General features: G+C 38.3%; 7 protein-coding genes and 1 long non-coding RNA gene across 14 annotated transcripts in view; 5 read left to right on the plus strand and 3 right to left on the minus strand.

The window, feature by feature from the left end:
* Nucleotides 1–5946: 5946 nt before the first annotated feature.
* On the plus strand, nucleotides 5947–9581 carry LOC141646752 (transcription factor DIVARICATA-like). Its single transcript, XM_074454689.1, has 2 exons — nucleotides 5947–6555; nucleotides 8925–9581. The coding sequence occupies exons 1-2, from the start codon at nucleotides 6164–6166 to the stop codon at nucleotides 9271–9273; spliced, it is 741 nt and encodes a 246-aa protein (XP_074310790.1). The 5' UTR covers nucleotides 5947–6163; the 3' UTR covers nucleotides 9274–9581.
* Nucleotides 9582–10731: 1150 nt separating this feature from the next.
* LOC141646754 (uncharacterized protein At2g38710-like) lies at nucleotides 10732–15734 on the plus strand. Its single transcript, XM_074454692.1, has 5 exons — nucleotides 10732–11140; nucleotides 12186–12305; nucleotides 13002–13116; nucleotides 14342–14435; nucleotides 15371–15734. Exons 1-5 carry the CDS (start codon nucleotides 11034–11036, stop codon nucleotides 15571–15573), a joined length of 639 nt encoding a protein of 212 aa, XP_074310793.1. The 5' UTR covers nucleotides 10732–11033; the 3' UTR covers nucleotides 15574–15734.
* LOC141646753 (beta-amyrin 6-beta-monooxygenase-like) lies at nucleotides 15688–17995 on the minus strand. The gene is made up of 3 exons (XM_074454690.1): nucleotides 16998–17995; nucleotides 16435–16625; nucleotides 15688–16207 (listed from the first exon to the last, which is right to left on the minus strand). The coding sequence occupies exons 1-3, from the start codon at nucleotides 17941–17943 to the stop codon at nucleotides 15926–15928; spliced, it is 1419 nt and encodes a 472-aa protein (XP_074310791.1). The 5' UTR covers nucleotides 17944–17995; the 3' UTR covers nucleotides 15688–15925.
* Nucleotides 17996–31524: 13529 nt separating this feature from the next.
* On the plus strand, nucleotides 31525–35580 carry LOC141646755 (vesicle-associated membrane protein 727). The gene is made up of 6 exons (XM_074454693.1): nucleotides 31525–31636; nucleotides 32503–32735; nucleotides 32825–33026; nucleotides 33123–33243; nucleotides 34973–35035; nucleotides 35160–35580. The coding sequence occupies exons 2-6, from the start codon at nucleotides 32546–32548 to the stop codon at nucleotides 35301–35303; spliced, it is 720 nt and encodes a 239-aa protein (XP_074310794.1). The 5' UTR covers nucleotides 31525–31636; nucleotides 32503–32545; the 3' UTR covers nucleotides 35304–35580.
* A 2401-nt stretch (nucleotides 35581–37981) lies between these two features.
* Nucleotides 37982–39744, plus strand: LOC141646757 (uncharacterized). Its single transcript, XR_012545600.1, has 2 exons — nucleotides 37982–38332; nucleotides 39285–39744. It is a non-coding gene; the product is annotated as an uncharacterized LOC141646757 (long non-coding RNA).
* On the minus strand, nucleotides 39149–101966 carry LOC141646756 (ribonuclease H2 subunit A). 7 transcript variants are annotated; one of them, XM_074454697.1, is made up of 10 exons: nucleotides 101824–101966; nucleotides 48489–48617; nucleotides 48321–48392; nucleotides 47013–47136; nucleotides 46822–46909; nucleotides 45919–46056; nucleotides 45747–45834; nucleotides 45534–45654; nucleotides 44943–45132; nucleotides 39149–39534 (listed from the first exon to the last, which is right to left on the minus strand). In XM_074454697.1, exons 2-9 carry the CDS (start codon nucleotides 48580–48582, stop codon nucleotides 44952–44954), a joined length of 906 nt encoding a protein of 301 aa, XP_074310798.1. In that variant the 5' UTR covers nucleotides 48583–48617; nucleotides 101824–101966; the 3' UTR covers nucleotides 39149–39534; nucleotides 44943–44951. The 7 variants fall into 7 exon arrangements, with proteins under 7 accessions (XP_074310798.1, XP_074310801.1, XP_074310795.1 ...); XM_074454700.1 differs by having other exon boundaries at nucleotides 44947–45132; nucleotides 101824–101915; XM_074454694.1 differs by lacking the exon at nucleotides 101824–101966 and adding an exon at nucleotides 49680–49828.
* Nucleotides 72170–72967, plus strand: LOC141646512 (uncharacterized). Its single transcript, XM_074454383.1, has one exon. The coding sequence runs from the start codon at nucleotides 72170–72172 to the stop codon at nucleotides 72965–72967; it is 798 nt and encodes a 265-aa protein (XP_074310484.1).
* Nucleotides 101967–127307: 25341 nt separating the features above from the next.
* Nucleotides 127308–138420, minus strand: part of LOC141646514 (uncharacterized) — an 87424-nt gene continuing 76311 nt past the window's right edge. The window contains exons 15-16 of the mRNA XM_074454384.1: nucleotides 127539–127549; nucleotides 127308–127403 (exon numbers count right to left, since the gene is read on the minus strand). Coding sequence (XP_074310485.1) covers nucleotides 127308–127403; nucleotides 127539–127549 — 107 coding nt within the window. The remainder of the gene's footprint in view (nucleotides 127404–127538; nucleotides 127550–138420) is intronic.

Raw genomic sequence — 138420 nt, forward strand, 5'->3', positions numbered from 1 at the left:
TCATCTTTGATTTCTGACTCCTCCATCGGAACTTATACAATTGAAAAAGTACAAATTTTTTCATGAGTACAAAAATTCACACCAACTCGCACATGTATGATGTATTGTACGTGTGTACATGCATGAACCTCGTGACATACAATACAACTTATACAAGTGATGTAAATTGTAAATCGTCATACAAATATACTTCTTGCCTACTAATTTCATAACAATCACGTGTTCATTCACACCTAATAAATTGCGTTAAGAATTGCTATTATCCCATAAATTGCACTAAATCAATACAACTCATGCCGATAATAATTGATCTATTGTACAGATGTACTAGTGCTTCATCTGTTTCAGTTAATAGTTTACATTTGTTTTATTTCTCTCATAAAATAAAATATGTGTAAACTATTCAATAGGATAGCGAAAGTAGATATTTAGATATAATGTTATTTAATTGTCACTAAAAAGAATTAAAATAAAATATACTCCCTCCCATTCACAATAAACCTCCCACTTCATTTTGGCACAAATATTAAGGAAACACACTACCCCACCATATAATTAAATTTGAACCACACAAATACACTACCCCACCATACAATTAAATTTGGACTACACAAACACTTACCAAAAAAGGAAATAGGGAGGTTATTGTGAATAGACGGAAAAGGAAATAGGGAGGTTTATTTTGAATGGGAGGGAGTATAATTTTAAAAAAATTGGAGATTAATTGAGCATCCAAAATCACATGATTAATAACATTGCCCTCATTAGGTAATTGAAATCTGTCACATTTATCAATTACAGGATGCCATTAAATAAGTTTTAGAAAATTTACATAAATTGTCATATTTAGGTTTTTTAATATCACGAGAATTTGTTTTCACGATGGCAAGCAAACAACCCTTACCGTTATATTCCATTCAAAATATATAACTACAATACGTCGTAATAATAGTTTTACACTTCATCTAGTAACAACAAGTCAACAATAATAAGTTTGTGATATTTCACAATATTTTTTCTATTTCACATTATTTCAATAAGTGATGACCCATATTTTGTCATATGTAAGAATTTGAGTTAAATTTTAGTAATCCCAACTTGACTTATGTCGCAAGATTCAAGACTTGGGTGAAATTCTCAAAAGACCCGGATTTAAGTCTCGTCTGAAGTAATTTTATACTCTCTTTGTCTCGGTCAATTGTTATTCTTTGGTTTTGGCACAAAGACCAAGGAGAGAGGAGATGACCAATAACTAAATGACAAGTGGAACAAATTGAATGAGAATAATCAAATTACTCATCAAATTCATTCTTAGAATAGAAAGGATAACAAATGACTGAGACACCCAAAATAAAAAAGGACAACAAATGACCGAGACAAAGGGAGTAAAAGATTTATAACCTGAATTCATATCTTTTTAGATTTCGAGTCTGTTGTCTAAAAATTGACTTCATCCTAAGCATGCACACAACTTTTACACCTTATTTTTTTTTATGACGAGGGGTTCAATCCCCCCGGGCACATGTAATACCCTGCAAACCACGTGTACCAGGTAAGACATCCCTTAGAATAACAGGTAACCGCAACACTCTCGTGTAGGGAGTCGAACCCGAAACCTCTCAATTCGTTGCCAATTGCTTACTCAAAATCTTAGAATCAATAGGTCTTGGTATAGACGGGTGGGGCGAACAGACGGGTAAAAACCTCTAATAAAATGGGTAGGAGGGACAAGGTGGGGCACCCCCATGTGTTTCCCACTTTATGGCAAATGGGTATTTTGTGAGGAAAAATGGTATCCGTCTATACGTATAGACGGATAGTGTCCGTCTATAATGAGAATTTGTGTCTTAGAATATATACTTACTCAAAATTACTGTATATATGACGCCTTAGTAAAATTCGTTGGATCTATAATGACATAGTCAATCTTATCCAAAACGAGAAGACTACATTTAAGTGGATGGCACGTGGCAAGATGACACTGTGACACGTAAGAGAATCCAAATCTAGTACGACACTTGAGTTAGAAAAGCAGTGGGGCTAACTCAAACGGAGTTTTTAAAGGCGGCGTGCGGTGACGTTGAGAGTTGTTTCATTTGGTTTCTTAAAAAAGTCTTAAGCTTATGCGTCAATTTCGCACAGGCTGTTATTGCCGACATCGTAAGCCTAACCTTTCTTATTTACCTGGTCAACCTCGCCGTGCGTTTTGCATTACCTAGTTCAGGCTCAGGTTGGGATTTACAACTACTGATTTAAGTAGCACCAAAACAGACACGGATATGGATGTGGACACGACACGGATATGTGACACAGCATCTCATGAAATTTAGCACACGAGATACGTCATTTAAATTTAATAAAATATACCAAAGGTATTTAATATTAAATTTGAATAACTGAAGGTCAAATTTGACGTTAACTACCACTTATTCTCACTTTCCACTCAAACTCGTCTTCTAATTGATCTCTTTCGATCTTTCGACATCTCATTTCTCGTTTATAGGTATCCGACACATTTAGGCGTGTTTTCGTATGTTCAACAAGTGTTGTGTCGGACACGGTACAGCTGGTTAGGAGGAGTATCCGTGCCACCTAACTAGTGACTGAGACAGAGCGAGTATTAGGCTATGGCTCTGTTTGGTTGAATTAGCTAAAAAAATGTAGCTCAACCCTGAAAAGGTAGTTGAAAACTGAAAAGTTAACTGGAACTTGAAAAGGTGGCTGAAAATTAGGAGTTGATAAGATAACTGATTAGACAAAAACATGTTTGACAAATTAACTGAAAATGTAGCTTATTATGGTAAAATAACGTAAAAGGATATATAATAATTATTCAATATTAAAGATTAAAGGGGTAAAAAAGAAAAAGAAAAAAAATAGGATAAAGTATCCGAAATCTCAAATGTTATCCTAGACAACATTTCATTTCATTTCAGGTAGCTTATTTGGTCAAATAAACTATTTGCCAAACACTTCGAAAAATATAAGCTTATATCAATGGGGTAGAAAAACTGTATTCAAATCACTGGGGTAGCAAGTCCTTGAAAGTTAAAACATGAAATTCTTTTTCGGTCCATTTAAGCTACCAAAATTGCTTAGAGTGAGTAGTAAGAGTTTTTTTTATCTCTTAGAGTTATCACGAGATTCAATTCCTAACTAGCTATATCCATTATAAGCTTATATCAGCACAAATAGGATTATACATCCAGTTGTACCATAAGCATGGTACAACCAAGTATAAGAATCCGAGCTTACGTGTATTCTTTCTGAGCTAATTTAAATTTCATATTTTTAATGTGTAAATGAATGAACTCAATACTTTCTAATAAAGCTCATATTCTTTAATATAAAGCTCGGATACTTTGACACAAAGCTCAGGTTCTACACCGTACAACATATACAACTGGTTGTATAGTCCATGAATTGTTATATCAGTGGAGGTCGAGGACCTTAGTTATGCTGGAAGGGGCCCAATCCCTGCTAGTTGTTTATATTTCAGTGTAAAACTTTGATTCGGTTTCCCTTAACTCAATGGTTAAACCTTAAATATATATAAAGTTATTAGTTTAAATTTTAACCCCTTTTATCATTTACTTCAAGATCCGCCACTAAATTAATTGAAGGCATGTAAGTCAACCAAGCTAAATTTTCCACAAAGTTGACATTTTTGTAGGGAGTACAATTGTACAAACCTTTAAGTTATTCCTCGAAATATAAATTTAATTAACACTCTAATTAAACACTTAAATAAACGAAATGCACGTATGACAAGACTTTTATGAATAGCCAGGTTAATAGTCAACCGAATATATTTTTTCAAAGCATATTTAGTTCTCACTATCGTGTCCATTTTGAATTTTGGTCATCATGGACACCAGTCACACCACCTAGTTTCAATGTTTCATAGATTTTTAAAGCAATTAGTCTTATTTTAGACGGATATATCCATCTAAAGTATAAACGGGTTAAATATGTCACCACTTATATAATAAGACAAAGTGGTGACATCCCACTTATTATTTGTCTTATTATGAAAATGGTGTAATATTTGACACGTCTATAATTTTAGACGAAGAGTATCCGTGTAAAGTGAGAATTTGTGTTCTTAAAGGCCTTTATAGATACTCTTGAAAGTTTGAAACAACCATTACTCTACCTTCGTTTTTTGACAAGTGGGTGTTGTAGGGTAAAGGCAGTCCGAATCTCTCTCTGAGTAAGTCTTCTGAAAGATGGTCTCTTAATAAGTTTATTGAGAGATTATTTTACACTTTTAAGAAAAAACGGTAATAAGGGTAATAAAATAGGCACAAATCACAATTAAAGATAAAATGGGTACATTTATTATGTAAATATGTACGAAATTACTATATCACGATCAACAATAAAAGGGTCGCGAAAAACAAATAAATGGGTACGAAGATTGGTCTCTCAATAACTTAAGGAGAGACTGCCTCTCCTAAATTTTAGTGTTTCTTCATTACTTGAAAAGAAATGGATCTCCATTATTTTCGAACGGTCCGGATTAAATCTCACGACATTCTAATGGTTGTAATTATTTCATAAAAGTAATGTTTTAATTAATGGAGAGAGAAAATATATTAGAATAAAAGTTTATTAGAGAGAAAATGGAAACATAGTAATGAAGATGATCCAGAATTGTATTTTTTCTTTTTCTTTTAGGAAAGTATCCTTTTTTTTAATTGTCTTAGATAATCTTTAAAAAAATGCAAAGTGCAGTATGAGAGGTTGATTTTACACCTAAAATTACCTTGTAACCCGTCACGGCTATAATCGCACCATACGACGGTCTTATAATATAATTTACGATTAATAAGCTGGTAAGAAAGCGAAATACTCTGCTATTGACCAAACCTGACCCGTAACTCGTCATGCAGACCTGGAAAAAGCAACCCGACCCGATTGACCCGACCCGACCCGAACTTGACCCGAGCTTTTGATTCATTTGAGACATTAATTGCTTCATTTTTTTTACCTTAAACCTCAAATTAAATTGTGTGTTCCTCATGCAACACATAAGATGAATTTCGTTTAACAATAAAATTTACTATCAGTAAGCTAGTAATAACACGATATACTTTGTCGTTAACCAAACCTGACTCGTAACCGGATAAACCAAAACCACAATCCAACGTCCACATATCAGTAAGGGGATTATACATTCGATGTATTACCACCAAATTGCTTAGTTTTTGAGCATTACAGACTTACAGTAAAGGTTTTGAGTTTTGTTTTAAAATTTCTAAGTTTTACTAAAGTTTATGAGTTCATTCAATTAGACATTAAGTTTAAAAAAATTACAGTATAACTAAAAAACATTACATATAACCTCAGTTAAATTTGAGTTTTGATGACAAAAAATTAAAATATAACCTATAAACTTTAAAAGGTTCAGAAAAAAATACACATAAGCTCAAAAAATAATAAAATCTGAGCTAGTACTTCCAATGTATGTTCCTATTTCTCTCCACATATCTCTATTCTCACATTCTATAAATTTCTTACAATATCTTACCTCATCCTAACTAGCATCAAATTAAAAAAAACAACACACCCCTTCACCCCCAAAAAAAGCACAAATATTACTATATAACCAGTTGTATAATAAGCATGTACAACTCTATATATTAATCCGAGTTTATGTGTAATTTTTCTGAGTTTGTAAGAGTTATTTTTTTTTTTTTTTTTTTTAATGTTTAAATGTGTAAGTTCAAAAACTTTACAGCATAACTCAGATTCTTTTAAACAAAACTCGAAAACTTTAATATACAACTCGAATTTTAAATCATACAACTGTATACAACTGGTTGTATAATCTACTAATTGAAAAAAAAGCAAAAAAAAAAAAAACAAAAACGTGTTGAAAATCACTTAAAAGTCCAAAACCATGACAAAATATCAATAAAAAAATCCAACCCCAATTCCCCCAAAAATTACCCAAACACCTCATTTCCGCACCATTGTACCAAGACACACAACCCACACCCCCTCCATCCCCCCCCCTATAAATACCCCAATTAAACCCTCCCTTTCCTACTTTAATCCAAAAAAAACCCCCAAAATCCCCAATTCCTAAAAACCCTGTCAAAAATAAATAAGCGTTAAATAAACGGGTCATTCGGTTCGGTTTCGAGTAACGGGGGTAATGATAGGTGGCGAAATAAGCAAGTGGACAAGAGCGGAGGACAAATTATTCGAAGAAGCTCTAGTAATATTCTCTTCTGAAGAAAACGATGATGATTTAAAATGGAATAAAATTGCTGGTCACGTGCCTGGGAGGTCGTCTGATGATGTTAAGGCACATTATCTTGATTTATTACATGATGTTGATCAGATCGATTCCGGTCGGGTTGAACCGCCTAGTTATTCTGATGATTTTCCTTTTTGGGTTGATGAGTCTGTAACCCGGTCTAGTCAAATTAATTTCGGTGGTAATAGTAATAAGGCTGTTAGCAGCGGCGGCGGCGGCGGTGGTAATAAACATAGTAGTGATGCTGAGCGTAAAAAGGGTACGCCTTGGACTGAAGAAGAACACAGGTATTAATTCGATGTAATTCTCGACGCAATTTTCATTTTGAGTCGTCGGTAGAGACTTTATTTGCGGGGTATGTTTGAGGCACTCGGTTAATGTTGTTGTTATAAGATAGTGTGACGGGGTTTTTTTTAAAATGGTCTTTTCATCCCAATTTTATTGTCCCCTTTCTATATTGGGAGGATTTAAGGAAAATAATCCCCGTTCCCGTCCTGGGCAATTGTTGTCCTTAAATTATGACACAAAAATCAAGAAAAAAGGAATGGACCAATTATAAGATGATATGTGGACCAGATTGAGTGCGAAAGATTAAATTGTTCATTATATGCAATTCTAAAATAGAAAGGACACTAATTGACTGAAACACCCAAAATGGAATAATGGAATTAGACAATAAATGACCGGGACGGAGGAAGTAGGTGAAATACCTACTCGACCCCTTGAATTAAAGAAATTTAGGACTATATTATTGTAAGATGGGAGATAGTGGTAGTCAATTATGCACAAATTCTTGTTTATGACGGGAATTTTCGTCTTAAACTTAATACGGGTGAATTAAAGAAATTTAGGACTATATTAATGTAAGATGGAGATAGTGGTAGTCAATTATGCACAAATTCTTTATTGTTTAAGACGGGAATATTCGTCTTAAACTTAAAACAGGTCAAATAGTAGAATGCCTAGAGAGACTAATTGATTATTCTGTAGGGTTAATATTGGCTGATCATATTTTTTTATTACTAAATTTAGAAAGGGGACGATTATTTTGGGATAAATTTTGAGGGGAATCGGACAATAAAAATGGGATGGAGGTAGTATATAAAAGAACCGTCTCATACAGTAAGATTATTCATTACTGTGTTGTATTAGGAGGTGTTTGTATGACTCTTTTGTTGCATGTGATTTTGTGTCTATGTTGAAATAATGGGTTGATTTTGCGAATTAAAAATGAGTAAATTTTGGATAATAGTTCCAATGTTTGATTATGTTGGTAATTGATCAAAGGTGTTAAATTGTGCTACAAGTGATTCATAAGAATGTATATCATTAAGTTCCGAAATTTTCTTTGCGTTTTATTGGATTCTTGGTGAATTAAACAAATTGATGGATTAAGCTGAGATCAAGCGTTTTGGGACTATAATGTTGTTGTGAATTCGGATTTTGGGGTGTTGGTGAGAACAAGATAGGGTGAGGTTTTGAGGTTTTCGGGTAAATTTTAACCCCAAACGCTACAAATACATCATGTCCCATGTTGCCTCATTAGTCATTAGTCATTATGGAAGTTGAAATTTATGGGATACCGAGTTCGTTTATTGTTTTTCGTGCTTGCATATATCTTCATTTGCTTCTTCCCTTACTAAATTTGAAGGGGTTGCTTACTTGCTTGTGCTTTTTTGATGGCTGCATTGAGCTCTACTTGGTAGTTGGTACAATAATAATAATTGTCTTTCCAAGCGAATGAATTATTGTTTTTGTGTGCTTCTCTATAAACTTGGTTATACCGAGGACCACTTTGTATGTAGAAGTGTTGTGTGTTGGACATAGTTAGGTTGAAGCGTATTTCTGTGGAATGTTGACCAATGATATTGAATTTGTAAGTTGACGGGTTGAACCCTCTGGTTTGCCCCTTTGAAACCCGCCTAACATGCTTACCTTGTTAGGCTAGGAGTATGCGTCGATTCTTCAGTTTAGTGTACAATGTATTTGAGCTGGTGAAACTGCTGGATTTTTTGTTGGATACTGGTAGTTGTTGTGTAGACAATTTGGCGGAAGTTTGGTTGGAAATGATTGGCGCTGAACTAAGGGGTACAGTCTAGGCCAGAAATGATCTTACTTTATGTGGCTGGGAATATTGTATATATAATTAGCATGTATGGTTGTCTGGCCAGACGGTTTTTTAACTGGTTTATTTCAGTATCTGACCAACCTAATGCAGCATTAGCTGGCTTAATCTGGGATGTGTATACCTAATTTCTCTTGTATTTTGTTGGTTGGTAAGAAAAATATGCTCCGTATACATATATTCTTTGTATGTGGAGACGGTGAGATACTTGTGCCTTGTTTGGTTCGATGGAAGTAATCTTAAAAGAATATTATGTTCTTTGGACTATTTTTTACTCATGAGGTATCTGATGATAACATTTTTATTTTTTAATATTATGAGAGACCAACACGAGTCATAATACGGGTCAATCTCATGGTACCGCCTTGGATGAGAATCTTCTATTTTTGGATAGAAAATGGTGTTCCAAATACATAATTTCAGAAACTGTGTTTGTTAACCTCTGTTTGTTTCATCGACATTGATAGCTTTGCCTTGCTGTTCCAGCCACGTCATTTGATTTCTGTCCTAATTCGATGTTTTGTATAACAGGCTTTTCCTGATCGGGCTGGAGAAATATGGCAAGGGTGATTGGAGGAGCATCTCGAGGAACGTGGTGGTAACGAGAACACCAACCCAGGTAGCTAGCCATGCACAGAAGTACTACCTTCGGCAAAACTCAGGGAAGAAAGAGAGGAAGAGATCAAGCATCCATGACATCACCACCGTGGACGACAAATCTGGTGTACGACCAGCAGTCGAACAGAGCTGGATTCCACCACCTGGCGGAAACTCAATCCCTCAACATCCAACATTGCATCAAATGAGCGGGTCACCTCAGTACGGAGCTACCCAAGGAAGTCCATTTGGGTATCAGAATTTTGGGTTCCCTCCAATGTAAAGCTAGTGTTTTGGGTTTATTTTGTAAATATACAAAAATCTTATGTATTCAGGTGACGGTTGGTGAAGCGGAGTAAATATGGGAAAAACGGGTTTAGAATTTTTAGTATAAGCTGTGATGTTGATATAGTGGTCGCTCGTCACTAGTGACTGTTATTATACTGAGATGGAGACGGAGGATTAGAAACTGAACGCCGATATATTATGTTTAAGATGCTAGATTTAGTAGTACACTGCTGCTGACTATCGGAATGTAATGCTGGATTGCTGGTAATGCCATATTTGCCTTCTAGATTAGGCTTTAGCTCTTATGGTTGTCGTTTTTGTGCTTCATTGTTTATATTTTGCTGCGACTGCCAAATCGTAAGGCAGTTTTAATATTTGACGGGTTTGAAACCAAGGTCGTGAGACTCGTGACCCCGTGACTGTAAGAGTGGAACTGGCTGTTTTGACAGTTACTATATTTAGCATGCTACTTATAAAAAGACTAGATAAAACAATCTACAGTTTGGGTCGTGGTAGCAGGCCTTGCTGACAATGACAAGCCTTATTAGTGGGTTAACCCACATTCTGATTGGGCGAACCCTCATCTTACGTCCTATTAGGGTTGTAAATGAAAAAAGCTGACTCGTCCGATCGACTTGGTCAAAGCTTGGCTTGAGCTCGTTCAAACCAAGCTCATCCAAATCCGAGCCGATCCCCGAACTCAGCAAAGCTCGGATCGGAGGTTCGTTTTTAGTTTTTTTTTTAGTATAATTTTAATAATTAAAATTATACTGCTTTTAAATAATATTATTATATTGTATTCTTACATTTTTTTTAACTATTTTTTTGAAAAACTATTATTTTTAGTAGTTAAAGATGAGTAAATGAAAAGAATAATGACAAACCGAGCTCGAGCTTTTTCCAAGACGAGCTTGGACTTCAGCTTGAATCCGGCACGGTGAAGAAAACAAGTTGGCCTGGGTAAGAGGTGGGCCGTGACGCCAAAATTCCAAAAAACCCGTGCCTAGGCACGGCCCGACTCGAGGCACGATGGTTTCAGTGGTAAATAATTAAAAAACCATTAAAAATACCCCGAAGCACGATGGGCGACACGAGTCTAGCCCGACTTTTCTCGGGCCAAGGGGCGGGCCACGGTTGGGGTGGGGAAAGCGGGCCGGCACAACACGGCCCGAAAGCACGATTGACCATGCCTGGGCCGAACCAAAATTGTGGCTAGGCACGACGGGCCGAGACCCGGGCCGACACAACACGACCCGAAAGCACGATTGATCGTGCCTGGGCCGGGCCAAAATTGTGGCTAGGCAGGACAGGCCCGGACCCGGGCCCGGCACAGCACATTGCCTTCTCTAGTTTACACCCGTAGACTCGTGTTGTACCGTGCTAACTCAGTGGATCGTGCTCCAAATCCGACCCGTGCCGAGTTTTCCCGTGGCTCCATGCCTCCATTCAAATTACAAGCATAAAGAAACATAAAAAACAGAAGAAAACGTACAGATTCCATTCAAGAGAGAAGAAGAGCAGGAACAAAAGGGAGAGATTAACTACACGGCATTTGTTCTTCCTTATCAATCTCTATCTTCTTTCAATTATTCCCCTTTTAAAATTCAAAATTCCCAATTTTTTCAAATTTCCAATTTCATTATTTTAATTAATCTAGCTCTTCAATCATTCATACAACAAAAATAATCAAAATTATTTCACCTAAACTTTCCAGAAAAAGTAAATTCTGAATTTAATTACTAAAAATAGAAAAAAATGGTGTCGGCGAAGCAAGAAATGGCGGTCTACTGTTTTGATACACTTGTCGGTCACTACAATAACACCGATCAAATTCCTCCTCCTGCTTTTGATGATGCTCAACAGTAATATTTTCTAATCATACACTTTTTTTTTTTTTTTTTTCTATTTGTTAATTTTGATGTATTATTGTTGTTCAATTGTATTGTTCACCCATGGACGGTTCACCCATGGACGGTTCGAAAGGATGATTCATGTCAGCCGACCCCAAATTATTTTGGGATTAAGGCTCTGATGTTGTTGTTGTTGTTGTATTGTTGTTCAATTGTATATTGTAGCTCAAATTATTGATTATTTTGTTATTACTCGTGTATGTTAGATATACTGTGATTTCATTGTTTTTGTAATTTAGTATAGTTTGGAAATTTGTAGTTGTAATTAACAATCTCAGTTTCGTGTCGATACGGAGTGATTTTGTTAGCTCATCTGTTTTATTTGGATGTTGTAGTTTGGAAATTTGTAGTTCTAATTAACAATCTCAGTTTCGTGTCGATACGGAGTGATTTTGTTAGCCCATCTTGTTAGCTCATCTGTTTTATTTGGTGGTGGTTGTTGGAAATTTGTAGTTGTAATTAACAATCTTAGTTTCGTGTCGATACGGAGTGATTTGGGAAGCTCATCTGTTTTATTTGGATGTTGGCGTTGGTGTAGGAAATTTGTAGTTCTAATTAACAATCTCAGTTTCGTGTCAATGCAGAGTGATTTTGTAAACATCTGTTTTATTTGGCGGTGGTTGTTCTTGGAAATTTGTAGTTCTAATTAACAATCTCAGTTGTTGTAATCGAAAATGAGACGAAACCCAGGAAATGCACGAGTATAGTTGCAGAATTTTGTAGATAAGGATTTATGTTACGATCATATGAGAGTACTTTTATTATATCTGGAGATTTTGGGAATATTTGGTCGACTTTTTGACAAGATTGTACATGTGGTATCAGTAGAATGCAGACATGCAGTGAGTATATGTTGTTCTGCTCGGTTTTATTGGTTTTCTTGTGCTAAGTTCGTTCTTGTTGGTGTGATTCAGTAATTTGGCTATTAGCGAGATTTTTAGAATAGTTTGACCAGGGATTTAAGTGTTGGGTTAACTGATTGTTTTACTGGATGCAGCCCGTTGTTTGTAACCTGGAAGAAGGTGGTTAATGGAGGAGAGCCTCGTCTTCGTGGCTGTATTGGAACTCTTGAACCCCGTGCCTTGATCAATGGTTTCAAGGACTATGCTCTCACTAGGTATTGTGCTTAAATGTGGAATTACTTTCTTTTTTGTAAATTTGATTGGTTGTTTGTGTTGCCCGCTGACTCTGTAAATACATGCGAGACCAATCCGAATGATGTATTCCTCATTAAACGTATGGTTACCGGGTTGGTCACACATTAACACATAAGACCATCTTGTATAAGTTTTTGTGTTCCGAGTGTTGGTTTCAATGGTCTACTATCGTTTGGACATTATCAGTCGCTAGCACTTTCAAAATGTTCAGTGGAATATAGTCTGCTTATATGTTGATTTATCGTCTCGGTAATTAGGGTAGCTGGATGGAAGTCATGTGTCCTGCACTCCTGCTTCTTCATGCCTTCTTTTCGCCCTAAAATATTTTCCGAATGTTTGTTAGTGGTTTATACGTCTCTTTTCCCTTCAAAAACTGATGGCCCTTTTCTTTTGAGAATGTTTGATTGATTTGAATTTTTGTTTTGACTAATCTTCCAATTAAGGACTAAAAGTCTTTGGTGGTATACTGGTATTGAAGGGATGTTTTTATTTTTATTTTTTTCCTTATGTAAACGCTATTGTCACTTCGCCGTGGAGGCGTGGAGTCAATCTTATAGTGAGTGGTTAAAATTTTGCTACCTTCACTACTAAAGCTATCAGCTTACTGCTTTGTGTTTATTTTTTATTTTTATTTTTGGGCTTATATTCTGTCACAGTGCGCTGAGAGATCGCCGTTTTTCCCCAATTCAAGCTAAAGAATTACCACAGTTGCAATGTACAGTTTCTGTTCTGACTGACTATGAGACCGCCACTGACTACCTGGACTGGGAGGTTTGTTCTCTTCTTCCCGCCAGCTTTGACACACGTAATTTTTGAACCTTTTTAAATATAGAACAAAGTGGCAGCCATCTGTTGATGTCGCCTGGTTTGCTCACCCCTTGGAACATTCGGTATTAACAAGACTCCGTCAGGAGTCACCTGGAGTGTCTGTATACTGGGGTTTTCTAGGTTGATGGGTGACCTAAAAATATCCAAGACTTGTTGATGAGATTCCTATGTGTTTGTTATTTGCACTTCCATTTCATTTGACATCATATTGCTTGGTAAAGTGGTGAAATTGAAGGATATATTCCGTGGTTCGATTTTTTAGCTGTGTAGGTGTTGGTTTATTTTTAAGTTTTAGGCACCGTCTGAAATCCTAATTATGGATTTTGAGATGTTCTGCTCTGTTGATATTTGCTACATTAGCTCCTAGAATACTCTTAACTGAGTAATGATATGTGCCACAGTAGTTTTGTTGTGGCTTCACTAATTATGAAGTTTTTGACTGCAGAGTATGTTTTCAGTCATTCAGTGCATGTTCTAGTTTTATGGACTTATCTAATCTAGATGGTTTGCACTGCAAATGATGTTTCAGATTTTGAACTGCTTATTTTACACACTCGATAGTTTACTCTACAGTCAGTGTTATTATTGAATTTTATGTATCAAGGAACCCATAACCTACGTCACTTGGACTTGTTTAGAGGTATCCGACATGTGTGCGTGTCCAAGTGTATGACTCCTATTATTATAAAAAATATGCATATTTTGGCTTAAAATGAGGCGTTCAAGTGTCCCACCCCTGTCGAGTGTAAGTTTCAGACACGAGTATCAAGGATATATGAAGAGGCAGGATAACACAGCCCAAACTAGTTGAGCCTTGATTTTGGCACAGCTTCTGTGGAGATAGATCTTGAAGCAGCTACCTTAACAGTTAACACAACAATAAGTTAATCATGGTTGGGATCAATGCCCTTTTTTTCCTAGTTAAGGATTTTAGTTGCTCTTGCCTTGTCACTGGAGCATATGGATGGTACTGAAGAGGGATAATAATTGTTTTTATAGCATACTTTCCTAATGACCAGGGTTATTAATAGGTAATAAGAAAATATGATGTGATTTGTGAGACGCGGCTTCTGTAATGTTTCAATACCTATTTTCTCTTAATTTTTAGCCTCTGAGAGCTGTATGAAGTTATTTATAGCTGGTGCTGTATGAATATTTCCTGTGACAGGTAGGAAAGCATGGCATCATAATTGAATTTACTGATCCTGACTACAATACCAGGCGAAATGCCACATATTTACCTGAAGTTGCTGAGCATGAAGGTGCGTTACTGCGTTACTTCGCTTGGGTTTAAAAAAAATATTTGTAGTGCTTTTTCGGGAATACTCGATTTCCATGTTAATTTTGTTATTTTGTTGATTTTAGTAATACATTCAACCAAATATGGAGCATATGACTATTAGGCGTGTGCTTCAAATACCATCTTTTTTTGACATTTGCATGACTGGTAGCTGGTGCTTCTGTGTTTTACCGTTGGATGTATTCCCTTAATTCAATAGGGTAATACAGTTCTTTTGTGGGACAAGGCAGGAAGTGTATGAGCTTCTTTTCTGGAAGTTTTTAAGTAATCAGTACCCTAGAGGCTGAGAGTTGGGATGATGGTAATATGATGTAGGTTAAGAAGAAAGATACTTTCTTTTTCGTTTTTTTTCCATACGTGTGGCTGTTGAGTCTATTGATGATGGTGAATTGCTGATCACAGAACAGTAGTGATGGACTGATGGGGAAGTAGTTTAATGCATGGTTACCGAATTCGCTATGGATACGTGCTTACCAATTCGCGATTCACTCTTATAGAATGTGTGTTATATGTATTTTCAGTAAGCAACACGATAGAATTCGCTTTTAACAATTCACGATTCGTAGGCACCGAGCGAATTCGGTAACCATGGTTTAATGTTAGGGTTATGATCTAGAATTGGTTAATTTTGATAAATAATGGTATTTGAGATAAGTAGAATCTTTGCTCACTTGCAACATGTCTTGCTTTGTCCTCGAACTTTTGGGATGTGTTTTTATCACTACTTGTCGGCAGAGCCGAATTGTATTCTTCCGGATCATATCACACATTCACACATAGTAATAAATCTGTACATTGATTAGGAAATAGGAACTGAACCTCGTGCGTTATTCTGTAGGAAAGGTGAGCTATTCTGCTATTATTAGTCTGATTTCACAGCCTTTTTTTTTATTTCAGGTTGGACGCAACTTGAGGCCATTGACTCGCTTATGCGTAAAGCCGGTTATAATGGCGTGATTACAGAATCTCTTAGGAAGCGCATTAGGTTGACTCGTTACCAGAGTTCAGCAATTACAATGCACTATGGTGAGTATGTTGCTTATGTGATCAACACCAGAGGCACTGCTCCAACTATTAATGGGGTCAAGGTAACTATTTAAAACAGCCTCTTGTATCATTTCGAGTTGTTTCCTCTGTGAAAGTTGAATTTCTTGTAATCTTGTTAAACATAAGAGACCGAAGTACTTTCTTTATATCAAATAAATTAAACCTAATGCTCAACGGGAATTTAAGATTTTATTTGAAACCGTTTTACATAAAAGTACCTATGCATAGTAAAGCCGTGTCCATTCAGAGTAGCAACTAGCAAGACCTTACATGACCAAAAGATACAGCTTGTGTTTATTGAGCGGTTATAAAATACACACATAGAAAATATAGGAGATCGTCATTGTATAGTATACAATGATCTTATGTAAGTTTTTATCGAGATTCATAAGTTTAGAAGGCGAATTAAACCCGGACCACCTTGAGCTGGAAACTGGTATGGTTAGAAGATGTCTTCTTTTGAGAATCGATCTCTTCTAACCTGAATTTAGTGACGACATTATGTAAAAATACGAGTAGTAATATTCGTGCAAATTCGTTTCCCTTGCACATTCGAGGACCTCCACCAAAGGGTACGTAAGTATATGGTACCGATGCTCCTTCCTCTTCAAATCTTGAAGGATCGAATTTTTCTGGATCCTTAAAGTATGTCGGGTCTGTATTTGTGTAATGTGCATCCCAACCGATCTGTAATTAATACGAAAATTGAAATAAAATGACGATATATTGGATTTACGCAAATTAAATGTGTAAACATGGCTGATTACTTAAGGGTAACATTGCTGGGAATTTTTTCGCAAGACTTATGTGAGTCTTATCTCAAAACTTGTACGAAGTAAAAGATTTAAAGTTTTGAAATATCGTGTTTCTATGCATTGTTGTATGGATACGACTGTAGCCGAAGAAATTTATACCTTCCAACCTTTAGGGATAGTGTAACCTTCATAAGTGAAGTCAGTGAGAGCCACCCTAAAAGTTGCAGTTGGAGGTGGAAGTAGTCTCATCGATTCTCGAACCACGTTCCATGAGTACTTCATTTTCTGTACATCCTTCCAATGTAACAGCTTCCCTGGTTCTCTCTGATCCTTAACTATCTCTAATTGCTCTGTAGCTCAGCAGCATAAAGAAATTGGTATGTGAGAAGTACTTTAATCAAAAGTTCTTAAAAGCATAGTGAAATCAGGATTAAATGGGTGAAAAAAAGTTCTAGGGGCTCTACTAGCACCTTGTTGACGGTATTAACCTAAGACGGGAAAAAGTGATGACCATTTATTAATAAAATGTTATAATTAGAATTGTCACTTTTTAACAATAAACTGATGGTAACATTTTATCAAGAAATATTTACTTTTTATCGTAAAATGGCCAATTTTGTCTGTCTCAGTATCAGACGGAAAGGGACCGTCTGAAATGAGAATTTGCCTCTTGCTGGTTCCGCCAGTGATAACATGTTATCCGAAATGAAGAGTTATCGTACCTTGTAAGACCTTTTCGAAGACAAGAGGGTGTTGGGCAAGATGGCATAAAAGAATAGCAATGGTGGAGCTAGTACTGTAAAACCCGGCAAACAAATAACCAATAATCTTCCTCGCAATTTGTTGGTCACTGTAAACATGGCCGTTAGAGTCGGTGGCCATGAGTATATGACCCAACACGTCTTCTTTTGGCGACATTGTTGTCGCTTCCTTCCTCCTTTGTTTCACAATTTCCGTCACCATTTCCAGGACTTTATCTCCACCTTTCTTCGCCCTATAATAAGGTGTCCCGGGGAAATTAACTGGTACATTGAAGACGTCTTCAGCCAGGATAAAGAATTGCTTCGCGAGCTGCCTTATTTGTTCCGAGTTGGTGTTAGAGTAATCCAACATTACCCTACAAGCCAAGTAAAAGCTGAACTCTTTTGCAAGAGGGTAAACTTTCAGCTCTTTGTTAGTATTAGGAACCCAGTAACGATCCACGTGTTCACGTGAAACAGAATCGATTACATGAACATGATCTCGAATTGAGTCGGGTCTGAAAAATTTGTGGATTGGGGCATCAAGTAGTAGCCATGACGACTGTAACTCAGAGTTTTTGGGATAATTCGGTTGGCATAGAATTTTGCTCAGTGTCTCGGGTATCCATACCTTAAACAATTTACCTTCATTCGAGAAAATGAATTTGTTAGCGGCTGGGCCGCATAAGAAAACTACATTATGCCCGAAGAAATATGTACTAAAGATGGTTGTCGAGTATTTGGTCATTTTGTGGCGGATGAAGGCCGTGGGGCTGGCGAAGTATGAGAAGGTTTCGCCGATGATCGGCCACCCGATAGTACCGGGAGGAAGATTGTAATTACGCTTGAAAATGGGTGTTTGAGGAAGTATGGAAACAATGAAGAGGATTGTTGCTAAGCAACAACCTAAGATGAACAAAGGACCCATGATGTATGTTTTGGCCTTGGGGAGTTGGGGTTGTTTCTTAATAATTCAGGGCTCTTTTCTACTTCTATTTAAAGACTTGTACCATTGTATGGGTATACCTAGAGGTAGAGGTGAACTTAAGTGCGGGCTAGTCCGGCCCGTCCAAGGCTCACTCAGTCACTCCTCAACCCGGCCCATTGTCCACCTCTATTTAGGGCATCAACAATAGAAGTTTGTCAACAAAAAATTGTGTACTTTTTAAAGGTTTGTTGACAAACCTCTCTATTGTTGGGAATGAGGGTTGAGGTTCATAGATGAGATTGGTTACAATTTTGTATACATGTTTGTGTTTTTGGTTGTGAGTGATAGTAGACCCCATGTAGTATACTTTTATGAGGTTTGTCTATATTTAAGAGGTTTGTTTATTGTTGTATTGAGGTTTGTTGTTAGAGAGGTTTGTGTGTTGAGTGATGTGACATTAGACAAACCTCATTTGGGGTTTGTCTATTGCTAATACCCTTAGAGGCGGTAAATGAGTCCATCTGGTAGGATGTGAGTTGGATTAATTTGAACGCATATTCAATCTAGAGGTGGTAAATGAGTCCATCTTGTCGGATTTGAGTTGGATTGATTTGAACCAGGTCATTTCGGGTTTGCATATTCATTTAGAATTGCGCCTGGTTGGGTCATTTTAGGTTTTAGGTCAATTTCGGATGTCAGATTGACGGTCGTTTTTGGTTTGGGTCATGTCATTAAAGGTATAGGTTATTTACGAGAAAAAGGAACATACATCGGATGTACTACCTTAGACCTCATTTGTTTTTGAGTTTACGTGTATTTATTATGTGTATTTGTTCTGAGCTTATTAAAGTTGATTTTATTTTTTTCTTCAAAACTCAAATTTAGTTGTGCTTATATGTAATGTTTTCGAGTTATAATGTAATTTTTTGAGCTTAATGTTTAAGTGGATGAACTCAAAAACTTTATAATAAAACTCAAAATTTCGAAAATAATACTCTCTTATTTCATTTGTTGTTCTCCTTTCTCTTTAGCACATCAAAATAATTTTGGACCATAAAAGGTTGTCCAATAAAGGAAAGAGAGAACAAAACTTGGATTTGATGGAAAAGGAAAGGGGAACAACAAATGAAATAAGAGAAAGTACTCAAAAATTTTATTATAATGCTAAAAAATTATAACAAATGGTGGTACAAATGTATAATCTACTTACTGGTTATTTAGACTAGTTCATTTTCGAGTTAATGGTTAATAATAATTTAATTAGTACAATTGTGATTAACATAGTATCTTTAAAAATTATTTATTTATCATGGAGTGTTGCAACAAATGGATACTTTTATTTTGATATAATAATAATATGACTTAAAACTTGTAATTGCATGTCATTTTGGGTCACCTTAGATCGAGTCAATATGAGTTTGGTGGTTTTGGGTTGGGTCAATAAGTTTAGGTCGGGTAACTTAGGCTTTCGAGTCATAATCGGGTTAGGCAATTTTGGGTCGAGTAAGCTTTGTCAGGTTTAGGTATACCCAAGCCTTGTACTCGAGAAAAAGGATTGCAAATCAGATGTACTATCTCACATTTAATGAGTTGTTGAGTTTTTGTGTATTTTTTTTGAGTTTTATAGAGTTTATAAATTACATTTTAGTTTTATGAGGTGCAAAATCAAATTTTTCTGAGTTTATATGTAATTTTTTTAAGTTATAATGTAACTTTTTAAGATTAATGTTTAAGTAAATTAACTCAAAAACTTTATAATAAAACTCAAAAATTTTAAATTAAAACTCAAAAACTTGATCTTAATACCCAAAAACTTACTGCTTGTATGAAAACTAAATAAATAAATAACAGTATTGTACGGAGTATTGACTATTTTTGTTGTGCTAAAAGAAGGTCAACAATTCACAACTTCCATTCATTGAAACTGAAATATTTTCAAAAGAAAATAAATACTAGAAAGGCTTCATTTTCTTGGATTGACGGTTGGCTTGAATTCCCTTGGGCTGTTTTTAGAAGCAAAGTTCAACGCCATTTGTTATTCCATAAGTATTAAGTAGTACTATAATAATCATTAATCAAACAAATTTCAAGCATCTATATATACTCCGTATAACTGTATAAGTTAATGTACATAATTACTAGGGATGGCAATGGGTCGGGTTGGATCGGGTTTTGCAAGATCCAAACCCGATCCACTTACTTATTGGATCACAGATCCATATCCATGCCCGATCCATATCCAAAATTTTAAAATCCATACCCGATCCATTATACGTTTTTCAAACCCATACCCGCTCCAAATCCATACCTGATCCACTATATAATCCAAAACCCAATATGAATGGATCGGGTTCGGGTATGAATGGATCGGGTTTGGATTTGGATCGGGTTTTCCAATAGTGGATATGGATATGGTTTTTTAAATAGTGGATCGGGAATGGGTTTTTAAATAGTGGGTTTGGATCGAATTTTTTCCTTCGGTTCTGTTCCGGGTGTAATTCCAGAGCAGATATTTGTTACCACTCGTGGCTCGTAGAACGATGTCTTTGCTTGAATCCTCCTAGGGGTCTCCTGAAAGGATGAACAAACTGAGGGCTCGGCTTTGGCCGAGCGTACTCACTCCGACGCTCAAGTCAGTTAACTTAGAGAGGTAAGTTGTCGTTACTTGGCTAAGAGTATAATGTAGAGAGATAAGGAAGATATTACCAGATGAATAGTGGTTATTAGGTCAATTTTGTGGATCCTTTCCTCAATGAAGGTTGAGGAGTATTTATAGACTTTCACCTTTTGTCACGTAGTGGCCAAGTGGCCAAGTGGCTAGCAGGCGGAAAGACCGTTCTACCCTCGGCCGATGGACCTATGGCAGGCCGGCCGAGGGGTCTTGGATATGAGTACGCGGATATGTGTCCCGGCTGGCTAGTTGTCTGGCCGAGACCCAGATAACAGGCCGATGGATTGCATCGGCTAGACTGTCTAAGTCGTTGACTTTGCTGTGGATACCCTTGACCTTGCTCAATATGTTGACTTGGTCAGCGGTGCAGAATATGCCCCATCAATTTGCCCCCAGCGTAGTCTATGCCGTGGTATGGGCTCCGATGTATGTTGAGCGTATATTCTGCGTAAGTATTTTTGCAAAATTTCTGGTATCGGCGTGGTTCTTGTTAGGCCGTACCATATCCCCCCTCCACATGGATGCGTAAAGGGTATCCGATGTGGAAAAAGAATGTGACGCTGGCCGAGACCAGGGCTGAGAGTGCCGGTTGTTTTTGATTGCCCCCGGCCGGTGCTTCCTAGTTTGGTTGATCATGTGGCCGGCGGATAGTAGGTACCTAGGAATTTGTTGAGGAAGATGAACAGGCGAAGAGATGTGAATGGGCGTATTGAATACGCTTGGTCACTGTTGCATTGATTGACATTTAACTGTTGCAACGATTGACATTCCGTGGTTGCATGTCTGACACGTGTCTGTTCGCTGATTGGTTGACGCTTCATGGGATGTGCTCTGATTGGTCCCTCTTCATGGGCTTTTCCTATAAATAGGGCAGTTATTCCGTGATTTTGGCCACCAAATTTATTTTCTCAAATTTTCTTCAAAATCTTCATCTTTCTAAACTTTCAAGGGCTTCCTTTTCTTCCAATCTTCAGAGTCTTTGATCCGGCGAGCGTTTTTCTTCGAGGTAAACAAATAAATTCTTTTTTATCTTGCTAGTAATTTGTTGTGAACATGTCTTCTCACGATCTTGGACCTAGTAAACCCGCGTCGGGGCCCCGTGTCTCCTTCTCTCAAGTTGATCCTCAAATTCTTGAGGAATGGGAGGACTCTGATTCCTTTGGTGATTTGGGTGATGACTTTGGTGACGATGCGGAAAGGTCTCGTCCTAATGAGGGGAGACAGTACGTCCTGGATCACGGCGACGCCTGTAAGGTCCGTCTTGACCGTGCTTGGACTCATAAGCTTGCCATTGTTCAAAGCGAAAAATTTTTCGAGGGCCATTTTTTCTTCGGTAGGGGATACAAAATTGTTATCCCCGAGGAGGGTCGGCCGTCTGCTGCCCTCCTCCGGGCCACACCGGCGTATACATGCGGCATTAGGAGTATGGGCTCCGGTTTCCGCTGAATGGGTACGTTATGGCCATCATTAGAGCCATGAACGTTGCCGTTGCCCAACTGCACCCGTTGGCTATGAGGACCATAATTGGCTTCGTCTGGCTCTGTCTCTTCAAGGGAGAGGCCCCAACGGTGAATTTATTCCGCCGGCTTCACCATCTCAAACCATTCTCCGGCCGCGTCGGATGGCACAATGTGCAAATGGAGCCGGGTTATGTCTCTGTTGACAAACTTTCTTCTTGCAAGGACCGGCAAGGTCGGTGGGTGTACGTTAAGGTGCTTGGATGACTATCCGCCTCGCTCCTTCCAAAGACCGAGTTAATTTGCGGTGTGAGACTAAGGCGGAGCACGACGGATGGGTCTCCGGAAGAAGCTCAAAATGGATGCCGGCAGTGTCATCTCAAGGAGGATGAGAGGTCGGCAATGAGGCTCTTTGAGGTGGACAAGAGTGGGTGCCGAAAAGATGGATTCCCAAGCGCAGATCATTCTTCGGATGAGCCGCTCTGCCATGTCGGCCTCATACCGCCCTAGCACAGGGGTGAGTGGGGTCGGTGTGAGGCCCATCGCCGCTCTCAATGTTCTTGTTTCTCGAATTTCGATTTATTTCCTCTACTTAACTCTTGCTTTGTTTCTTTCGCAGACCACTTTGGAACAGACCTGTCTGAGGATATTCTCCGGAGAATGGGGCTGCACAAAGATAAAACCGTTGCTAACTTGCATCCCAAGGCTCTAGCCCACGACCGCAGGACGTCGCGGAATGATCTTATGGAACAGCGGCTGAAGGGCTTGAGCAGGGAGGAGGCCCAGGCGAAGGTTGTTAGCGGCGTAGTGCGTCGGACGCGGAAAACAAAGTCTTCGGCGGCGACGGCGTCGACACCGGTTCCACCTCCCATCCCCCCCCCCTAAAAAGGAAACGGTGGAGGTTGTTGATATTCCTTCTGAGGGGGACTCTGATGCGGAGGAATCTCCCCTTATCCGTAAGAGGAAGGAGACAGCCTCAACCGCTGGCAAGGAAGTGCCTCCTCCGGCCAAGAAGGCCAAGCATGGTACGTATCTATCCTGTGGCTCAAATTCAGCCGGGTCATTAGGTGCTCCTGATGACAGGCTTCCTGATATGTCGATACATGTTGACACTGATGCTTTTATTAAATTTTTGTAGACCAAATTTGTCGGCTTTTTTGCTCTCATTTGGGCGACGAGGGAGGGGACCTCTGCGCAGGTTGGTGATCGAGGCGTCACCATCAATTCTTCATCCCAGAAGGCTTCCCTCTCCCAGTTGCAGGCTGGTGGTCAAAGTGTCACCACCGTCCCTTCATCCCAGAAGGCTTCCGTCTCCCAGCTTATAGAGGAAGGCACGAAGGCGATTAAGGAGTCGGCGAGGTGGAACGTGGTTACCGGTGCTCGTCTCATGGAGCGGGAGAGAAGGCCGTGGCTCGGGCTTTGTTTCGAGCGTAATGCCACTAAGCGGTGGGTGGGTCGCGTCGACGAAGCTGGATCTCCTCAATGAGCAGAGGCTTAGGGGAGAAGCCGAGAAGGCGCTCTTGGCCGAGAGAAAACTCGGGAGGACGCCGAAAAGGAGGTCCTTCTTTGAGAGAGCCAAGGCCGAGGCCGCGGGCAGCCGAGGCCGCGAAGTCGCTGGAGAAGTGTAACCTTGTTCGGGCGGCCGACCTCTATCTCCAGCAGAGGAACGAATCCATGGACTGTTTAAGGCCCAAAGGGCGAGGTGATTCGGAGCAAAGAGGCCATCATCAAGCAAAAGGAGGAGGACATTGAGATGCTCCAAACCGTCATGCTCCCCAACCTGTGCGCTGAATTCCGGGACTTGGCCGAAGAAGCTTCTAGGGAAGTGATCGGGGAGCTTTTCCCTCTCGATGGTTCCTTCCCGTGGGGCAAATTTGACGAGCTGCTTGATGACAAGCTCGAGGCTAAGGAGAAAACCGTGGCGGAGAAGGCCAAGGAGGCGGTGAGGGCGAAGATGGAGAAGGAGGCGGCGCGAGAAAGCGACTCTTCTTTGAGAAGGCTAAGGCGGCCAAGGAGGAAGCCGAGAGAATGAGGGCAGCTGATGCTGCCGAGGCCAAGGCTGAGGCTGCTGAAGCTGAGGCTGCTAGGAAAGCTGCTGGGTTGCCTACTGAAGAAGATGCGGCTACATGCTGCGATGGCAAAGAACAGCATAGGAGAACAAGTTCACAGCGGACTGCCTTGACTCCTCACATACTACCATGTGCTGCTTGATGAGAACAAGTTTACAGCAGATCTGCTTCAGCTCCTCACACACTACCATGTGCTGCTTGATGAGAACAAGTTTACAACAGATCTGCTTCAGTTGTTCGGGGGCCAATTATCAAGCCCTTCCTCCCCGCCATCTTTGGTGCTTTAAATGACATAATTGTAACTTTTGCTTTTCTTTCCTTGTATTTTGTACAACTTTGGTAGGCTGAGTTTTGGCTTATCCCTAATGGGGACGGCCGTCATCTGCATTCTTTTCACCTGTAACCTGTTATTATTAATAAGAGTTCGTTTCTTTTGCCTTCGGCATGGCTGAGGCCTTTACCCTCTTTTCTTTACTTGCGCCTTTTAGAAGTTGAGCGTCTCAACTGTATTTAGCGTTTCCACTTTGCCTCTGGCTTGGCCGAGGTCTTTACCCTCTTTCGTTATTAATTGAGCGTCTCTTTTGTTTCCGCCTCGGCTTGGCCGATGCTGTTCAGAGTGTGTATCTCAACTGTGTTTAACACTTCTAAGGTACTTTGAATATTTTTGCGAGTATCAATCGTCTTTGGCCGCCGCGATCGTTGCGGTGTCGCTTTATGATGGAGACCGCCACTCTTGTCGCATTTGACGCATGAGTCGCGTCATTCCTGGATAGCGTGTTACGCGGTCTACCACTTGAGTGATCTGCGACGGTGCCACACCTGGGGTGACCGCCGCCACGTCTACTACTTGGGGTGATCGCCACAGCGCTACATTTCTTCATGGAGACCACCGCTCTTGTCTATGACATGTGAGTGGCGTCGCTTCGGATAGCGTGTTACGCGGCGTCTACCACTTGAGGATCGCGACGGCGCCACACCTCTGGGGGTGACTGCCGTAACGTCTACTACTTGGGGTGACTGCCACAGCGCTACATTTCTTCATGGAGACCACCGCTCTTGTCGGGAGGACAGTATGAGTCGGCGTCTGTTCCTTCATAACGACCGCCGCTCTTGTCAATGACAGTATGAGCCGGCGTCGGCTTCTTGGTAGAGACTGCCGCTCTTGTCGATATGACAGTGTGAGCCGGCGTCTGTTTCTTCATAACGACCGCCGCTCTTGTCAATGACGATGTGATCGTCGGCTTCTTGGTAGAGACTGCCGCTCTTGTCGACATGACAGTGTGAGCCGGCGTCTGTTTCTTCATAACGACCGTCGCTCTTGTCAATGACAGTGTGAGCCGGCGTCGGCTTCTTGGTAGAGACTGCCGCTCTTGTCGACATGACAGTGTGAGCCGGCGTCTGTTTCTTCATAACGACCGTCGCTCTTGTCAATGACAGTGTGAGCCGGCGTCGGCTTCTTGGTAGAGACTGCCGCTCTTGTCGACATGACACGTGTGTGGCGTCTTTTCTTCATAACGACCGCCGCTCTTGTCAATGAGCGATGTGGCGGCGTCGGCTTCTTGGTAGAGACTGCCGCTCTTGTCGACATGACAGTGTGAGCCGGCATCTGTTTCTTCATAACGACCGCCGCTCTTGTCAATGAAAGTGTGAGCCGGCGTCGGCTTCTTGGTAGAGACTGCCGCTCTTGTCGACATGACAGTGTGAGCCGGCGTCTGTTTCTTCATAACTAGTGACTATGTGTAAAAAGAACGTTTTGTTGGGAGACTTGGTCGACTTTACATTAGATATAAAAACTGCGTCGGGGTGCCCACAGCCATTTTGGACACCTCCGCCGCTATACAAGGTCTACTAGTTCCCTAATGCCTTTTCAGTGGCGCTCCTTCCCCGTCGGTACCGTCGATCGCGTCCGTCCATGAGGTCGCCCTCCTGTTGTAAGGACGAGCTTTTCCCCCTCTCTGATTGCTTTGCCACTTTGAGGGATTGCATGTTGCATCCTCTGGCAGATACCTGGACGTTGACCACCTCGTCCTTCTCGTCCTTGGAGACGAGTTTATGCGCTTCCCCCCGGTCCGAGACATACATCAGTGTCAGGGCCCGGATGGACATCACTGCGTCGGCCTCGCTCAGAGTGACTCGGCCTATGAGGACGTTGTAGGCGGACGAGCCGTCAATAACGACGAACTCAGCTAGGCCATTCTTAGCCGCATTCCCCTCGCCGAGCATCACCGGGCGATCCCCGATTGAACCCGGGGTACCGTGCCCGGCCGGAGAAGTCGTACGGTGGATTGGTGCGGGGCTTAAGTCCTTGACCTTCGTAGGCTAAGGAAGCACTCCCCGAACATGATGTTTGTGTAGGCGCCTGTGTCAATCAGGCACCTCTTCACCAGGTGGTTGGATATGTCCAAGTTGACTACAAGCGGGTCGCTGTGAGGGGCGATGACTCCCTCGTAGTCCTTCCTCCTAATAGTCATATCGGGAATGTCAGGGGCAGTCGCTGTGTTGGGCACAAAGTTGATGGCCTGATACAGCTCGTTTAGGTGCCGTTTGTGCCCATGAGCTGACCCGCCGTTCTCGTTTCCCCCGATGACCACATGGATCACTCCTATCCGTTGAAAACGGATTTCTTATCTGAACCGCTGGCGTCAGTCTTCTGGCCTTTGGCCACATACTTGTCGAGGCTTCCCTTCCGGATTAGCTCTTCAATGGCATTCTTCGATGCCGATTGTCGATGAGGTGGCCGGTGCAACCGTGGTACTCGCAGATCGCTCGTGTCACCGTCTCCTTTTTGGCTTGGGAGGCCGTTCCCACTTCGGCCCTCGTTTTGCTCGGGCGAAGACCTCGGCGGCCGATGCGACCAGAGGGGTTTTATCATGGTAATGCCTTTGGTAAAACGTTCCCGAACTCCCCCCGGCGCCCGTCGAGTCCTGTTTCCTGGCAGATCTATCAGATCGTGACCTGTTACTGTCACGGCGTTTCTCATCAGATCGTGACCCGTTATTGTCACGGCGTCTTTCGTCCGGATTGTCATCCCGGCGGTTCTTCTTCTCTGAGGGCTCAGCCTCGCTGGGGCCTACCCAGGTCTTGTGGTAGTCTTCTACCTTGATGGCCTGATCGGCCATCCTCCTAGCGGCATCTAGGCCCAAACCCCCGTGCTTGATGAGCTCGTCCTTTAAGTTTCCCTTTGGGAGGCCTTTCATCAGCGCGAAAGCCGCTAGTTCGGGATTGATCTCCCGAATCTGCTGAACCTTGCCGTCGAACCTCTTCACATAGCTTCGTAGAGACTCGCCTTCCTCCTGTTTGATAGTTAGGAGGTCCGAGGTTTCCACGGCCCTTCTTTTGTTGCAAGAGTATTGGGCTACGAAGGCGTCCCTTAGGTCGGCGAAACAGTATACCGAGCCGTCGGGAAGCCCCTTGTACCAATTCTGAGCCATCCCATGCAGAGTCGTTGGGAAGACTCGGCACCAGACCTCATCGGGCTGCTCCCATACCGACATGTAAGACTCGAAGGCCTCGGCGTGGTCGGTTGGGTCGCTGTCTCCTTTGTACGTGAACGTCGGCAACTTCAGCTTAGTTGGCACGGCGGTGTCAAGGACATAATCACTGAGTGGCTGTTTGACCACGTGTCGAATGACACGCGGCGATCGGCTCCTCGTATTCCTAGTCCGGCTCCTCTCTTCGTAGCGGGAAGGACTCCTTCTTCGGCTCGGGCTTCTTCTCCGACTCTGCTGAGTCGGGCTTCTCTGGTTCCTCCGGGGTGTGCCTCGTCGGTGCTGCGGCGACGCTGTCCTCTCGCGAGTACGAGAAGGACTTAGGTTTACCACGACCACATTGGGCTCCTCCGGCGTCTTGGTAGGGTCGGCTTCTCCCAGCGCTCCGTTCAAATTTCTGGGAGTCACGTTTTGGGCCCTGGTCTCCTGGACGGTTTCCGCGGCTCCCGTCGGCGTGACAGTGTTAGCTGGCGTACTCCCGATTAGGTCCAGGAGCATCTTCAGCTTTGCTACGTCAACCACCTGTCCCATGATGGTGACCTGGTTGGCGGGCGACGGCGTGTCTGGTATTATCGGCATACCGAATTCCGGTTGGATTACTCCACCGGTGGAGGGCTGCACAACTCCGGAATGGTGGAAAGTATCATCTTGGCAGAGTGCGGTTTCGTCGGTCACTACTACCTGTTGTTGTTTCGACATCTTCTTAGCTTTTTGGGTGGGTTTTTTGTGTTATTTTTTTTTTGTTGTTTGGGAATGAATGTGACTAGCTTCTAGTGTCTTTCCCCACAGACGGCGCCAATTGTTCCGGGTGTAATTCCAGAGCAGATATTTGTTACCACTCGTGGCTCGTAGAACGATGTCTTTGCTTGAATCCTCCTAGCGGTCTCCAGATGAATAGTGGTTATTAGGTCAATTTTGTGGATCCTTTCCTCAATGAAGGTTGAGGAGTATTTATAGACTTTCACCTTTTGTCACGTAGTGGCCAAGTGGCCAAGTGGCTAGCAGGCGGAAAGACCGTTCTACCCTCGGCCGATGGACCTATGGCAGGCCGGCCGAGGGGTCTTGGATATGAGTACGCGGATATGTGTCCCGGCTGGCTAGTTGTCTGGCCGAGACCCAGATAACAGGCCGATGGATTGCATCGGCTAGACTGTCTAAGTCGTTGACTTTGCTGTGGATACCCTTGACCTTGCTCAATATGTTGACTTGGTCAGCGGTGCAGAATATGCCCCATCAGGTTCGATTCGGGTTCGGTTCGGTTTGGGTCATAATTGCCATCCCTACATATCAACTTTGTTAGACTCATTCATTTCAAAAACTCTGTTTTTTAGGCCACCTGTTAAAGAAACCGAAACTTGTTAAAGAAACCGAAACTTGTTAAACATATTAGCATTTTTAGTTTACGTAACTGTTTAGGGATGTTATTGGAGCGGGATGAGGCGGTGGTGGATATAAAGCCCCCTTTACCTGGCCTACTCACCCACCAAGCAATTCTCATACCCATACCCGTCCCACCACCCATGGCTGGTACAAGTTTCCATACCCGTACCCGCCCCGCCTGAAAATCTTGACTTGTACCCGATCCACTTACCACCAACCTCCTATAATCCTATCCTATGTCATAATTTAAGTCGATACTTTTTTTTAAAAAAAAAATGTAGGTTAATCACGTAAATTTTCATTTACATGTTTCTAGTTTAAGACGTTCAATAAAAGTTATAAAAGAACATTTCCTAATACTATCCTCTCGAATCCGGGTCCGGGTCTGGGTGGACCCGACCCAGACCCTGTCCATTGCCATCCCTAGTAATCACTCTTTCATAGACGTTTTACTCTTTCATGGACTTGTGTCATAACTTTTCCTAATACTATCCTCTCTTCTCTATCTAAACTCTAATCAACTCCTAAATTCTCGAATTAGAATCATAACTCTCAAATTTAAAAGTATTTACTTCTTTTATAATCAATTACATCGTTTATCGAAAAATTTATTTAATTTGCATTATTTTGTCATTAATTAAAGATTTTTAAGAGTGAGCAAGCAAAGCTTCACATCATCAGCGATTGTATGTTGATTTAGGCGAGAATTAGAATTGAAGTGTTTTGAGTAGGAGTATGCAAATGAAAAGTTATAGGCAAAATGTACTAGATTGTGTAAAAAATGTATTGCGAGAATAAATTCTAAATTTTTTTCCGCTAGTACTCCGTGCTAAACGCGAAAATAAACTCTGAATTTTTTTTTTTTTCGTGTAGTACTCCGTGCTAAACAAGAATTAGGTGGACCAAGACATTTTGTGGGCCAAATGAATGGCGCAAACCTCGCCTAAACAATACAACAGGCCTTTTGGATCAGGGCATGGCTGTTTTGGGCCAAACTGTCATACTTCTGTGTGTAGCTCATTGCGTATTCTCTTAGAAAGTTCACAAATCATTCTATAAAACCATTTTATGAATAAGACTAAGCCCATTTACAAAAGGTTCAACTAAAATAATTAATATATTTATATAAAAATATTTTATTTTAATAATCTAATATTTTATTTTGATAACTTGCACATTTAAATATGTCCCGAGTTCATCCTAAGATATTGAGTTATCAAAATAAAATTAAAATGTAAATATAATTAACTATTAAGTGTGGGCTATTCTCTTATTGGACCAGTCTTATACTATAAGACGGTCCTATATGAGAGTTATTGTAGAAAGTTTGACCAAACATATTTTACTTAATTTTTAACCTATGTTCTATAATACATTTCAACTACTTTATTTGACTGAAATAGAAAATTTTAGGTAGCTTATTTTTTTACAAGTGTTTGACAAGTAGTTTATTGTCCTAAATAAGCTACCTGAAATGAAATGCTACCTAGGGTAGCATTTGAAATTTCAGGTACCTGATTTTAGTTTATATTCTTTTTTCGGAAAATTCACGTGGTACCCTCGAACTTTGCCATTTTGCACATGGTACCCAACTTTTTAAGTTTGTGTACATTATACCCTCCATGTTTGATTTTCATGCACAACGTATCCTTTTTGTCGTTCTAAAAAAACTCAATTGCACATAATTCCTAAATCGGAATTCAGAATCGGCCAATTTTTTTTCGTTAAATGATTATCTCATCATAATCTACTATTTGAGAAAAAAAAATTGCCGACTGACATTTTATAGGTTTTTTTAAACGAAAATCTCACATCAAACATATCTTCAACCATAAATTTTTGAATGACCAATTTCGTTTTATCAATTTATAGATTTCGAAGAGTTAATCAATTTGACAAAAAAAAACTAGTCAATTCCGATTTCTGATCTATAATTTATGATCAATTGAAAATTTTAAAAACGATAAAAAGGACATGTTGTGCTTGAAAATCAAATTTCAAGAATATCATGTGCACAAACTTAAAAAGTTGGGTACCACGTGAAAAATGACAAAGTTCGAGGGTACCACGTGAATTTTCCGTTCTTTTTTTACCTCTTTAAAATGAGCTACATTTTCAGTTAGTTTGTCAAATATTTTTTTTATATAATTAGTCACCTTATTAGCTCCAAATTTGCAGCTACCTCTTCAGATTTCGATCCGCTTTTTAGTTTTCAGGTTTTTTTTCAGCTTATTTTATCAAACAGAGCCTTAGCATAATACGTTTTATAGATTGTGAATTTTCTTTGTTAAATGTAAATTATCCATTTTTATAATATGGTCTAGGTTCAGACCGAGAAAATGGACCCTCAGGGTCTGGGTTGGGTCCCCGATCCACTGCCATTCCTAGTGATTACGATGGTCTATCTAAAAGACTGAAACAAGAATTTGTGCTCGGCTAAATAACCGAATAAAGCGAAAACTATTAATTGAGACGGAGAAGGTATCGTTAAACATAAGCTTCGTGGTCCTAGAGGAAGTTAATTGACAAAGCAAACATCTCACACGTCATTCATCGACATTTTCGTCTCTTCTTTCTTTCTCTCACTTCCTTGTCGAACAAATCTCGTTATTTCCTCGCAATTTCTAGGTATTATCTAACTCCTTGATCTTCTCAATTACTCCTTAATTTGCGATTAATTTACAATTAGTTTCATCAATTCAATCTACTACTTCATGCGCATTACTTGAATTTCGATTATTATTATGTAATTGATTGATTAATCGTTTTTTGTTGATTTCAGTAATTTTGATTTTCGTATTTGTGTTGTTATTACTGTTGAATTGTTAATTTGGGGATTGTCAACGCGATTTTCGATTGACCTTAATTTGATTTGGAATTGTTGATTTTGTGATTAATTTAGTTGATAATTGTTGAATTAGTAGCTTGTTGTAGTTTGAGATCATTATTATCCGATTAGCGAATGTTTTAGAGTAGGATTCGGCAATTCGATTAGGTAATTATTGATTTTATGTTCAATTTAGTTGAATTAGTAGCTTGTTATAGTTGAGATTGTTTGATATCCGATTAGCGAATGTTTTTGAGTTGAATTTGGCGACTTGATTAGTTGATTGTTGATTTTATGTCTAATTTAACTGATATTTGTTGAATTAGTAGTAGCTTCTTGTTTGCAAATGTTTTTTGAGTTGGATTTGGCGACTTGATTACCTAACTATTGATTTTATGTTTAATTTAGTTGATAATAGCCGAATTAGTAGGTTGTTGTAGTTGAGATTAATTTGATATCGGATTAGTGGATGTTTTTGAGTTGGATTTGGCAATGTGATTAGGTGATTATTGATTTTGATTTAATTTGGTTTATGACTGTTGAATTAGTAGCTTGTTGTAGTTAAGGTTGTTTGATATCGATTAGCGAATGTTTTTGAGTTGGATTTGGGGGTTTTCCTTTTGAGTAGTTGACTAATTTGTTGTTTATGTTATATGGCGCTCCTTAGGTTGTTTTCAAGGTTGAGCGATTTGAGGGTTGAGTGGTGAAAGATGAATCAGAGAGGATTGATTTACAGTTTTGTCGCGAAGGGGACCGTGGTTTTAGCTGAGCACACTTCGTATTCTGGGAACTTTAGCACAATTGCTGTCCAATGTCTTCAGAAATTGCCATCGTCTGGCAGCAAGTATACGTACACTTGTGACGGGCACACGTTTAACTTTCTGAAGGACAATGATTTTGGTAAATTGCTCGTCTTTGTAGTCTGAGTTTAATGTCATTTCAACGTCTTATTCTGGAAGACGGAAAGTAATGTGTTGTGTGTTCTGTAGTATTTCTTGCCGTTGCTGATGAAGCTGCTGGGAGGAGTCTTCCTTACGTGTTCCTCGAGCGGGTGAAGGATGATTTCAATAAGAGGTATGCCGGAAGCATTAAAAACGGGGATGATCACCCACTTAATGATGAGAATGATTCTGATGACGATTTGTTTGAAGACCGTTTCAGCATTGCGTACAATCTTGACAGAGAATTTGGGTGTGTATGCTCTTAATAAATCCCACTTCCTTATTTCTAGGCTGCTCTTATTTTCCTTGACTGTATTAAAGTTGCTTAGTTTTTCCTTGTTCGTAGGCCTAAGCTTAAGGAGCACATGCATTATTGCATGAACCACCCTGAAGAAATGAGCAGGCTTTCTAAGGTGAAAGCTCAAATTTCCGAGGTCAAAGGAATAATGATGGACAACATTGAGAAGGTTATTGTTTGATTCTTTTCTGTGTTATTTTAGCTTTCTAGGATTGAGTAAGATGCCTTTATATACATTATCAATACAAAACTTAGCAAGGTTTTGTGCAATCGAGTATAAAGTATCCCTTGTGTTTGTTAACATTGAAGGTAGAAATTTCAATTTGGAAATATTCCTGGTTTTAAGCTACTTGCTTTTCATTCGCGTATGTGTTAAAAATGTTTTTGTTACATGTGTTGAAGACTTGAAGCTTCATCTCATTGTTTTTCTTGATCAATTTGCTTGTGGGCCCTATCCACAACTGTGCTGTTATCCTACATGCTACCTCTATAGCTATCAAATAAATTGGCTGCAAGAAGTTTTGCCCTTTTTGTGAATGGTCAGTGGTGGCTGACTTGCCTAAGCACTAAGCAGTAAAGTAGGTTTGTTAACATGAAATGTTTACCGTAATTCGGTAATTGCAACACTAAGTGAATACCATCTTTTACTATGCATGTAGCAGTTTAGGAAGCCATAGTAATTGAGTGCTTCAAAATGACGTGCGAGGCTGTGGAAGGGTGGTATATTATATGCACAGCCAAACCTAGTAGTCTTTTCTATAGACCTATTTAAAAATTATGAATGTGACCAATGTGTACCTTCCTCTGTTAGTTGACGACATATAAAAGCAGTTTTGGCTAGTGCATCACTGAACATTGAGCTTAACGAGACATGATATTTTAATATTCAGCTCATCCTTTTAAACAGTACCACTGAGTTTGTCTAAGTGTGTTCCTAAGTGAAGTCTCTTGAAGTGAGAACCATAGTTATGATTACCTAAATGGCGTCTGAGTTCATGGGGACTGACAGAATGGACACTTTTGTATGACTTCACTAAAGGGCAGCCCGGTGCACGATGATGTCGCCGCTAGGTGACGGTCCGGGGAAGGGTCCCACCACAAGGGTGTAATTGAGGCAAGCCTTCCCTTGCCATTTTGGCAAGAGACCGCTTCAAGGACTTGAACCCGTGACCTCACGGTCACAAAGCAACACCTTAACCGGTGCGCCAAGGCTCCCCTTCTTATATGGTAGAGGATCTATCTGGAAGAATTTCTATGACTTGTACACACTGGTTATATGGTAGAGGATCCTAATTTGTTTCGGCATTACTCAAATGAGCCATTAGAGACCTACCTTATTACATGACCCGAATTAGATATGGACAAAACAACTCAAATATGATTAGAAAGTCAGACTGACGTGAGTTGACTTTCACTCCGGCTGAACTTTGCGGGATTTGTGGGACCGGCATGAACTCCTCAAGCGTGTTAAGTTGTGATTGGTGATTCTAATTGAATACTCTTGTTGATCCTCTGTTGTTTTGTTAGCTGTCTTCTTGAACCATGCCCTAGCACCTCAATTTCAACTTCACTGATAGAGAGTTAGAGACCAAGATCTCAATGTTAAATCGAACAAGAAATTGGAAAGGAAATTTTGGGTTACCTTTTTAGCTCTTAGAGTAGAATATTGGCATTCAAACTTAGTGCAACAAGACACAAAAGAATTGAGAAGATACATGATCTACTTTTGACTAGTTTTGACCATATGAAACGTGAAGTTGTATTTCGTAAAGTGACCTCAGCCTATTTAGTTAGAATAATTATTTTGCTCTTTCCATACAACTACCCTAGTAACTCTCATTCTCCTTAATCGGTATCTGCAATAATGTTCGTCTTTCATCTTGATTCTGCTCCTGCAGGTTTTGGACCGAGGCGAGAAGATTGAACTTCTGGTAGACAAAACTGAAAATCTTCAGTTTCAGGTAATGTGTTATTACTTACTCCGTATTAGTTGTTGTTACCTTCCAATATTTGTCATCTTGTTTTTTGTTGACGTTTTCTTTAAATTAATCTCATGCCATTTTGTTTGCCAAAAAAAAAAAACAGGCTGATAGTTTCCAGAGGCAAGGCAGACAATTGCGACGAAAAATGTGGTTTCAGAACTTTCAGTTGAAGTTGATTGTTGGAGGCTCTATTCTTGCATTCATCATCATAGTGTGGTTAATAGCCTGCCGAGGTTTTAAATGTTAAAAACACGCGAAATAAATAGAGTGCAAAGTTGCAGTTCCCTGATTCTCTCACCTTTGCTGTACAGAACTATAAGGTACTGGGAAACGAGATCTTGAACCTTTTTTATTTTGTGAATGAAGAATGATACCAGATTGTAACGGTTAGTTTTTCCTTTACGTTGACATGCTGGTATTCGATTCCGAATGGTTGGTTGTGCCCTACTTTTGTTTATGTGTACCGTACAATGTTATTCCAGAAAGTATCGTATGAGAGTATGAGACACTTTCCCTGCAAGACCAAATCAAATTCTCATGTTTGATATTGTTCATCTGCTTTGGGACCGTCTCGTACTCGAATAACTGATTCAAAATATGTGATTATCCTTCGTATTTGCGAATTAGGAGACTGCTGTATCTGATGGAGTCGGTACTGATGATGTTATTGTGGAATTATCCGTCAGGTTTTAATTTTTATTGTTCATTAGAGAATGTATGGTACATAATTTTTGTCAGGATAGATGAATTTGTCTAGACTCTAGTGAGCCGAGGCATATAGCTATCTGATGGAGTTGGTCATGTGAGATTTTTGCAATTTCATATATGAATCATAGATATGTTATGGGTCGGGTTTTATAGACAAGGTTCTCTGTACAAGTTTTTTATCGATGGTAATTGGTCAATTGTTTACGTCGGTTTTGTTTGGGAATCTCGTTTTTGAATGAAGCGACCTTGAAGGAACGAGATAATTTCCTTCAAGTCGTGTTGGAGAGATAGAAGAAAGTTAATTGGGAGACAATTTGTTTCCCTACAAGGTGAAGTAAAAAACAGAAAATCCTTATTACTTTTTTCTTCGTCTTTTCTCTCCCTCAAATCATATCAAAGCGATTCTTAACTGTTTGAATAACGGAATGTGAAGGATAACGAGGAAATATCTGTCTTAAATCTTAAAACGGGTTAAGTACTACCACATGATGCTAATAAAGATAAATTTTTCGGTATTTTCTAGGCAACTTGCCATGTGATACCTCTGTCTTACACAAAAATTTGTTTAAAACCTCAAGTCCGAGGATGTAGTTATCTAATAAAAAAACCGACTTGTTACCTACTATGGAGACAGAGAAGAATGTATATAAAGTTTATCTAAAACTAATTAACACAATGTCTTGCTCAATCCAGCATTTGTCGAAAACCTCGAATACCTGGTACAACCCACTTAGTTTCCAACTTGGTACAACCCAAAGTCATTATTACTTTTGGTTTGCACAACCAAAAAACTATTCTGAAAGTCTATAAGATAAAAAAATACGGGATTATATAAAAAAAATTGTACAAAAAAAAAATACAAGAGCATTAATAATCTATATGGAATTCCCAAAGTTATTAATAGAAAATAGACCACGAGGAATCAATGACCTATAAATAAACAATTTTTTTTTTGACACAAACTCAATACTTCATATAAGACCATTTTTGTCTTAGTTGTCCCGTTGAGTCGTCATATTCATCAATACGCTAGCTAAAGTTGTTTCGTACACGACCCTTTAAAACAATCAACGAGAACTAACATGTTTTCGTAGGTCACTAGGTCCCATACTTAATAGCAAAATGAGTAATAGCCTTAATTAATGTTATACGCAAAATCTTATTTCAAACAGGCACTTTTCCCGTCTGAAATAAAACCGACAAAATGTTGCCATTTTTTAATAAAATGTAAGCAGTGAATCTACAAAATGTTATCACCGGAGGTGTCATTTTTTACCCTGAAAATAGTGGGAAAAATAATGGTAACATATTATCAGAAAAACACAAACATTTTACTGTCAAATGATAACATATTGTCCGTCTTATTTCAGACCAAAAACAATGGTCTGAAGCAAGACGCACTGTTATATTATAAGATTGACAACATATTCTCATTATTAGATATTCAAATATAAACTCATTGTTATCATAATTAGTGAGAATATGTTGTCAATTTTATCCTACTTAGGTTATTAATGTGTACGTTTAGGACACACGTTAGAAACACCATAAGATAAAACATTTGTCTACTCAAGTCATTACATTTGTCTAATTTATACTTTGACTACCAGGTCATTGAGAAGGTCATTAAAAATATTTGTCTAATCAAGTCATTACCAAACTACTTATATGGAAACCGAGACCAATATACTCTCTTCCACAAATTGCATAAAGCAACATTTGTTTTTACCTATAGTAAAAAACGACCCGAAAACAGTTTCTCATGGTAACGAAATTATCACTTTCACGACTTTACCAATTAGTTGACAGCCAAAATAAAGTTCTTATAGACAACTAAAACAAGTATAACACACAAAATATCTGACAAACGACAATACATAGCAGTTTTTTTTTTTTTTTTTTTTTTGTGTAAAGGGAGTTACAGGGGCTATATTAATCCTAACGAGATTCGGACACTGGTCATATGAGTACCACCGCTCATGATTTTACCAACTAAGCTAGATGACATCTACACATGACACTTATTTCTCGACACAATATAACATAAAAACAGTGTTAGACAGAAGGTTGTCTTCATTAGAGGATTATCTTTATCACAAATTCTCATTTGTGACTGATAAAATCCGTCACAAGCTTGTGACGTGAGACGGAGGGGCAAGTGGGAGAGGGTAGCAAGAGGGGCTGTATGTTTATAGTGCTTTAACTGCTTTCCAACTAAGAAGAAAGCAAAAAGACAGACAAGAACCAACCCAAGTAGAGTATACTTTACACTTTCTATTAGTGCTGCAACTTCGTACCTTGTATTCTTTTGCTGTTCTTATCCACCTATTGTAAAGGCATACCCACATAAATCAACAACATCAGCACAACAGAAGCTAATATTCTCTAGTAAAAGGCGAAAGAATAGTTCGCACGCAGACACGCAGTGAGCACATAGTGAACAGAAGCTAATATTCTATTGGAGTTGTGTTATGGGGATCTATAAGGCTGCTTTCTTCTTAGTCGTCTTCTCTCTCGTGCTTTTGGCACAGTATTCTTCTTCTACTTCTGATAGAAGCGCGATTTCAGGTATTTATATATCCATATTCTCATCATATTATGAGTCGTTCCTTTTGGCTGTCATAAAAGGTACAATCGACAATGCTACTACAACAGGGCAGAGCTAGACTTGGCAAATAGGTCATTAGGGTCGAGTGTGCGCCACGTCATTTTACTTCAAGTGCGTGTCAAACTGTTAAGAGTCGGTCTCCCTTAAGACGGCCATATCCATCTTAACTCTTAAGTGTATAATGGGTTAATACTACCCCATATAGATAGCCATTCCCTAGGCATTCTTCTTTTTGTGGCATCTATCCATATAGATAGCCATTCCCTATTTGAAATGTTAAAGGTCATGTCGAACGATGTATAAAATATTTGTCAGTAGATAGATAAACACAGAGTACAGTTTCAAATTAGTTATTTCTAGTCAATTCAAGTCAGTTTATATCAGCTCATCCTTGGATCTTGTGGTATAGAATCGGTTTATCCGGGTAAGAACAAAACTAGGTCCACGGTCCACCAATGTTTAATCAAATTCAGTAGGCTTCGGGTGATATTCGGTTTCAATCTATTTAGGTGTCAACTCGAGTTTTGGAATTGGGTCAACTTCATATATATCCACTATTTGGTTTTGGCTATTTACCCAGAAACACAAGTTGAAAATTCTGCATAAACAGTAGATAGCTGATCAGGTGCATACTGCTAGTCTATATGCAAAAAGCTTGGATTTGAAAATAATTAAACTTGAATAAACACCAGCCCTGGTTTATCCTAATCTTTGTGCATCTTCGTAATGTTACTCATACTCAAATGGCAGCGCTAAACTTGGAATGACAAACAAACTTTAAAAAGAACCGATTCTCTAATAAATCGAGTTGAAGCTCTAGAAAGAGAGAATGCGGACATGTATGAGAAAGAATATAATAGCAAGTTTTCAGTTAAACAGTTAATAAAAAAAATCCTCGATTCAAACAAACAGGAGATGGGCTAGTGCAGAGTACCAGAACTGGCCACAGTGGTGGTGAAGGTGGTGGCAGCAGCGGTGGCACCGGGGATGGATATGGTGAATCATCATCCAGCACACAACCAGGAAGACCTTTTGGTGGAGCTGGTACAGCAAATACTCATCATAGTCACCACCATAAGGGAGCGGCCATGAACAGTCCCTCCTACAACTTCAGCTTGCTAACAGTAGCCATCTATTTATCTCTATGTCTCTCGTTGCACATCTGGACTTGAAACAGGAAAGACAGCGTCACAGCAAGAAAAGAAAAGAGAACACCATTGGATTCATATATGTCAAAAGAATTGCAGTTTGGCTGTGATTGTAAATTTGTAATTGGTATTTGGTAAGTCAATAGGGTTCTTATGTGAAAAATTCAATACAGCGAAACCCATTATTTATTGTTGTTTTAAAAGTAAATTCTATATCTATTTTTACTAATCTATTCACCTTATGACAGGAAAAATAATGCTGAAATTGCATTATTGGAATGTACATGTATCCACAAATCCATAATTCAGCATATGCTGCGTATCAAGGCTGTATAAAGAGTAATTTTAGAGGGAAAAAAAAAAGAACAGGGTCGGAATGTAAATGTATAAAAGAACAGGTCAAAATTCAATTTTAAGTGACACCATACTATCTAAAAACAGCATATGTTTACCCGAAAACCTTGCAACTCTGGGTTTCAGATAATGTGGGCCAATAATCTCGGTGAAATACTCCAATAGTCCAACTAGAGAAACTAGCGGCCAGTATCGTGCTACGTCATATGCACATATCAAAGCCATACAATAACAATAATGCTAAAACAATAGCTACCATTTACAGGAAGGGCTGGATTAAAAATCTCCATTAGAAAACTACTCTCATTCACCAATTGGCAGGAATATGCCGATCACATACACTGACAGTAAACAAAAGCACTGTCATAGTCAGTGAATCAGCAATCATTTTGACACTGCCTAAATAAACAGCAAACAACCTTTATGATAGTTAATCAGTCATTATTGTTGAAGTATGAGACTTTTAGTGTATTCTAGAAGTTTCCGGAATATTCTAGATTTATCCGGAATGTGCTAGAATAATGTAGAAATATCTAGAATAGTCTAGAAGAGTCTAGAAGAATCTAAAAGAGTCATGTATGTTCTAGATTTATGTACAACAACCTAGAACCTTCTAGACATGTATATAAATGGTAAGGAACTCTGAGAGTTCAGTGTGTGTAAACCACTCTCTAATGTCATATTCTGAGTGTTTTAGATGTAGGAGAAGGAGGAGGAGCTCTATAAATAGAGGACCTCCTCTCCCATTTCAATGAACCCAAGTGGAACCAAGTGTATCCAACAAATTCACAACAAATTAATACAAAAACTAATTCCTTCAAACTAAACACCAACTAATCAACCTTCAACTAATCAACTAAATAAACTAACTAATCTCCACTCTACTTCCTATACTCCCCTATACACCAACAAGTGGTATCAAGAGCTCTAAAGATCTTAGGGCAACAAAATAAAACTATGGCTTCCGCATCAAACACTCTATTACCCGCTCCTCTAGATTTTCTAGATTTATTTAGAGGAGAAAATTATGACCATTGGTGCATTAAAATGAAGCTCTTCTTAAGAGCAAATGCACTATGGGAGATAGTGGAAAATGGTCCCCAAAAACAACAAGAAGGTGTTCGAACCACCGAAGCCACCTTAAAGAAAATAAAAGAAGATGAAATAAATGACGTCAAAGCCCTGTGTTTCATCTTTGATACCGTTTCGGAGATCATTTTTCCAAAAATAATGTGGGCTTCTACCGCAAAAGAAGCATGGGATATACTCCAAAAAGAATTCTATGGTGATGAAAGGATAAGGGCATTACGTCTTATTGCCTTAAGAAAACATTTCGAAAATTTGGAAATGGGGGAGAATGAAGACATAACAACCTACACTTGGAGAGTAATGGAGATAATTAACCAAATGAAAATATATGGTGAAGAAGTCGCTGAAACGAGGATTGTGCAGAAAATTCTCACAACTTTGACAAAAAAATTCGACATGATTGTCACTATTATTAAAGAATCAAGGGATCTATCGAAGCTCACCGTGACAGAGCTAATTGAATCTTTACACGCCCATGATCAGAAGTTCAAGACTCAAGAATCTTCTTTCGAAGATACATCTTCCCATGAAGCAGCCAGGCATTGGGAGGAAAAGAAGGTAGAAACAAATGTGACCTGGGAGGAAAAGAAGGTAGAAACAAATGTAGAAACAAATGTGACCTGGGAGGAAAAGAAGGTAGAAACAAATGTGACCTTACTCCCTGATCATCACCAGGATCCACAAGTTAATGAGGACACAACCAACAACAATGATTCTACTATTCCTCCATCAACTCCTAAAGGTCATTCTCCATCCCCGAATGACAATGTGGAGAATGTTACAAGAGCACAAGGTAAGAGAAATCTCTCTGAAATTTATGTAGAATGTCTCTCCATTCAAGATATAGAAGAGTGCGAAAGATGCTACTTCACTTTTGAGGAGCCAAAAAACTTTGACGAGGCTTCCAAATGTAGGAGTGGCAAAAACCTATGGAGAAGGAGATAAATATGATAAAGGAGTTGGTTGACAAGCCAAGAGATCGAAAGGTAATTGGTGTAAAATGGGTTTATAAAACTAAGTTGAATCCTAATGGCTCTATCAATAAGCACAAAGCAAGAATGATCGGCAAAGGATATTCACAACAAGATGGAATTCACTCCGAAGATACATTTGCTCCAGTTGTTCGTCATGCTACCAGCTCGAGGAGGAGACGTACATTGAGCAACCTCCGAGTTTGGCGATACAAAAGAAAAAAGGAAAAGAAGAGGAATGTTCAAGCTAAGTGTTACACCAAAAGTCTCAAGGAGGAGTGTTGAAGTATGAGACTTTTAGTGTATTCTAGAAGTTTCCTAATATTCTAGATTTATCCTAATGTGCTAGAATAATGTAGAAATATCTAGAATAGTCTAGAAGAGTCTAGAAGAATCTAAAAGAGTCATGTATGTTCTAGATTTATGTAGAACAACCTAGAACCTTCTAGACATGTATATAAGTGGTAAGGAACTCTAGAGAGTTCCGTGTGTAGGCCACTCTAGAATGTCATATTCTAGAGTGTTCTTAGGATGTAGGAGAAGGAGGAGGAGCTCTATAAATAGAGGACCTCCTCTCCCATTTCAATGAACCCAAGTGGAACCAAGTGTATCCAACAAATTCACAACAAATTAATACAAAAACTAATTCCTTCAAACTAAACACCAACTAATCAACCTTCAACTAATCAACTAAATAAACTAACTAATCTCCACTCTACTTCCTATACTCCCCTATACACCAACAAGTGGTATCAAGAGCTCTAAAGATCTTAGGGCAACAAAATAAAACTATGGCTTCCGCATCAAACACTCTATTACCCGCTCCTCTAGATTTTCTAGATTTATTTAGAGGAGAAAATTATGACCATTGGTGCATTAAAATGAAGCTCTTCTTAAGAGCAAATGCACTATGGGAGATAGTGGAAAATGGTCCCCAAAAACAACAAGAAGGTGTTCGAACCACCGAAGCCACCTTAAAGAAAATAAAAGAAGATGAAATAAATGACGTCAAAGCCCTGTGTTTCATCTTTGATACCGTTTTGGAGATCATTTTTCCAAAAATAATGTGGGCTTCTACCGCAAAAGAAGCATGGGATATACTCCAAAAAGAATTCTATGGTGATGAAAGGATAAGGGCATTACGTCTTATTGCCTTAAGAAAACATTTCGAAAATTTGGAAATGGGGGAGAATGAAGACATAACAACCTACACTTGGAGAGTAATGGAGATAATTAACCAAATGAAAATATATGGTGAAGAAGTCGCTGAAACGAGGATTGTGCAGAAAATTCTCACAACTTTGACAAAAAAATTCGACATGATTGTCACTATTATTAAAGAATCAAGGGATCTATCGAAGCTCACCGTGACAGAGCTAATTGAATCTTTACACGCCCATGATCAGAAGTTCAAGACTCAAGAATCTTCTTTCGAAGATACATCTTCCCATGAAGCAGCCAGGCATTGGGAGGAAAAGAAGGTAGAAACAAATGTGACCTGGGAGGAAAAGAAGGTAGAAACAAATGTAGAAACAAATGTGACCTGGGAGGAAAAGAAGGTAGAAACAAATGTGACCTTACTCCCTGATCATCACCAGGATCCACAAGTTAATGAGGACACAACCAACAACAATGATTCTACTATTCCTCCATCAACTCCTAAAGGTCATTCTCCATCCCCGAATGACAATGTGGAGAATGTTACAAGAGCACAAGGTAAGAGAAATCTCTCTGAAATTTATGTAGAATGTCTCTCCATTCAAGATATAGAAGAGTGCGAAAGATGCTACTTCACTTTTGAGGAGCCAAAAAACTTTGACGAGGCTTCCAAACAGAAGGAGTGGCAAAAACCTATGGAGAAGGAGATAAATATGATAAAGGAGTTGGTTGACAAGCCAAGAGATCGAAAGGTAATTGGTGTAAAATGGGTTTATAAAACTAAGTTGAATCCTAATGGCTCTATCAATAAGCACAAAGCAAGAATGATCGGCAAAGGATATTCACAACAAGATGGAATTCACTCCGAAGATACATTTGCTCCAGTTGTTCGTCATGCTACCAGCTCGAGGAGGAGACGTACATTGAGCAACCTCCGAGTTTGGCGATACAAAAGAAAAAAGGAAAAGAAGAGGAATGTTCAAGCTAAGTGTTACACCAAAAGTCTCAAGGAGGAGTGTTGAAGTATGAGACTTTTAGTGTATTCTAGAAGTTTCCGGAATATTCTAGATTTATCCGGAATGTGCTAGAATAATGTAGAAATATCTAGAATAGTCTAGAAGAGTCTAGAAGAATCTAAAAGAGTCATGTATGTTCTAGATTTATGTAGAACAACCTAGAACCTTCTAGACATGTATATAAGTGGTAAGGAACTCTAGAGAGTTCCGTGTGTAGGCCACTCTAGAATGTCATATTCTAGAGTGTTCTTAGGATGTAGGAGAAGGAGGAGGAGCTCTATAAATAGAGGACCTCCTCTCCCATTTCAATGAACCCAAGTAGAACCAAGTGTATCCAACAAATTCACAACAAATTAATACAAAAACTAATTCCTTCAAACTAAACACCAACTAATCAACCTTCAACTAATCAACTAAATAAACTAACTAATCTCCACTCTACTTCCTATACTCCCCTATACACCAACAATTATGGACTACCAGCTAAATTATCATCAACCGTAGCTCTGAAAAGTGAGTTGATGGACCGAATACCATTTAAATAATAAACTGACAAGTTGCATATCTGCTCAACTATTCATAATATTACTAGACTATCATTCGTCCTGATTTCTGTGTCTTGGCTCCTGAGTTGCAGTTCAGGTTAACAGGACTTCATATAGCAATATAGCATTGAAATTAACAAAATTACATATCCCGTATTCTCAATCAACGAGTAATATTAGACGGTCAAAAGTATAGTCATCTTATACAGCAGTAAGCCAGTAACACAGAACAGCTTTTCAGATAAGAGAATTTTGTAAAAGCTGGTAGTAAGAATGTAAGATGTCATACCTACATATATTAGAATTGCGTTAGCTGTTCAAGCTTGCGAGCCTGAAAAAACTTGCAGCGACCTTTACCACTGGACTCGATTTCCTCACTATTCTTCTTGCTTCCTGTGAAACCAAGACTGCTTAGTTTGAGCTGCCGCTTACCGTTCTTGTTAGCTACACCATTCTCTTCCAAGGCATCATCAGAGTCCCTGCCCAAAATGCAGCGATCTTTACTTAGTGAATACTGCATAACTATTACACAGCATCACAACCAAGTTGATTTTACTGTATATATAACAGCTAAATTAGTTTAGCTTCTGCTATGTAGCTTATAGTCTTATACAGGCATAAACTTAGTTTCCAGTCAAACTAATTTTAGATCGAGACCCCAATGCCTCAAGGGCTCCTGCAAATAGCAGGGTAAGTGGAGTTCACATATACGCAGCCTTACTCTGTGTTAGAGCCTAGAGGCTGTTTAATAATGACCACTACTTAACTCAAAGAAGACTAGCTAGCTTAACTATTCATTTTGCAAGGATGCTTTTGGCTTCTTTTGAACATAAAAACAAAGCAAGCAATAGACCACTTAACAAATTTCAGTTAGACTAACCATATTACTTCGACTCCGTCCTTGAAGTATGACGTGCAAGTGCCCCAGCTGAATCGCACCAGTGTTGGGAATCCAAAAACAGACTGTTTATGATGCTCCAGCCATGCCTTTGTTTCAGGATCTGCACATTAGCACAACCAATTACTCAAAACATATTAAAAAAAAAAAAAGCTCAACTAAGAGTACTTATGGTGAAAAGCTTTAGCACTATACCTCCAGGATACCCAGAACCAAAATTCCTGTGCATATTTTCGGCTGATTCATCAAAGGCCCAGCTACGCAAAGCTCGATCCCTGGTAACCTTGTGATTCAGAAATAAAATAAAAGCTGTGACGATCATCTCCAGTCTAAATACCAGAAAAGTTATGAAGAGACATGCAATTACCTTCGCTACAATGCTGGCTCCACTAACGACAGGATAGAGACTGTCTGCTTTCTTGGCGACCACAAATTTGATGGAAGGAAACCTTTCAGATAATTTGGTTTGATACTTTTCAGGATCACCAACTGTATCTACATAAACCTACAAAAGGAAATCATTTCACCCATATAACTCTGGGGGAAGGTACAGATATGCATCCTGCTGCATAACATTCATGATTTAAAACATATATTTAGTGCTATGGATCACGGTCAAATCAGGGGCCAAGAACCTGTGATTGTAATCCTAAATTTTATGGGCCATGAAGCAGTTGATTCATGAAACAATGGAAATGGTAAATAGTGAGTAGTGACTACTATATGGCTAATATTGCACCCAAGAGCTGACTGAATGGAATTCTTAGAGCAACAAAGTAGGTGCTCCTGTTTGCAGCAGCGCGAACTACGTTAAATGTTATAATTGGAGGTTTTAACCAGCCCTCACAAATAATTTGGAAAGTTAATTAATAGTTGCATCATGATAAGATCATGGGAACACAACCAATTTTAAATCTAAATTGAACATTGCTTCCCTAAGGTGACAAACCTATATAAATATGTGTACAATTATACACCCAGTAACTTTTAGTAAAAGGAGGAGGATCTCGAATATGAAGTTACATCAACACCATGTCTTAAGATTACTAAACCTATGACATCTATTTCGGTTTTGGATTAAACTCTTGTTCGTAAATCGTGGTAATGCATGTTAATTGTCAATGGGCCATGGCATGGTATTAAAGCTGGCTCCAGACGCTCTTATTACTGCAATGTTATATAAACATTTTTCAAAGTTAAATATCACAGTCGAAATTTCCACGTCTACATGCCCTTTTAAGAAACAATCTCAAAAATAGGATTGACATACCTGGGTGAGGAGTACTCCCATACTGAGCACAGTAGTAACAAGGCCAATTGCTGAGTCGTGTGATATTTCATTAAGGTTTATCTTATTCCTGGCCGAGATACAAGGTTAAGACAGAATGAATGTTCGTGTCACAGACCACATATTTGAAAATATTGGATATAAGAAAAAGATGAATCAAACTCATGGCTTACTTCTTCAGCATTTTTGCTGATAGTTCTCGGGGATCTATTACATCAACAGCCCATCCAATAGAGTCATTAACTTTCAATGCTTCAAATAATTCCTCCCTTTTCTCTTCCTTGAGAGTTTTTGAATCTGCACAACATTGAAGGCCGCAAAAGAGGGTCAACCAATGGATCTGAGATAGGAAATTATCAAGGACTAAGAGGAGAGTAGGAGACTTCTACACGGAAGAGGGCCCATACCACAGCAAACCAGGAAAAAGAACTGTATGATACCAACTACTATCAGGTAAGAAAATGAATAAGCCTTCACATAAAACCATTCTTTCTCCATTCCAGCCAAAAGTTGGACATTTTGAACAAGAGGTAGATTTAATAAAGTAGAAACAAAGATATCAAGCATTCAAACATCATACAGACTATCTATAATTGAAATGCCGCCTGTATTTCACTCGAATTATTTTTTAACACAACTTTCAAAGGCCTAATTACTTTTGAACAACCCTAATATGGCGCAATCTATTATCAAAGGGACAATTTTAAAACACATCTTCAAAGATCTCAGAGCAAGTAAATCACTAAGGATAGTTGTCCATGTATAGCCAATGCGTATAAAGTTCAACTTCAGGGATAGGTTACATGCTTATACACTTCCACATCTGCTAAACACCATCAAGATATTGTGACCAGTGAGCTAACTAGAAAATTTAGCAAGTGAGGTCTCAAACTCTCAATTATCAAATTCAAGGATAAAATCAGTAAAAATATTTGCGTACACTTGCACTTCATATGATAAAATTACAAAAATGACGAAAATTTGGGGTCTTGAGACAAATGAGACCCCAATGTGACAATAGTCCTTCTCCGTCACTGAATGTGACTCCTTACATTTTCCCTAGTTTCTCTAAAAAAAACCTTTAACGTCCAGAGTTAGAAGTAATGAGAATGTTCGAACAATGAGCGATTGGATCCAAAGAAATAAGCCGAAATTGTCAACCTTCATTACAAGTTTATCACACTAAGGAGTAAGGGGTAAAAGCTGTTTTAAAAAATTCCAGTTTGAACAGTCAGCACGACTGATAGCAAGCACTAAAAGACTTCTCCAAATCCATGAAATGTATTCAAGGAAGAATTTCACAAATCACGGACTAGATAAAGAAAACATCACCATAAAATAAAGAAGCAAATATTGAAGAGCATTTCAATTTTCACCTTGACAATCAATATACACCGCCTATAAGTAATTAAGCTACATCATTAGTCAATAATTTAACTGAATATCCTACACAAAAAAGCATCATTGAAAAAGGAGTAGACCTGCAAACTCCAAGGAGGCAAGCGTTTTCTGGAAAGAGACAGCACAGTACAGGCAGCCATACACCATTGGCCCTGAACAAAGATTAGTGAATTAACACTAAATTTAGTTGAAATCAAAAAAATAGCAACAACCAGATAATGAGAGAAAATGAAGAAACGAGGTAAAACCTAGAACAGGTCCTCTTCCAGCTTCATCGATGCCCATCATACACGCCTCTGACGCCCATTTCGGTAATACAGCCTCTGAATCTGTTCCTCCCATTACACTCTATCTCCCCCCTTTCTCTACGTAGAATTCTGATGTAGAACAAGCCCAATTTGTTCATGTTAGTTCTTGAAAAAATGAGTTTAGGAATACTTCTGGTCTGCACTACTCACTAGATCACAGTTACCATTTAAAAATTATTTTCTGTGATAATTATATGTATCAGGATTGAAGTGGGTAAATCTCTACTTAGATTCTTCTAGTGATTGTGTGTTAATACTGCGTGCCTTATCATTGAGGTCATATCACTTAAGTTAACAAGTCGTTCTAGCTTAGTTTAGACCAATCATAATGCCAATAGCAAAACTTACTTCCCTGGAATGGTAACTGTTACTGTAAAAAAGAAACACTAACAGTAGCTCTCCCCTAAATTTCCATGGCATAATGCAGATAGCCCGTCATCCCTGGCATTATAGCTACCCTAGTCTAAACGAGGAATATGTTTGCAGTTCTACCTTCTACGAAACCAACTCATAATTCCTTGAAGATTGATCACTTACTGCTCCCTCTCACTCTTAAAGCTAAGCTTCTGACCTACTTCCTAATTCCTATCCCACAGCCTTCACCCCCACCAATAAAGTCTCCGACAACAGCACCCCCTAAAACGATAAAAAATACGAATTTTTTAGTCAATTATTTTCTTAATCTTACTTACTTTAGATTGCATTACTAGTTCGCCACTCTAAAATTCCGACCCATATTTATCCCCTAACTTCAAATTTCCATTTCCTCAACTCATTCATCAACCACCACTACCGCTGCCATCAAATAAGACGCTAATGCAACCTTCAAATCTAAATATTATCCTTTTTAAAAAATTACGCCCCAATTATCACAAATGACTTCAAGCATCCATAACAATTAAAGGCTCGTGAAACGCCATAAATCAAGCAAATTGAGAGCAAAATCATACAAAATCAACATAATTAGATAGATAACTGCATTTCAATTAAAAAACAGCAACTAAAAGTTGAATTATATACAATTTAACATAGAAAAATTGCAGAATTAGGGTTTCAAAATTAGAGGAATAAACGATTAACGTAAATTACATACAAATTAGAGAAATATCGGAGCGAAGATGATGAACTTACAGTGACTTCTGCGGATATAATCCGGAGATTAAATCAGTGAACGAAGAAAATTATCGCAAATTTTGGCGGGAAATTCTGGGTTTGGAGGAAAATGGCGGCAGTGATGAACCTTTCACATTTGGATGAAATAAGTAAATAATAACCCGTTTATAGAAAATGGATCCGAAATTTTTATGGTTTGATTAAAATAAGATGGTTAATGGTTCGATTTGCGAGTTCGATTCGTACCAACTACCAAGTAGTTAATCGGAAATAAAATCGTTTTATCACTTTAAGAATGCCTCGGTGATGGTGGACTCGTGGCGGATATTTCGGTCTCTGGTGGTTGACACTTTTCCAGTGTAAAGGGTTTCCTGATGATGTTTAATCTATTTTCAAATTGATTAAACATAAATTTATACTTATACATTATCGATGAATTTTAACTATTAGTCGATGTTATCTATTTTCCACTTTTATAAGTTTTGTATTGTAAAAAGATATACGCAAGTGGACTTGATAGTTGATACAATGAAATACCGTAGAACGGTAGAATTGATCTATCTAACATGTGTGTATCGAAATAGCCAATTCGTGATTTGCACTTACAGAAAATGCCGTATATAATTTCAGTAAGTGGCAAAATATAATTCTCATTTAAGGATTTGTGATTGACTGTCGTTTCATTGAAGTTTGTCCCAAAGAAATAGATATTTACTCTAACATAATCAGTACTTTATATAATTTTTAGGGTTATTTCATAACAATAATCCATCCTATTGGTGGTCTGCAATAATCACTCCATCCTATCAATAATCCCAATTAAATCCAACCTAAACACCATACCTTTTAATAACGAACCAACTGATATTTTGTGGTGTTTATGTGTATCAAATAAACCAAGTTCTAGATTCATAACTTGAAAATATTATACATAAACTTTAGATATACCAGCTAGGTTGTCCAAAAACTATCAAATATTGCAATATAAACTTAAAAAAAATATCATCTGGTTCGTTATTAGAAGGTATGGTGCTTAGGATGGATTTAATTGGGATTATTGATAGGATGAAGTGATTGTTGCAGACCACCAATAGGATGGATTATTGTTATGAAATAACCCTTTTTATAACGTGTGTCCATAAGGCATATATTAAATTCCATCAAGCAACTTTAAAACCACAATGACACAAATCCCGAAAGAACATAGGACTGGAAAATACAATGACTCAGCCCTAGCAAGCAATTGCCTAAAAACCTCACAAAACCTTTGAAATAAGGAAATCGTCTATTAATAGGAATAATAATAATAGTTGGACCTCAACCATCACCTTAAGGTTTTGGTTGAGATGGTTCATCTATCATGGTATCAGAGCCAGTGTGATTGTAGGTCCTCGTAGTGGAAACCCAGCATACGATACGGGGGAGCCGGTGCACAACTAACCACTCTTCAAGCCCAACGGGCATTTGAGTGAGGGAGTGTAATAGGAATATTTATAATAGTTGGGCCTCAACCATCACCTTAAGGTTTTGGTTAAGATGGTTCATCTATCATCTATTTGGTTAAGCAACTCAACGAAAAATGTGTTCCATCCGAAAGAAAAGATAGATAACCACAACGATGACTGATAGCAACAATCCATATCAAAGATATTCTGGTGACACAAACAGAAACCATATGTTCGATTCCACGCATACAACATAGAAACAAAATTGTCACTACTTAAGACAACCTTCCCTATACAATAGTATTGGCAGCACTAGCCATCCTTGGCCATAGATCAGCACACTCCCTACCGATAAGACCAGTGATAGCGGATCCTGAAACATTGGCATTAACAACGAATCAACAGAGTACACCGGTATTGAACACAGATGACAAATAATGGTCGATTAGAATACTTTCACTACTGGTACCAGGATGATCACAACTGTTGCAAAAGGAGAATATTGATTACCTTTCATTTCACCCTTGGAATTGACGATCACTCCTGCAAAAGGGCACCAACATTTAGATGGTGAAGGTATCTTCAAGACAAAGAAATAAAGTGAACATTGATGCTACTCCTTGTCCTCTAAACATCCGTATACTAATGTGTAGTAGAATCATATTTCTTGCTCAAATACACTGACCGAACTTAGCCAAAGAGGCAGAAGAGGCCAACTACTAGTTCATGTATTACACCTTAGTCCTTACTACCCCTTTCCATCGATGTTGTGCTCATTTGAGGATGGGTCGTATTTAAGAGTAAGTAAAACACGAACTAGCACGACTCATCAGAAAAGGTCCTATCGAAAGAGTTGGAAGACTTGGTGAGCTTAAAGTACAACTAACAATAAATATTTATAGTAGTAGTGAATAAAGCTGAAAGTCAGTAAACCTCACCCAAGTGCATAACATAGTATTGTATAAAAGAACATCAAGAGATATGAAGTTTACCTGTAGTCATCAAAAGTAGCCTCGTACTTCAAAATTACAGGACTTTTACAATTCCAAGTGCCTAAATCTATGCACCGGCTAAACCTCAACCTCTTCCTCAAGCGAAAATCAGATATGAAGATAGACAAGTCATCGAGGTTAATTAAACTTTCCAGATTAACAGATTCATGGTGCCTCCTAAAATACACATTGCAGTTACTAACTATCAACTTTTTGACATTCAAACCATGTAGCACCATTGCAGCTTATCTGATGTTGTGTACTTGCACGAATTTGATGTTGCCTAATCTAACCCATCAATAAAGTCCATTAGTGGCAAGACAGGAAACATCGTGGAGTACCAATACTTCAAGATTGGGTGAGAGCTGGATAAATTGAGAAAGACCAAAAGATTCGACAGTACATTCTGATATTCGGAGCTCCTTAAAATGCGCCAAACGTCCCCTACTGAGGAGGGGATGGTTGAGTGGCAATGACTCTACGTAAAAGTCATCCAAACGTAAAGATCGAACCGAAGAGCATAAATTGCCGAAGGGAAACAGAAACTTAAACTTAGATGAAAAGTCAAGAGCTAGCGCCCTTTTGGTCTCACAGTAACATAAACAATCATCAATCCAGTAATGCATATTCTGCTTGGAGATTTGTATTGATACGTGATCTGTGTATAGAAATGACAGCTAAGCAGAACAATGAGAAGATCAAGAAGATGTTGAATAAGCTTGTTTTTCTCAAGCTCAATGGAGGTTCTGAGACTACCATAGGCTGCACCAGCCCTGTGTACGTCGATTTAATAAATTTTCCTGAATTTTTATGGTTACTAGGATTTTTGTAGCAGGTGGTTCTCTTGCGTAATTCGTTATCATAACATTTGTGATACAAATTATTGTAGCTGGGTTGGTGGCTAACGAATTACGCAAGAGAACCACCTGCTACAACAAGCTTATTCAACATCTTCTTGAATAAGCTCGAATAAACTTGTTGAGAACCACCAACTGATTCTTTTTTTCTATCTAAATGTTGTTTATTCTATTATATGTGATTTCATTAATTTATTTATACTGAGTACTCCGAATTTCATTATCTAGGTTTGCTAATTTTACTAAATTAAGATGATATAATCAAAATATATTAAACAAAATCTATAAATATAATAAAAAGAGAATCCAAAGCATCATATTTCACCAATCAATTATTAAAGAGCAATTTATCAAGCCATATCACCATTTCTTATTTTAAAAAGAAAAATGAAAAGAAAAATGAATTTGTAAACATTGAATACAAATAAATAGCATAATAAATATTAAACTTTGACCTATTTAATTTTAAAATAAATTAAGCAACAATAAAAAATTAAGATACATACTAAATTTTAAATTTATACATTTATCGTTAGAATAAGATAAAGGAAAAAAATCACATCATTCTAATATGAAACAATAATACCAATAATCGTTGCAAAACACTAACAAACGTAGCAATATTCGTGACAAAATACCAATAAATCGTGGCAAAGTTTAGTAAATTATGGTCATATATAAAACAAAAAATATATACTTTGATGATATATTATGACAGTATACGTATTGATTAAAAAATTGTTTTTTACTTACGAACCTTTTTACTTGAGGCCCACTGCGATCGCAAATTCGGGTTTGCATAACACCACCAACACGTCTCGTGAATTTCACGGGTAATTAAACTAATTAAATAATAATAAAAGTAGGAGAAACTAACCTAATCTGAGTGAGTGAAGAGAGGTGTAACACCCGCGAATTTTCCATTTTGACATTTAAAATTTATTAAACTGTTTGGTTACTTTATTCTATAATTTTGAATTATTCTATTTAATTAATTTTATGTCCAACACGATTTTTTTTATATACGTATTATTTAAAAGCTCGTTTATATAAAAATACGTAGGATTAAATTACATCTTTAAGGCATGATTTATATAATAATATATATACGTATTTTTGGTCGGATAATAATAGTAACCGCAATAATAATAATCTTCGTCTTAATTTCCGTCTAACATTAGACCGTCACATTTCATTTTGTACCTACTTTAATCCGGACCAACCAGAATCCGACAACACATTACACCCACCTAACATTTTACACTCTACCTTTATACATAATATTATAATTATAATTATAATTATCATTATCATTATCATTATCATTATCATTATCATTATTATTATTATATATACTCCGTATCATTACTACCCGCAACCCTACCCCCTCTTTCTTCCCCTTCTTCTTTTGGAAACAACAAAACGAGCAGCAACAACAACCAGAGCAAGCAACACCATTTTCGCAAGCTTCAAACCCAGATTCCTTTCTCGTTTCTCCACCGTTTCAGCCCATTGTTGCGCCGTTAGCTTCCCCTCTCCGTCCTTCAACTCTCCAAGCAAAAAAGGTTCCAACTTTCCTCCATTTGCGCGACTGCCGTTTCTTCTTAAGGTTCGGGTTTCGTTAAGTTCCCTCTTTTGGCGTGTGTAGATGCAAGATTTGACTACCCGGAGCAATTTTGAGTCGGAATCGTGTCCATTAAAGGAGTTAAAGGTAACGGTGATAGGTTACTCGACAATGAGTCGATATTTCGCCCCTTTCTACTCTGTTTTCACTTTTATTTATCGTAAAGTTTAAGTCTTTGTGTGTTCCTCATAAATGGGGTCGTTTTTGTGTTGATAATGGTCATTTTTCACGGCTGATTTGGTTGTCTTGGACCCGTCTCAAACTGGAATCGGGTAGGGGGGGGGGGGGCTAGTTGTTGTGTTCACTGCTCATTCCGTGTTCTGTATGCTGCTGCCATTCCCGTTTCTGTCCTTTTCCTTGTATTCTCGGTTGAGATGTGTTTTGGTTAATGGTACTTTAAACATGTTTCGTTTCCGTCTCAACCCAGGTTTATGTTCAGAAGTAGTATACATATAACCCGAAAATCTGAAGCCTTATTATATACAGAAAGTAACTGGCATGTAAAAGACCAGTGAACGTATTTTGTACCTGTTATACGTTTGTTGGGATCAAAGAGTATCATCTTTTCAAGTAAATCAGTGGCATCTGAGGTCATTAATGGAACGAAATTTGGTTGTTGAATTTCTGTTTTGTAACCAAACTGGCTTGGTTTCGCTCTCTATTTCGGGACGGACGAATCGGTCCCTCGTATTGGTTTTCTTGCTTGTTTTCCTCACCTTAATGTCGTCACCTGTATACTCAATTTTTATCGCTTGGAAAACTCGGGTTATGAACAGTTTGTGCCCTGTTTTTGTACCGTGTATTGGACTGTTTTGGGGCGGGTTTTTGTATGCACTTCAGGACCAGTTTGGACTCTATTGTGGAACAATTTTGGTGGTCCTTGGGGACTGTCTTGAACCTGCTCCATTCATGCCTAATTCACCTTGTCTTTACTTGTGTGGGATAAATTCGGTCTTGCTTATGCTAAAGAGACTCGCGTTAAAATTGTCCCGATCATGCTCTTCTTTGGCACGGTTTATGAGGTTTTGATGCTTTGTTGGGCAGTCGAGTCCTTGGAATTGTCTGAAATGCTTTGGTTCTGAAACGGGGTTGTCCATTGCCTCTATTGAGGCGTGGGTTCAGTGTTTTGGCGCAAGTTTGGATACTTAATATATTTGAACTTCCGTCTCGTGTTTTTTTTATACGCGATTCATTAAATATCATTCTTTTACATGTTTATTTTGTTGGATTCATTTGTTTTGTTTGTTGGGCTCAATTGATTTCAATTGTTGGTCAATTGTTGGGCTTTATGTGAGTAGATAGTTGGACTTCACATGATTAAATGTTTGGATTCTACATGAGTAATATGCTGGGTTTAGCATGCCTTGTTGTTGGGCTTAATGTGATTTAAGTATTGGGCTCCTTATAGTTTGTATATTGGGCTCATAAATGAGACACTTAAGTTGGTCACATTTTATTCCGTAATTTCATATAACGTAAATTATTCATTATCATTCATTATATTTTATTTAACCGGCATGATAAATTATAAAATGAAATATTTATCTGCATAAGACAAGTATGAGATATTTATTGTTAAATAATTATTTGTGAAGGGTCATATCCTTGATAATGTCTTGTATTGTTCGGTGGTGTGAGTCGTGGTCCTATCGGACACTAAGGGTGAGCCATAGGCCCTCTAGTTGCGATATGATCGTCGGGACTGATGTTCCCATCCGTACTAATGGTGAAATGCAAGCCATAAGTATGAGTGTGACATTAATAATCACGTCTCATGTACTTGTTTGTTGTACTTGTTTATTCTATTTAACCGGCATGTATAATTATGGAATGAAATGTTTATTTATATGTTACAAGCAGGAAAAGATTATTATAAATAATTACTTGTAAGAGTCGTATTTTTGTAGAAATGCCATATTACCATCGTATATGCTTGACATACATTTTTGCCCTGCTTGTGCTGTTCTGGCAAGCACGGGTTTGACCTACTTGTGCTTTTCTGGCAAATACGGTTTTGGCCTACTTGTGTTGTTCTGGCAAGTACGGCTTTTGGCCACTTGTGCTGTTCTGGCAAGTGAGTCTTATTTTAGTCTTTTCGCCACTTTCGTGCTGTTTTGGCGATTGAGGTACTCAGTCTCCATGAGTAGTCGAGTCTTGGGTGCGTGCTGTGCTGGCACACGTCGAATCGGGATGTACACCCGAGAATCTGCAGATTTAAACTAGGACCGTATCATTATCGTAGTCCTACCCGGGGAAATTATAGTCTAAAAGTGATAAATGTCTTGCATTATTTGGATGGTTACTTTGGTCATATCTCCTTGAAATACGTGTTCGTGGCTAAGTGGCCGTGTCTGTTTTCTTGTCTTTCATATTATTTAATTGTCTCACATGAATAGTCTAACCGTTATCATGTTAATGTTGATCTATCTTGTTCCATCTCATTTAATCACTGATATCCATATTTTTGTAAGAGTCTTACATGACTTACCTGTTTTAGTTCTTTGTTATGTTCGTTTCGACATTTTGTGGCTGGGAGAACTTTGAGTTACTCCCCACTGACTGTGGCGTTCATGTTTACATGAATGACAGGTATTAGTGATGCATTCATGGGGTGAAGACATGTGTGAGCTAGCGAGCACTTCGGCCTAATAGTTGGTTTATTAGGATTGTTTAGACCTACCTTTTATTGTATTGTCATTCGAGGGATATATTTTCCCTCACCTCGACTATCACGTTTGTATAATTTAAAATCTTTATTTCCGCACTCTTTATTTATGTTTTAGATTTTGGTGAACCCGCGCTTTAAATTTTTAAAAGTTTCAAAAATTCCGCATTTTATTAGTTATATTTTACGCGTTATCGCGGGGTGTCACAAGAGGTCTGAACGAAGTTTATTGAGTTTATCAATGTTGGTAGGATTGGTATTTGGAGACGCCATGATGAACGATTTGCAAGATTACAGAAGCTGAAGAGATGAATGTGGCGGTGAATATATTTCTAGGTTTCCTAATTTTGAGTTGGTTGTTGAACAGTAGAAGACAAATTGTATCATTTATTAACAGTCCGTCTTGCTTCAGACCGCCTTATTTCAGATCGCAATAAGACATCTCACAAGTGGGAAGTACATGGATGGTGGGACACCCCCACATGCTTTCTCACTCACACCCTAAATGAGTTTTTTGTGAGAGGAAATGGTATCCGTCTGACCATTTCAGACGGATATGACGGTCTGAAATAAGAATTTGTGATTTACTAAGGTCCAGACCCAGGCCCATTTACATATTTAACATGCAGCAACTCTCCTATAGGACCATCTTATAGAATATGACTGACCCAAAAGGAGAAAAGCCCAAAGTTAACATATAATTACATTCATATTTCAGTTTTATTTTGATTACCCGATATCTTATAATGAATACCGACATATTTAAATATGCAAGTTATCAAGATAAAGTATTATGTTACCAAGATAAACAATTTTTGTACACATTTATTAACTTACTTACTTGGGCTTTGTGCCATTAGGCTAGTCTTTTTCTAAAAATGGTCATATAGAACAATTTGTGTTTAACATGAGAGTCATAGACCTTATGAAGGGTATTAGGGTCTAAATTAGTTAATATCTCACGTTTCGAGCGATCTGTTTTAAAATCTATCTATTTATCTATACTAGTATTGGACTATTGGTGCCCGACTTTGCTCGGGCTACCTCTAATTACCATTATTTATTTTTTTCATTAAATAAAATTACTTAAAATTGTATAACCCATAAATTTATCATTAATATATTTTTCTATGACATATCCTAAAGTTACGATGAAATAAATTTTGAGACAGATTCACTACTCTCACTATTAATATTTTACTCTTATTAATGAAACAATAGTAACAACATTTAACTTGCCCCGTAATCATAGTTACTCTTACTACTCCCGCCGTAATTATTATTACTGTCACTACTGCCGCATTAATATTGATAATTTCACTACTCCCGCCGTAATTATTGTTACTTTCATTATTGTCGCATTAATATTGATTATTTCACTACTCTCGTTGTTGTTTCTACCACTTTTACTAATCTCGCTGATAATATTGTTACTTTTACTATTCAAATGAGTGATTACTATAATATAACTATATTAGGGTTGGTGCCCGGCTTCGCCCGGGCTACCTCTTTTCGTTAAATTTTATTTTCAATGAAATAAACTATGTTGGAGTTGTCTAACTCACAGGTTTACTATTTGTAATATATTTTTCTACTGCATATCTTGTACTTATGATGAAATGTAAAATTTATTTTCAAATTAGGAGACACGTTCACTACCCCGCTATTAATATTATTACTTTCACGACATTCTTTCTTAATATCATTACGTTCACTACTCCCGTGGTTACTATTGTTTCTTTTACTAATTCCTCTATTTTTTTTTCTGTTAAATTCATTATTCCCGTTAATTTTATCCGGCCTATATTTAAATAAATAAAATATTTCCTTGAGTCGATTGGTTATTTAATTGTTCATACTTTTTCTCATTGTTACCACTGTTACTTTCACTACATTCGTAGTTACTTTCACTACTCTCACTATCATTATTATAACTGTAACTACTCCACATTAATACTGTTAATTTTATTAATCTCGTTGCTGCTACTATTACTTTTACTACATTTAATTTAATGTATACTTCTATGATGATATTAATTAATTCCATAAGTAGGACATGTTAATTTTAAGAAAAATTAGAAAAATTAAATCAAATGTATTAATCTCGTTGCTGCTACTATTTCTTATATAGTGTTCTTAGATTTCATATTTTCTAATTCTATAGCTGAACTTTTAAGGAAAGTTTACTTAAGGAGGGATTTCAATTTTAATTAAATGTATTGTAGTTCTCTATGGTTCTATGATGTACTAATTTATTTTATGATAATTAACTATCTTCTCTTCTTCTCTAAATATCTAGGAAAATTACTAAGAGTTGTAAATTAATTTTATATAATGACTTCAATGTGATTTCCTTAAATATGTATCAAAGCATCTTTATATTATTAGACTTTAAACCAAAAGAATAGTATAATATTTGCATTGAGATCCCTTAATCGGGTCCGTCACATGGTGCTATTGATTTAAAACTATATAGTATAATTAATTTGCATAGATTTCTTTAATTACATTGAAGTCTATTGGTTTCTAGATTTAATATATACTCCCTCTGTCCCGGTCATTTGTTGTCCTTTTCCATTTTGGGGTGTCTCGGTCATTTGTTGTCCTTTCTATTTTAAGAATGAACTTGATAAGTAATTTGATCATTCTCATTCAATTTATTGCACTTGTCATTTAGTTATTGGCCATCTCCTCTTTCCTTGGTCTTTGTGCCAAAATCAAAGGACAACAATTGACCGGGACGGAGGGAGTAGTATTGATGTCCAATGTTATTACAATTCTTTTCTTTACTAACGAAATTACTTTTACTACTTAGGCATATAATTTTAAGAGGATTATATATTTATATAAATATATTACATGTATGCATAAAATCAAATCGAAAGAATTATGCAATATTATATATTATGGAATCTAACATGAATTATTTATAACCTACTTAGATTATATTTTTGTATGTTAAATAATTAGCATCTCTATACATCTAATAAACTATAAAGTTTAATAAAATTGCATAGATTTTAAATTTAATATATAATTTTATGACGATAATAATTAATACCATAAATGTGCATATTTATACTGATTAATTATTTTATTTTAAGGAAATTGATCATCTTCTAGTCTTCTATAAATATTTAGGAAAATTACCAAGCACCTTCTTTCTTTTAGTCTCCTTTAAATTGACCATCTTAATTAATTATTTTATTTTAAGGAAATTGACCATGTTTTAGTCTCTTACAAATGTTTAGGAAAATTACCAAGCTTCTATATAATTTAATTTTAACCCAAACTATATAATATTTTCATTGAGATCCCTTAATCGGGTCCATCACACGGCGCTAATGATTTAAAACTATATAGTATAATTAATTTGTATAATTTTCTTTAATTACATTGAAGTTCCTTGGTGTCTGGAGGGCATTTGGTTAGAGAAAGGGAAAGGGAAAGGAAATCAGAAAGGGTAAGAAGAGGAAAGGTAAGGGATTACCTAAAACTTAACTAGTTGTTTGGTTACATCAAGAAAATGAAGTGTGGTGTGTTGTGGTTTGTTTTGGTGTATGGGTGGTGGTGATGGCGGTGGTGGCGTGGTGGTGACAGTAGGGTGGCGGTGGTGGCGTCATGGTGGTTATGGAGGTGTTGTTGCGGTGGTGGTTTACGTGGGGTGGTTGTGGCGGTGGTTTTACATGGTGGTTTAGGTGGGGTGGTTGTGATGGTGGTGACGGTGGCGTCATGGTGGTGGTGGTGGTAGTGGGGTGGCTGTGGTGGTTGTGATGGTGGTGGTGGCGTTATGGTGGCTGTGGCAATGGTGGTTTATGTGGGGTGGATGTGGTGGTGGTGGCGGCAATGAGGTCTTGTTGGTGATGGGTGTGGTGGGAGTCGTAATTGTGGTGGTAGGTAAATAAGGTGGTGGAAGGGTATCAGGGAAACATATTATCTCAGGAGACTTTTGTTGCGCATTCGTTGCACATTTTTCTTTATATCTATGTAAAGAATTTTTTTGGATAATTAAGGTTATTTAGTAAACTAATTAGGAATTTAGGGTCCACTTTAAACTATTTTGGTACAATGGATCCACGACATCACTTATTATTTTTTTCCAGTTTTTATATAAAACCGTTAAAGTCCCTAGCGGCTTTATATGTACACTTTCCAACAGCTAATATAAGTTTTAGAAAAAAAAGGTTTCTGAACACCAAAACTTATGGAAAGATTATGGAAAGATTAACCGGTCTTCTAAAATCACATGTAATAATCTTTTAATTTTTTCCCAGTCAATAATTTACTTTTACTTTATCGAATTTTCTTATTCAGGTTAGGAAACGGTCTCCTAAATTATGGAAAGATTAACCGGTCTTCTAATTTAAGTTGGATTCTACCAAAGATTGATTAGCTAAAAATCAAAAAAGTTTCAGAACACCAAAACTTACGCAAACTCCATTAGTCACAAAAGAAGTCACAATATATAAGCTGCCATCCCTAGACGAAGGAGCATAGACACAGGATGACGACAGACGGTAAATATACGCTACCATCCCTAGACGAAGCACCATGGTTGATTCTTACTCACAATAATTACAAGCCGGGATACGATAATCAAACATTCTGTTTGATGAATAATAAATCTTACTCTAAGACGATTGTTGAATTACATGGTAAGTCCATTCTAGCTTCCGACCAAGGTTGGTTAATCCTACAAGAACGAGTTTCCCGGTCAAGGTCGTACTCTATTTGGAATCCGGTCACCCAACAGTGCTTAAATCTCCCAGAGTTATTAGACCCGCCTAAGGAAGAACCGATTTGCATGATCACGTCACCCCCTGACGACAATGCTCCGTGTGTCGTTTTGTTATTTAAAAGCCTAATGTTTTCATGTAGGCCAACAATGAGGGAGGATTGTAGGTGGGTCAAACAAACTCTCGCGCATGAAGGTCGCAGTGTCCTACTAATTCTCGCAGCTGCTACTCTCAATGAAGACATATGTGTATACTGCCATGAGCGGCGGGTCTTTCATTATCTTTGCCCGTATAAAGGTTAGTGATAGTGATAGTGGCTCGAATATGGTCCTTTTCGAACCATTGGAGATTCAACCTCCATGTTGGAGTATCAAGCATCCCGCTTTATTGTGTAGACATGAATTTCTGGTTGAAGTTTGTGGTGTATTGTATGTTGTAAACGTAATGAAGCGAACAACGATGGTTAATTATGAGATTAGGATCCGTGTATGGAGAATGGATTTGTCCCAAATGAAGTGGATTCAGGTGGAATCGTTAGGAGATCGTGCGTTTCTATTAGGCGATAATTGTTGCACGTGGTGTTGGGCCGACGCCTCTTGCTCAGGCATTGAAGGGAACTGTATTTATATTATTAGTAGCCGCTGGAGTCGAAATATGCATCAATACCGCCTACAAGACGATAGTTATATTCTCTTGAATCCTTATCCTAATACCCTTCAAATTTTCGATAAACCTATTTGGTTCATGCCCCGCAAACGTATCAGGTTAGTCCCTCTCAAACAATTGCTTTCTAAAAACACTTTGGAGTACAGAATCACAAATACTATCTTACAACTAGTTGTATAATAACATTGTACAACCGCGTCAAAGTTATTCAGCTCTCACACAAAGTTGTTGAGTTATTTTACAAGTTATTGAGCTATTTTACGTAGTTATTGAGCTTAATAATTATTCTGTTAAGCTCAAAAACTTTGTAACATAACTCGATAAATTTGTTAACAGAGTTCGACAACTTTGTAACAAAGCTCAAGAACATTGAGAACATTGAATAAGTTGTATATACAACCAGTTATATAATACATTAACTGGTACAAAATACCCTGTTTTTCATACATACTGCATACATATATATTATATACTAATCTACACCATTTTCGTTTTTCAATGAAAATTGTTAGGTTATCGTCTGGAACGCTTATCAGAAGAGAATCGGAGGATATTAAAAATATTAAGCATTTTGAAGAGTTAGATGAGATGGAGATAGACAAACCAACACCGTCGTTAATTTGTGAACTGCCCACAGACATGTTGATATCAGTAACGAAGTATTTACATTTATTTGACTACATGAATCTCCACACCACTTGCAAGATATTGCACTCTATCATTCCTCGTCCCCAGTGGAGATCCAATTGTTCGTATCCTTTATTTATGTCCCTTAAGAACACCAAAGTCGGCATTTGTGAAGTATTGGATCCATGTCAAAATATATGTCACGCCATCATGGCACCTCATTCACCAGATTTTCTATCGACGATCGAGTTTGTCAAGGATGGTTGGTTGCTTATGCGAATCGAGGGATTCTCCTTACAATGCTTTAACCCTTTTAAAGGGAAGAGCTACAAATACCCTTCTCATGCCTGGGCTGCTTGCCTTAAAAGTTTAGCATTTTCAACATGTCCTAGTTCTCCAGATTGTCTAACCGTTGGAATATTGGCGAATAATTATTCGGTACGTATCATTCATCATCGAGCTGGGAGTGACCAATGGGAGTGCCATGATATTGAGTGTGACTCCGAAACGAGCATTGAATTTACGAGTAGCACCATTTCTAGTCCCAAGTACCATGCTGGATCATTTTATTTTCTAGACATGAAAGGTAATCTCGGAGTTCTTAAAATGGTGGATGGAGAATGGATTTGGAAGGTTCATAAGGGTCTGATACTAGAAGACATATTCCTATATTCATGCCAGTTAGCTGAGCTTGATGATCAACTTATATCGGTTTTCATTAAAGGAAATGGGGAGAGGGTTCAAGTGTTCAAGTTCAATAGTTTAGGCAATGATTGGGTTGCATAGACGATTTTGGGGATTATATGCTATTTCTAAGTCCGGCATCATCATTTTCAGTATCAACGAAGGATAACAGCATGCGGAATAGAATTTATCTACCAAAACGCATTGGTAATGAAATGGTCTTCTATTCACTTACTACTGGTATGTATCACACATCAAGCAACCAACATCCTATCAAGGATTTCTATGGCATGAGATCACAATCATTTTGTTGTTGGTTATAATTTCTTTTATAGTTCGTATTATTGATGTTGGCTCCAACTCAATAACAACTCGCATTGGGTGGCTTTAAGATCTACTTCTCTCGTCTCATTCTTTTACTTATCGTTTTATTCTTTATGACGAGTTTTTAATCATAGATGAACAAATGATAGAGACGGAGGATGCACAATTTTGATTTTATAAATAAATAAGCTGTAAGCGCCAAATGCATAGTTCATCGAAAGTCTCTTCCGATGTTGGTCATAAACATGTACTTGGACAGATTACTATGGCTTCTTACAGTGATTTCTGCAGATATAATCGGGAAATTAAATTAAATCAGTGAGTAAAGAAAATAATTGGGTTAATAAGATGGTGGTTAATATACCTTACTGGTTCGATTTGGGAGTCGGGTTTGTACCAAGTAGTTAATCAGAAACCGAATCGTTTTTATCACTTTAAGAATGCCGGAGTGATGGTGGACCTGTGGTGGACATTTCGGTCCCTGGTGGTTGACACTTTGCCCTTGAAAAGGGTTTCCTCCAGTGATGTCGTAAGTTGATTTATATTTATACTGTCTCGATGAATTATAATCTATTTTTATTTTGATACAATGATATACCGTAGAACCGTACTTTTGATCTATCCCAAACGTGGTTATCGGACTAGTTATGAATACATCCTTACTGATTCGTGATTTGCACTTATATAATGTATGTCATTTGTATTTTCAGTATGTGATAGAATAGATTTCGCTTTTAACGATTCGCAGTTCGCATGGTACCCGAGCAAATCTGATAATCTTTAATCTCACATTGTCAGTCATTTTATTGAAGTTTGTCCTAAAGCAATAGAGATATTTTACGGGGACAAATTTGATTAAATATCTTATTGGAAAGTTTGTTAACAAATTTTCACAAAGCTATTGGAAAGTTCCGTAAATTTTGTGATAAAAAGTAGTTGTACTATCATATTCTCGTACTCGTATTTATTATGGCACATATTAGGAAACCGTCTCCTAAAATCACATGTAATAATTTCTTAATTTTTTCCCGGTCAATAATTTACTTTTACTTTATTGATTTTTCTTATTCACGATTTCATATTAGGAAACCGTCTCATAAATTATGGAAAGATTAACCGATCTCCTAATTTAAGTTGGATTCTATCATAGACGATTAGCTAAAAATCAAAAAAGTTTCTGAACAATAAAACTTAACGCAAACTCACAATATATAAGCTGCCATCCCTAGATGACGGAGCATAGACACAGGATGACGAAAGACGATAAATATACGCTACCATCCCTAGATGAAGCACCATGGTTAATTCTTACTCACGATGATTATAACAAGCCGGGATACGATAATCAAACATTCTGTTTGATGAATAATAAATCTTACTCTAAGACGATTGTTGAATTACATGGTAAGTCCATTATAGCTTCCAGCAACGGTTGGTTAATCCTACGAGAACGAGTTACCCGGTCAAGGTTGTACTCTATTTGGAATCCGGTCACCCGGCAATGCTTAAATCTCCCCGAGTTAGTAGATCTAGACCCACCTGTGGGACAACCCACTTGTATGATCACGTCAACTCCGGACGACAATGCTCCGTGTGTTGTTTTGTTATTTAAAAGCCTTCTGTTTTCATGTAGGCCTACAATGAGGGATGACTGTAGGTGGGTCAAACAAAATCTCGCGCATGAAGGTCGCAGTGTGCAGCTAGTTATCACAGATGCTATTCTCAATGAGGACATATATGTGATTGCTTTCATGAGCGATTGGTCTTACATCTTTGCCCGTATAAAGGTTAGTGGCTCGAATATGGTCCTTTTCGAACCATTGGAGATTCAACCTCCATGTTGGAATATCAAGCATCCCGCTTACTTGTGTAGTAGGCCTGAATTTCTAGTTGAAGTTTGTGGTGTACTGTATGTTGTACTCGTAATGAGGCGACAAGTTACACTTAATTATGAGATTAAGATCCGTGTATTGACAATGGATTCGTCCCAAATGAAGTGGATTCAGGTGAAATCGTTAGGAGATCGTGCGTTTTTGTTAGGCCATAATTGTTGTACTTGGTGTTGGGCCGACGCTTCTTGCTCAGGCATTGAAGGGAACTGTATTTATATCACTAGCCGCTGTAGTCGAAATATGCACCAATACCGCCTACAAGATGATAGTTATATTCTCTTCAAGTCTTATCCTGATACCCTTCAAACTTTCGATAAGCCTATTTGGTTCATGCCCCGCGAACCTACCAGGTTCGTCCCTCTCAAACAATTTCGTTTCAAATTTCAATCATGTTAACTTTGGAAAAATTGTTAAACCGCCTCTGGTAGTAGATGAAGATTACGTCTTAAGCATGTCATACATACATATATTATATATACTAATCTAAACCATTTTCGCTTTTCAATGAAAATTGTTAGGTTATCGTCGGGAACGCTTATCACGGGAAAATCGGAGGATATTAAAAATATTAAGCATTTTGAAGAGTTAGATGAGATGAAGAAAGACAGACGAACACCGTCGTTAATTTGTCAACTGCCCTCGGACATGTTGAGATTGGTAACAACATATTTGCATTTATTTGACTACATGAATCTCCGCACCACTTGCAAGATATTGCGCTCTAACATTCCTCGTCCCCAATGGAGATCCAATTGTTCGTATCCTTTATTCATGTCGCTCAAGAACACTAAAGACGGTGTAGGGGTATAGAGTGTGCGGAAGCGAATAGATTCAGCTAAAGATAAAAGAGAAATTAAAGAAAGACGATAAAAATAACACCGGGATTTTTAGGTGGAAAAACCCTCTTTAAATAGAGGTAAAAAACCACCGGCGAGAGAGCCAAGTAATTCCACTATAATAAAATGGGAGTACAAGAATATTTCCTCAAAGGCCTACAGATAATAGCCCAAGTATTATACTCTCTATGGGTTAAACACTTATACCCAAAATATAGAAAGAGTGTATAAGAAAGAGGAATGTATGAGGGAGAAGTAGATATGTTGTGGTGCGGTGTTCTGCTTGGACATCCGGGGTATTTATAATACTAAATGTTAGTGTAAACTCATTAAATGAGTAGCCCTCCATAGATCCTGCAACTTTGACAAATGATACCAAAGTTGCCGCATAGTGTACAATTTCAATTTGCACATGTAGAATGAGGTAGGATCAACACCCATGCATAGTAGCATAGAGAAAATGGAGGCACCGTCCAACAAATCTCCACCTTGACTCATTTTTCTCAAAATAAGCTCTCTTCACCATGAACACCTTGTTCAGGTATGGATGACACCAGCTAAGTTAAGACAATGATCGAACTTAGCTGTTGTAAGTGGCTTGGTTAACATATTTGCAGGATTTTTGGTTGTATGAACCTTCTCGACAGTAAGATTTCCTGCAACAATAATATCTCGGATAAAGTGGCGTCTTATATCAATGTGCTTGGTCTTCGAGTGATGTTTGCTATTCTTGGTCAAGTGGACGGCACTTTGACTATCACAAAATACAACAAGAATGTCTTGTCGTAGACCAAGTTCACTTACCAAGCCCTGAAGCCATATAGCTTCTTTCACCCCTTCATGGCAAAGAAATATATTCTCGCTTGAGTAGTTGACAATGCCGCAATGGCTTGTAATGAAGAATACCAACGATAGCGAGCCACAAAGTGTAAAGATATAAGCGGAAAGTGATCTTCTCCGATCTAAATCACCACCATAGTCTGCATCAACATAACCGACTATGCCTCCGGATCGCTCTCTGTCGATCAAATACCAAACCAACATCGACGAACCCTTCGGATAACGAAGAATCCATTTAACGGCTTCCCAATGTTCTTTGCCTGGATTGTGCATGAATCTAACAACACTAACAAAGATACGCCAAATCGGTCGTGTGCACACCATGGCATACATTAAACTTCCAACGGCATTTGAATAAGGAACATGTGACATGCACCTTTTACCTTCTTCTGTTTGTGGACACTGTTCAGATGACAATTTAAAGTGAGCGGCAAGTGGAGTAATAACAGGTTTACAATCTCGCATATTAAACCTGTCCATCATCTTCAGGACGTATTTCTTTTGTGACAGAACAAGTTTCCCTGCCTGACGATCCCTACTAATCTCCATTCCAAGAATTTTCTTGGCAGGACCTAAGTCCTTCATATCAAACTCACTGTTCAACTGAGCCTTTAACATGTTGACTAGAGACTTGTCTCGTGCCGCGATCAACATATCATCGACATAAAGTAACAAGTACATGAAAGACCCATCAGACGTCTTCTGAAAATAAACACAATTATCATAACTACTCCTCGAGTAGCCATGTCCAACCATGAAGGAATCAAACCTTTTGTACCACTGTCTTGGAGACTGCTTTAGACCATAAAGAGACTTTTTCAAACAGCATACATAGTCCTCTTTACCAGGGACAACAAAACTCTCGGGTTGATGGATATAGATTTCCTCTTCAAGATTACCATGAAGAAAAGCAGTTTTGACATCTAACTGCTCCAACTCTAAATCGTGCAAAGTAACTAGAGCAAGTAATATACGAATTGAGGTGTGCCGGACAACAGGAGAAAATACCTCATTGAAATCAATGCCTTCCTGTTGATCAAAACCTCTGACAACAAACCTTGCTTTGTACCTTGCATTCTCAACACCTGGAATGCCTTCTTTTCTCTTAAAGATCCACTTGCAACTGATAGCTCTTTTACCATCTGGTAACTTCACCAGATCCCAAGTTTCATTCTTATGAAGACTCTCAATCTCTTCTTGCATAGCTGCAACCCATTGTGCTGAATCTCCATTGGAGGTAGCCTCAAAATAACTTTTAGGCTCATCACAATCATCAATTTCTTGTGCAGCGGCCAAAGCATAAGCAATATTAGCACTTTGGCCAACGTATCTTTGAGTCGATTTTCTTGGTCTCTGTTCAGGAAGATCTCGAGCCATAGACCACGGTTGTGGTAAACCTCGTTTTAGAGGTTGACGTTGCTGTTGTTGTGGACTTCTGTGGTCGGTGGTAACGGTTTCATCATTGGAATTTGGTGGAGGGTAGGAAGTTGGGACATCTTCCTTCGGAGTATTCTTGGCTGCGACCTCAAACTCCACCTTCTCTACGGTACTCTCTGTATCATCTGTACCAGTAGGGGAAGCAACAATATCTCTTCCAGAAGATAACAAAGCATTCTCATGAAAGGTTACATTTCTACTATGAAAGGTTTTTCGAGACTCAGGGTCATATAAACGGTACCCTTTAACCCCTAAGCCATAACCTAAGAAAATGCATTTTTTAGCACGAGGTTCCAATTTTCCCTCGTTTACATGAGAATATGCAGGACAACCAAATATTCTGAGATTAGAATAATCAACGAGTTTACCCGACCAAACTTCTTCCGGAATATCGCCGTCTAACGATCCGTTTGGGGAGCGGTTGATCAAATAGAATGCGATGCTAGCCGCTTGACCCAAAACTCTTTTCCCATGCCAGAATGAGAGAGCATGCAGCGAACTCTCTCCAAGATAGTTCTGTTCATACGTTCTGCGACTCCATTTTGCTGAGGAGTACCTGGAATGGTGTGATGTCTGCCAATACCTTCCTTTTTGCAGAATCGATTGAAATCATTTGAACAGAATTCAAGACCATTGTTTGTTCTCAATCTTTTGATCTTCTTACCAGTCTGGTTCTCAATCAAGACTTTCCACTCCTTGAAAGTGGAAAACACTTCGGTCTTGCTTTTAAGGAAATAAACCCAAAGCTTTCTTGAGAAATCATCAATAATGGTCAACATATAAAAACATCCTCCTTTTGAAGGAACTCTAGAGGGACCCCAAAGGTCAGAATGGATGTAATCCAATGTACCTTTGGTTCTATGAATGCCCTTTGAGAAGCTTACCCTTTTCTGCTTACCAAAAACACAATGTTCGCAGAAATCAACCTTACCGGTACAATAGCTTCCGATGAGTCCTTTTTTGTTGAGGACACGCAATCCCTTCTCACTCATGTGGCCCAATCTCATATGCCACAATTTTGTGCTATCAGTGGATGAGACAACTGCTGCGGAACCTGAAATGGTTGAACCCTGCAGCACATACAAGCTACCCGATCGATTTGCCTTTAACAATACAAGAGAACCTTTGGACACTTTCAAAACTCCACCTTCAGCTGAATACTTACACCCAAGTGATTCAAGAGTGCCCAATGAAATGAGATTCCGTTTTAAATCGGGGACGTGTCTGACACCCGTCAAGATTCTAGTAACACCATCATGTGTTTTAATTGTAACTGTACCTTCACCAACAACTTTGCATTGAGCATCGTTGCCCATCAAAACAAGACCACCATCTACAGGTTTGTAGGTGGAAAACCAGTCTTTATTAGGTGAGATGTGAAATGTACAACCAGAATCAAGTATCCACTCATTTATGGACCTTCGGTCAATATCAGCAGCTACTAATAACTCCCCATCAGACTCGGACTCAACGACACTAGCTTCAGCATGGTGATCGGGTTGTTTACCTTTACCCTTATCATCTCTTTCTTGCTTATTTTTCAATTTAAAGCATTCAGAGACTTCGTGACCTTTTTTCTTGCAATAACGACAAAACTTAGAGTTTTTAGCTCTAGACTTTGACCTGGACTTATTGTTACTGGGACTACCCTTTTCAAAAGTTCTCCCTCTAATAACCAAGCCTTCACCCGAATTTTCAGAATGAATTTCGGTATCAAATTTTTCTTTTGACAATAAGTGGGACTTGACATCTTCAAAAACTAATGTATCGTTGTTTCCATACAACATGATTTCTTTGAAGTGTTTATATGAGGGTGGTAGTGAGACAATAAGCAAAACGGCTTTATCCTCATCTTCGATAGTGACATCTAGGTTCTCCAAATCTACTAAAATAGAATTAAACTCATTTAAGTGAGTTTGTATGGGAGTACCTTCTGACATACGGAGTGTGAAGAGACGCTCCTTGAGACGGAGCTTATTTGCGAGGCTTTTGGTCATGTAGAGGGACTCCAACTTAGTCCATATTCCTTCGGCGGACTTCTCTTTAATGACCTCCCGCAACACTTCTCGTGATAGACAGAGCTGGATCACGGACAATGCCTTCTCATTAAGTTCTTCCCATTGATCATCCGTCATAGTGGCTGGTTTCTTTGATTTACCATCTAAGGCTTTCTTTAAACCATTCTGGATAAGAACGGCTTGCATTTGGACTCGCCAAATTGCAAAACTAATTTTACCATCAAATTTCTCAATGTCGAATTTGGTCGACATGATGAAATATCCTAGCTGAATATAATACGGCTCTGGTGCCAATTTGTAGGGGTATAGAGTGTGTGGAAGCGAATAGATTCAGCTAAAGATAAAAGAGAAATTAAAGAAAGACGATAAAAATAACACCGGGATTTTTAGGTGGAAAAACCCTCTTTAAATAGAGGTAAAAAACCACCGGCGAGAGAGCCAAGTAATTCCACTATAATAAAATGGGAGTACAAGAATATTTCCTCAAAGGCCTACAGATAATAGCCCAAGTATTATACTCTCTATGGGTTAAACACTTATACCCAAAATATAGAAAGAGTGTATAAGAAAGAGGAATGTATGAGGGAGAAGTAGATATGTTGTGGTGCGGTGTTCTGCTTGGACATCCGGGGTATTTATAATACTAAATGTTAGTGTAAACTCATTAAATGAGTAGCCCTCCATAGATCCTGCAACTTTGACAAATGATACCAAAGTTGCCGCATAGTGTACAATTTCAATTTGCACATGTAGAATGAGGTAGGATCAACACCCATGCATAGTAGCATAGAGAAAATGGAGGCACCGTCCAACAGACGGCATTTGTGAAGTATGGGATCCATGTCAAAATATAAGTCACACCATCATGACACCTCATTCACCAGATTTGCTATCGACGATCGAGTTTGTCAAGGATGGCTGGTTGCTTTTGCGAATCGAGGGACATTCCTTACAATGCTTTAACCCTTTTAAAGGGAAGAGCTATAAATACCCTTCTAATGTTAGGGCTGTTCGCCTTACAAGTTTAGCATTTTCAACATGTCCTACTTTTCCCGATTGTCTAACCGTTGGAATATGGGCGTATAATTATAGCGTACACATCAGTTACCATCGAGCTAGGAATCACCAATGGGAGTACTGTAATATTGAGTGTGACTCTCAAACAGGCATTCGATTTTCGAGTAACAGCAATTCTAGCCCCAAGTACCATGATGGATCATTTTATTTTCTAGACACGAATGGTAATCTCGGAGTTCTTAAAATGGTGGATGAAGAATGGATTTGGAAGGTTCATAAGGGTCCGGTACTAGAAGACATATCCCTATATTCATGCCAGTTAGCTGAGCTTGGCGGTCAACTTATATCGGTTTTCATTAAAGAAAATGGGATTAGGATTCAAGTGTTCAAGTTTGATACATTAGGCAATCATTGGGTTGCAATAGACGATTTAGGGGATTATATGCTATTTTTAAGTCCGGCATCATCATTTTCAGTATCAACGAAGGATAACAGCATGCGGAACAGAATTTATCTACAGAAACGCATTGGTAATGAAATGGTCTTCTATTCCCTCAACGACGGCATGTATCATACTTCAAGCAGCCAACGTCCTAGCAAGGATTTCTACGGCATGAGATCACAATCATTTTGTTGCTGGTTATAATTTTCTTTCTAGTTCGTATTATTAATGTTGGCTCCAACTCAATAACAACTCGCATTGGGTGGCTTTAAGATCTACTTCTCCCGTCTCATTCTTTTATTTATCGTTTTTATTCTTTATGACGAGTTTTTTAATCATAGATGAACAAATGATAGAGACGGAGGATGCACAATTTTGATTTTATAAATAAGTAAGCTGTAAGCGCCAAATGCATAGTTCATCGAAAGTCTCTTCCGATGTTGGTCATAAACAACTTACAGTGATTTCTGCAGATATAATCGGGAAATTAAATTAAATCAGTGAGTAAAGAAAATAATTGCAAATTTTAGCGGGAAATTCTGGGTTTGGAGGGAAATCGGGGCAGTGAACCTTTTTTACATTTGGATGAAATAAGTAATAACCGGTTTGTAGAAAACGAATCCGAAATAGTTATAGTTTGACACTTTGACTTTGACTAAATAAGATGGTGGTTAATATACCTTACTGGTTCGATTTGGGAGTCGGGTTTGTACCAAGTAGTTAATCAGAAACCAAATTGTTTTTATCACTTTAAGAATGCCGGAGTGATGTCGTAAGTTGATTTATATTTATACTGTCTTGTGGATTTATATTTATACTGTCTCGATGGACATTTCGGTCCCTGGTGGTTGACACTTTGCCCTTGAAAAGGGTTTCCTCCAGTGATGTCGTAAGTTGATTTATATTTATACTGTCTCGATGAATTATAATCTATTTTTATTTTGATACAATGATATACCGTAGAACCGTACTTTTGATCTATCCCAAACGTGGTTATCGGACTAGTTATGAATACATCCTTACCGATTCGTGATTTGCACTTATATAATGTATGTCAGTGGCGGACCCAGGACTCTAAAGCACGGGGTGCACTTTTTAGAAGACCCAATTAATCTAAATAGAATTTTACGCAACGAAAATTTGATTTGCACAGTAGACCGTAAAATTCAAAGTACATTCCATACAGATTGAACCAAATTTCAATTAGTTTTAAATAATCTAAAATCTTCAATCATTTTTAGGGTACAAAGTGATAGTAAATCGCATATGAACTCTCGTGGATCTCAAAAAATTGTATACTTTTGTATTTCTTCATCAATTTTAAATGAAAATAACATATACTCCCTCTACATCTTATTGTTCTACCCATTTGCTTTATACACGGTCTCTTAGACGGTACTTTGACCATCGTTTTATCCATTTATATGTATTTTTTTGGGGATGAAAATAAAATTTTTTGAAAGAGTTTTTTATAACAAAGTTAACCATGTAAATATCATGTTATGAAAAATTATATTTTATACTTTTATTAATGGTCAAAATTTCTAGATTATAACCTCTAAAAAGGCAAATGAGTAGAACAATAAGATGTGGAGGGAGTATAAGTTATTTGAATTGGTAAAATAATAAGAAATTAGGATTCTTAATTGAATTACCATTTTTCAAATTAGGGCTTATATAGTTGGGGATAGGTGTTGAACTAACAAGTAATTTTCACAATAAAGAACCAAAAATAATGATAAAATGAAATTTATCAAGGAGAACTTGAAATTAACATCCTAGATTACAAAAATAGGAATTGGATCTCGTGATGAGAATTTCAAATCTTCAACTTAGGTGGGTTTTTCAATTTCGTTACTGAACGAGAAAAAATAAAGGGGATGGAAAAAAATTGATATAAAAAAGGACATTATGAAGGTTCGAACCCCTGCGGTGCCGCTGAGAGGCCATTGCTCTTCCGCTGGGGCACGCTTACTGTTTTTGCCTTTATGACAAACAAATTATATAGATAGTTTATAGGCAGTTTAAAAAAAAAAAAACAGAAATTGAGGGTGCGCACGTGGGGTGCTGTGCGCAAACCCCGGTCCGCCCCTGATGTATGTCATTTGTATTTTCAGTATGTGATAGAACAGATTTCGCTTTTAACGATTCGCAGTTCGCATGGTACCCGAGCAAATCTGATAATCTTTAATCTCACATTGTCAGTCATTTTATTGAAGTTTGTCCTAAAGCAATAGAGATATTTTACGGGGACAAATTTGATTAAATATCTTATTGGAAAGTTTGTTAACAAATTTTCACAAAGCTATTGGAAAGTTCCGTAAATTTTGTGATAAAAAGTAGTTGTACTATCATATTCTCGTACTCGTATTTATTATGGCACATATTAGGAAACCGTCTCCTAAAATCACATGTAATAATTTCTTAATTTTTTCCCGGTCAATAATTTACTTTTACTTTATTGATTTTTCTTATTCACCATTTCATATTAGGAAACCGTCTCATAAATTATGGAAAGATTAACCGATCTCCTAATTTAAGTTGGATTCTACCAAAGACGATTAGCTAAAAATCAAAAAAGTTTCTGAACAATAAAACTTAACGCAAACTCACAAATTCACAATATATAAGCTGCCATCCCTAGATGACGGAGCATAGACACACAGGATGACGAAAGACGATATATATACGCTGCCATCCCTAGATGAAGCACCATGGTTGATTCTTACTCACGATGATTATTACAAGCCGGGATACGATAATCAAACATTATTCTGTTTGATGAATAATAAATCTTACTCTAAGACGATTGTTGAATTACATGGTAAGTCCATTCTAGCTTCCAGCAATGGTTGGTTAATCCTACAAGAACGAGTTAACCGGTCAAGGTACTCTATTTTGAATCCGGTCACTAGACAATGCTTAAATCTCCCCGAGTTACTAGACCCACCTGTGGGACAACCCACTTGTATGATCACGTCACCCCCTGACGGCAATCCTCCATGTGTCGTTTTGTTATTTAAAAGCCTAATGTTTTCATGTAGGCCAACAATGACGGAGGATTGTAGGTGGGTCAAACAAAATCTCGCGCATGAAGGTCGCAGTGTGCAGGTAATTGTCGCAGCTGCTACTCTTAATGAGGACATATATGTGCATGCTTTAATGAGCGGTTGGTCTTACATCTTTGCTCGTATAAAGGTTAGTGATAGTGATAGTGATAGTGATAGTGATATGGTCCTTTTAGAACCATTGGAGATTCAACCTCCATGTTGGAGTATCAAGCATCCCGCTTACTTGTGTAGACCTGAATTTCTGGTTGAAGTTTGTGGTGTATTGTATGTTGTAAACGTAATGAGGCGACAAGAGATGGTTGATTATGAGATTAGGATCTATGTATGGAGAATGGATTTGTCCCAAATGAAGTGGATTCAGGTGGAATCGTTAGGAGATCGTGCGTTTTTATTAGGCGATAATTGTTGCACGTGGTGTTGGGCCGATGCCTCTTGCTCAGGCATTGAAGGGAACTGTATTTATATTATAAGCTGCTGGAGTCGAAATATGCATCAATACCGCCTACAAGACGATAGTTATATTCTCTTGAAGCCTTTTCCTAATACCCTTCAAACATTCAATAAGCCTATTTGGTTCATGCCTCACAAACCTACCAGGTTCGTTCCTCTCAAACAATTTCGTTTTAAAAACAATTTGGAGTATAGAGTACCCTGTTTCAATCATGTTCACTTTGGAAAAATTGTTAAACCGTGATACGATATAAATTAAGACGGAAATTAAAATGGATAGAAATGCAGTTGTTCGACCGCAAGGATCGATAGGCTACTCTAATAATAGAATTATGGTGAATTAATCACCTAAATTCCACGATAAGAAATGAGATAAATCTCACAAGTTCATTCATAAAATTCATTAATTCCTCATTACAACTTACTAATGCCCTTATATAGGCTATATGCTTTGGGAAATAAGTTATCCAAAGAGCTAAATTACTAAACTACCCTCCGTGATATTTTTGGTGTGTATCAAATATCTTTGTCCTCAAGGATGAGATTTGGCTCAACAAAACATCTCTTAGGTTGCAAATATTTAATTTTAGCAGCTTGATCATGACCAACATAAGACCAAAGTAGCTATGTGCAATCCGCCAGGATCAAAGACAAAGATAGTACTACTGAGATTATTGAGCTTACCTTCCATTTCAGCATTGTTCTAATCATGGCCACCTCAAAGGTTACAGTACATGTATGGCAAGTTTCACCTCTGACAGATTCATTAGTACCACTCGGATCAAAGATGAAGAAGCTAGATGACACAACCAGAAACTTGTAGCTGCTTGTTGCACACTTTTTCACCCATATCATCTCTATTAGAATACTAGTGTAACCAACAACAAGCCTCATCAACGGTCCTCCTAGATCAAACACGCACACCTGGTAGTCTTCATATCGCATGTGTTTCAATCGTGTGCAGCCAGTGAACTGATATGCTTCAAGTCGGTTCCTCATCTTCAGCCAAGTTTTAAAACCACCGGGTCAAAATTCAAGATAGTGACATTCTGATTTTTAATGACATAACCCAGCATCATAGTAGTGTAATCCATGAACTTCAGTACCAGATACCCAAAATTGACAAATCCAATTGCTCCGACATCTGAAATCCATGAACTTGCAGCCCAACATTTCATTAACCAAAGTGTTAACAAAATGATATCCTTCTGACAGCCAACTCTCAACACATTTGATGTCCTAAATTGCTCATATGCAATCTTATCTATAATGTCAGGGTCCCAAGTGAGGTTCATTGATTCTATATACTCCATTGGCCAAATGACATAACCATTAGTTGCACAGATGTTATAGGTACTCATAGGATACACTCCTTCCCTCTTAAAACCACCCTTGTCCTCAAGGGTGAAGTAGAGAGGTAACTGACAAGATGTTTTTATTGCCATCAGCTAGAAAATCATGGAGGAGACTAGGGTAACCTAGCAAACTAGTAGCAAACTGCGTATCACAATCCCCAACTCCAAGTACACCATCACAAGTCGATTAGCCATAGCCTCCAGGGTCAAAAATATGCAGACTATCATTTAGGACCATTACTTTAGTACTATAACTAGCAGCTCTACTATCAATAGCAATGAAAAAATTTACAAGTAATAACATTTCTCCCGGATCAAATATAAGAATGCAAGTATCATTTCATCATTTGAGTAATATCCAAGGTCAAGGGAAGACATAAAAATGTGTCCTAAAGTTGATTCTGACAACAAAAGGCCCCTAGAGAGTGAATGTAAACCCCAACTCTGGAACTCCTCAACATTTGGGATCATCCTACAACCATGTTCTAATTCATACGCCTTAGTATCATAGGCTTCCACCACCAATTTCATAGATAAATTTGATCCCAGAAACCAATTAAAACCACTGAACCAAAAAGGCCATACAACATCTTTAGCTAAACTCGTGGATGGAAGTGCATAAAAAACCATAAGGGAATCATTTTTCACCTGAAGGCATGGACATTTAAGGGTCGAATTCCCATCGCAGTGTTCATCAGGAAGAAGCAGCTTATCCGCCACATGTAGCACACCCTGAGTTTAGAAAACATTTGGTGCTTGTTTTCTAAACCGACTTCTTGTTCGACATGGACTTCGTGTGTCGAATGAAGTCATGAACACTTTCTTCAAAACCGTCATCATCAACTTGTATTTCAGCAGCTTTGGGCTCTGGAGTACTCATAGCAATAATAGAGGCAGCTTGAACCATTTCGTTGAGAGGGGATCCTCTCCATTTCCTTTCATTTTCTCTAATAGAACATTGTTTAATCATTATCCAGTCTCAACCTTTTCATTCAACTGACCGTTGGATCGTTTCGAGACGGAATCTAGACCATTAATAGGAAATCGAAGGAAATGGAGAGAGGAATAAATGGGGAGAAACTCAATTGCATTTCTTTAATAAAAATCTGGAAGTGGCAATTCATCGAGCATCTCGTATGCATTAGGCTGTTGAATTTACTCTATAAAATGGCTGTCAGTTTCACCCCTGAACTCGTTGAATTCGTCCATCAATTGCTGATTTTAAGACGAGCGTATTCCATCCATTTGTGTTTCTTCATCCTCGTGTCCATGAGTGCACCGATCTTTAACTTGTATTTCATCATTGTTATCAAAATAAGACACGAGAGCATTGTTATCTTGGTTAGGGTTTAAAACTGGCTGTGACACTTCGTCGAACACCTGGTGTGCACTAGATAGTACCGAAACTGAATCTGCAATTGTAGTCAGGGGAGTGCTCAGAGATATGGTGGACTGACAGGTCGAGAAGATCTCTGGCTCTGATACCCAAATGATACGATCTAAATTAAGACGGAAATTAAAAAGGATAGAAATGCAGTTGTTCGACCGCAAGGATCGATAGGCTACCCCAATAATAGAATTGTGGTAATCACCTAAATTCCATTATAACAAATGAGATAGGGGTTGTTTGGTTCACTATGGGAAGATGAAGTTCCTAAGAAGTTAAGTTCATGTGAATTTGTAATTCATGTGAATTGTAAAAATGTTGTTTGGTTGTCATATGGGAAATGAATTCATGTGGGAAGTTGTAGTTACCAAGGGGGGGCTAGGTAAGCAACTTCCTACATTATGGAGGAATTGAAGTTCCTTGGGAAGTTCTAATTCCCATGAAATGGGCAACCAAACAACATCATATTTAAGCAATTCATGGGAATTTTTACTTCCCATGATTTAAGAGGGCAACCAAACAACCCCATAGGCTATATGCCTTGGGAAATAAGAAATACAAAGAGCTAGATTACTAAACTACCCTCCATGATATTTTGGTGTGTATCAAATCGCCTCTGGTAGTAGATGGAGATTACATCTTAAGCTTCATACATACATACATACATACATACATACATATATACTAATCTAAACCATTTTCCTTTTTCGATGAAAATTGTTAGGTTATCGTTGGGAACGCTTATCAGAAGAGAATCAGAGTATATTAAAAGTATTACGCATTTTGAAGAGTTAGATGAGATGGATATAGACATACCAACACCGTCGTTAATTTGTGAACTGCCCACAGACATGTTGATATCAGTAACGAAGTATTTACATTTATTTGACTACATGAATCTTCGCACCACTTGCAAGATATTGCGCTCTAACATTCCTCGTCCCCAATGGAGATCCAATTGTTCATATCCTTTATTTATCTCGCTCAAGAACACCAAAGACGGCATTTGTGAAGTATGGGACCCATGTCAAAATATATGTCACATCATCATGACACCTCATTCACCAGATTTGCTATCGACGATCGAGTTTGTCAAGGATGGTTGGTTGCTTTTGCGAATCAAAGGACACTCCTTACAATGTTTTAACACTTTTAAAGGGAAGAGCTACAAATACCCTTTTCATGACAGGACTACTTGCCTTACAAGTTTAGCATTTTCAACATGTCCTAAGTCTCCAGATTGTCTAACAGTTGGAATATGGGCGTATAATTATAGGGTACGTATCATTCACCATCGAACTGGGAATGACCATTGGGAGTGCAATAGAATTGAGTGTGACTCTGAAACGGGCATTAAATTTACAAGTAGCAGCAATTCTAGCCCTAAGTACCATGATGGATCATTTTATTTTCTAGGCATGAATGGTAATCTCGGAGTTCTTAAAATGGTGGATGGAGAATGGATTTGGAGGGTTCATAAGGGTCCGATACTAGAAGACATATCCCTATATTCATGCCAGTTAGCTGAGCTTGACGGTCAACTTATATCGGTTTTCATTAAAGAAAATGGGGGGAGGGTTCAAGTGTTCAAGTTCAATAGTTTAGGCAATGATTGGGTTACATTAGACGATTTTGGGGATTATATGCTATTTCTAAGTCCGGCATCATCATTTTCGGTATCAACGAAGGATAACAGCCTGCGGAATAGAATTTATCTACCAAAACGCATTGGTAATGAAATGGTCTTCTATTCCCTCAACGACGGCATGTATCACACATCAAGCAACCAACATCCTATCAAGGATTTCTATGGCATGAGATCACAATCATTTTGTTGTTGGTTATAATTTCTTTTCTAGTTCGTATTATTGATGTTGGCTTCAGTTCAATAACACCTCACATTGGGTGGCTTTAAGATCTACTTCTTCCGTCTCATTCATTTATTTATCCAAAGTTTGATTTTTTTTTATACCAAGAGCATGATAAATGGAAAATTCAAGGAGACGGTTTTCAAAACAAATAGCAAATAAGAAATCCCAAGTACTGACTAGCAGACTCAAACAGCATCTGTCAAACACTACATAAAAATTGAAATCGATAAAATAACAACATCAAAAATGGGAGTAAAAGAAGAGAAGAGGTAAAACCTAGAACAGGCCTTCTTCCAACTTCATCGATGCACATCATGCACGCGTCTGACGCCCATTTCGGTATTTACACCTCTTAATCTGTACCTGCCATTTCAACTGATCTCCTCCTTCCCTCTCTGCGCGACTGTGCCCAGCAAAACCTGAGATGGCAAAAGGGAACTCTTACTGTAACATAGAAGCACCCATTGTAGCTCTCCCGGCAGAATTGTCCCTTTGCCCGTGGCATTACAACTACGCTCTTTTTTTTGCCTTAAGGAAAAGCTACGCTACTTTAATCGTGTAATATGTGTGCAAATGTCCCCTCGCCCCTGGCATTATAGCGACTCTACTTTAATCGTGTAATATGTTGGCAGTTCTACTCTCTACAAAATTGATCACTTAGTGTATAGATTGATCACTTTCGCGCTCCTTAGTATCGTACAGCCTTCAACCACACCCACAATTCCACAAAGTCCCTGACAGCAGCAGGATCAAAAATACTCTGATCTGTATGATTTATCTTCTTTATCTAAGTTACTTTCTTGCATTACTAGTTCGCCACTCTAAAATTCCGACCCGTGTATAGCCCCTAACTTCAAATTTCCAATAAGACGCCACCGCAATCCTCAAACCACAATATTACGAAACTTCTTTTTCAAAAATTACGACTACATATCGCATAGTCACACACACAGTAAATAACTTCAAGCAACCATAACAATTAACAAGGCTTCTAACTTTCACGAATCACGAACCTGATTATAGGTTCGTAAAACGCCATAAATCACGCAAACTGATAGCAAAATCATACAAATCAACATGAATAATTAGAAAAAATAGATGAGTTTAGTTACACTCTAAAACAACAAATCAAAAAATTGCAAAATTAGGGTTTCAAAATTAGAGGAACAAACGATTAACGTAAATTTATATCTCTGTGTCTCGTTGCACATCTGGACTTGAAACAGGAAAGACAGCATCACATCAAGTCATCAAGAAAAGAGAACAGCATTGGATTCATTATGTCGAAAGAATTGCAGCTTGTCTGTGATTGTAAATTTGTAATTGGTGTTTGGTAAGTCAATAAGGTTCTTCTGTGAAAAGTTCAATACAGCAAAACCCATTTTTCATATGCAAGTACTACGACAAACTTTATCGTTACAGTTACACTATCATATGCAGGTGTGTTTTAATTCTTTTAAATATTTTACTGACTTCTACTCTGGGTTTTAAATTATATGGGCCAATAATGTCAGTGAAATACTCCTAGCGGCCAGTATCGTGCTACGTCATTTGCACGATACCATTTACAGGAAGAGATGGATTTAAAATCTCCATTAGAAAACTACTCTCATTCACCAATTGACAAGAATATGGCTAATCACACATGCAGTAAACAAAAGCTGTCATAGTCAGTGAATCAGCAATCATTTTGACGCTGCCTAAATAAATACTCGTAGCAAACAACCTTTATGATAGTTAATCAGTCATTGTGGACTACCAGCTGAATTAACATCAACCGTAGCTCTGAAAAGTGAGGTGGACCGAATACCATTTAAATAATAACTGACAACTTGCATAGCTGCTCAACTATTGCATAATATTACTACACTATCATTCGTCCTGATTTCTGAGTATTGGCTCCTGAGTTGCAGTTCAGGTTTAACAAGTTCAGGTTTAACAGGACTTCATATAACATTGAACTTAACAAGATTACATATCCGGTAGTCTCAATCAAAGAGTAATATACCTTACTGGTTTGATTTGGGAGTCGGGTTTGTACCAAGTAGTTAATCAGAAACCGAATCGTTTTTAACACTTTAAGAATGCCGGAGTGATGGTGGACCTGTGGTGGACATTTCGGTCCCTGGTGGTTGACACTTTGCCCTTGAAAAGGGTTTCCTCCAGTGACTCCAACCAACTACGAGCACCTAATCTCCATGGCCTCAAATGAGCCAGCTCATGAGCGACCTTATTAAAATCCCTACGCACCCAATTAAACGAAATACTATCAAAAAAATTACACAAAGCATAAATGTCATTGTAAATTAAATAAATACTACTACGTCCCTTCCGTTGCTTTTGAAAATCGTGGATAACGGTCGAACAATCGCCTTCCAAGATAACTCTTGAATTATTCCTTCGTCTTGCCTCCTTTAATTAGACCATACAGGATAGCAGCTGCTTCAGCTTCCGCCGGATCCATCTCAACCATTCCCTGCTCAACCGCACACCATACAACCTCCCCCCTCTCATCCCGACACACAACACCCAATCCGACACCCACTCCAGCTATCACAGCGGCGTCAATATTCACCTTCAGCACCTCACCCATCGGCCTCTTCCAACCTCCCCCGACCTCCACCGCACCACGAGCCCTCTCCTCCTCCAATTCGCCACTATCCGCCATCTCACAAATTAAATCCCTCACCCTTCTCACAACCAAGTCAGCTCTCCACTCTCCATCTTCGAAAATCGCCTTATTCCTCCTCTCCCAAATAGCCCAGCAACCAGTCATAAACTCCACCTGCTCTTCCACCTCCAACTCCCTCATAGCAACCTCCACCCAATCCCTGACCCTTGCAAAACCCGAACTTGATGGCAGTTCGAGATCCAAGGCATCCCATACACCCCCAACCCACCCACAATCTCGAACAACATGTAAACAAGACTCCACACAATCCCCACACCATACACACTCCCCCGCAACCGACCCCATCCTCAACGAAATATTGCCTCTAGTAGCAATGGCCTCATTACACAGCTGCCAAAGAAACACTTTGATCCTAGGTAAGACTGGAGCCTTCCAAATTTTATTCCAAAGCCACCCATCAGAAGAGTGACTCGACGCTCCTCCCAACTCCCCCTCTTGCTTGACCATAAGCCTATACGCCGAACGGACTGAGTAACTCCCATCGCGCTCTCCACCCCAATACCACACATCTGGAGTCAACTGCTCACACACCCTCATTTTAAGAATACGCTCAGCCTCAAACGGGAGAAACAACTCCCCTACCAACTCCGCGTTCCATCCCCTACTCCCCTCCACCAGAAGATCTGCCACTCGCAGCCCCAGATCAGCCCCTCCCCGCGGTGAAATGACCTTCCCCGAATGTGTGCCAGCCACCCACGGGTCCCTCCACACCATAGTAGACACCCCATCCCCCACCCTACGCCGCAACCCCAAAACCTAACACCGACCGAGCTCCAGGAGTAACTCGGATTATTGCCCAACGTTGCTTCTAAAAATGAAGTAGAAGGCAAGTACTTGCCTTTAAGCAACCGCGTCATCAAACTACTCTCATCCGTGAGTAACCGCCAAGCCTGCTTCCCTAACATTGCACTATTAAATTTCACATAATCACGAAAGCCCAATCCCCCTCTACACTTTGGCAACCGTACTTTTGATCTATCCCAAACGTGGTTATCGGACTAGTTATGAATACATCCTTACCGATTCGTGATTTGCACTTATATAATGTATGTCATATGTATTTTCAGTAAGTGATAGAATAGATTTCGCTTTTAACGATTTGCAGTTCGCATGGTACCCGAGCAAATCTGATAATCTTTAATCTCACATTGTCAGTCATTTTATTGAAGTTTGTCCTAAAGCAATAGAGATATTTTACGGGGACAAATTTGATTAAATATCTTATTGGAAAGTTTGTTAACAAATTTTCACAAAGCTATTGGAAAGTTCCGTAAATTTTGTGACAAAAAGTAGTTGTACTATCTATGGCACATATTAGGAAACCGTCTCCTAAAATCACATGTAATAATTTCTTAATTTTTTCCCGGTCAATAATTTACTTTTACTTTATTGAATTTTCTTATTCACGATTTCATATTAGGAAACCGTCTCATAAATTATGGAAAGATTAACCGGTTACCTAATTTAAGTTGGATTCTACCAAAGATAATTAGCTAAAAATCAAAAAAGTTTCTCAACAACAAAACTTACGCAAACTCCATTACTCACAAAAGTCACAATATATAAGCTGCCATCCCTAGATGACGGAGCATAGACACAGGATGACGAAAGACGATAAATATACGCTACCATCCCTAGATGAAGCACCATGGTTAATTCTTACTCACGATGATTATAACAAGCCGGGATACGATAATCAAACATTCTGTTTGATGAATAATAAATCTTACTCTAAGACGATTGTTGAATTACATGGTAAGTCCATTATAGCTTCCAGCAACGGTTGGTTAATCCTACGAGAACGAGTTACCCGGTCAAGGTTGTACTCTATTTGGAATCCGGTCACCCGGCAATGCTTAAATCTCCCCGAGTTAGTAGATCTAGACCCACCTGTGGGACAACCCACTTGTATGATCACGTCAACTCCGGACGACAATGCTCCGTGTGTTGTTTTGTTATTTAAAAGCCTTCTGTTTTCATGTAGGCCTACAATGAGGGATGACTGTAGGTGGGTCAAACAAAATCTCGCGCATGAAGGTCGCAGTGTGCAGCTAGTTATCACAGATGCTATTCTCAATGAGGACATATATGTGATTGCTTTCATGAGCGATTGGTCTTACATCTTTGCCCGTATAAAGGTTAGTGGCTCGAATATGGTCCTTTTCGAACCATTGGAGATTCAACCTCCATGTTGGAATATCAAGCATCCCGCTTACTTGTGTAGTAGGCCTGAATTTCTAGTTGAAGTTTGTGGTGTACTGTATGTTGTACTCGTAATGAGGCGACAAGTTACACTTAATTATGAGATTAAGATCCGTGTATTGACAATGGATTCGTCCCAAATGAAGTGGATTCAGGTGAAATCGTTAGGAGATCGTGCGTTTTTGTTAGGCCATAATTGTTGTACTTGGTGTTGGGCCGACGCTTCTTGCTCAGGCATTGAAGGGAACTGTATTTATATCACTAGCCGCTGTAGTCGAAATATGCACCAATACCGCCTAGTTGTTGGTTATAATTTCTTTTCTAGTTCGTATTATTGATGTTAGCTTCAACTCAATAACAACTCGCATTGGGTGTCTTTAAGATTTACTTCTTCCGTGTCATTCATTTATTTGTCCTTTTGATTTTTTTTTTTTTTTATTATACCTAGAGCAAATAAGAAATCCCAAGTAGTGACTAGCTGACTAAAACAACATATTTCAAACACTAAATAAAAATTGAATTCGATAAAATAGCAATATGAAAAATGGGAGTAAAAGAAGAGAAGAGGTACCTCCCATTTCAACTTCATCGATGCCCATCATGCACGCGTCTGACGCCCATTTCGGTATTTACACCTCTGAATCTGTACCTCCCATTTCAACTGATCTCCTCCTTTCCTCTCTGCGCGACTGTGCCCAGCAAAACCTGAGATGACATAAGGGAATAGAAACACCTCTTACTGTAATAACATAGAAACACCCATTGTAGCTCTCCTGGCACAATTGTCCCTTCGCCCGTGGAAAAGCTACGCTACTTTAATCGTGTAATATGTATGCAAATGTCCCCTCGCCCCTGGCATTATAGCGACCCTACTTTAATCGTGTAATATGTTTGAAGTTCTAGTCTCTACAAAATTAATCACTTAGTATCGTACAGCCTTCAACCACACCCACAATTCCACAAAGTCCGTGACAGCAGCAGGATAAAAAATACTCTGTATTATTTATCTTCTTTATCTAAGTTACTTTCTTGCATTACTAGTTCGCCACTCTAAAATTCCGACCCGTGTATAGCCCCCCTAACTTCAAATTTCCAATAAGACGCCACCGCAATCTTCAAACCACAATATTACGAAACTTCTTTTTCAAAAATTACGACTACATATCACACATAACTTCAAGCAACCATAACAATTAACAAGGCTTCTAACTTTCACATATCGCGAACCTGATTAACAAGTACATTATATGATTTATCTAACGTATTTTTTTTTTCCTCGAAAAAAGAAACTCCATACTAATAAAAGTAGTCATCCTAACATATACTCGTATTTATTAGGACACATTAGAAAATCGTTTCCCAAATCATATACGTGTATGCTTTTATGGATAGAAGTAACGATAACGATGACCATAAAAGCGGTTGCTCTTACGTCTTTGCTCGTATTAAGGTTAGTGTTAGTAATAGGGCTAGTAGCTCAAATATGGTCTTTTTCGAACCATTGGAGATACGATTTCCGTGTGAGAGTATCCCAACTAAGTCACTTAGAAGTGATTTTCTGTTTGAAGCTTGTGGTGAATTGTATGCTGTACACATATTGAGGCGACTAAGTATACCTGATTATGACATTGTGAAGATCTATGTTTTGAGAATGGATTTGTCCCAAATGAAGTGGATTCAGGTGAAATCACTAGGAGATCGTGCGTTTTTATTAGGCGATAGTTGTTGCACTTGGTGTTGGGCTTGCTCAGGCATTGAAGGGAATTGTATTTATATTACTAGCCGCGGGAGTGAAACCATGCATAAATACCGCCTACAAGATGATAGTTATATTTTCTTGAAGCCTTATCCTAATGATCCCCGGTTTTTCGGTAGGCCTATTTGGTTCATGCCCTGCAAGCCTACCAGGTTCGTCCCTCTCAAACAATTACGTTTAAATACACTTTAGGGGGTGTTTGGTTCACCCAATATAAGTATAAGGTATGGGTTTGGAATGAACCAAACCCATACCATGTGTTTGTTTGACGAAAATGAAGGTTTCATACCCATACCTCAACCCCATGAGGTAGGGAGGAGGGTGGGTATGAGATTGATACCCATGGTATCAAATTAGAAATATTAAAAAGTGATAAAAACAATTATAATTTTTTTTTTTTTATATATTTATTTTATTAAATTTTATCTACATGATTTAATAGTATTAAAAATATTGTATTTTGACGATTTTTTAGCTTTGATTGATTTCTAACCCCATATCCCTCAAAATTGAACCAAACACAAGGTATGAGGTATCCAGTTCCAACCCGATACCACCCTATGATTCCCGATTCCAAACCCATACCCACGCGTGAACCAAACACCCCCTTAGAGTATAGAGTACCCGTTTCTATCATGTTTAACTTTGGAAAAATTCTTAAACCGCTTGCGGTAGTAGATAGAGATTACGCCTTAAGCAAGTCAAACATACATGATACATATATATACTTATCTAAATCATTTTTATTTTTTAATGAAAATTGTCAGGTTATCGCCAAAGAAGCTTATCAAAAGAAAATCAGAGGATACTTTAATAAAAAAGCATGTTAAAGAGTTGGATGTGATAAAAATGGACAAACCAACATTGTCGTTAATTTGTGAACTTCCTTTAGACATGTTGATATCAGTAACCAAGTATTTGCATTTGTTCGACTACATGAATCTCCGAACCACTTGCAAGATGTTGCGCTCTAACATTCCTCGTCCCCAATGGCGATCCAATTGTTCATATCCTCTATTTATGTCTCTAAAAAACAAGGAAAACAGAATTTGTGAACTATGGGATCCATGTCAAAATATATGTCACACGGTCGTGACACCTCACTCAACTGATTTGCTATCAACAATCGAGTTTTCCAAGGATGGTTGGTTGTTTTTGCGGATGGAGGGACACTCCTTACAATGTTTTAACCCTTTTACAGGGAAGAGCTACAGATACCCTTCTCATCACTTCACTACCGACCTTTCAAGTGTAGCCTTCTCAACATGTCCTACTTTTCCAGATTGTCTAACCATTGGATTTTTGGAGTATTCATGGCTGGTTTACTTTCAAGCAAAGAATGACTATTGGCAGTACGTTTATATTGACTTCCACTGTCAAACAGACATTGAATTTGAAAGACAAAGCAGTTCTAGCCCCAAGTACCATGATGGAGCATTTTATATTCTAGACGTGAATGGCAATCTCGGAGTTCTTAAAATGGTGGACGAAGAATGGGTTTGGAAAGTTCATAATGGTCCAATACCAGAACACAAATCACTAAATTTGGGGCAGTTAGTTGAGCTTGATGGTCAGCTTATATCGGTTTTTATTGAAGAAGATGGGAAGAGGGTTCAAGTGTTCAAATTTGATACTTTAGGCAATGATTGGGTTGCATTAGATGATTTAGGGGACAATATGCTATTTCTAAGTCCAGCATCATCGTATTCAGTAACAACGAAAGATAAAAACATGAGGAATAGAATTTATCTATCAAAACGAATTGGCAACGAAATAGTCTTCTATTCACTCACCACTGGCATGTATCACACTTCAAGAGGCCCGCTTCCTAGCAAGAATTTCTATGGCATGTGGTCACAATCATTTTGTTGTTGGTTATAATTTATTTTCTAGGTCGTATTATTAATGTTGGCTTCAATTCAGTAACAACCCGCATTGGGTGGCTTTAAGGTCTACAATTCTGATTTTAGAAATAAAATTACTCTCATTTATTTTTAATATACTCCATACATAAGAAAACGCACAATAAAGGCTGATGTTTCATTGTTAGAAAAGTTGGTTGAAAGTTCTTCCGATCCTGGTCCTAAACAAGTACATGGACATATAACTATGTTCTTTAAAAAGATCGTTATCTTCCCATGGGACTGAAGGTACATGTTCAAACGCATGTTGTTGGCTTACAGATTTTTGTCGATAATGCAGATTGTAAACGGTTATGGCTATCAAAAAAATTGGAAAATTCAAGGAGACAAATAATGAGTTTTCAAAAATAAGAGCAAATAAGAAATCCCAAGTACGGACTAGTAGATTCAAAACAGCATCTCTCAAACACTGAATGAAATTGAAAAAACAAGAGAAGAGGTAAAACCTGAACAGATCCTTTTCCAGCTTCATCAATGCCTATCGTACAGACCCCGGATGCCCATTTCGGTTGTACGGCCTCTGAATCTGTTCCTCCCATTTCCGCTCTTATCTCCGAATTCTGATGTTGAACAAGACCAATTTGTCTATGTTAGTTCTTGAAAGAATACAAGTTCAGGAAAACTTTCGGTCTTCACTACTCACTACAAGTTTAGGAATAAACCCTGGCACGGGAACTGTTGCTGTAAGGAAGCAACGCCCATTGCAGCTCAGTACTAAATTTCCATTTCCATGGCACAATGTAAATGGACACTCGCGCCTGGCATTATAGCTATACTAGTTTAATCGTACAATACGTTTGCAGTTCTACCTTCTACGAAACCAGCTCTTAATTCCCTGAAGCCTGATCATTTAGTGTTCTCTCTCACACTAAAAGCTAAGCTTTCGAGTTACTTCCTGTCACGCAACAAAAACTCGGATAGCAGCACGCCAGCACTCCCTAATTTTTAAGTTACATTATAGTTCGCCACTCTAAGATTCTGTCTGACCCCGTGTTTATCCGCCCCAATTTCAAAATTTGAACTCCCTACTGGTAGTTGCTGTCAACAATCATCACCGACGACTAATACGACGCAACCGTTGCTGTTAAACCGCAATTTTACGAAATTTATTCCTCAAAAATAGAAATATTACGACGCAAATAACACACAGAACTTCAAGCATTCATAGCAAAACTTATAACTTTCAGGAATCACGAACCTTACGCCATAAATCAAGCAAATTAAGAGCATAATCATATAAATCAACATAAATTGTCAAGAAACCAACTCAACCAAAAGCTTAAGCCGATGGTTGAAGTTCCTTGATTCGTTTTATACTATAACACTCCCCCTCACACGAAGGCCCATTTTTTTTTTGGGCTTGAAGTGTGGGTGCAGGCGGGATTCCCTTGCCTGTTCTGATTATCCACTTTTTAGAATGGAGGGGGTGGGATTCGAACCCGTGACCTTTTGGTCACCTGCTCTGATACCATGTCAAGAAACCAACTCAACCAAAAGCTTAAGCCGATGGTTGAAGTTCCTTGATTCGTTTTATACTATAACATAAATGAATAGATAAACGGAATTTACTCTAAATAACAGCCAATTAAAAACTGAATTATAAAGATTTTAATCGGAAAATTGCAAAAATTAGGGTTTCGTGATTAGAGGAATAAACGATTTACGTGAATTGCATACAAATGAGAGAAATATCGGAGCGAAGATGATCAACTTACAGTGATTTCTGTGGATATAATCGGGAGATTAAATCAGTGTATGAAGAAAAGAATCACAGATTTTGGCGGGAATTATCGGAAATTCTGGGTTTGGAGAGAATTGGGGGAAATTTTACAATTGGATGAAATAACCCGTTTGTATAACGGATCCGATATGTTTATGGTTTGACACTTTGACCTCAACCTTGACTAAATAAAAAAGATGGTTAAGGTTCGATTTGGGAGCCGGATTCGTACCAAGTAGTTAATCGGAAACCGAACCATTTATGGATGCTCAATGATGGTGAACTGCTGGCGAACATTTTGGTCCTTGGTGGTTCGTGGTTGACCCTTGACAATTTGGTTACGTATACGAGTTTCCTCGGTGATTATTTACTCATTTTTTATCGATTCGTGATCTGCACTTCTACAATGGGTGTCATATATATTTTCATTAAGCGGCATAATAGACTTTGCTTTTAACAATTCACAATTTGTACGATGTCTGAGGCAAATCTGTTTTAACCCTGATCTCACATTGTTAATCTCTCGTTTCGTTGAACTTTGTGCCAAAAATCACAATGTAGCGAGATCGTTTTACGGTTTTCCCAACATATGCAAGTAAAGCATATATTAAGGGCTTTAAGGTTACTTAAAAAGGAATAAATTTGTTGATAAATATTTTATAGTATGTTTAATTTGGGAATTTAGATTTTTAATTGAATTCTGTAGTTAAGACATTTTAAGCGTTTGAAAATCTTTAGAATTTAAAATTGCAATTGGACTCAATTTCTTATAAATTCCAACCAAATTATAACTTAAAATTGTCGCGTTTGCTTGAAACTTAGAATTGTCTCGTTTGATACTTTGCATACATAAAAGGATTTTCCTCGGTGATGTTTAATCTTTTATAGGTTGATTAAACATGAAGTTTTACTTTTTTTCTATCTAAATAATTGTGGTCTAATTTTCATTTTGAGGTTTATTAGTTGATAATTATTTATTTTTCTATTTCTGTAAGTTTTTGGTCTAAAATGACACGAGCAAGTAGATGCGAGACAATAATATAATGTACAACAAATCTATCTCACACAGTTACCAGATTTGCCATGAATACGCCCTTACCGACTCGTGATTTGCACTTATAGACTGTATGTCATATGTATATTCAGTAAGCGGCATAATAAAATTATGTTTTAACGATTCACAATTCATAGGGTACCGAGCGAATCCGGTCAATAACCCTGATCTCACACCGTCAATTTCGAAAAATACTTTTGTCCTCCAGGAGGACGTCCTCCTTACACTCCCAAAGGAGGAGCATCATCCTCATTTCCATTTTGGTCCTCCTCCTTTGAGTGTAAGGAGGACGTAATCCCGAAGAACACAAGTATATTTTCGGTTAATTTCTCATTTCATTGAACTTTGTGCCAAAAATAATAGATATCATTGATCAGGATATACATATATAGCGAGTACTTTATACCCTAATTTATTAACCATCCTCCTTATACTAAAAGAATAAGAGATCTCCAAAATTTTCCCGCTTAAATGAAATTGGTTGTAATTGGGTTTTTCATTATATTATATCTACAACTAAATTATACTAGGTTATACTGAACTTTTTCTTTTCCACCGATTAATACAAAACATTAATAATAATAATAATAAATTTTACAATTAAATTTCAAATTGAGTTAAATATCAATTGTATAATTATTATTTTCTTTAATATTTCTATCTAAAAAACCGCGCATTCGTGCGGGATCTATACTAGTAATTAACTAATCTCCCTATTTTAATGTCATTCATACATAGTTAATTAAATCAGGATTATTAGTTGATTACCAAGAGAGCTAGTATCCATAATTGAACTATTTGAATCGAATTTGATGAGATTTGGGAGGAAGAGAGTTAGAGAGAATTTTTTTTAGAAGGGTAAGGTAAGGAAACATAATGATAAAAAGTCCGTGTAAGACTAAAAGTTATCCATGAATGAGCCTTCGGGTGATCGGGGCAAATTATCCATATCCCAACAATATCTTATCTATCACATTGCAACTCATAAAAAGGTGAATTTGATTGGGTTAATGTTTAAGCGATTTCATCTCATTTCGACCAAACTCCGTAAACCCTCCTCTAGCATGCTACACTTACCCTATAAAATGTGGTTGTCAATCGTGCTCAAGGCACATGGGGTATTAGTGAGTTCTAGCTTGGGTTCATTAGACATGTGTGACATCATGAGTGATGGTCAAATGGGGAAAATGCTTATCAAAGTGGATAATGATGAATTGATTTCTGTGAAGATTAAGTCTGACCCCGAGGCTGGGTCATCTAGTCAAGTGAGTACGGGTAGTATGCGGGAAGTTCTTCAAGCTGTGGCTGAGTTGAGTGCTTGGATTAAGCACGATGCTAGTCAAAAGGATATGGCCATCTCGGCTCTTGCCTCCACCGTGGACCTCATTCGTGGTGAAGTGGACATTATCTCAACTCTTGTCTCAACAAAGGAACATGGTGATGATGCTCAATTGGATGATGATCCCTTGGGTAGTGACTCGGATGGTGACCAAGCTTCCTCTCCTTAGCCTATCCTATCCATTTCAACCTTGTGCCCTTATCCTTGACTCTTTATTTTGTCCCACCGTGTTGTGCCCTTCTAAGACATTTCTCTTTACTCGTTGTTTTTATGCTTGGTGGTGTAAGTTAAACTACTTTTAGCCATGGTGAACTATGGTTAACTTATGTTAAACCGTATGTTTGTGTTGACTTTGTTACCTTGTCACGGTTATATGCGTCTTTTTGTGTTTTCTTGTGGTTATTTGCACTCTAATGCCGTTGACATCCCTATCCTTTTTGATGATGTCAAGAGGGGGAAAAGGTAAACTCATGCTCTTAATCTCCTTGCATATTGATTAACTAATGTCTAGGCCTAACCTTCTTAGCTTTTACTCTTGTTTTGGGGCAATGTAAAATTGTCATGGTTAGTTTGATTTAAGTGCTTGCTTTATATAAGGTAATATAGTCCCTTCTCTCATTTGATCTTACTTGATTAAAATCTTGATTTAAGGTGTTTACATTGCTTATACATTCGTTTAGGGCTTGTCATCATCAAAGGGGGAATTTGTTGGGTTCCTTTGATTGATGATAACATGCCCATTTGATGTGTGCCTTCTTAGTTTACCTTTTCAGGATTTATGATCAAATCAAGCTTGGATTAAGAAGTGTTGGGTTGTTGATCATTCCATTGTATTGAGTCTTAAGTGTCATCTAATGTACAAGTGAGAAAGTAGAGTATCTTAGAGTAATAGAAACAGTCAAGACGACTGTTACTTTTACAAGTAACAAATTACCGGATCATTGTTGCCTCAATTCGTAACACTTGAATTCTTTTTATCCTTTTATCTTTCAAAAGCCTTTTCGTGTCTCTTATTTTTGAAAGATAATCTTCAGATTTTTATAAGGATTTGGCCTTCAATAAAGAGTGGTTTGAATAATTATCATTTTCAAAATGTTTCCTCTTTGTGCAAATTTGACCCTTTGGTCTTTTAGAAAACAAGAAATGCTTTTTGCCATATTTGTGTAAACTTGTCATCATGTGACTTGTTTTTCCCTCTTTGTTTTCTGAATTTGCATGAGCTTTTATGGATAATTTTCAAACACACTTTCTCTCTTTTTGCCTTTGCATAAGAACCTTCTTTGGTGCAAGTATTGGGTGGTTGTTGAGGCTCATCACATGTGAGGTCTTTGACCCTTCAAAACCCTAGCAACTCCCTTACTCATCCTCTCTATAAAAGGCGTGCCATCCCTTCATAAAAATCCCAAGACTTTTTCTGAAATATTTTTCAAGTTTGCAAATTGTTCTTTCAAAGCTTAAAACCGTGTTTCTTTGCAAAACTTCTAAGAGTCTTCAAGTTGTTACAGTCTTGGCTACTGTTACTTTAACTCACTAAACTCTCTCACTTAAGATTGTTGATCTTGTAAAAGTTGTCCACCTCAATTCTTTGTTAAGAATAAGATAGTGGAAGCTTGATCCTTAAAACATTCTTTGTGTGTGTGTAGAGTTAGGACGGAGTAGTCTTCAACTCTTTGGCAACCGGAGTAGGTTGCGAGTTGGCTTGTCATATTAACGGAGTAGTTCTTGGACTTATAACACAACCGGAGTAGGTTGTTGCTTTTATTGTACGGGTCTTTTAGTTGTCGGAGTAGATCACTAAAAGAATTCAATAAAAAGGTAGATTGGACGTAGGCACTTGAGTTTCTTGCCGAACCAATTCAAAAATCTCGTGTTCAATCTTCTTTACGTTTATCCGCTGCTATTTATCTTGTTTGTTTTGCTTTGTTTTGCTTAAACTTTCGAAGTAACAGTTCATCATACTGTCACATTTGGTCTGCAGTCTATATTCCATAAACTGAGACAAATAGCTACAGTCAGAACAGTTGTTACTTTCATACTTCATCAAACATTCATTCCAATACTCGTTTAATCTTGCAATATTATTCGAAGTATTCTATTATCTCTTTTGTTCTCTCAACTCACTTTAATTAATAAAGTTGGAGTTAAAATTTTTAAATAGTACCTAATTCACCCCCTCCTCCTCTTAGGTACTCGAATCCATAAACTCAACATAAATTTCGTAAAATTGCGGTTTGACAGCAATGGCTGCGTCGTATTAGACGACGGTGACGGTTGCTGGTGAGTCGGCTGCTGCCCTAACTATCAGTAGGGAATTCAAATTTTGAAGTTGGGGCGGATAAGCACGGGTCAGAATCTTAGAGTGGCGAACTATAATGTAACTTAAAAATTACGGAGTGCTGGCGTGTGTTTTCTTATGTATGGAGTATATTAAAAATAAACGAGAGTAACTTATGTATGGAGTATATATTAAAAATAAACATGAACCTTCAGTCCCATGGAAAGAACTTTCGACCAACTTTTCTAACAATGAAAATAGAAACTCTTTTTTGTTTAGAAAATAGAAACTCTTTTTTTAGGGAGAAACCGAGTTAAATTAGGAGACGGGCTAATCTTTATTTCCATAATTAAGAAGTAAAGAAATTATTCACTGAAAATTAAAATAATAAGAATATTAACATGTGATTTGAGAAACGATTTTCTAATATGTGTCCTAATAAATACGAGTATATGTTTTTTTTGGTACATACGAGTATATGTTAGGATGACTACTTTTATTAGTACAGAGTTTTTTTTTCGAGGAAAAAAAAATACGTTAGATAAATCATACGGAGTATAATGTACTTGTTAATCAGGTTCGTGATCTGTCAAAGTTAGAAGCCTTGTTAATTGTTATGGTTGCTTGAAGTTATGTGCGATATGTATTCGTAATTTTTGAAAAAGAGGTTTCGTAATATTGTACCTGAGGATTGCGGTGGCGTCTTAAAGGAAATTTGAAGTTAGGGGCTATGCACTGTTCGGAATTTTAGAGTGCCGAATCAGTAATGCAAGAAAGTACTGTAACTTAGATAAAGAAAATAAATCATACAGAGTATGATTTATTATTTAGTGTTTGACAGATGCTGTTTTAGTCTGCTAGTCAGTACTTGGGATTTCTTATTTGCTCTTGATATAATAAAAAAAATCAAAGTCTGGATAAATAAATGAATGAGATGGAGGGAGTAGATCTTGAAGCCACCCAAATCCCAATGCGAGGTGTTATTGAGCTGAAGCCCACATCAATCATACGAACTAGAAAATAAATTATAGCCAACAACAAAATAATTGTGACCTCATTCCGTAGAAATCCTTGATAGGATGTTGGCTGCTTGAAGTATGATACATGCCGTCGTTGAGGGAATAGAAGACCATTTCATTACCAATGCGTTTCTGTAGATAAATTCTGTTCCGCATGCTCTTATCCTTTGTTGATACTGAAAATGATGATGCCGGACTTAGAAATAGCATATAATCCCCTAAATCGTCTATTACAACCCAATCATTGCCTAATGTATCAAACTTGAACACTTGAATCCTAATCACATTTTCTTTAATGAAAACCGATATAAGTTGACCGTCAAGCTCAGCTAACTGGCATGAATATAGGGATATGTCTTCTAGTATCGGACCCTTATGAACCTTCCAAATCCATTCTCCATCCACCATTTTAAGAACTCCGAGATTACCTTTCATGTCTAGAAAATAAAATGATCCATCATGGTACTTGGGGCTAGAATTCCTGTTACTCGAAAATCGAATGCCTGTTTGAGAGTCACACTCAATATTACGGTACTCCCATTGGTCATTCCTAGCTCGATGGTAACTGATGTGTACGCTATAATTATACGCCCATATTCCAACGGTTAGACAATCGGGAAAAGTAGGACATGTTGAAAATGCTAAACTTGTAAGGCAAACAGCCCTAACATTAGAAGGGTATTTATAGCTCTTCCCTTTAAAAGGGTTAAAGCATTGTAAGGAATGTCCCTCGATTCGCAAAAGCAACCAGCCATCCTTGACAAACTCGATTGTCGATAGCAAATCTGGTGAATGAGGTGTCATGATGGTGTGACTTATATTTTGACATGGATCCCATACTTCACAAATGCCGTCTTTGGTGTTCTTGAGCGACATGAATAAAGGATACGAACAATTGGATCTCCATTGGGGACGAGGGATGTTAGAGCGCAATATCTTGCAAGTGGTGCGGAGATTCATGTAGTCAAATAAATGCAAATATGTTGTTACCAATCTCAACATGTCCGAGGGCAGTTGACAAATTAACGACGGTGTTCGTCTGTCTTTCTTCATCTCATCTAACTCTTCACAATGCTTAATATTTTTAATATCCTCCGATTTTCCTGTGATAAGCTTTCCCGACAATAACCTAACAATTTTCATTGAAAAGCGAAAATGGTTTAGATTAGTATATATAATATATATATATATGTATGTATGACATGATTAAAATTTGAAACGGAATTGTTTGAGAGGGACGAACCTCGTAGGTTTGTGGGGCATGAACCAAATAGGCTTATCGAAAATTTGAAGGGTATCAGGATAAGACTTGAAGAGAGTATAACTATCATCTTGTAGGCGGTATTGATGCATTGTTTGACTCGAGCGGCTAGTAATATAAATACAGTTCCCTTCAATGCCTGAGCAAGGGGCGTCAGCCCAACACCAAGTACAACAATTATCGCCTAATAAAAACGCACGATCTTCTAACGATTTCACCTGAATCCACTTCTTTTGGGATAAATCCATTCTCATTACACGGATCCTAATCTCATAATTAACTGTCTTTTGTAGTTGTTGCCTCATTTCGAGTACAGCATACAGTACACCACAAACTTCAAACAGAAAATTACGTTTACACAAGTAAGCGGGATGCTTGATATTCCAACATGGCGGTTGAATCTCCAATGGTTCTAAAAGGACCATATCACTATCACTATCAGTATCACTAACGTTTATACGAGCAAAGATGTTAGACCCACTGCTCATGAGAATATGCACATATATGTCCTCATTGAGAGTAACAGCTGAGAAAATTAGTAGTACACTACGACCTTCATGCGCGAGTCTTTGTTTGACCCACCTACAACTACAATCCTCGGTCATTGTTGGCCTACATGAAAACATTAGGCTTTTAAATAACAAAACGACACAGGGAGGATTGCCGTGAGGGGATGACGTGATCATACAAGTCGGTTCTCCCCTAGAGATTTCAATTCAACCCAAAGCTTCTGGTTTATATCAAAGTTGTATACTTGAATACTGAATCCAAAAGCTTGAATAAAAATACATACGAGTTGTCCATCAAGCTCCGCTATGTAGCACTCATTTAGGTTGGAAGCATCGTCGTTTTGAAGTGGACCCTTGTGAGTCTCCAAACCCCATTCTCCATCGATTATTTTAAAAACTCCTAGATTGCCATTGTCAACTACAAAATAAAATGCTCCATCGTGATACTTGGGACTCGATTTATAGGTACTCCTAAAACCAGCATCGCCATCTTCAAATGGAAACTGGAACACTTTCCATTCGTCAGCTCCGGGTTGAAGAAGGCTGATTGTTAGATAATAAGGGCACTTAATTCCGACGGTTAGACAATCAGGAGAGGTAGGACATGTCGAAAAAGCAAAACTTGATAGGCCATCGGGCAGGGATTTAGTTGGGTATTTGTCTGTCTCCCCGGTAACTATATTCATGTATTGTAAATAGCATCCCTCATGGGAACGCAACATCAACCAACCATCCTTGCAAAACTCGATTGTGGATACGATTGAGGTTGAATAAGGTAATTTCTTTATCATAGAACCATTATTTTGATAGCATGAATCCCATAGTTCGCAAATACCTTGAGTATTGCTGAGGAACATGAATAGCGGAAATGGACTATTTGCTTTTAATTGTGGTTTAGGAATTTCAGAGCGCATCATCTTGCAAGTGGCACGAAAATTCATGCAATAAAACCAATGCATACGATCTGCAATTGATATCATTATTTCTAGAGGAAGTTGCAAGAGTGATGAGGCTCGGATCTCTGCACTCGTGTCTTCCATCAATTCAACATGCTTGGTGTTTTTGATGATAACCTGATCCGCTTTTCCGATCAAGGACGGTAACCTGTCAATTGCAATCAATAAGATTAAACATAAAAAATACTCCCTCCATTATTTTATATATGACGTTTTCGTTTTACGAGGTAAATCTTTGACTTTCAATTATATTAAAATATACTCTAGAAAAAATTTTGAAAATAATATCATTAGATTCGTCATAAGATTTACTTTCAAAAGAGTATACATTTCATATTATTAACTTAACTATTTTGAAAGATATTAAAGCGAGAAGTGAGTGTCTCGAAATGTGAGAATGACATATATAAAATAATGGAGGGAGTACTTGTGTAAGACGGCTTTACACAAATTTATCGTAAAACCGAATTTCTTTGGTAGTTAACCACTCACGTTTACCAGCTAATAAAGTTGTTAGCTTTGCTATCTCATTCTCTATTTTCCTATAAAATCAAACATCATCTAATAAACTAGATAACTTACTTAACGCAGTGGCGGAACTAGGGGCTAGCGGGATAACAAAAACTAACAGATAAAAGCTTGTGACAATCATATACGAGATTTTGTAATAATAATATAGAGTATTCGATTGGAACTAAGTGCTAACCTTGTAGGAATACGAGGCATGAACCAAATAGGACCCTGAGAACAAAAGCCAAAATTAGAATGAGACGACACGAAAGTGTAACTATTATCTTGTAACCGGTATTGAGTTATGATATTTGTTTATCTATTTGCCACATAAATACAATTCCCTTCAATTCGACCCTGAGACTCATCAGCCCAACACCAAGTGCAATTATAATCACTTAATAAAAGTGCACGATCTCCTAATGACTCGACCTGAATCCATTCCCTTTTGGGCATATCCCATCTCGAAACAAAGGCCTTTAGAATGTCATAACCGTCAAGGTTGTCTACCTGACGTGCTATTATGTATACAGCATACAATTCGCCATTAACTTCAACCAAATAACGAATTTCTGTTTTCGCCATATTATATACGATACTCGAAAGAGGATACCCTACGCTCAATTTTTCTATTATGACCGAAGTCGAGCTGCCGTCACTATCATCATCACTAACATGTAAACGAACAAAGAAAGTATTATCACCGCCACCTTCTTCATTATCATCGTCTTCATTATCCACGTCATCATCATCTTCATTATTGACGTCATCATTGACTTTCTTATCGACGACATCATCATCGTCTTCACTATCGACGAGACGTTTGTATCGTTTATCGTTATACATATAAGCAATGGCATATATGTCTCCGTTCACAACAGCAACTCTGTAAAGTTGCGCACTTCGACCCTTATGCTTGGGACGATGTTTGATCCAACTATAATCGTCCTTTTTCGTTGGTTTACAGATTTTTGTCGATAATGTAGATTGTATCAAAAAATTGGAAAATTCGAGACAAATAGTGAGTTTTCAAAAACAAGAGCAAATATGAAATTGAAAAAAGAAGAGAAGAGATAAAACCTAGAACAGGTCTTTTTTCAACTTCATCAATGCCTATCATGTTACTTCGGTCTTCACTACTCACAAGATCACAGTTACTTCGTACCATTTAATGATTTAAACTTTATTTTCCGAGATAATTTTATGTATCGCAAAATGTGAATTTTTAAGTTACATTATAGTTCGCCATTCTAAGATTCTGACCCGTGCTTATCCGCCCCAACTTCAAAATTTGAATTCCCTACTGGTAGTTACCGGCAGCAGCCCACTCACCAACAACCATCACCGCCGTCTAATACGACGCAGCCGTTGCTGTCAAACAGAAATTTTACGAAATTTATTCTCAAAAATAGAAATATTACGACACAATTACCACACACAACTTCAAGCATTCATAGCAAAATTTATAACTTTTACGAATCACGAACCTTACGCCATAAATCAAGCAAATTGAGAGCATAATCATATAACTTAACATAAATGAATAAATAAACGGATTTTACTCCAAATAACAGCCAATTAAAAAGCGAATTATAAAGATTTCTAACATTGAAAAATTGCAAAAATTAGGGTTTCATGATTAGAGGAATAAACGATTTACTTGAATTGCATACAAATGAGAGAAATATCGGAGCAAAGATGATCAACTTACAGTGATTTCTGCGGATATAATCGTGAGATTAAATCAGTGTATGAAGAAAAGAATCACAGATTTTGGCGGGAAATTCTGGGTTTGGAGAAAATTGGGGGAAATTTTACAATTGGATGAAATTAATGTATTATACAACCGGTTGTATATACAACTTATTGAGTGTTGTGGAGCTTTGTTACAAAATTGTCGAGCTCTATTAACAAAATTATCGAGTTATTATACAAAGTTGTTGAGCTTAACAGAATAATTATTAAGCTCAATAACTTCGTAAAATAGCTCAATAGCTTGTAAAATAACTCAACAACTTTGTGTGAGAGCTCGATAGCTGTGACGCGGTTGTACATAACTCTTATACAACCAGTTGTAGATTAATATTTGTGGAAATATAACCCGTTTGTATAACGGATCCAAAATATTTATGGTTTGACACTTTGACCTCAACCTTGACTAAATAAGATGGTTAAAGTTCGATTTGGGAGCCGGATTCTTACCAAGTAGTTATTTGGAACTGCTGAACATATTGGTCCTTGGTGGTTGACCCTTGAGTCTTGACAATTGGTTACATATACGGGTTTCCTCGGTGATTATTTACTCGTTTTTTATCGATTCGTGATTTGCATTTGTACAATGTGTGTCATATATATTCTCATTAAGCAGTATAATAGACTTTGCTTTTAACAATTCACGATTTGTACTCTGAGGCAAATCTGTTTTAACCCTAATCTCACATTGTCAATCTCTCGTTTCGTTGAACTTTGTGCCAAAAATCACAAAGTAGCAAGTACGTTAGGTTTTCCCAACATATGCAAGTAAAGCATATATTAAGGGCTTTAAGGCTACTTAAAAAGGAAATTTGTTGATAAATATATCATTTCTAACTACTATAGTTTTAAGCCCGTGCAAAATAATGCACGGGTTACGATAACAATAATAATATTGTTATAAATTAAGCTAATGCGGATAGAATTTTACGAGATTTTATATGCAAGAATTTGAATAAAATAAAAATATATCTACCATTTGAGAATTTTGATAGTTTCGAAACTCGACATAAATATAAATGTGGTATTAGATAGTTATATCGCCTAGACAAAAAAAAAATGTTCATGTAAGTACGATCCGTCACTTATATCTGGTTTTTTTTTTTTTTTTTTTTGGGTGACGAGGGGTTTATTCCCTCCGGGCCCAGGCATTCCAGCGTCACCACCTGGACCATGTAAACCACCCCAATTGGGGCCGCCGAGATAACCGCATGCATTGCTCATCTGTGGGTTCGAACACAGGACCTCGCAATTCTTGCCATTGCAAGCTTTGAGGTTACCCAAGTCTACCACTAGACTGCAAGCACTTGAGGTTTTTAATATTTGCTTGCATTTATTTTAGAGTCGATACTTCATATTTTTTATATTTACTTTATACTAAAATTAGAAACATCGGAAAAATAATGAAATCAAGAAGATTATGTCATGAAAAAAGAGGAAATAAAAAGGAGAGAAAAGAAATTGTACTGGATCCCGCCCACTGAAAATTATGAGGACAATTATATCCCTCAAAAAAACTTGCCTTTTATACACCTAGAGGATCCTACATGTTTACCAAAAAAACAAGTCCAAATTTTAGGCAACTTCCAAGTCTTACTATTTTATTTCTATAACTTACCCTTAAATTTTAGTTTAGTTTTTCTAACGTGGGTTTCCTTATAAATTACAAAAACAAAAACAACCATCAAAGTTTGTAATAAGACATTGAGATTATTCATGAATCATGAGTCATAGGGTAAACATGGCGGAAGACGAATTAAACGAACTGTCCGCCATTGATGAAGCACCATGGTTAATTGGTCTAAAACTTGAGAAACAAACTTTCTTCTCAATGAATAACAACACTTCCTATGTCAAAAAAATTGTCGAGTTACAGGACAAGTCGATTGTCGGGTCGTCTATGGGCTGGTTAATCCTACGAGATCGAGAAAATCCGACAATGTACTCTCTTTGGAATCCGATTACCCGCCAATCGATTATTCTCCCCGAATTACTTGGTACACCTTACCGAAGATATCCGGAGTGGTGCGTCTTGACGTCACCACCGAATGAAGATGGCTTTGATAACGCGACAAAGTGTGTCATTTTGTTTATGTTTTCAGGCGTTGTGTTTTTGTGTAGGATTAGTACGAAAAAGGACGATTATAAGTGGATCAAACATCGTCTCAAGCTTGATGGTCTAGGTGCGCATCTTGATAGAGTTGCTGCTTTGAACGGAGATTTATATGCCTTTGCTTATACGTATGACGACGATTTCAAAAGATACAATCATGACGTCGATAATAAAGACGATAATGAAGTCAATAATAATAATAATAATAATGAAGACGGTGATGACGTGGATAATGAAGACGATGATGAAGAGGATGATGACACCGATAATGTAGACGATGACGATGGCGGTGATAATACTTTCTTTGTTCGTTTAAAAGTTAGTGATGATGATAGTGATGGTAGCCGCAGCTCGATCCAAATAGAAGAATTGAGCGTAGGGTATTGTCTTTCGAGTATCGATTATACTATGTGGAAAAGAGAGATTCATTATTTGGTTGAAGTTAATGGAGATTTGTATGAAGTAAACATAATAGCACGTCAGGTAGACAACCTTGATGATTATGACATTCTAAAGGCCTTGGTTTCGAGATGGGATATGAACAAAAGGGAGTGGATTCAGGTCGAGTCATTAGGAGATCGTGCACTTTTATTAAGTGATTGTAATTGCACTTGGTGTTGGGCGTATGAGTCTCAGGGTAAAATCGAAGGGAATTGTATTTATGTGGCAAATAGGAAAACAAATATCATAACTCGATACCGGTTACAAGATAATAGTTACACTTTCGTTTCATCTCATTCTGGCTATTCTGCTCAGGGTCCTATTTGGTTCATGCCTCATAATCCTACAAGGTTAGTTCCAATCGAATACTCTGTATTATTATTACAAAATCTTGTATATGATTGTCACAAGCTTTTATCCGTTTGTTTTTGTTAGCAGTAGCGGGGTTAGGATTTTAGATAATGATACGGCGTCAATGGGTGACGCTCAATTTCGGCACCACCCTCTCACATATATATACACCCTTTATTATTGGGGCCCTCACTTATTCTATGGAACGTATCCATTATTTTGTAGGTCCCTATTTATTGCATGCGAGAGGGTGGCGCCGAGATTGTGCGTCACCTGGTGTCACTAACTCATTTTCCGCCACTGCTTTAAGAAAATTATCTAGTTTATTAGATGATGTTTGATTTTATAGGAAAAATAGAGAATGAGATAGCAGCAGCAAAGTTAACAACCTTATTAACGGGTATACGTGCGTGGTTACCAAAGAAAATAGAGAATATGTGTAAAACCGTCTTACACACGTATTTTTTATGTTTAATTTGGGGAGTTTTTTTTTTTTTCAAATACATGGTTTATGATTTTTGATGCTTAATCCGTTTTTTTTATCGATTGCAATTGACAGGTTATCGTCCTTGATCGGAAAAGCGGAACAGGTTATCATCAAAAACAACGACCATGTTGAATTGTTGGAAGAGACGAGTGCAGAGATCCGAGCCTCATCACTCTTGCAACTTCCTCCAGAAATAATGATATCAATTGCAGATCGTATGCATTGGTTTGATTGCATGAATTTTCGCGCTACTTGCAAGATAATGCGCTCTGAAATCCCTAAGCCGCAATTGAAAGCAAATAGTCCATTTCCTTTATTCATGTTCCTAAGTAATACTCAAGGTATTTGTGAACTATGGGATCCCTGCTATCAAAATAATGGTTCCATTACCAAGAAATTACCTTATTCACCCTCAATCGTATCTACAATCGAGTTTTGCAAGGATGGTTGGTTGATGTTGCGTTCCCATGAGGGATGTTATTTACAATACATGAATATATTTACAGGGGAGACAGACAAATATCCAACTAAATCCCTGCCCGGCGCCCTATCAAGTTTTGTTTTTTCGACATATCCTACCTCTCTTGATTGTCTAACGGTCGGAATTAAGTGCCCTTATTATCTAACAATCAGCCTTCTTCAACCCGGAGATGACGAATGGAAAGTGTTCCAGTTTGAATTTGAAGATGGCGATGTTGGTTTTAGGAGTTTCTATAAATCGAGTCTCAAGTATCACAATGGTGCATTTTATTTTCTAGGCGAGAATGGTAATCTCGGAGTTTTAAAACTAATCGATGGAGAATGGGATTTGGAGACTCACAAGGGTCCAATTCAATACAAGAACGTTTCAAAATTAAATGAGTGCTACGTAGCAGAGCTTGATGGACAACTCGTATGTGTTTTTATTCAAGCTTTTGGATTCGGTATTAAAGTATACAACTTTGATATAAACCAGAAGCTTTGGGTTGAACTGAAATCTCTAGGGGATTACACTGTATTTGTCAGTTCAGCATCGTCGCTCTCCATCCCAACAAAAGATCACAACATGAGGAACAGAATATACCTACCAAAGCGTATCGGTAATGAATTGGTCTTCTATTCACTTGACACGGGCAAGTATCATACTTCAAGCAGCAAAGATTCTTTTGAAAATTTTTGTGGTATGATCTCGCAATCATTTTGTTGTTGGGTGTAATTTTTTTATTTAATTCTTACGAGTTCTTTGCAAATGTTGGGTCGATAAATCTCTTGAATCAAATAATTAACTTGAATTATTCTCTGAGATAGTTGTTGGTGTTTGATTTATAAAATGAGTAATCGGATTTCTAGTTGAATACTCTGTTTCTTTTTTTTTGTCGCCCTCAAATTACTAAATATCACCTCTTAATTACTTGATTACACTTCTCCATATACTCCTCGAGTCCTCGTTAAGTCGTTAATAAATCTCTCTAATCTTAATTTATATGATATTCCCTAATTACCTCAAAAAATGGAAAAAGTTTTAAAAAATAGTGCGTCTTGCTTCAGACGGGCCTTTTTGGTCTGAAATAATAAGACGGGATTTTGTAACTATTTTACAGTTAAATGTGACCACTATTGAAAACCAGTTACATAAGCTGTAACACTGCCTATACCATTGTAGTTACATTTTTAATAGTTAGAGTAGGAAGTACCATACATATGGGTCTATGGTATAAGAATTCATTTGCACATGCATGCCATTTTTCCAACCAAAAACAAAAGTATAAAATAGATAACTAATCGATTAATACACATCAACTCAAAATAAAAATAAATTACAATTTACCAGGACAGAAAAACTAAGGGCTTGTATTACGAGAGCCAACGGTCCTCTACTGGAGGACCGACTCCTTACACCTAACTATTAGAGAATATATTATCATATTAGGAAAGATATTATTATGGGTATCATAATAATATCCTATAGAATATTTAGGAATATGTTTGGAGTATCCTCCAAGACGGTCTACTATATATTGTAACCGATTTCATAATAATAATCAAGTCATTCAGTTATACTCTCCCTTCTAATATTGACATGGTATCAGCCTAAAAATCGATCCTCCTCACAAAACCTTTCATCTTGCTACAATCACGTGTTTCAATCGCCGGCCGGAGATGGTCCTCTTGAACCATCTCCGGCAGGATATCACGTTACATTATCAGTAGGCAAGTTATATGCACAATAAAATAATTAGTACGTAGTATGTACTGCTCATTGCTTTTTCAATAAAATAATCTAGGTCTCCTACCCCACAAACCCATGTCCCTACTTCTCGTCTTCCCCTTTCCCCAAAGCCCAAACCCCGACCCTGCCTCCATCTCCATTGACACTCCTCTGACCACCCAAATCCAACTACGCAACCATCGCCAACGCCACCAGCTGCTTCCGCTACCGACCCAAACCCCACCACAATCGCCGCCCTTTGCCAACCACCTATTCACAGCCCTTTCCCTACCCCAGACCAACCACCACCGTAACCCTAGATTCTCATATTAGGAATAAATAATTTCTCCGCCTCCTCCGTTCTTCACGTTGTTGTCCCTCCGCAGATGCCGCCGCCGCTGATTCCGTCCACGCCGGGCCGCCACATGTCATACTTGTCGTTGTCTCTGGTTGCTCAAACAACCTTCTCTGCCTTGTTGCTTCGGCAACCGCGCCACCATGCTAAACCTCCGCTACGTCCCGTCATCGCCTTCTCCTTGTCCGCCTTGGGTTCGCCCAGCAACCACCCCTGCCAAAAAGCCGGGTGGCATGACATTCGGTCGTACTGCCGCCGCATCGAAGAGCATGGACGTGTTGTGTTCTTGGTTTACTATTATTGTTATTCTTTTAATTTAATTATACTGTTGAGCTTGCTTCGGCCCTCACAGTCCGGTGTTTCACGAGTTCGCTTCGGCCCTCGTGCACTATTTGTTTTGTTTTTTTTATTTAGTCGGTGTTTCACGAGCTGCTACGGCCCTCATGAACCTTGACGTCCATTTAGTTTGTGTCTCACGAGTAGTTTCGACTCTCGTGCACAATTAGTTTTATTCGTATTATTGTAAGTGGCATTTCCTATGGCATGATCCTGACACACGCAAGGTAATCACAATCCGGTACCGCGTCTACAAATCAACTTGGCTCATCTACAACGGTTTCATCAACTATATTTCGTCCAGTCAAAGCGTCCGTTATCTACCGTTTCGACTGAGGGGGTGTATTAGAGAATATATTATCATATTAGGAAAGATATTATTATGGGTATCATAATAATATCCTATAGAATATTTAGGAATATGTTTGGAGTATCCTCCAAGACGGTCTACTATATATTGTAACCGATTTCATAATAATAATCAAGTCATTCAGTTATACTCTCCCTTCTAATATTGACACTAACCTTTTATAATATTTCATTTGTTGGATTGGATTACTTTTATGTGTAAAGAGGTCGATCCTTCCGGAGGATGCAAAAAATTTTCTTTAGTCAAGGTTGAGGTCAAACCATACAAATTTCGGATCCCTTATACAAAAGGGTTATTTCATCCAATTGTAAAATTTCCCCCAATTTTCTCCAAACCCAGAATTTCCCGCCAAAATCTGTGATTCTTTTCTTCATACACTGATTTAATCTCCCGATTATATCCGCGGAAATCACTGTAAGTTGATCATCTTCGCTCCGATATTTCTCTCATTTGTATGCAATTCACGTAATTCGTTTATTCCTCTAATCATGAATGTAAAGTATATGTGAATATTGTAAATTGTATTGATAATCAGTAGGAGTTACAAAGGGTAGTATATATAACAAATACAAGGACTAAACTAGGTTAAACTTAGGAAAGATATACATCAAGAATAAAGGAGCTAAAATAGGAACAAACTAACTAAAAGATAGAGGAAGAGTTTGAGTGATTCACGTGTGGTTTGTTCCACAATTGTAGGAGGATTGACTTGACTGATTTGTATCATTAACATTCCCGCTCAAGATGGACGGGCGATAGCGAAGACCAATCTTGGAAGTAAGCAGTAGAAATCGTGGCTTATGGAGCGGTTTAGTGAGAGTATCCGCGAGCTGATCAGTCCCATTAATATGTTGAACCCGAATATGGCCTTTGCGAATTTGTTCCTTGACGAAATGAAAGGCAAGAGCAACATGTTTCATTCGGGAATGAAAGACCGGATTGGCCGAATAGTGAGTAGTGCTCAAATTGTCACAATATATTGTCGGCGGAGCACTAGGCGATAGACCAAGTTCAAGCAGTAAGTTTTGGAGCCAAATGAGCTCGGCAGAGGTGCTAGCAACAGCTCGAAACTCAGCCTCGGTAGAAGAACATGAGACTGCTCGTTGTTTCTTGGCGGACCATGAAATTGGAGTACTACCTAAATAGATAATGTAACCCGTGGTAGAGAGGAGGTCATGAGGGTCACCTCCCCAATCCGCGTCACAAAACGCATGGAGGGAGAGGGGAGCATTGTTGGATAGGTGAATACCGAGGTGTAGGGTTCCATGTAGGTAACGCAAGAGCCGCTTAAGGGCAACCCAGTGAGTGACGGTGGGATGAGTCAAAAATTGTGCTAACTTATTAACAGAAAACGCTATATCAGGTCGGGTAAGGGAAAGGTATTGCAAACTACCAACAATGGAGCGGTAGTCGGACTCATTTTCAACAGGGGCAGCGGTATCTTTAAGTAAGGGTGGGTGTGGTAGCATAGGGGTTGATGCGGGTTTAGAGTTGTCCATATTAAATTTAACTAAAAGGTCATGTAAATATTTGGTTTGGTTTAAATGTATTCCATTTTTTGTAGGGGTGACTTCTATGCCAAGGAAATAGGATAGAGGTCCAAGGTCTTTGAGTGAAAATTTAGCTGATATTTGTGAGATAAAATGTGTAATATGGTTTTTATGTGGTCCGGTTACTACTATATCATCAACATACACTAGAACAAATAAAGTCGTGACGGTTGTGTTGAGAATAAAGAGTGACGGGTCTGACAATGAGTTGCAAAAACCTGAGGCAATGAGATAGGTTTTTAATTCGGTGTACCATGCTCGGGGCGCTTGTTTCAGGCCATAGATAGCTTTGTTGAGTCTGCAAACATAAGAAGGGTTAGTTGTCTCAACAAAACCAGCCGGTTGACTCATGAAGACGGATTCCGTGAGTCGGCCCTGTAAAAAGGCATTATTAATGTCAATTTGATGGAGATGCCATTTCTTAGTGACAGCAAGTGTGAGAATGAGACGGATCGTCGTCGGTTTCACAACGGGACTAAAGGTTTCAGAATAATCAATCCCGGGACGTTGATGGAAGCCTTTAGCAACGAGACGAGCTTTGTGTTGCTTGAGACTACCATCGGGGTTGTATTTGATGCGGTATACCCATTTGCAACCAATAACATTTGAGGCTAGGTGAGGAGGTACTAAGGTCCACGTTTGGTTTCGGGTTAAGGCAGCGTATTCTTCTTCCATGGCATTACGCCATTGAGGGTGGAGAAGAGCTTGTTTTGTGGTGTTTGGGGTCGCGTGTGTGAGGGACAAAGTAGCAGCTTTTGCAAACTTGTCATTCTGGAAGTATTTGGGGTTAGGTTTAATAATGTTATTTGATAACCGGGTTTGATGGACTGGTGGAGGAGGAGGAGGAGGAGGAGGAGGGGGAGGGGGAGGTGAGGGTGACGAGAGTGGGGTGAGGGCAGGGGTCGAGAGTGGAGGTGGTGTGGCAGTGGCTTGAGTTGTCGTGGTAGTGGGTGAGGGAGGGGAGCGGGGACTGGTGGGCTCGCTGGAAGGGGTCACGGGAGGTGGGGTGGGAGTTGGTTGCGGTGGAAGGAGAGGTATAGTGAGAGTGCACCATTGGCTTGGAGTATGGACTGGTTCAAGAGAGGATTTGGAGAGCGTAAGATACGTAAATTCCATCTCAATAAAGCGGACGTGTCTCGAGGTGTAAAATTTGTTGGTAGTGGGATCGAGGCAAAGATAAGCACTTTGTGTGGTGGAGTAGCCAACGAAAACACAAGGAATCGACTTTGGGTCAAGCTTGTGATGAGTATACGGTTTTAGCCACGGGTAACAAAGACAACCGAAGGGACGGAGCTTGTGATAGTTGGGCTCTTGGCCGAATAAGAGGGTATATGGGGCTTGGTTTGTGAGAGTGGTGGATGGAAGTCTATTGATAAGATAGGATGCTGTAGAGAAAGCATAGGGCCAAAATTTTGGTGGCATTTGAGCTTGAGTTAGAAGAGCTAAACCGGTTTCGACAATATGGCGATGACGCCGCTCCGCAAAGCCATTGTGCTCAGGTGTGTGCGGAGGGGATGTGAGGTGAGTGACACCATCATCGAGTAGTGTAGGGTTCATTTTAATGTATTCACCACCGTTATCCGAATAGAATTGACGGATAGGTCGTTTAATTTTTTTTTCGATGATAGCTTTGAATCTGGTGAAAGTGAGTAAGGTGTCGGATTTATTTTTGAGCGGATATAACCAGAAATAATGAGTAAAATGGTCGACAAATATAACATAGTACTTGTAGGAATCGTCGGACACGATTGGTGATGTCCAAACGTCAGAGTAGACTAGGTCGAAGGGTGCTGAAGACTTTAGAGAAGATATTGAAAATGGTAACTTGTGACTTTTGTTTATCAAGCAGGAATTACAATGCAAAAATTCGGAAATACGGAAATTGAATCTAGAATTTAATAAACGCAAAGTAGAACTGGAAGGGTGCCCTAATCGAGCATGCCACAACTGACTTGAGGGCTTATTGGCGGCTAAGGCTTGGGGTGGCGTGGTGGAGGGGCTCCATTGGTATGACCCGTCAATATAAGATCCTTCAAGCAGAGTTTCCCCCGTCTTGATTTCCTTAAAACAAAAAGAGGTAGAAGAGAATAAGGCATAAGCATGGTTATCGAGACAAAATTGTGAAACAGATATTAAGGGTCGTGAAATTTGTGGGACAATAAGAACATTAGAAAAACGTAAAAGACGAGTAGAGGTAGGGATAGAGAATGAACCGAGGTGGGAGATAGGCAATGATGAGCCATCACCAATTACAAGATCGTCTGGTCCGTCATAGGGTGTATGGAAGGCAAGAGTATTTAGGTCATTTGTGATATGGTGAGAGGCTCCACTATCGATAAGATAGGAAGAGGAGGAGCCTGCGGTGGTGGTGGCAGTGTTTGCGGTGGGGCGTGGTTGACGGGCAGGAGGAGGAGGAAACACAACATTCGGATAGTCCCTTTTGAAGTCGGGACAATCACGAATGACGTGACCAGTAGCACGACAGTATTGACAACGTCCTTTGAATGGGTTTGGGTTCGGGTTCTGGGTGGTGCTATTCGACCCACGCTGAAAGTTGTTGTGTTGTTGGTGGGGACGTGATTGATTGGTGGTGGAAGAGGAATAGCGATTATTGTTGTGGTTGTTGTAGAAAGGGCGGGTATAGGCGGCGTGAGCGGAGGGGTTAAAGATGGTGTTGTTGTTGGCAGGGGGTTGATTTTGGATGGTTAATTCATGTTGAATTAACTTTTCATGGAACAGCTCAAACGAAATGGGTACATCACGAGCTCGAACGACATCGATAACGGGTTTGTATAGGTTATAGTCGAGACCGTTAATGATGTGGGTGGTGATGTCCTCGGCATCGACTGGTTTGCCGAGTTGTGCAAGTTGGGTGGTGCATGCTTTAATAGCGAGCATGTATTCGGATATGGTTTTGCCGGTGTGGGAAATGGTGCGAAGACGATCCTTCAATTGAAGGATATGTCCTCGGGATGGATTGGCATAGGTGGTGGCGAGGGTAGTCCAGGCTTCGTGAGACGTGTTGGCGTCAAGGAGGACAGGGGTGACGGCATCATCTAGTGTGCCAGCAAGAGCACCTAGTATTAATTGGTCTTGACGAAACCAAGTTTCGTAGGCGGGGTTGGGAATGGGTTCGGGGTCAGGTTTAGCTGTGGTGGCGGCAGGGGTAATGGTTTTGGGTGGTGCTTTGGTGGTGCCATCAAGGTAGGGAAAAAGGCCGAAGCCTTGAAAGAGGCGACTAATTTGGTAGTGCCATGCTCGGTAATTTGTAGGGGTGAGTTTGGTGCAAGATGGAAAGGAGACGGAGAGGAGGGGTTTAGTGGGTTCAGCCGAGTTAGGGATTTGGGTGTTGGTGGTTGCCATGGGTATACCGTCTAGGAGAGGGGCAGCGGAGGTGGTTAGTATAGGATCGATAAGAACCTGATACCATGTAAAGTATATGTGAATATTGTAAATTGTATTGATAATCAGTAGGAGTTACAAAGGGTAGTATATATAACAAATACAAGGACTAAACTAGGTTAAACTTAGGAAAGATATACATCAAGAATAAAGGAGCTAAAATAGGAACAAACTAACTAAAAGATAGAGGAAGAGTTTGAGTGATTCACGTGTGGTTTGTTCCACAATTGTAGGAGGATTGACTTGACTGATTTGTATCATTAACAATGAAACCCTAATTTTTGCGATTTTTCAATGTTAGAATCTTTATAATCGCTTTTAAATTGCCTGTTGTTTAGAGTAAAATCCGTCTATCTTTTCATTTATGTTAATGTATATGATTATGCTCTCAATTTGCTTGATTTATGGCGTAAGGTTCGTGATTCGTGAAAGTTATAAGTTTTGCTATGAATGCTTGAAGTTTTGTGTGGTAATTGGATACACATAAAAAATGAGATTAAGGGTAGCTTAGTCATTTATCCTTTGTTTCTTATTTCCAAGTCATTAGTAGCCTATAACTATTTGATCAGTCTTCAGGGAATAAAGAGCTGGTTTCGTAGAAGGTAGAACTGCAAACGTATTACATGATTAAAGTAGGTAGCTATAATGCCAGATTGCCAGGGCGAGGGGTCATTCCGTTTGCATTGTGCCATGCAAATTTAGTGGCGAGCTATAATGGGCGTTGCTAGAGTACTCCGCGTTGTTACCTTACAGTAACAGTTTTTGTGCCAGGGATTATGTTTTGCTAGTGGCACTGTGATTAGTTTTAAACTACAGCGACTCGGTAAATAAAGTGATATGACCTCATATTAAGGCACACATTACTAAGACACAATCAGTAAAACAGAATCGCTCACTTTAATCCTGATACATAAAATTATCTCGGAAAATAAAGTTTAAATCATTAAATGGTACGAAATAACTGTGATCTTGTGAGTAGTGAAAACCGAATGTATTCCTAAACTTGTATTATATAAAGAACTAACATGAACAAATTGGTCTTGTACAACATCAGAGTTCTACGCAGAGGAAGGGAGGAGATAAGAGTTGAAATGGGAGGAACAGATTCAGAGGTCGTACAACCGAAATTGGCATCCGTGGCATTGATGAAGCTGGAAAAAGACCTGTTCTAGGTTTTATCTCTTCTCTTCTTTTTTTTCAATTTCATTTAGTGTTTGAAAGAAAGATGCTGTTTTGAGTCTGTTATCTGAGATTTCTTATTTGCTCTTGTTTTTGAAAACTCACCATTTGTCTCCTTGAATTTTCCAATTTTTTGATAGCCATTACCGTTTACAATCTGCATTATCGACACAAATCTGTAAGCCAACGACATGCGATTGAACATGTACCTTCAGACTTCAGTCCCATGGAAAAATAACGATCTTTTTAAAAACCATAGTTATCTGTTTAGGAACAGGATCGGAGTATATTAAAAATAAACGAGAGTAATTTTATTTATAAAATCAAAATTGTATACCTTAAAGCCACCTAATGCGGGTTGTTACTGAATTGAAGCCAACATCAATAATACGACCTAGAAAATAAATTATAACCAACAACAAAATGATTGTGACCACATGCCACCGAAATCCGTCATAAGATGTTGGCTGCTTGAAGTGTGATACGTGCCAGTGGTAAGTGAATAGAAGACCATTTCATTACCAAAGCGTTTCGATAGATAAATTCTTTTCCTCATGCTTTTATCTTTCGTTGTTACTGGATACGATGATGCCGGACTTAGAAATAGCATATAATCCCCTAAATCGTCTAATGCAACCCAATCATTGCCTAAAGTATCAAACTTGAACACTTGAACCTTCCTCTCTCCAACTCCGAAAACCGATATAAGTTTACAATCAATCTCAGCTAACTGACCAGAACGACGGTAATAATATAAAAGTATATCTTGTATTGGTATTGGGCCCTTATGAACCTTCCAAATCCATTCTCCGTCCACCAGTTTAAGAACTCCGAGATTACCATTCAAGTCTAGAATATAAAATGCTCCATCATGGTACCTGGGGCTAGAATTGCTTTTTCTTTTAAACTCGATGCCCGTTTCAGAGTCAAAGTCAAAGTCAATATTAGCGTACTCCCAATGCCCATCCTCTGCTCGAAAGTAAATTAGCCTATCCCAATTATACCCCAAAAATCCAATGGTCAAGCAATCAGGAGAAGTAGGAAATGTTGAAAATGCTACACATGAAACGTAGTTATTATTGATGTGATAAGAAGGGTATCTGTAGCTCTTCCTATTAAAAGGGTTAAAACATTGTAAGGTGTGACTCTCCGTCTGCAAAAGCAACCAACCATCCTTGCAAAACTTGATTGTTGATAGCAAGTCATCAGGTGAATGAGGTATCACGACCGTGTGACGTATATTTTGACATGGATCCAATAGCTCACAAATGCTGTTTTTCTTATTTTTTAGGGACATAAATAGAGGATATGAACAATTGGATCTCCATTGGGGATGAGGAATGTTAGAGTGCAACATCTTGCAAGTAATGCGGAGATTCATGTAGTCGAACAAATGCAAATACTTGGTTACTGATATCAACATGTCTAAAGGAAGTTGACAAATTAACGACAATGTTGGTTCGTCCATTTTTATCTCATCCAACTCTTCAACATGCTTTTTTGTTACGGTATCCTCTGATTTTCTTTTGATAAGCTTCCTCGGTGATAACCTGACAATTTTCATTAAAAAATAAAAATGGTTTAGATAAGTAATACGGAGTACTATGTATCATGTATGTTTCACATGCTTAAGACGTAATTTCCATCAACTAAACGAAATTGTTTGGGAGGGACGAACCTGGTAGGTTTGCGGGGCATGAACCAAATAGGCCTACCGAAAAACAGGGGAACTTTGGAATAAGGCTTCAAGAAAATATAACTATCATTTTGTAGGCGGTATTTATGCATGGTTTCACTCCCGCGGCTAATAATATAAATACAATTCCCTTCAATGCCTCCTGTGCAAGAGGTGTCTACCCAACACCAAGTGCAACAACTATCGCCTAATAGAAAAGCACGATCTCCTAACGATTTCACCTGAATCCACTTCATTTGGGACAAATCCATTCTCAAAACATAGATCTTCACAATGTCATAATTAGAATTTTTTGGCAAATTGGTGTTTATTAGCAAAATAATTAGGGAATTAGGGTTGGTTTGAAACTATTTAGACTTATGGTGTCCACGTCATCAGTTTCTTAGCGGCTTTGTCTCTTTGTCATTTTTTTGATAATAAATGTCATAAGCTTATGAAAAATAGATAAATAAGGAAGCCGCTAACTTTCTTAGCGGCTTTGGTGGTTATTCATTTTTAGAATAGGCTGTCATCAGTGTTAGAAGGTGACGGTTTTTGAAAAAAAAAAATGAATAGTAAAGCCGCTAAGATTCTTAGCGGCTTTACTATTCACTTTTTTTTTTTTTTTCAAAAAAAAAGAAATTTTTTTTAAAAAAAAAAAAAAAAAAAAAATAGTAAGCCGCTAAGAAACTTAGCGGCTTACCATAAAAACTGAAAAAAAAATAAAAACTGATGACGTGGACACCATAAATCTAAATAGTTTCAAACCAACACCAACTCCCTAATTATTTTGCTAATAAACCTCAATATGTGTACAACATACAATTCACCACAAGCTTCAAACAGAAAATCACTTCTAAGTGGCTTAGTTGGGATACTCTCACACGGAAATCGTATCTCCAATGGTTCGAAAAAGACCATATTTGAGCTACTAACCCTAACCTTGGCAAAGACGGTAGATGAACTGCTGTTATTCATAAAAGCATACACGTATATGTCCTCGTTGAGAGTAGCCGCTAAGACAATTCGTGACACAGTTCGACCTTTATGCACAATTAAAAATAGATAGAAAAAAGTAAAACTTCACTTTTAATCAACCTATAAAAGACTAAACATCACAGAGGAAAATCCTTTTACGTATGCAAAGTATCAAACGAGACAATTCTAAGTTTCAATCAAACGAGACAATTTAAGTTATAATTTGGTTGGGATTTATAAGGAGTTGAGTCCAATTGCAATTCCAAATTCTAAAGATTTTCAAACGCTTGAAATGTCTTAATTACATAATTCAATTAAAATTCTACGTTCCCAAATTAAACATACTATAAAATATTTATCAACAAATTTCCTTTTTAAGTAGCTTTAAAGCCCTTAATATATGCTTTACTTGCATATGTTGGGAAAACGTATAACGTACTCGCTACGTTGTGATTTTTGGCACAAAGTTCAACGAAACGAGAGATTGACAATTTGAGATCAGGGTTGACACAGATTTGCCTCAGATATCGTACAAATTGTGAATTGTTAAAAGCAAAGTCTATTATGCCGCTTAATGAAAATATATATGACACACGTTGTACAAGTGCAGATCACGAATCGATAAAAAATGAGTAAATAATCACTGAGGAAAATGTTCGCCAGCGGTCCACCAACCACCATTATTGAGCATCCATAAATGGTTCGGTTTCCCATTAACTACTTGGTACGAATCCGGCTCCCAAATCGAACTTTAACCATCTTATTTAGTCAAGGCTGAGGTCAAACCATAAAAAAATCGCAATTTTAAAATTTCCCCTAATTTTCTCCAAACCCAGAATTTCCCGCCAAAATTTGCGATAATTTTCTTCATTCATTGATTTAATCTCCCGATTATATTCGCAGAAATCACCGTAAGTTGATCATCTTCGCTCCGATATTTCTCTCATTTGTATGCAATTCACGTAAATAGTTTGTTCCTCTATTCATGAAACCCAAATTTTTGCAATTTACCTATGTTAGAATCTTTATAATTCACTTTTTAGTCTGCTAGTCAGTAGTTGGGATTTCTTATTTGCTCTTGGTATAATAAAAAAAATCAAAGTCTGGATAAATAAATGAATGAAATGGCTGGAGGGAATAGACCTTAAAGCCACCCAATGCAAGGTGATATTGAACTGAAGCCAACATCAATAATACGAATCAGAAAATAAATTATAGCCAACAACAAAATAATTGTGACCTCATTCCGTAGAAATCCTTGATAGGATGTTGACTGCTTGAAGTATGATACATGCCGTCGTTGAGGGAATAGAAGACCATTTCATTACCAATGCGTTTTTGTAGATAAATTCTGTTCCGCATGCTGTTATCCTTCGTTGATACTGAAAATGATGATGCCGGACTTAGAAATAGCATATAATCCCCTAAATCGTCTATTACAACCCAATCATTGCCTAATGTATCAAACTTGAACACTTGAATCCTAATCCCATTTTCTTTAATGAAAACTGATATAAGTTGACCGTCAAGCTCAGCTAACTGACATGAATATAGGGATATGTCTTCTAGTATCGGACCCTGATGAACTTTCCAAATCCATTCTCCATCCACCATTTTAAGAACTCCGAGATTACCTTTCATGTCTAGAAAATAAAATGATCCATCATGGTACTTGGGGCTAGAATTGCTGTTACTCGAAAATCGAATGCCTGTTTGAGAGTCACACTCAATATTACGGTACTCCCATTGGTCATTCCTAGCTCGATGGTAACTGATGTGTACGCTATAATTATACGCCAATATTCCAACGGTTAGACAATCGGGAAAAGTAGGACATGTTGAAAATGCTAAACTTGTAAGGCAAACCGCCCTAACATTAGAAGGGTATTTATAGCTCTTCCCTTTAAAAGGGTTAAAGCATTGTAAGAAGTGTCCCTCGATTCGCAAAAGTAACCAACCATCCTTGACAAACTCGATTGTTGATAGCAAATCTGGTGAATGAGGTGTCATGATGGTGTGACTTATATTTTGACATGGATCCCATACTTCACAAATGCCGTCTTTAGTGTTCTTGAGCGACATGAATAACGGATACGAACAATTGGATCTCCATTGGGGACGAGGAATGTTAGAGCGCAATATCTTGCAAGTGGTACGAAGATTCATGTAGTCAAATAAATGCAAATACGTTGTTACCAATCTCAACATGTCTGAGGGCAGTTGACAAATTAACGACGGTGTTCGTCTGTCTTTCTTCATCTCATCTAACTCTTCACAATGCTTAATATTTTTAATATCCTCCGATTTTCCTGTGATAAGCTTTCCCGACAATAACCTAACAATTTTCATTGAAAAGCGAAAATGATTTAGATTAGTATATATAATATATAGGGTTATTTCATAACAATAATCCATCCTATTGGTTGTCTGCAATAATCACTCCATCCTATCAATAATCCCAATTAAATCCAACCTAAACATCATACCTTCTAATAACGAACCAGCTGATATTTTGTGATGTTTAAGTGTATCAAATAAACCAAGTTCTTGATTTATCACTTGAAAATATTACATATAAACTTCACATATACCAGCTAGGTTGCCCAAAAACTATCAAATATTCCAACATAAACTTTTAAAAAATATCAGCTGGTTCGTTATTAGAAGGTATGGTGCTTAGATTGGATTTAATTGGGATTATTGATAGGATGGAGTGATTATTGCAGACCACCAATAGGATGGATTATTGTTATGAAATAACCCTAATATATATATGTATGTATGACATGATTAAAATTTGAAACGGAATTGTTTGAGAGGGACGAACCTCGTAGGTTTGTGGGGCATGAACCAAATAGGCTTATCGAAAATTTGAAGGGTATCAGGATAAGACTTGAAGAGAGTATAACTATCGTCTTGTAGGCGGTATTGATGCATTGTTTGACTCGAGCGGCTAGTAATATAAATACAGTTCCCTTCAATGCCTGAGCAAGGGGCGTCAGCCCAACACCAAGTACAACAATTATCGCCTACTAAAAACGCACGATCTCCTAACGATTTCACCTTAATCCACTTCTTTTGGGATAAATCCATTCTCATTACACGGATCCTAATCTCATAATTAACTGTCTTTTGTAGTTGTTGCCTCATTTCGAGTACAGCATACAGTACACCACAAACTTCAAACAGAAAATTACGTTTACACAAGTAAGCGGGATGCTTGATATTCCAACATGGCGGTTGAATCTCCAATGGTTCTAAAAGGACCAAATCACTATCACTATCAGTATCACTAACGTTTATACGAGCAAAGATGTTAGACCCACTGCTCATGAGAGTATGCACATATATGTCCTCATTGAGAGTAACAGCTGAGAAAATTAGTAGTACACTACGACCTTCATGCGCGAGTCTTTGTTTGACCCACCTACAACTACAATCCTCGGTCATTGTTGGCCTACATGAAAACATTAGGCTTTTAAATAACAAAACGACACAGGGAGGATTGCCGTGAGGGGGTGACGTGATCATACAAGTGGGTTCTCCCTTAGGTGGGTCTAGTAACTCAGGGAGATTTAAGCATTGTCCAGTGACCGGGTTCCAGACAGAGTACCTTGACTCGTTAACTCGTTCTTGTAGGATTAACCAACCTTGGTTGGAAACTAGAATGGACTTGCCATGTAATTCAACAATGGTCTTAGAATAAGATTTATTATTCATCAAACAGAATAATGTTTGATTATCGTATCCCGGCTTGTAATAATCACCGTGAGTAAGAATTAACCATGGTGCTTCGTCTAGGGATGGTAGCGTATATATATCGTCTTTCGTCATCCTGTGTCTATGCTCCTTCATCTAGGGATGGCAGCTTATATATTGTGAGTAATGGAGTTTGCGTAAGTTTTGTTGTTGAGAAACTTTTTTTATTTTTAGCTAATCATCTTTGGTACAATCCAAGTTAAATTAGGAGACCGGTTAATCTTTCCATAATTTAGGAGACGGTTTCCTAACATGAATAAGAAAATTCGATAAAGTAAAAGTAAATTATTGACCGGTTAATCTTTCCATAATTTAGCTGATCATCTTCTATTACATAACTTCGGTCCATGGTCCGGTCCGCGGTCCATTCGGGTTGGTCCAGGACTGGACCGAAGACCAAAGTAGAGTAAATAGGTGGACCGTGGACCGGACCAAACAAAATTCGGTCCGGTCTGGTCCGGAAATGATCTGGTCCGGTCTGGTCTTTGGTCCGGATGAACAGCCCTATAATTTATCCCCTCAGGTATCGAAATCGGAATCGGTGACTTGTAAATTACGCCCATTCTTTTTGTATACTTAGGGCTTGCCTGGAATCCATGAAATAATCAGGGGGTAAATTTTATTTGGGTGATAATTACTGGAGAAATTAATTAGTGGGGTAATTAGTTCCTTAATGAGAAGATGTTTTACTCCCTTAATCGTTACCCGGGGATGGGTGGGTAATGTATTAGCCCTTCATAAGGGTAATAGATTCGGGAGGGAAATAATTACTCTCATACCAAACATAGAAAATGCAGCTCACATATCACTCCCCTATTCATTCCTCCCCTTTTACCCTCAATCCAAGCAAGTCCTTAGTCTTAGATATCTTGAAAAATTGTTAATGTGATTTGACAGTTCCCTCCGGTAAAAAATCACAATTTCGATTTAATAGTAATCATTTTATAACATTTTTGTCTCCCTTTTCTTCTTATTCCGTAACTATTCGTTGACATTATGTGGCAGACCTGGCAAAGCTGACCCGATCCGATAAGGCTGATCTGAGACCCGAACTTGTTGGACCGATATGACCCAAAAACCCGGATTGACCCGACCCGATCCAGATCCGACTCGAAACTTGATTGACCCAATGCTGACCCGACCCGATATGACCCGATCCAAAATGACCCGAAACGACAAGCACTAAGTCAAATTAATGTTATTTACACCAAATAGAGTTTCATTTGTTACAATCATCCCTTATAAATAGTTAAATTTGTAAAATAATATTTCGTAATCAAAATAGTACTAACTAAAGTGGTTTAGCCATTAATCCGAAAGTGACCCGACAAAAGGTCACCCGAAAATAACCCGAAACCCGAAATGACCCAACCCAACCCGAAATGACCCAACCCGAACTGACCCGACCCCATATCCAACCCGAATGACTCATTTGCCACCTCTACTACGTGGTGATGAGAGACCGTCTCATACAAAAGTTTGTATCCTATATTCGATATTTTGGTGCAGTGTCTTACAAAACTGAGAATGTAAAAGAAAATTCAGAAACCAAATACTGCTGGCACAAACAAACAAACAAAGCCGCCATAATCGTCTCCCTTACTTATTTCGAAGCTCTTCATCGACACTACTTGGTGAGAGTCCGCCTAATACATCGTCTTATTACGAAACTAAGATCGAAAAAGAACATCGAAAGTAGAAATAACACCACGAATGCTGGCATCAAAAAAAACTAAGCTTGAAAAAGCAAATTCAGATATATAATCACCTAAGTTTGCAAAAAACAAATGAAGTACTATAAGAAAATTACACCCAACAACAAAATGATTGCGACTTCATACCACAAAAATTCTCAAAAGAATCTTTGCTGCTTGAAGTATGATACTTGCATGTGTCGAGTGAATAGAATACCATTTCATTACCAATACGCTTTGGTAGATAAATTCGGTTCCTCATGCTGCTATCATTTGTTGGGACAAAAATCGACGATGCTGCACTGACAAATAAAGTATAATCCCCTAGAGATTTGAGTTCAACCCAAAGCTTCTGGTTTATATCAAAGTTGTATACTTTAATACCGAATCCAAAAGCTTGAATAAAAACACAGACGAGTTGTCCATCAAGCTCAGCTATGTAGCATTCATTTAGTTTGGAAGCGTCGTCGTTTTGAAGTGGACCCTTGTGAGTCTCCAAATCCCAATCTTCATCGATTAGTTTTAAAATTCCGAGATTACCATTCTCGCCTAGAAAATAAAACGCACCATCGTGATACTTGGGGCTAGATTTAATGTCACTCTTAAAATCAACAGCATCGTCATCAAATTCAATATGTTCCCAATCTTCCCAGCATCTGTCATGCCCGGCTTGAAAAAGGCCGATTGTTATATAATAAGAAGGGACCCTACTAATTCCAAAGGTTAGACAGTCAGGAGAGGTAGGACATGTCGAAAACGCAAAACTTGAAAGATCGTAAGGAAGGCAGGGAATTGGGTATTTGCCTTTCTCCCCTGTAAATATATTCATGTATTGTAAATAGAATCCCTCATCCTCATGGGAACGCATGCGCAACATCAACCAATCATCTTTGCAAAACTCGATTGTGGATACCATTGAGGTTGAATAAGGCAATTTCTTGATAATAGAACCATTATTTTGATAGCAGGGATCCCATAGTTCGCAAATACCTTGAGTATTGCTGAGGAACATGAATAACGGAAATGGACTATTGGCTTTCCATTGCGGCTTAGGGATTTCAGAGCGCATCATCTTGCAAGTGGCACGATAATTCATGCAATCAAACCAATGCATACGATCTGCTATTAATATCATCATATCCGAAGGAAGTTGCAAGAGTAATGATGCTGGCATCTCTACGCTCGTCTCTTCTCTCAATTCAACAATACCCTCCTCTGCTTCCTTGATCAAGAAGGACGAAAACCTGTAAAAAAAAAAGAATGTAATACTCCAACGACAATGTACGAGATTTTGTAATAATAATAATAATAATAATAATAATAATAATAATAATAATAATAATAATAATAATAATAATAATAATAATAATAATAATAATACGGAGTAGGCGATTGGAACTGACCTTGTAGGATTATGAGGCATGAACCAAATAGGAGGACCGTGAGAACAAGAGCCAAAATTAGAATGAGACGAGACGAAAGTGTAACTATTATCTTGTAACCGGTATTGATGAATGATATCATTTTGGAATTCTGCCATATAAATACAATTCCCTTCAATTCGACCATGAGATTCATAAGCCCAACACCAAGTGCAACATGGGCGACTTAGTAAAAGTGAACGATCTCCTAATGACTCGACCTGAATCCACTCCATTTTCGACAAATCCAATCTCCAAACAAAAGCCTTAAGAATGTCATAACCATCAAGGTTCTTTACCTGACGTGGTATTATGCTTACAACATACAAATCGCCACAAACTTCAACAAAATAACTAATTTCTTCTAACAGCTCAGGAGGACCCCACTTTTCGATACTCGCAAGAGGATGCCTTACCACGCTCAATGGTTCTATTAAGACCGTGCTGACATCACAAACTTTTAAACGAATACAGAGATTATTATTGGGGTTGTAATCATCATCATCATTATCCTCATCAAGGTGATACGTATGCGCATACGCATACAGGTCTCCGTTGAGAGTAGCAACTTTGTCAAGGTTAACACTTAGACCATCAAGCATTAGACATTGTTTGACCCACCTAAAATCGTCGCTCGTCGTAGTAGTAGGCCTACACCAAAACACTACGCCTTTACCAAAGATAAGAAAAAGGACACACCTTGTCGCCGCGTTATCAAACCCATCTTCATACGGCGGTGATGTCAACATGGACCACTCAGGTTCTCTCCGAGGTGTGCCAAGTAATTCAGGGAGAATAATCGAATGACGGGTGATCGGATTCCAAAGAGAGTACATTTTCGACTTTACTCGGTCTCGTAGGATTAACCAACCCATAGACGACCCGATAATCGACTTGCGGTGTAACTCGACAATTTTCTTAACATAGGAAGTATTGTTATTGATTGTGAAGAAAGTTTGTTTCTCAAGTTTTGGATTCTTGTTTTTATGTACACCAATTAACCATGGTGCTTCATCCATGGATGGTACTTCGTTTAATTCGTCTTTCGCCATGTTTTTACTCTATGATTCACGAATATTTTGTATTATTAACTTCCTCCTATACACTCCTTGATTTATGGAGATTCTTTTTAGCCAGTTACCCGGAATATTATTAACTTCCGCCATGTTTGCTCAAAATTCAAATTTCAAACTTATTAAGACAAAAGAATAATTTAGAAACTTAAACATCCCCTATTTACTAAATGAATAGGTAATTCTACGTTTTTTCCCGCCTAACTATATTATTTTCTATTTGGACCTTTAATTTTGCGCATTCTACTAAGCATACTATGGGCCAAATTTGCAAGCTCAAGAAATAAAATAAAAAATATAATGTAAACGGGATGAATCATAATTCATTGCTATAATTAAATTATCTCATTTCCTATATACTAAAGAGAATAAAATTCTCCCTCCAAAAACATCAAGTTAAATAAGGAAACGAAAAGACTTATTCATTACATTATTATCATTTAATCAAAATATAATCTTTTAATCGAATAATAATATTTTCATTAAAATCTAAATTATAATCTTTTAATTAAACTAAGATAAATTTGCTATAATTTTATAAACTATAATTTTCTAAGTTTTTATTGTTGTTATTATTATATAGTAGAGAATGACCTAACACGGATATTATTAGTTTCGTAAAAAAAAAGATCATTATAATAAATTGAGAAAAATTATAAATTGTAATCATTAGTATTATAGTAAAGAAAAAATAGATTTTTTTCCCATTAAATATACATTTTATAAGTTTAATCTTCTTGATTAGTTCATAGTTCAATTTTTAGTCTCATATCAAAAAGTGAGGTGTATGACAAATTACTGATGAGTCAATTCAAAATATAAATAATAACTAAAAATAAAATATCTACATATACCGCACATGTGCGGGATCTACATTAGTTAATTAATTGATTAACTAGTTTTAAACCCGTGCAAAATTGCACGGGTATGTATTTGGGCCAATATTAATGTTTTTTTATGTATATTTGTTTTTGCATTTCTATTGTACCTATCTAATTGGTCTAAATCAATGATGTACATAATTAATGTTTATATTTGTTACAAACTGTGTTCACATGCACTGGTTTATAAAGAAATAACGTAATCAACTCTTGTAAATAAAAATTGCATACATAAAAAACTTTACATTCGGATAAAAGAAATATGATCTAATAATCAACTTTAACATATGCAAGTTATTTTAAAAATTGAAAAATTTCATGATACACTACATTAGTAGTAGTAGTAGAAGTACGCATATCTGAGTCACAATTTAAAATTTTCAAGCCTTCTTTTCGGGTGACCCTGGAAAGTGCGGCATAAAGCTGGCCATGACTAAACACTGGTCTTGGAAGATAGATGCTGACCTGAGATAAAGACTGCCCTTGACTCTTGTTTATCGCCATTGCAAAACAAACAGCGATGGGAAATTGTCTTCTACTGAAACGTACCGGAAATCTACTGGTGTCCGATGGAGTAAGTGTTAGTCGAGCAATATGCACTCTGTTCCGGGTGTAATTCGGAGCAGTGTTATGACCACGTAAGCTTTGTTGAATGATGACCTTGCTTGACTCTTCCTTTCGGCCTCTCCTGAAACAATAAACAAACTGAGGGCTCGGCTTGGTACCGAGCGTACTCACTCCGACGCTCAAGTCAGTAAACTTAAAGGGATTAAGTTGTGTGTTACTTGGCAAAGTATATTGTAGAGAGATAAGGGAGTTTATACCAGATTATGTGATTTGTGAGATAGATTTTGGGATCCTTTTCTCAATGAGAGAAGTGGAGTATTTATAGACTTTCACCTTTTGTCACGTAGTGGCCAAGTGGCAGTTCAGGTGGAAAAGACTGTTTTACCCTCGGTCGAGGGACCCATGGCAGGCCGGCTGGCCTGGTTGACTCCATGTCGAGGGGTCTTGGATATGAGTATGCGGATATGTCTCCCGGCTGGCTGGTTGCCTAGCCGAGACCCAGTGACAGCCGACAGTCGCGCGGCTTGGTTAGGGCAAATTTGTCTAATATGTTGACTTGCTGTCTTTTGGCTTTGACCTTGCTCAATATGTTGACTCGGTCAGCGGGTGCAGAATATGCCCCATCACACTTTATCACCTTTATGACTACCAATTAAGACAGTACATCTTATCATGCGTGCGAGACTGTCATTGTCATCTTCCGAATTCGGAGTGCGAGACTGATAGTAAAATTGCCAGAATTTTTGCTCCAAGTATATAAATCCTCGGTGATGAACGACTTTCTATATAGATTTGAGAGGATTATTTTTCCTAAAAAAACATATTTTTTTTTTTTTTTTTTTTTTTTTGAAAACCCCACGAGTGGGTTAATTATATAGCATCAGATTCAGCAATACATAGAAAAGCGTTCGGGATTGAATCACTCCAGCACCTTCGACCTATTGTCCATGGAGTTGCTCGAGCTAATTCATGCGCTAAACGATTATAGATACGACGAGTGAAAACGAAAGAAATCGACTCAAACCAATTACATAATTCGAAAATATCCTTGTAAATTGAGAAAATGTCGCTTCGCCCCTGCTTGCGTAGCTTGATGTCTTCCATCACCGTACTACAATCACCCTCCACGATTATGTTCCGCATCCCCGCCTGCTTAGCTTCCTGCATACCCCATAACACTGCCAATGCTTCCGCCAAAGGAGGATCAAGCTCTTCTTCCACCTGTCTAGCCACTCCCCACGCGATTCGCCCAGAATTGTCCCTGCAAACGGCTCCCCAACCAGTCCCTACTCCCTCCTTAACACTAGCATCCACATTCACCTTCCACTCCCCTTCCCTCGGATTCTGCCACCTCCTCTCCTCATTTATGGAGCTCCCTGAATTCTGTTCTGGTCCCTTCTTTTCCCGTTCATCCACTACCTCTTGCATCTCACATACCAAGTCTTGCACCCGCCTCACAACTTCCCTCGTACACCATCCAACTCCTTCAAACACCCGTTTATTTCGCCGCTCCCATAACGCCCAACACCCCACCATATAGAGCATGCGCTCCTTTTCCCTTAGCCCCCTCAAAACTTCCTCAACCCACTCCCTCACTTCCCCCGTGCTTGTATCCATAACACCTGCCAGTCCTAGCTCTTCCCACACCCCCCCAACCCACCCACAGTCCCTAACCACATGGAGACAAGTCTCCACGCAGTTGGAACAATGGGGACAAGTCTCATCCGTCAATTCCGATCGGGCTACAATGTTCTTTTTGGTAGCTATCGCATCCTGGCATAGTTGCCAAAAGAACACCTTGATGCGAGGCAGCACCGGAGTCTTCCAAATGCAGCTCCACAGCCATTTCTCCGCCTCTAGACTCGACTGCCCTGCCTCCAACTCCGTTCCTTCCCCCATCAGTAACCGGTATGCAGATTTTACCGAGTATTCGCCATTCTTTTCTGGGTCCCAGCACCACTCGTCCACTGCTTGCGATTCGCTTAACCGAATTTTGAGTATACGGTCTCGTTCAAAAGGAAGAAAGATCATGGCTATCTTCTCTCTATCCCATATCTTACCCTCCTCGCTCATGAGTTCGGCTACGCGCATATCGGCATCCCATTCCCCTCTTGGTGTAATCACACGCTTGGACTGGGTGTTTGGGATCCACGGGTCCTGCCAAATCCGAACAGCCTGCCCAACACCAATTCTCAGCCGTGCACCCTTTCCCATAACCTCGCGAGCCTCCCATATGCCTCTCCAAGTGTAGCTTGGGTTCGAGCCCAAATCCGCATTCATGAACGTTGTATTAGGAAAGTATTTCCCCTTTAGGACCCGTACCATCAAGCTGCTCTCATTCGTCATCAATCGCCAAGCTTGTTTACCCAGGAGTGCCTTGTTAAATTTCTCAAAGTCTCTAAAACCCAGACCCCCTAAGCTCTTCGGCCGACACATTTTTTTCCAAGCTACCCACGGAATCTTCCTTTTCCCATTCTCCACACCCCACCAAAACCGAGACACAACCGAGCGAAGTTCGTTACAAAAATTAGCCGGTAGCTTGAAGACACTCATCGCGTAAGTAGGAATCGATTGGCCTATAGCCTTTATGAGAACTTCCTTCCCCGCTTTGCTGAGTAGCTGACCTCGCCATCCTTGTAACTTATTGCTTAATTTATCCCGAATTATTTTGGATACCACCGTTTTCGATCTCCCCACCACCGTTGGTAAGCCGAGATAACGATATTGCTCCTCGACTACCTCCACATTCAAGCAGCTAGTCACACCTATTCTCCTCCTCTGCGTCGTGCCCTTACTAAACGACACCGTGGTTTTCTCTAAATTGACCATTTGGCCCGAAGCCTCCTCGTATTTTCGTAAGATATCCCGCACTTCCCTAGCTTCCTCTTCCTTGGCTCGCACAAAAATAATGCTATCATCCGCAAAGAACAAGTGAGACACTTGTGGCGCATTCCTCGACACCCGCAGGCCGTGTAAAGCCCCTCTTTCCACTCCTTTTCGCAGTAAACTTGATAGGACTTCCGCGCACAAGATAAACAAGTAAGGGGATAACGGGTCCCCTTGTCTCAGCCCCCGTTCCGGCCTAAAGCTCTCCGAGAGGAACCCATTAATAGAGACCGAGTAAGACACAGACGAGACACACTCCATGACCCTATTAATCCAACCAATATCGAATCCCATAGATCGAAGGACCCCTTCCAAAAAACTCCACTCAATCCTATCATAAGCCTTCGACATGTCCAGCTTCAACGCCATGTGCCCACCCCCACTCCTAGCATTCTTCATAGCGTGAAACAGCTCAAACGCCACTAAAACATTATCAGTAATCAATCTCCCTGGCGTGAATGCACTTTGGTTCTCCGAAACAATTTCCCCAAGAAAGATTTTCAGCCGGTTAGCAATGACTTTTGAGACAAGCTTATAGACTACGTTACATAAACTAATGGGTCGGAACTCGGTCATCTTGTCAGGAGCCTTTTTCTTCGGGATTAGCACTATAGTAGTGTGGTTCATACCTGTTGGAAACGGTTCTCCATTTAGGATGTTCAGGACTGTCCGCACCACTGAAGGACCCACAATGTGCCAATATGTTTGGTAGAAGAGGCCATTCATTCCATCGCAGCCCGGCGCCTTTAGAGGATGTATTTGGTTGAGCGCCTCAATAACTTCTTCCCCTCGATACGGTTCTCGCAGCCCCTCATTCATCCCAGTGGATACCCTATCCTGAATGCCCTCCATCACCTCCCCCAGTCCCGTTGGATTGGATGTTGCAAATAACCCCTCAAAGTAAGCCACGGCACACCTCTCGATATCGCTCCTGCTCGTCCACACTCGGCCATCCTCATCGACAAGTTTTGATATATGATTCTTCTTTTTCCTTTGCCCCGCCTTACGGTGAAAGTAGGTAGTATTTTTGTCTCCGTCCCGCAACCACAATGCCCTCGATCGTTGTCGCCAGAAAGTCTCCTCTTGGCGAAGGAGATGAGCAATATCCCTTATCAAAGTCTGCCTTTCCCGAATTTCAATTGTCGACCTCCCCCCTTCATTAAGAACCCGGAGCCTCTTCCTTTTTTTATTCAAGTCTCTTAGCACCTTCCCTATACTCACTCCCTTCCATTCTTGCAAGGCCTTAGCACACTCATTTATAGTCTCTAGCAGATCCCCGTCTTCCTTTGCCCATGCCGTTTTGATGGCCTCCTCACACCCGTCCTCGCCAACCCATATTTGTTCAAAACGGAATTTCTTCGGAGCTCGTTCATTCTCCTCATCTTGTCTGTCGAGCATAACTTTTATAGGGGCATGGTCCGACCACTCCCTGTCCAGGTGTATCAACCGTGCATAAGGATAAAGGTCCAACCAGCTGCTATTCACCATTGCCCTATCCAGCCGAGATTGTCTATTTGCCTCTCCAACCTGCCCGTTGTCAAAAGTAAACTCATAGCCCTGGAATTGGATATCCCGAAGACCGCATTCATCCACCGCATCCCGGAACATGTTCATCTGCCTATGTGGTCGTGATCCCCCCTTCATCTCCGTTGAGTACAAAATTTCATTAAAGTCGCCAATAACTAACCACGGGCCCTGTGATTCCGCTGCTAACACGCGTAATTGTTGCCACGATAAATGACGGTCTTGGACTGCCGGCCATCCGTAGAATCCCGTTAATCTCCATTCCCTCCCCTGCCAATTAACATCCGCATCAATGTAGTGTACAGTGGCCGACCTAACAGTACACTGAATTTCGCTCCTCCATAAAATAGCTAAACCCCCCGACCTCCCTTCACTATCCACCTCATATCCATCATACCCTTCAATACGACCTTTTATTTTCCTCATGTCAGCACTACCAAGTTTTGTCTCGCACAGAAAAATAAAGGTCGGGGCCTCCCTTCGGATCAGATTCCGAAGACCACGAACTGCAGAGGGGTTGCCCAGCCCCCTGCAGTTGAGGCTTAAGAGATTCATTGGGCCCGGCGGGGTTGAGTGCCCTCAACCTCCGCCTCAGATGAACATACATCCATGATTTTTCGATATTTAGAAGCCCCATCCTCACGCCCTTCACCTTCCAGTGCACTGCCATTTCTTTTTGTACCCGTATGGACCATACTGTCTTCTCGTCCTATCTGCCCTCCCTCTCTTGGCTCCCTGTATTTCCTCGTCCACTTCCTCACCTCCCCTCTCCCCTTTTCTCCTTCCTGTCCCTGCTCGTCACCAGCCATCCCTATGACCTCTTCTCCCTCCTGTCCTTCTCCTCCCTCAATTACGATGCTCTCCCTAACCTCCACCTCCTCCCCTCCCAACAAACTCCCTGTTATCTCCAAGCTCTCCACATTATTTGCCCCTCTTTCTCCCATGCCGTCATCTTTTCTACCCCTCTGCATTTCCTCACTTCTCCTCAATTTTTCAGCGTTACCCTCCTCTCTATCCTTCGTTACCACACTCCTCGGTTTACCTTTAATAGAGATACTTTGAAGTTTCGCTATCATCTTCGATACTGCCTCTTCTTCGTGTCGCCTTTGCTCTTCTTCAAACTCTCCAAACAAAGCCCTAGCTTTAGTATATTTGACCTCAGCCATGGTTTTCACCACCCTCCTCGGTGAGGCCCTCAAGTTTTCACTAAATCGAAGCTCTCCTTCTTCATATGGTCCATCGTCGCAATCTTTTTCTCCGTGCCCTAATACTCCACAGCCGTAACAGAAAATAGGAAGTCTTTCATACTTCACTTCAAAATCGACCTTCTCTCCTTTTGACAATATAATTTTCACCGAATCCCGTAACGAGGAGCGTACATCATGTAGAACCCTAATCCGAATAGCCCTCTCCACTTCAGGTAATGGTGCTTCATCGACCCCCACATAACGCCCTAACTGCATCCCTAACCTTCGAACATTCTCCACATTCGTGCGTCCCCTCAAAGGCAAATCATAAACCCTCGCCCAAAACGGAACATGGAATAGTGGTGTGTCAGACACTTTACCGTCCCTTATAGGGTCATTAAAGCACCATATGAATTTATCAAAGTGCCACGGTTGTCCATCAACAACCTTAACTTTATCGCTCTCGAATTCAAACTTAAATATAAAAATCTTATTTTTAACGTCAATTAGGTTTCCAGCGATGTTACCTTTAGGGTTCCACAATTTTGTCATGGTGTCGATTGCCGCCCTAGCATTGATTGCCTTCGACGTCCAGATTCTGCCCACCAGGATAGCCTTTGTTTTATTAGTATCCGTTTCCTCTTCCCCCACATCCCAAACAAACTCTTCGTCTTGTCCCACTACTCCTTTGCCCTTCCTTTGTCTCCATTCGGAACTTGATGCCATCTCAGAAGTCAACAAAGAAACCAAACCCTAATCCGATGTATAGAAATCCCCACGAGAAAAGTAGAAGACTCCTTGAAGAGAAGGATGATCCTAAAGAAGAAGATTAGACAGAGGCTCTCATAGAAACCCTAGAGAGATTTTTTGTTCTAAAAAAACATATTTTAAAGTTTTTCGACTTTTACCTTATTGTGTTGTTATTATTTAAACAATATTTGTTATAACAATTGTGAATTATTTATTAAATAAATTATTAAAAAAAATTTATTAAAAATTTTTTAATCACTTGTAAATTAAAATAAAATTTATTTATTTGTTTTTTTAGAGTAAAAAAATAAAATAAAAATAGCTTTAAATGCTTGTTGAAGACTATATTAACTCGATTTCCTATCATTGTCACCTACCAATTTTGGTGTGCGCGGCTGATAGTTAAGATGTCGACTTTATATTCCAAGTAAATATTTCGTCATGATTGATTTTTTGAAAAAAAAAAAATTGTACCCTGTAGTTTTAAAAAATTATGTTGTGATTTTGTTGCTGCATGGTACAATAATAATAACAAAAATACATGTAATTCATTTTTGTAATTCATTTTCGTTTTATGTTCGATCCCGTATATAAGTGTAATTCTTTCCTGAAATTATGTAATTTTATTGTGTAATTTTGATTTAAAAATTATGTAATTCCATTACATTTACTCGCATTTGTAATTACTTCTTCGTATATGTTATTAATTTTATTTATACGGAATGTATAAAATTTTATCATAATATTAATTCGAAGAATATTTTCATAATATGATTTTATATAATTTGTTGCAAGACGGAATTTATCGCATGTTTGAAAAGGCGGATATCTGAATAATTAAATACATTGCACACTCATGGGTCCCACCGTAACATGGATTTTCAAAAAAAAAACTGCATTAATGAGGTGGCGCGCTGTACACTGAGTATTGTCTTCTGAATTTATATAGATAAGATTGTAAAATAACAACTCTCCTATAAGATCGTCTTATACATAAGACGGGCCCAATAGAAAAAATAGCCCACTAAGAATAATAATAATAATGAGAATAAAAACAAAACTAAACTAAACCCAGGGTACTCTTTGACCTTCCTCCTATGTTTCAATAACATGTTAACCTTCGCTCTACGCACGATCCCATGAGGCCATGATTCCAATCACCCTCACGACAAGTCGACAACGATTCGCCCTTGCCCCTCCGAGCCACGGTGGTGATAGTTACTAGTAACCAGGTTCGAAATATAATGGTTTTAACTTTTAACTTTCGAATTTTCAAATTAAATGTTACGGGTTTTCTATTTGAAAACAATTACTCCGCCTATGCTTTTCAATTTACTCCATTTCAAAATTATATTATGGATTTTAGAATTTAAAATTAAAGTTTAATACTTTTAAAAACTATAATTAATTATTATTACCTGAATACTCATGTTTTTACATTGGGAACTTTGAATTTATTATTGATTTGAAATAAATTTAAAATCACTACTATATTGAGTATTTAACTCGAATTTTAATCGAGTTATAAATTTAAAGTTTTAACTTCACAACCCCTAATTTTAGTTTGAAAACTTCAAGTTTTTATTTATTTTTATCAGTTACAATATTGTTTTTTATATTCATCGTCTTACAAAACTAAGATCGGAAAAGAACGTCTAGAAATAAGACAACAGAATGCTGGCATCAAACAAACTATAAGCTTGAAAAAGCAAATTCAGATAATCAGTGATTAAATCTCTTCCCAAACAAAAACCTACATAATCACCAAAGTTTGCAAAACAACCCAAGTACTATAAGAAAATTACACCCAACAACAAAATGATTGAGAGTTCATACCACAGAAATTTTCAAAAGATTCCTTGTTGCTTGAGGTATGATACTTGCCAGTGTCGAGAGAATAGAAGACCATTTCATTACCGATACGCTTTGGTAAGTAAATTCTGTTCCTCATGCTGCTATCTTTTGTCGGTACAGAAAGCGACGATGCTGCACTGACAAATAAAGTGTAATCCCCTAGAGATTTCAGTTCAACCCAAAGCTTTTGGTTTATATCAAAGTTGTATACATGAATACCGAATCCAAAAGCTTGAATAAAAACACATACGAGTTGTCCATCAAGCTCAACTATATAGCACTCATTTAGTTTTGAAGAGTCGTCGCTTTGAAGTGGACCATTGTGAACCTCCCAATTCCATTCTCCATCCACTCTTTTAAAAACTCCGAGATTACCATTTTCGCCTAGAAAATAAAATGCTCCATCATGATACTTGGGACTTGATTTATAGTTACTATTAAAATTAACATCTCCATTATAATACGTAAACACTTCCCATTCATCATTTCCCGCTTGAAGAAGGCAAATTCTTACATTTGTAAAACAGTCGCGAGAATGTATTCCAAGTGTTATACAATCAGGAGAAGTAGGACATGTCGAAAATGCAAAACTTGAAAGGAAGCCGAGTAGGGATTTAGTTGGGTATTCGCATCTCTCCCCTGTAAACAAGTTCATGTATTGTAAATAGCATCCCTCATGGGAACGCAACATCAACCACTCATCCTTGCAAAACTCGATTGTGGATATAATTGAGGGTGAATAAGGAAACTTCTTTATCATAGAACCATTATTTTGATAACATGGATCCCATAGTTCGCAAATACCTTGAGTATTGCTTAGGAACATGAATAACGGAAATTGAGTATTGGCTTTCAATTGCGGCTTAGGGATTTCAGAGCGCATTATCTTGCAAGTAGCGCGCAAATTCATGCAATAAAACCAATGCATACGATCTGCAATTGATATCATTATTTCTGGAGGAAGTTGCAAGAGGGATGATGCTGGGATCTCTGCACTTGTCTCTTCCAACAATTCGACATGCTTGGTGTTTTTGATGATAACTTGTTCCGCTTTTCCAACCAAGGACGGTAACCTGTCAATTGCAATCAATAAGATTAAACATAAAAAATACTTGTGTAAGACGGTTTTACACAAACTTATTCATGTTACCGGATTTCTTTGGTAACCACGGACATTTACCCGCTAATAAGGTTGTTAGCTTTGCTATCTCATTCTCTAATTTCCTATAAAATCAATCATCATCTAATAAACTAAAATAACTTTGGCTCTGTTTGGTAATCAGCAGAATGATATTAGCAGAAGCAGATTGGTCAAGCAGATTATAGATGACAGATTGGATTAACACGTTTGACTAGTATATTTCAATTAGCAGATTAGTAGAAGTGTTTGGTAATTAGCAGATTTTGGTTAATAGATTGTTGTATCTATGTGTAGATTGTTGACGGATTCATATTTCACAATCTACTAATGTGAATATGCTGGGTAGAACAGCATATTGGAAAACAGTAGATTGAGCTCCAATCTACTCTTTCAATATGCCATTAACCAAACACTCAAAATAGTAGATTGGTGAGTCAAACATGCTAAAAGTCTTGAATATGCTGAAAATTTCTCAATCCGCCGTTTACCAAACACCCCCTTTGTTTAATTCTAGTTTAATTTGTTCCATCCCTAACTAATAATAATACACAAAAACTTCCCTCAAAAAAAATAATTATACACAAAATAATAACTTTTATTCGGCTTAGATTTGCTATTGCTAAGGAAGTGGGCAACTAAGAGCAAGTCCAATGGTTTGGTTTAGGGACTTGCTTGTAATTTCTTAAAATTGCAAGCAAGTGGCTAAACCATTGGACAAGTACATGTAGGGTAGCTTAAACCAAGCAACTAGCTTCATTAAACTAGTAGCTTAAATGACCCTACCACAAAAATACAACCAATAGAAATTAATTTGATTAATTAACATATGAGTCAAGCTAGTTAAAATCTAGGCTAAACCATTGAAATGAATTAGTAGCTCAAAAATAAACTAGCTTAAAATGTGATGTGGTAATGGTAAGCTAGTTGAAACTAGCTTACCATTGGACTTGCTCTAATAATAATAATAATAATAATAATAATAATAATAATAATAATAATAATAATTTTTACTCGACTTAGCTTTTCTATTGCTAACAAAGTGGGCACCCATATTGTGACTCGGTTTTCCACCAATTTCTTGTAAAAATTGATTTAATCTCAATAAAAGTTGTTGTTTTTATATAAAAAAAAAATAACAACAACTATCAATTGCAATCGATAACTTATCAATTACAATCGATATACGAGATTTTGTAATAATAATAGAGTATTCGATTGGAACTAACCTGGTAGGATTACGAGGCATGAACCAAATAGGACCCTGAGAACAAAAGCCAAAATTAGAATGAGACGACACGAAAGTGTAACTATTATCTTGTAACCGGTATTGATGAATGGTATCTTTTTGGAAATTTGCCACATAAATAGAATTCCCTTCAATTTGTCCCTGAGACTCGTCAGCCCAACACCAAGTGCAATTATAACCACTTAATAAAAGTGCACGATCTCCTAATGACTCGACCTGAATCCACTCCATTTTGGGCATATCCCATCTCGAAACAAAGGCCTTAAGAATGTCATAACCATCAAGGTTCTCTAACTGACGTGCTATTATGAATATAGCATACAAATCTCCATTAACTTCAACCAAATAACGAATTTCTCTTTTCGCCATATTATATACGATACTCGAAAGAGGATACCCTACGCTCAATTGTTCTATTACGACCGAAGTCGAGCTACCGTCACTATCATCATCACTAACTTTTAAACGAACAAAGAAAGTATTATCACCGCCATCTTCTTCATTATCATCGTCTTCATTATCATCGTATATTTTATCCTTATACATAGCAGCAATGGCATATATGTCTCCGTTCACAACAGCAACTCTGTAAAGTTGCGCACTTCGACCGTTATGCTTGGGACGATGTTTGATCCACTTATAATAATCGTCATTTTTCGTACTAATCCTACACGAAAACACTGCGCCTGAAAAGATAAACAAAACGACACACTTTGTCAAGACGCACCACTCGGGATATCTTCCGTCAGGTGTATCAAGTAATTCGGGGAGAATAATCGATTGGCGGGTGATCGGATTCCAAAGAGAATACATTGTGTCATTGACTCGATCTCGTAGGATTAACCAGCCCACAGAAAACCCGACGATAGACTTGCCCTGTAACTCGACAATTTTCTTTACGTAGGAAGTGTTGTTTTTCATTGAGAAGAAAGTTTGTTCCTCAAGTGTTACATCGTCGTCGTTTTCTTGTAGACCAATCAACCATGGTGCTTCATCAATGGCGGGCAGTTCGTTTAATTCGTCTTCCGCCATGTTTACCCTATGACTCATGAATAATCTCAATGTCTTATTACAAACTTTAATGGTTGTTTTTGTTTTTGTTATTTATAAGGGAACAAATACTCTAAAATTTAAGGGTAAGTTATAGA

Source organism: Silene latifolia, chromosome 3 (genome assembly GCF_048544455.1).
Source record: "Silene latifolia isolate original U9 population chromosome 3, ASM4854445v1, whole genome shotgun sequence".
Lineage (NCBI taxonomy): Eukaryota > Viridiplantae > Streptophyta > Magnoliopsida > Caryophyllales > Caryophyllaceae > Silene > Silene latifolia.

Coding starts and splice junctions, on each gene's coding strand:
- LOC141646754 (XM_074454692.1), top strand. CDS start 11,034: ATGGTGTCGGCGAAGCAAGAAATGGCGGTCTACTGTTTTGATACACTT. Junction 13,117..14,341: donor CTGACTACCTGGACTGGGAG/GTTTGTTCTCTT, acceptor TTCCTGTGACAG/GTAGGAAAGCATGGCATCAT. Junction 14,436..15,370: donor TGAAGTTGCTGAGCATGAAG/GTGCGTTACTGC, acceptor TTTTTATTTCAG/GTTGGACGCAACTTGAGGCC.
- LOC141646755 (XM_074454693.1), top strand. CDS start 32,546: ATGAATCAGAGAGGATTGATTTACAGTTTTGTCGCGAAGGGGACCGTG. Junction 33,027..33,122: donor AATCTTGACAGAGAATTTGG/GTGTGTATGCTC, acceptor CCTTGTTCGTAG/GCCTAAGCTTAAGGAGCACA. Junction 33,244..34,972: donor TGATGGACAACATTGAGAAG/GTTATTGTTTGA, acceptor CTGCTCCTGCAG/GTTTTGGACCGAGGCGAGAA.
- LOC141646753 (XM_074454690.1), bottom strand. CDS start 17,943: ATGGGTCCTTTGTTCATCTTAGGTTGTTGCTTAGCAACAATCCTCTTC. Junction 16,626..16,997: donor CTTCGAAAAGGTCTTACAAG/GTACGATAACTC, acceptor GCTGAGCTACAG/AGCAATTAGAGATAGTTAAG. Junction 16,208..16,434: donor CTATCCCTAAAGGTTGGAAG/GTATAAATTTCT, acceptor TATTAATTACAG/ATCGGTTGGGATGCACATTA.
- LOC141646752 (XM_074454689.1), top strand. CDS start 6,164: ATGATAGGTGGCGAAATAAGCAAGTGGACAAGAGCGGAGGACAAATTA. Junction 6,556..8,924: donor TGGACTGAAGAAGAACACAG/GTATTAATTCGA, acceptor TTTGTATAACAG/GCTTTTCCTGATCGGGCTGG.
- LOC141646756 (XM_074454697.1), bottom strand. CDS start 48,582: ATGGGAGGAACAGATTCAGAGGCTGTATTACCGAAATGGGCGTCAGAG. Junction 46,910..47,012: donor TCAGCAAAAATGCTGAAGAA/GTAAGCCATGAG, acceptor TATCTCGGCCAG/GAATAAGATAAACCTTAATG. Junction 45,655..45,746: donor TGGTTCTGGGTATCCTGGAG/GTATAGTGCTAA, acceptor GCTAATGTGCAG/ATCCTGAAACAAAGGCATGG.
- LOC141646512 (XM_074454383.1), top strand. CDS start 72,170: ATGACACCTCATTCACCAGATTTGCTATCGACGATCGAGTTTGTCAAG.